Source organism: Lissotriton helveticus, chromosome 6, assembly GCF_964261635.1.
Source record: "Lissotriton helveticus chromosome 6, aLisHel1.1, whole genome shotgun sequence".
In the NCBI taxonomy this organism is placed as follows: domain Eukaryota; kingdom Metazoa; phylum Chordata; class Amphibia; order Caudata; family Salamandridae; genus Lissotriton; species Lissotriton helveticus.
In genome coordinates, this window is record NC_136067.1 from 871,692,102 (window position 1) to 871,836,280 (window position 144,179).

The following is a 144,179-nucleotide window of genomic DNA, read 5'->3' on the forward strand; positions in this document are numbered from 1 at the left end:
ATTACTTGCTGATGCAGGTCTCTCTCTGAACACAGCAAAGTGTGAGTTTCACAAGACCAAACACAAATTCTTTGAACACATATTTTCTGATAGGGGAATCGCCCCTGATCCTGGTAAAGTAAAAGCACTGTCAGGTGCTTGCCCCCCACAGGATTTCACCATGCTGCAATCCTTTTTAGGCATGGCCAGTTTTTGCTCAAGGTACATTGATGATGTTGCTAATGTAAGTGTCCCATTGAGAGAGTTGACAAATCAAAATGTCCTCTTGCAATGGTCTTTTGAATGTAATTGAAGCTTCAAAAGAATAAAACGTGTAATTAAAAATGCATCTGAGATGGCCAACTTTAGCCCCAAACTACACACTGAGATCACAGTGGATGCAAGCTCGGAGGGAATGGGAGCAATCCTTGCTCAACATAATGGTTATCCGAATACTCAGAGACACATTGTAGCCTATTCCAGTCAAAACCTGTCAGACACAGAATATGCCTAGTCTCAGCTGGAGAAGAAGAATCTGGCTGTAGTGTGGGTCTGAAAACATTTTCATGTGATTCTATACAAAAAGCGTTTCACTGTCATAACACACAACCAAGCACTACTCACCATCTTTGGAAATCCAAAAGTCAAGGTGCCCCCTCACACTGAAAGATGGGATTCGAGACTGCAAGAGTATGATTGGGTAAAGATCAAAACCCTGCTTATTATTTTCACGAGTACTGCTACATCGTCACAGTTTGACATACAAAACAGCTGAGGAGTATATCAACTTCATTGTGAAGTCCAATACCCCAGTGACCAAAACAATTGAACAGATTATTGAGGCCACTAATGCTGGCAAGAACATGCTTATCATCAAAGACATAATTCTAACTCAATCCTGGTGAAGGAGAGTTTGACCTCTTGCTGACGTTTTCAAATTTCAAAAATTCTAAAATGTACAGGAAGAACTGTTTGTGACCAAGGAGGGTGTTGTGTTGAGAGGCTCAAAAATTGACATACCTGAGAGCCTAAGACAGCAGGTTATTGAACTAGCCAATGAAGGACATCATGGCATTGAGACTACCAAAATAGCCCTAAGAGATTGACTGTGGTTATTGTGCCTAGACGAATGAGTTGAGAAGGAAACTAAAAGAGTGTCATCTTTGCAACTGCCTTTCCTCCAAACTGACGCAACATCCACTGACCATGATTGACCTTCCTACAAAGGCTTGGGAAAGGATTGCAGTTGATTTCTTTGGGCCACTAAGAAACTGACATAATCTCATGGTAGTCATTGATGAGTATTCCCATTTCCAATAGGTAGAGAAGTTATCATCATTAATCCATGACAAAGTTATTGAGGGGCTAGACAACATCTTTACAGCGAGGGGTTTGCCACCCACTCTTAAATCTGACAGTGGTCCACCATTCAACAGCATGTCAGAGAGTTCCTCGTCAGAATGAATATCAAACATCAAATGAACACACCTCTGTGGCCCCAAGCAAATGGTGTTGTGGAACGATTTATGGGTACCCTTAAAAGAGTAATGCAGCAAGCTTCAATCAAGGGAATTGAATTAAAACAACCCGTGTGACAAGCCTTCCATGCTTGTTGTCAATTCACCACCCCACAACAGGTGATGGTCCGGCCACTTTGCTACTTGGGAGAGCCACTGAAACGAAACTGCAACAATGGACAGTAGGACAATCCTTGACAAAGTTCACATTGCCGAAATGTCTCAAAAGTGCAAAATGAAGACGTATGCCAATCAGCATCTATTAGAGCTGGCATACTTGAAGTGGTTTACCCAGATTTTGCCTTCTGATCTCCTGTTTTGCTGACTTCCTTTTTGCTGGCTTCAAAATTCGGGGTACTTGGCCACTGCTAACCAGTGCTAAAGTGTATTTGCTCTGTACTTGGCATATTTAATTTACTTATAAGTCCCTAGTAGAGTGCACAATATTTTCATCGACCTGTAAATGAAATGCTACCAGTGGGCCTGAAGCACAGATTGGGCCACCTCCTCAGTAGCCCTTTAATCATGGCTCAGGCTTTCTATTGCAGAACCTGTGTGTGCAGTTTTAAACTGGCAGTTCAACCTGCCATGTTAACTAACTTGCCAGTCTCAAAACGTCCTTTTTATTACATATACCTCACTCCTAAGGTTTGCCCTAGGTAGCCCCATGGGCTGGGTACAGTGTATTTAAAATGTAGAACGTGTACTTTTAAGTTTTACATGTCCTGGTAGTGAAATATTTTACATTTGTTTTTTAATAGTGAAAGGCCTATCTTTCTCGTATGTTAACATTGGGATTGCTTTAAACACCTTCTAAGTGTCATTTCCAATTGAGAGCAGAGAGAAATTTGGAGTTTGGAGTCTCTGCATTCATAATTTAAAATCACAGCTTATGGTGAAGTCTAATTTTAACTTTTAAGTCTGAAAATGCCACATTTAGAAAGTTCCATAAGTGGGGAGAGCAACATTCACACTCCACACCCTGGTGCACTGCATTTATTTCGGATGCTAGATCCATCATATATTTGTCCGTTTGTCTCATTCATGTTTATCCATATTTTATCCTTTACTTTGTCATATTATCTTCTATGATTCCGTCTGTTCCACATCGTCACCAAATTTGTTTTGAAACTTTACGTATCAACATGTGCCCATCCAGGCCTCCTTGTAAATACGTTCCATACACAAAAAGTAGTTGTCAGCAGCATTCTTTTATTCGTGACCCAATGCATTTCGAGCAATTGCTTGCTCTTCGTCAGGGGTATCTGAAATTTCACACAACAAATTTTTCCATTAAATTTAGTCTGAACTGACCCACATTCAAATCTAAAATCTATCTCGTGCATATGTACTATTCAAAACGATGTTATGGCATTATAAAATTAGACAATCATTCTCATAAAATCACCCCTGATGCCTAAACCAGAAACGATCAAAACTAACAGTTTTCGAGGTCAAAAGGCTCGAAAATTAGGCTTTCTAGCTATTTGTTCATGCATATTTTTGTGAACACCCGTTCTCTTATCGCACATGGTTCTTGCGCTATTTATTAGTAATATTCACACAATTGCTATATTTATTATTTACGCATGCCTGTGGCTTTATCAGTTTAAATGCTTAAGTTCTGATCACACGATTTACTACTGAACATCACTAATACCAATTGTGCGCAATGCATACCTGCTTTTACATTCTCCTAATCACAAGTCCCGGTTCGTCATGAACTCCTAATTACTCTCTCCTTCTTCCCGCCCAACTTATAAACTAATTTGACCCCTCCCTTTAGAAAGTTGGCATTTTCTTGCTTTAAACTTTCTGTGCCTCTGCCTGTCTCTGAAAATACTTCTGGGCTGGGCAACAGCTGGGCTTTGTGCATTTCCTCCAGGCAGTCACACAAAGGGAGAAGGGGTGTGACATTTGCATCCTGATGCCCCATCACCAGGCTGAAGACCTTCCCGAGGTAGATTGGGAGGGAGGAGCTGGCACTTGCACATGAATAGGGCTATGCCTGTCTCCATACTTAGAGCTGCATACCCCATTCTAGTGTGTTTAGAGCCAGGGCAGGAAAGGCAGAGACCTTGTGACCTTCAAAAGTCTCTTTGATGCCCCTCCCCACTACTTCAAAGACACATCTGAGTATAAGTTCTGGACCCCTTACACAACCAAATCAGAACTTTGCCGGAACCATGAACATTCTCCCTGGAAGAAAAGCTGTTGTGCTGTAGGAGGGACTGCCACTTTGCTGCCTGCATTGCTGTGTTGGCCTGTTGCCTGCTACTTCTTGACTGGGAATGAGAGGGACTGGACCTGCTCTCTACATCCTTGAACCCAAGATTCTCCAAGGGCTTGCTGCCTTGCCTCCTGTTTTCGGAAGCCTCTGGGCCACAAAAAACTTATTGCAACCCTGCTGGTGCTTCTGGGCCCTGGAATATGTGAGTTCTACCCTTGCCTGTGGTGCTCCCTCTGTCCTGGGCCTCAGGCCTGGGTTACTCAGCTGTTTTCTGCAAAAATGTACGCAGTGACACCTTTTCTCCAATCAAAACAGACGCGGTTGCCCTCTGACGCAGTGCTGATTTGACGATGATGCAGGCCCCGTCTGTGAGGTTTGACAATGATGCAGCGCCAGTCCTTCAAAACACCAACTGCAAGGCTCGACTCTGATGCATCGAACTGACTACATTGATCGGAACTGACGCAGTGAAGTCTTTGACGCAGATCATATATGGTACTTTTTCAGCAGACCCTGCTTGGGTTCTGTTGCCGGCCTGTCCTCCATTGTGATCTGCCAGAACTTTGGATTTGTACCAGTCCCTCACTACCTCATGTAACCTTTTGGCCACTTGTTACTTCTAAGGTCTATTTATGCATTTAATCTTCAAGAATTCATATCTCAAGTATTTGAATTTTTGTTGTTTTGGTCTTGATTTACTCAGATAATGATTCTCTATTTTTCTAAACTGTTGTGGATTCTTTTTGTGGTGATTTCACTGTGCTTTTGTAATTAAAGTTTGCACAAATACTTTACATATTGCCTCTTAAGATAAGCCTGACTGCTATGTGCCAAGCTACCAGAGGGTGAGCACAGGTTAATTTCGGTTGTGTATCTGACTTACAATGACTAGGATTGTGGCTTCTGATTGCACAGGGTGAATACTCTGCGAACCAGAAATCTCAATTTCTAATAGCGTCACAGAACCCAAGAGACAATCTTCAATTGTACTGACTTAGTACTAGTCAAGCAGAAACAAAGCATAAAACAGACACTTCATTTGCTATCGATCCTCTGGAGTTGCAAAGGACACATAGTGACTACACATCATCCCAGACAGTCCATCACATGGCACTCATCACATTTTAAGCACACACCTCTGCGATCATCAGCTGCTGCACCTACAAAAGAGGCTGTCCCACCTGACAGTCCAGATCAAGCATCAGAACCTGTACCATCGGTGCATGAACAGAGTGAATATAAACCACTTCATGCTACTCACTCTGGCCTATTAGTACGAGTGCCTCATCGATTCATCAAAGAAATATAATGTAACTGTTATTTGTACTTTTTATTTAACAAAGGGGGAGATGCCGTTTTGTAAGTCTATGTGTGCTAGGACCCTTGCTGTTCTGGTCATACTTAGAGGAAGTCCGTAACATGCTGGGAGGCATGGATATTAATGGTTATGATGTAATCAGAGAACAGAGCGTCATTGTATGCTGAGGAATAAAGAAGTACAATCCAGAGCTCCATGTGTGGCATATTGAATTGCATGGTCCTGGGTTGTGGAGGATGCTTCAGAGTGTTTATTGCCAAGGGTAAAAAATAATAGTTCCATTTTATGTAGCAAGTTTTTTCATGGTCGCAGTAAAAATGACATGAAACCTGCATTTTTATGGGGAAGTGACACAGTGCTAGCAACCAATAAAATACATTTCCTAAGTAGGTTTTGGAAAAAGACAACTATGATGAAAAAGTTTCATAGCATCTATGATTAATTGTGTTCAATTCTATCATCTTCATTCAACAATAATTGTGCTATAAGAAAGCAAAGGCTAGGCACAGTGTATTTATTAAAAAATGTGCAGTGCTATCGCCATGTGATTGACCTTTAGCAAAGACCCACTGGTGCCAATGTTAATTTAACATAGGCCTCTTTTAGTAGGTCAGTTGAGCATCAATGTAACATCAGTGAAAATAGTCAATACACTACGAGAAGCTAAATATACGCACAGGAGATTGTTGCAAGGAAAAACTTGTACAATGAAGCGGGCCCTGATGTCACTGCTCTTCAATTACAGACGCCAACTGCCTTTGCTCCATGTTATTGGCAACATCATTCAGATGAGTGACCAATACACACAGCTTGCAGAAGTGTCCAATTGAACAGTATCTTATCAGAGCTTGTTCAGGCGCAGAGCTGTAAACGATGACTCTATGGGAGTTAGGGTCATTTACAGCTACAAGGAGATTAAATGTGAAAATACACCGTAAGTGCGTAAATCCTTACTCCATGCAGACAGTGGCTAAACTATGCCAATTATAAGTCCGGAGACAGTTAGCTTTAGCTGTCTTAAATACTTCAAGTCATCAATTCTTCAAAAATGTTCATGACAAGTAGGAGCAGGCTATCTGTCACCCTCTCTTCATCCTTTGGCTTTCATCTCTTTTTCATGTTTTGTGACTGCTTGGCAAGGGCACTGGAAGTAGGAGTGTGGCCAGGGCCCAACATGCCTTTCATTTCACCTGGCATTTCCCAGTGGGCTGGAGGTATGGGGGACCGGTTTTGAAAGGCCAGGGAAAGAGAAAGAAAGAAAGAAAGAGTGAAATGGAGGGAGGGGGAAAGGCACAAGAAAACGCTAAGAGAGGGAGAAGAAAGAGATTAGAGAAGGAAATAGAGAGAGAATGAATTAAAAGAAAGAGTTAGCATGAGGAGATGAAGGGAGCAGGGTTGGTTTTAGCCCTTTAATTTGGGAAGAGGTGTGGCACAGCGGCCAGGGTGGCTGACATCAGAACCCGGGGGCCCATGGTTCGATCTCTGGCAGCTGATCAGCCCAGCACCATGTGACTCTGGGCAATAGCTCGCTTAATCTTCCCGACGGCCCCCAGCGCCTAGACGTCCTCGGGTACTTGTTCGCGCTTTACAAAAACTGGACATTTACATTTAGCATTTGTGCCAGGTCTGCATTTGGTTCCCCAGGCCAGCCCTGGGTGTGGGAGGTGATACAACACTCCCAAATCAACCCTGTAAATATTCAGAATGAAAATAAGAAATAAACAGGCCTTTACATTTTGTTTTTATTCTGTTGCTTTTGATTTGCATTAAAAGAGACAGGTCGAACGTAAGGTCATTACTCCCGACAATTCATATGGGGATAGTATTTATGTTTCCTTTCTTTGAATGTGATGGAATTTTGCAAAGTACACCAAAGTGGCAACCTTACTGGGGTACAGAGTTTGAGAAAGGACAGTCTGTAGGATATAAAATGTTTTTTAGCACAGAATAGTTGAATAAGAGTATACAAATATTTTAAGAAATATCAGCAGCAAGTAAAGTACAAATAAGGTCCATATTTTGTAATTCTGAAGTTGACGTAAACAATGATTTTAATACGCTCAAACCAAAACAAGAAAATTAACTTTTATGATGTGCAAATAATGTGTGGAGAAATCCGATTTCCGCAAATTAACGTTTGTGTACCATATATGCTTAGCAATAAAACTGCATGATGGATTCTACTATAGTTCCCATTTTTTTTTTCAGTTCAAGAAAGTTTTTATTTTGTTTGAACAAAATACAATACAACAATGATAACATAGTACATGAGAACCGAATGAAATACAATATGAGGCATAGAAAAGCTATAAAATAACGGTTCAGCGAAAGAAGAAGAGATGAAGAGATAAAGAGATAAAGGAGAAAATAAGAAGGAGAGAAGGGAAAGAAAAGAAGAGGGAAGAATAAAGAAAGAAAAAGAAGAAGAAAAGGAGAAAATCAGGATGGGAGAAGTAAGGAATAAAAGCAAGAGAATAGAAAGGCCCAGCAATCAGACAGAAGAAGCGGATGAAAGATAGTTGGAAAAGGTCCTTCTGTTTTAGCTTTCTGGAACTCTGTTTGGAATATTTGCATGCGCATGTTTCATTGTTCTGTTCCCTTATCATTCTTGAACGTGTTTTTAGGCTCTGACTCAGTTGATATCGATATTGGTATCGATCTAGTGCTAGATTACTTGATCTTTTTATTGCTATTGCGTTTAAAGTGATTTTATCTTGTTGGAAGGATAACTCCAAATTATCTGTTCTTACTTCGTGGAACTTCATATGTGATGAACATAGAATTGCTATTGCCTCTTCCTCTTCTGTCTCCTATAGTTCCCGTTCTTAAGAGGCTATTTGAATGAAAATGTTCTCTCTCTAAAAGGCAGAACCCTGCCACACCTTACTTTAGCAACCTATTTGGGACAATAGACCCCAAAAGGCACTGCTGGAGACATACTACTCTACTTCCACTCTCCTGTGTAATTTGACTCATTTGCTACACTTGTCCTTTGTGTAACACTTGGATCTTTTACCATCCCTATGACTTCAGTGACGTAATATTGATGGCAGTAGCCCCAATCAGAAAACAGTTCCCATGCCATTGCTGCTTGGATGACCTGTCTATCAAAACCAGGGCGCTGTGTACATGGTTTCATTGTCCCATTTGTGCTCTCATAAGGTTTAGGCGAAAAAACCTTTTGATAGACTGCAGTATGACATGACCTGTAACTTGTCATTTTAGGTCAGTGTGTGTTCTTTGATTTATTTGACATATTTGAGTAAGCCATTTTACTTGGTTTTTAGTATTATTCTTTTTTTTGGGGAAGTGCCCAATGTTTTGGGGCCTTAGCTTGTGTTAAAGACTTGGCTCTAGTCACCAATTGCTATTGCATGTTAATTTGATTTACTTTGCCATAATGAAAATTTTCAATTGATTTTTTTGGCTTTTTTTCACAAAGTAAAGACGTGCACACACAGAGGTTTTCTTAAAGAGCCAATGAAAATATTGGGCATTTGTTAAAAGTACTTACTATGAAATCATTTACTGTGTATTACTTTTAATCTTCATTTACCATGTTCGGTTTAGCTTCAGATACCTTTTCACAACACTCTTCTTTGAGGGTACAGCTTGTCTGTGCTAATTTATACTATTCTGCAAAGAGCCCCTACATCCTGCATTAATATTAATGCAGGCCAAGATCTTTCTTCATTATGGTCTTTTCTTTCTGGTACCGCTGAAGGCAACACACACACAATTGCCAAACTTGTACCTAATATTTCTTCCTTGCTTTGGTTAAATGATGACTTTTTGCTTGCTGATTTATGACTTTTTTTTAGGAAGTTCATGATATTTAACTGCCTTTGCCTAGCCTAAAGACATGGCGCTACTCACTAATCACTCTTGTACCTTATTTTGATTCACTTTTCTGTTATAATAACATGCATTAGGATATATAGTTATTTTTTATCACAAAGTAAATATATGCACAGACAAGGTTTTCTTTACGAGGCATCGAAAACACTGGCCATTTGTCAAAAGTACCTACTGTGTAATATCTTGATAGATTTGCTATAGGCTTAACATCCTATTACCTAATGAAAGAGAGTGTGATTTTCTATCAAACAATTTTTGCATTTGATTTAAACATTCTGAAATGTTATAAAAAAAAGTTTCAGGAACAAGCATACCATGCTACCTGATGTGAGTAAAATACCCAACAGTTTCTTTGGAAGAATTCCTATGAGACTGTAGCTAGGCTTTTGGTTTCAGGACTACTGGAAAAGTCAAGGATGGGACTTCCAGGTCTCGAGTGGCAAAAGCAATGTTAGAAATTGAGGTTTCTGCTTGTCCAAGCAGGAACCACTATCCTAGTCACGGTAAGTTAGACCCTAAATTAACCTGTGCTCACACTGTAGTAACTTGGCACAGAGCAATCAGGCTTAATTTAAGAGGCAATGTGTAATGTATTTGTGCATACTTTAATTATATAACATAGGAAATCACCACAAAAAGACTCCACACCAGTTTAGACAAATAGAGAATATTTATCTGAGTAAAGCAAGACCAAAACAGAGCTTAGAAGTAACTAGCGCTCAAAAGGTTGCTTGAGGTTGCGAGGGACCCATACAAATCCAAAGTTCAGGCCAACCGCGATTGAGGGCAGACCAGCTACAGAACCCATGCAGGGCCCACTGAAAAAGTATCTTGTATGGAGCAAAGCGTCTATATCGAGAGCACGATGCGTACTTTTTTTCAGGCAGTCGGGTCGATGCGTCGGAGTTGTCCCTCGCAGGCAGCGTCAAAGGATCGGTGCTGCGTTGCTATGGAGTCTTGCAGACAGTGTCAAAGGATCGACGCAGTGTTGCCGTCAAAGCTCGCAGTTGGAACTCACATTGTCATTGAATTGGAATTGCGTTGGTTGATCTTGCGCTAGTTCTGATCGGCACAAAGGGGTCACTGTATCGATTTTTGAAGAAAACAGCTGAAGATCCCACTCCTGTGGCCCAGGACTGGAGGGGGTAACCTGAGGCAAGGGTAGGACTCACAGATGGCAGAATCCAACAGCACCAGCAGAGTGGCAAGAAGTCTTTTGAGACCCTGTGACTTCATAACACAGGGAATATGCCAGCAAGCCATTGTGAATCTTGGGATCAAGGATGTATAGAGGATGTCCAGACCCTTTCACTTCCAGGCAAGAAGCACCAGGCAACAGGCAACAGGCAACAGGCAACAGGCAACATGCCAACCCAGCAGAGTAGGTAGCAAAGTAGCAATCCCTCCTACAGCACAGCAATCAGCAGGCCAACACAGCAATGCAGGCAGCAATGCGGCAGTCCCTCCTATAGCACAGCAGCTCTTCTTCCAGACAGAATGTCCTTGGTTCCAGTAGTGTTCTCTTTTGGTGGTGTCAGGTACCTAAATGTGCCCTTGAAGTGGGGGAGACATCAAAGAGGCCTTTGAACATAAATCACAAGGTCCCTGACTTTCCTGCCTTGGCTCCAGACTCTCTACAGGGGGGTATGCAGCTCTTTGTGTGGGGACAGGCACGTCCCTATTCAGATGCAAGTGTCAGCTCCTTCCTCCACATCTACCTAAGGTTGTCCCATCCGCTTGGTGAGGGCCATCAGGATACGAATGTCACACCCCTTCTCCTTTTGTGTGATGGTCTCGAGGGGCTGCACAAAGACCAGCTGTCACCCAACCCAGATGTGTATTCAGAGACAGGAAGAGGCACAGAATGGTTAAAGTAAGAAAATGGCAACTCTCTATAGGTGGCATTTTCAGACTTAGAATTTAAAACCTGACTTCACCATCAGTTGTCATTTTAAATTGTGAGTCCAGTGACATCAAACTGCAAATTTCTATCTGCTCTCAATTGGAAATTACACTTAACAGGCAATCTCAATGTTAACCTATTGGAGAGATAGGCCTTGTAGTACTAAAAAACGAATTTAAGCCTATTCACTACCAGGACATGTAAAACTTAAAAGTACTTGTCCTACTTTTTAAATACACTAGACCCTGCCCCTAGGCTACTTAGGGCCTACATTAGGAGTAGCTTACATGTAATAAAACAAAAGGATTGGGTTTGCCAAGTAGGTTAAACTGGCAGGTCGAAATGGCATTTTAAAACTGCACACATAGACTCTGCAATGACAGACCTGAGGCATGTTTAAAGGGCTACTGAGTGTGTGGCCCAATCAGTGTGGCAGGCTCACCAGAAGTATTTATTAAATAGGTCCAGGGCACATGGAGAGCACTTTACTAGAGACTTATTATAAATTAAATATGCCAGTTGTGGATAAGCCAATGCTACCATGTTCAGAGTTGAGAGCATATGCACTTTAGCTCTGGTTAGCAGTGGTAAAGTGCCCAGACTCCTAGATCCACAAACAAAACAGGAGGTCAGAAGGCAAAACGTCAGGGGAAACCACGCCAGATCTAACACTCACTTTATAAATAATTATAGTCCCATGGAAAGGTGGCTGCCAATTTTCTGTGCTGTATTGGCTCCTTCACTGTCACTCTTTTTCGTTCTCCATAGTACCTTTTCAAAATATTTGTTGTTTTGCTCCATGTTTGGTTCTCTTGGTTCGCTAACTTTTTGCTCTCTTGCTTCCTTTACCTTTGTTCAAGGACTGCTTTCAACCTTGAGTTCTCCATTACTGATACCAACCTCTTCCATGTTGAATGGGATTCATTGCAGCCAACCATTCTCAAGCAGGTAAACATAAAAAGTAAGTCACCTTTGTTAATACATTTCTTCTGACAATGAGCCATAGTAAATGTTTGTTGATTTTTCACACCCTTTGTATACACTTGAAGTGATCCTCTAAGGACACTATCATGAATGTTCTGAAGTCTGTGAGATGTGCACCAGACCAGACTGTTACACTGCAGTTGTCTATCCTCTTTCTCACTCCCAATTTTCCCTTCCCTCCAGAGTTTGGTCATGCCATCCTTGCTTACTCACATACTAGCACACCCAAGTCTGAGGAGTGGGGCATATTGTCATCCAACTCTACTGTCCAAGATCTGAAACTTCTCACAGAAAGGACTATTTGTCTCTGTTGGTTTGATCACCAGGAAAGGTCGCAGGTTTGCACAAATTAAGTATAGGATAGATTATGAAAATTGAATTTCTTTGGTTTTCCAGAGAACCTTTCTTGATGTGCTAACGGTGTGATTGGAGTCACTATGGAACAACAATGTGCTAAAACTTGGCACCACTGAAGGGAATTAGTAATGCCTATGAATCTGAATTCTTAGAATCTGTGGACAAAGGTACATAACTCACATCTCTGATAACATATTCCCTATCTTTTGTTTCATTGTGCCTACTTCTGGACACAGCATCTTCTTCTGTGAAACTGACCTCCAGCTTTAATTTAGGTAACCTTCTGGATCTGAGAAAGGGGAGCACCCACATCCATTGATGATGTTGGATGACAAAGAGGGCTACGCAATCTATTGCGGTGCAGTAAACTTGTGTGCAGAATCCAATGGGAGAAATGCATTTTGAAACTTTCACCAGTAACCACACTCACACGAAGAAAGAGAGATACAGGAGCGTACCATTTTGACGCTTGAGTTCTGTTGATTAAGGATGTCTGTAGAACGTGGTGGATATCTTCAAGGCAAAGAAATACCTTGAATAACTTGCCATGATAGGTCCTATGCTTAACTGCACTGGTGAAAGAACATACCATAGCAATATCTCGGTGTAACCAAATTTCTGTAGTAGGATTTTGACCTTCTAATTTCTAAAAACTAAACACACAAAGAATGAGTACCTCACATACATTTTCAGTAACATTACTCCCTATGACTTCAATAACTACCTCAAGATTTGTCACTAAACAATCTGTGGAAGACAAGTTACAGATTCTACTTGACTCTTTTGAAACTGCATGGTAACTAACAGTGTTACTTATCTGCTATTTCCTAGTCCTGGCAACTCATATGTTTATACTAGAACTGTAATACCTTATACTTAACATTCATACATAGAATGAGCAACAAAGTCAAGACTAAGAAACGTTGTTGTTCCTTCACATGATAACCCTTAGCAAATGCAAAACTGTTTGTATAAATATTACAAAATATTGCTCTAAGTTTGTTTGTATGCGCTGTCCTTCAATGCATAGGAAAGCAATGGGTCTTGGCAAGGAAATCCAAGATCTATGTATCAATATCCTGGCTGCAGCAATATTGTATTACGATTGCTTAGAAAATATGTTGTGGGTCACTAGGGAAGCTATATGCAGATATCCAAGATGGCTACTATTTCTCTAAAGGGTTTGAGAGCTCATGATCTGCTGGTAACTGTTGCTCATTGTTACAAAGCTGTTTTGTATTGCATTCTTCACTCATGCACAGCATCAGTCCAGACAAAGCTGACATTACATGATGACTGTCAGAGTTTCCTTCCCTGAGTTAAACTCAGCATGAGTGGTTTTGACATATCTGTTTCATGCTCTCTTCCAATGCCATGCAATACGAAATGTTTCTAGCCCCACTTCCCAACACCTGCTTGGTTCTGCATTCGTACTATAAAGTCACTTAAATACTGTGATTTTTCGCGAAATATATACACGCTCACACATGAATTGGATGTGATTATGGGATAAATAAGAGTGCTTCATTAATAAAATATGCAAAGCTAATGAGTTATCAGATTATTCAATAAACATACCAAGGGTGAAAGAAATGTGAATGATTGAAGCATTCCATTAATTACAAATACGTTTTTTTTATTTCAAAAGAATTTTATTGTTATAAAGAAGCAAATGAAGATACAGATTAAAAGTAAAAGTGATACCATTGATAACAGATAAATAGCAATCAGAAGCTGACATTCAAAAATGAGTTGTATCAAATACAGCCATAGATAGAAGCAGTCTGCCAAAAACAGAAAAATGGATTAATTAAGATAAATTAGGTATCTTAGGCAGAGTCCACAACCAAGAGTATCACTATCAGCTGGTATAATCAGGGGAAGAGAGGAAAGGAAAGAAGAAAGATGAAAGAATGAGAAAAAGAGGGCAAGAATGGAAAAAGAGATAGAAGACAGAGAAGGAGGAGAAGAAAGAAAGAAAGAAGGATTTCCAACGAACAAACCCGACAAACAAGACGCCATTCAACCAGACAAATGGAAGGGATATTGGTCAACCAATCCCTTTGATGACAACTCCATATAGTTATCCAGAGCCTTCCAAACCCCACTAGCAATAGATGGAGAAAGGTGAGCATGATCGACCGAGGTATGAGCACTTCGTAAAAAGGAAACCCAAGCCCACCAAGTATGATAAGAAACAGAGGAAAAGGATTTCCAATCCATAAGAATTACTTTCACTGCAATAGTCAAAAGGAGATCCAACAGCTGTAATTCCATGGGTTCCAAGGGGAGAGGGACTGGGGCAGCTAATAGACCTAATAAAATTAATGGGAAAGAGAGTGGGAACTGAATACCAAAGATGAGCATGAGGTGCTTGTGAATGAGGTCCCAAAAAGGTTGGAGGAGGGAGCATTCAAAAAACATATGCGGAAAGTCACCTGCCAATAAACCGCAGCTCCAACAGAGGTTATCATCTTTGAGATTGAGTGAATGTAAACGAACAGGAGTCCAATGAAGAAGATTGACAGAGAAAAATTTAGATTGCAATAACGATGGGGCGATTTTATTGCACAGAGAAAGTTTACTAATCAACTGCCAAGTGTCTGAAGAAATATGGTCAGTAACACCATGCTCAAAATGGTGCAACCATTTTTGTTGAGCAACCGTATGAGTAGGTAGTGAAACATTTGATAAAAATTTATAGACTTTAGAGGCTACATGGCCAGATTTAGTCCATATATGAAAGAGAGTAATCGTAGGAGAAGTAGGATGAAGACGCACCTTAGCAAGTGCTACTTTGATTTTGAGAAAAGTATAAAAATCCAAATTAGTTAAAGAATGTTGTTGAGCTAAGGAGGAAAAAGGCAGCGGCTCATTATCCGAACCATAAAAATGTTTAACAAGCGAAATCCCTTTAGCAGCCCAACAAGATATCAGAGAAGGATCAATATGGATTTTAATTTTAGAATTCCACCAAATAGACGACCACCTAGAATTGTGAATTGGAATCGCCACTTTCCTGTCTACCTTCCGGATCGCAGCAAGAGTATCTAAAATAATAGAGCGGGAGAATGGGATGGAAAAGGTAGATGCAGTACAAAAGGAAGCAGTCGGTAATGGAGAAGCCAATTCTTGTTCTATTAACAGCCAGGAAGGAACAGGAAGAGGGGGAAAAGAGAACCATAGAGCCCCTTGAGACGCCAAAAAGGCAATTTGGTATTTTTCCCAATCAGGAAGATTGCATCCTCCCATATCATAAGGCTTCCGCAAGAATTTATAGGCAATTCTAGCCCGTTTATCATTCCATAAAAACTTAGAAGTCAGAATATCAATTTCATGAAAGAAGGAATCCGATAACTTTACCGGGAGCATAGAGGATACAAAATTAATAATAGGTGTAATCATCATTTTGAGGGTCTGAATGCAACCCCACCGGGAAATGTGTTTTGGAGACCAAGTATCCAAAAGACGCCGTACTTTAAGAATAGTCTGGGTTTCATTATAGGCAATTGTAGCCGATAAGGTAGAGCAAAAATAGATACCCAAGTATTTTAATTGCTTAGACTGCCATTTAAAACCAGCAGAGCCCATATGCGTAGAAAAACAGTAGGCATTCAAGGGGAACATCTCAGTCTTATCCTTATTTAAGGTGTACCCTGAAACCTTCGAAAAAAGGGAAATCGTATCCGAGATAGCAGGGATAGCCAAGGCAATATCATCTGAGAAAATAAGGACATCGTACGCAGCAGTTTTAATACGATGAGGACCAAAAGAAAAACCTTTAATGTCTGGGTGTAGCTCAATCAGTCTGAGGAGAGGGTCAATGGACAATAAAAACAAAAGTGGAGATAAGGGACAACCCTGTCGGGTGCCCTGGCGAAGATTAAAAAAGGACGACGTAGCACCGGTGACTCTTATGTTAGCTCTAGGTTGAGAGTATAGAGACATGACCATATTAATAAAGGAGTCACCAAGATTATGTGCACACAAGACAGCACGAAGAAAAGGCCAAGAAACCTTGTCAAAGGCTATTTCAGTATCAAGAGCTAAAGCCGCGGCTGGGAGATGAGAACGTTTAGCTGATCCGAGAATATGGCAAAAAGTACGTATATTATCACGCGCAACACGGCCCTTTACAAAACCCGTTTGAGAGGGATGTACCAGTTTAGGAATGAAGGATTCTAATCTCTTGGCCAAGATTTTAGCAAAAATCTTAGCCTCCATGTTAAGAAGGGAAATAGGACGGAAGTTTTTGGGATCTGAATGATCCTTTCCCTCTTTTGGAATCACTACAATGGTAGCATCAGCCGCCGTGCCAGAAACAGACCCATCCTTAATAAAGGCGTCAAAGACAGATTGAAGCTTGGGAACAATCACAGAAAGAAAAGTTTTATAAAACAGAATAGGGTAGCCATCAGGCCCTGGAGCTTTCCCAGAACGAGTGGCTTTAATTGCGGCAATAATTTTGTCAGGGGCAATCGGACCATTTAAAAAATTGCTATCTTCCACGGATACTGACTTCACCGGGACAGATTTCAAGAAGTCCTGACACTGCTCAAAAGAGGCCTGATTAGAAGGGGTGTATAAATTATTGTAGAAATCACAAAAGACTTCCAGAATTTCCCCAGTCTGAAATTTTTTAGAACCAAGGTGATCATTAATAGAAGGGATTTGAGAAGACTTAAAGGAAGAATCCTGAAATTTTAATGTAGCCTCGAGAATCTTACCAGCTCGATTTTTTAACAATAGCCTTTTGGATTTCTGAGCCTGAACCCCAATATGGGCTCTTTTGGTAACTATGGTATTATATGTGTACTTTAATTGCTTGATTGAGTGTAGGCAAGATTTATCCTTAGAATGTCTAAAGGTAGATTCCAGCTCTTTTATTTCAGTTGCCAGATCTGTAAGTTCTTTTTTAATAGCAGCATTCCTTTTTGACATACATTGAATAACCTGGCCACGGAAAGTACATTTAAACGAATCCCAGAGGACAATTGAGGAAGAAACTGAACCTTCATTCTCAAGGAAAAAGGTTTCGATTGCACTAGAGAACTCATCACTCAGAGCAGTATCATGCAAAATTTCTGTATTTAATCTCCAGGAGCGAGCTCTAGACTTAGGAGCAAAGGACATCAATGTAAAAGTAACCACGGCATGAACAGAAATCAGAATAGGATGAATAAGCGGCGAGGAGGAAGACGAAACAAGAGAGGAGTGAACCAATAAATAATCAATACGAGAAAAGGTAGAATGAGGCGAAGAAAAGAAGGAAAAATCACTACCAGTGGGGTTGTGAAGACGCCATATATCCTGAAGATGAGTTATGGAACACATGTTAAGCATCTGTTTATGGGATTTTGGAGGGCGAAATTGAAAAGCTGAATTCCTATCTAGAATGGGCTCCATTGGTAAATTAAAATCCCCACCAACAATAAGATTCCCTGAATGAGGTGTATCATTTAATTTTTTGGTAACCAATTTCCAAAAGGACGGATCATCCTTGTTAGGGGCGTAAATGTTCATAACATATAGATCAGCGTTACCATCAGACAGCTTAGTTAGTAGCCAACGACCCTCAGTATCATGATCAGAAGAGACTATGGATAAACCTGAATTTTTTGAAATTAAAGTAATGACTCCATTTCTTTTGCCACAAGCAGCGGAACAGACAACATCTGAAACCCATTCCTTCTTCAGGAATAGGGCCTCTCTGGTAGAGACCTTTGTTTCCTGAAAAAGGACTAAATCTGAAGAGAGAGATTTGCAATAATCTAAGATTTTTTACCTTTTCACTGGATGATTTAAACCCTTAACATTAAGGGACAACACATTCAAACCCGGCATAGACCTAAAAGGAAAAAGATAACATAATCCATAGATGACAAACAAAAAACAACCAGCACGAATACAAGCATCCAGACATCAAACAGTAACGTCGAAGAAGGAGAGTCCATGGGGGAAATCCGAAAAAAGAAAAGAGACAAGAGAGAAGAAGAAAGAAGAGAGAAAAGAGTCAGCAGGGGAGGACTGAAAAAGACCAAATTCATACTAGGGGGAACGTGGGAAGGCAAGCAAGGGGACCGTCACGAGGAATAAATACAATCAATATGAACAACCGCAAAACAGTACAGTACATAACTGATTATACGCAATTAGGAGAGAAGAACATCTGAAATAGGAACTAATACCATTAGAATAGTACAAAAACAAGTCATCACATAAATCTATAAAGGCAATACGCATATACCAAGTTAATTCAAAAGTAGAATATAAATAACCAGAAAAAAGTGGAATAGGTGAAGGAGAGAGAGAGACATCTAATAGAATAAATGCAATAGCAAGTAGTAGTTATATATATCTTATTATAAAGGAAGAAAACACCAAAAACATCATAAAAGTGAACGAAGAGTAGATAGAATGAAGGCGAAACAAGCATCATAAGTAACAGGAAAGAATAAGTAGAAGAAAAACAGACTTCTCAAGAAGACTACAGGGTGCAGTATAAAAGAGAAGAGATGAAATACAATAGAGAAAGGCACTAAAAAGCAGGGCAATATAACAATTAATGAAGCACCATGTTAGATAAAAACAAGGAACAATAATATAATGAAGAAGAATATGGAAAAACGAAAGATAAGCAATCAATTAACTGTCCTTAAATATAGAGAACTTGTTAAATAACTTAATACGAAAATGCAGAAACATGTCAAATATATATTAATAAAAAGTAGGATAACAGGAGACTAAAAAGCGCAATATAACTAGAATAACTTATTATAAAGTATAAGAGAAGTACATAGATTGCAATGAACTAGCGCCGATATACGAAGATATTAAATAGTTGTGAAGCAGAACAATCAATGAAACAGCAATGTAAATATATATCAAAACTAAATATACCATAACTATTCAAAGGCACTTGTAAGCAATTAATTACCATGCATAAGGTATATAAATCTTGTTATAGGTAACTAAAGAAAACAGGAAGGAACATCGAAAAGATAAGAAATTCATATATGATACTTAGACAAGCTAGTAATAAAGTATAAAATAGATCCAATACCTTAGACCTAAAAGAAAAAAGCATGTAATAGTGGTAAAGCACCCTAAGCAGTAAAACAAGAACCAAGTAAGCATATAAAGAGATGCAAGATACAGTAACTGTAACATGGTGAGCGCAACTAGACGCAACTATAGAAAACAGATAATAATAAACCTATGACCAAGGTTTGCACCAGAACACGAAACAGTATAAGACATATTGAAGTCAAATAAGACTAAAGACATACAAGCAGAACGACCACACAAAACGAAAGAACCAAGTACAAATCAAATGAGAAACTAGCAGACTACTACTTCAAAGTGGAACAAGGAAACAAAAATGAGATATGTCCAGTATAACAATGAGGAATGAGAGAACGAGGACACGAAGAACAATCCATAGGGAAGAAGAAAAAACACTACCAAAGCAAAAAGACAAAAGCAAGGAGAAGGAGAACCGACAAGAAAAGAAAAGGCACTACTACAATAATGAGAAAATAGACAACAATTAGAAAAAACCTAATGTGCCAAATGACAACATCCTAAAAATGGAAAGGAGACCACACCAAAGAAAGGAACAACACCATCAAAAAACGTGACTGACAACACCAACCACAAAAGAAAGCCAGAGACGCAAGAGCAACCATGGAGCACGCAGGCCTAAAAAGGTAAGCTTAGTAGACCCGGAAAAAAAGAGAAAAACAAGGAAGGCAAAAGAATCACATCAAGTGCCGGAAGCACCATGAACAAGCGAAGCCTCCATTTGAAGTTCCATCTGTAGTTCCATCTGATTGTCTAAAAAAGAGGCCAAGTCAGCAGGTTCATCGAAGATTCTGGAACGACCTTTGAAGGTAATGCGAAATTTGGAAGGGCCAGAGAAGGAAAATGGGATATTCATCTCTGATAAACGCTTCCGAAGATTAAGAAAGCCTTTCCTCCTTATCACCGTGTCTCTGGCAAAGTCTTGAGAAATTGAAATACGGTGGCCTTCCCAAGAAACAACTTTAATCTTCCGCATATGAGCCAAAATTTGTTCCGTGTGCTGATGACGCAGCGGCTTAAAAATGATAGCCCGTGGTTGCGTAGCAGATTTAGAACGAAAAGTGGGGACACGATGTGCCCGTTCCAGCTCAAAGTCTCTTTGAAAAGAAATTTGCAGAGTAGAAGGCAACAATTGGTATAAGAAGTCGATCATAGATGGAGCACCTTTCTCGGCATCTTCAGGAAGGCCAAAAATGCGCAGGTTGGATCTGCGGTTACGGTCCTCCTGTTCAGTGAGATCCCTCCGCAATGCCGCCATTGAGCGCTCTAATTGTACAAGAGATCTAGATTGCTTTTGCATATTATCCTCTGCGCCACTAATACGTGTCTCCGTGGCAGAGACACGAATGGAGAGAGCCTTAAGATCATTTCTGATGGCTGATACCTCCACCTGTAGTAAATCTGTATTAGTTTTGGTAGACTGCGCAATGTCATGTACATCATTAAGACGCGTCAGAATAGCCTCCAGAGTGGAATTAGTATCTTTTCGAGATGATTCAGGTGTAGGAGATAGTTGTTTGAGTCTCTTAAAAGAAGCTTTCGACTCTTTTGCATCTTTAGCAGTCGGCGACAAGCCCATATTTGCCGCCATAGAGCCTCCAAAACAAAGGTAGAAGAAGCAACCACTGCAGAGACCTGAGGAAAAACACAAGGCCCAAGGATATTGGTGTACTCAGAAGGCAAGGAGAGTAGAAAAAAGGAAAATAGCAATAATGTGCGAGCGCACAGCCAGCAGGTATCGCAAAGGAATAAATAGCGGCGGGTTTAAATGCACAAAAATAGAAGTCTCATCACCATAATGCCAGGACCCTGCCGATATGAAGAATACGCCGTCAAAAACTGAGAGGCCAAAAAGCAGGGTACCAAAGAGCAGGTAGTATCAATGAAATGCAATGGAGACGCTCTGAAGAGAGGCAAAGTAAAATAAAATGCAAAAAGGACTCATTCCAAAGCCACACCGCATGACGAAGGTAAAAATAAGCCTTTATAAGCATGTAAAGGTAAATAGTAGTCACCAACACCTGTTTGCTCGCATTCCGGAGAAACTCGTAGCCATGTACCACCTCTTGTGAGGAGACTCGGAACTGCGTGTGTGAGGCGAAACAAAATGGCGGCCGTTCATAGAAACATCGAGCGCCACCTCAAAGTGTCAAAATATCAGGCACCAGCAGCTCCAGGGCGCAGGAAGGATCTTCATCAGGCACACGGCACCTTCCGATACAAGAGGCTCCGTTTCTGCAAGTGTGGGGTCACTGAAAGCGGAGCTGAACCTCCGACGGCCCTCGCTCGGCCCAGAGCTCAAGCGCAAACCGCCATTCCAAAGCGGCGTGCAAGCCACGCCCCCCTATTACAAAAACGTTTTTTAAACCATTTTTTGAGTTCCTGGGGTTGTTTCCTTTGAAATAGTATCAATACAGTCTGCTTGTCAATGTTTTGCTGCTACCATATGACAAAATCTGACCTTCTTTAAAAAGAGATTAGGCTCTTAATGAAGACTGCAGCCAACTAGTGTTCTTTGAAACATGGTGCTGAATTACACTGCACTGTTTTATCAGGTTGAGAGGGTTATTTAGCTTAAGTGGTGAGGTGTTGGAATGTACGTAGCATTCATGCAGAGAAACCAGCACGGCAAGTGACCTTGCACATTGTACTGCTAATTGATAATACGTTACAGTCTTGCCCATTTCATTTGTTGGAATTTATATTGCATACCACTCTAGCCGCCTTCCCTGGCATGCATCAGTTCACACTTTCTTCTTTCTCCAGCTATAAACTGCATTTATTACTAACTATGCATGTGCCTACGTTTTGCATCACGAACGTAACATGAAATAGAAGTGCTAATTCTCAGAGTTCATAATTCTGTTTTGTATATTCTTTAATGTATTGCTAGGAAAAGGCATTGCATGCAATGCTGAAATGGCTGTTGATTATGACAGCTATTAATAGCCAAGGTCGAAATTCCACCTGGACAGTAACAAAAGGTTTCTAGTTGAAGTAATAGTGGATTCCGTGGTTTTGGACACTGAGGTATATATGTTCAGTGGAAAAAACTACAAGCAACATTCTGCTAGCTAAATGAAACAATTGATAAAATTAGACACTTGCAATACATGGAAGCTCGAAATCTATGTAGAAAAAAAGCCCATATCCAAATAACTTATTACAACTGACATGTGACGTCTTTAGTCTCCTGTAGCAATGAAATGGCATAGTCGCCCAGCACTTTCTTACTTGGCTTACATTAAACTGATTCTAATATAATTTTGCAGTAAAATACTAACTGATTTGTGGTGTTTGTTCAACTTCAGACTGGAATTCACTATTATTCTTGTGCAGGAAGGTTGATAAGGTGACTATAAGGAGTAAAATACTCCCTGTCATATAATTTAAGGATATTTCAAATCACCTCAGAATTCCATGATGCTTTTAAAGGACTCAGTTTATGGCCTTGTTTTTCTGTATGGTAATGGAACTCCACAGTGATTTGCAATATTCATTTAACATGTGTTAGGAGGTTCTTTATCCCGTATATAGCCTGTGATAAAATGGACTAGGATCAACTGTGAATTTCTTTGCAGCGGTTCTGTAAGTACAAACCCATATGCCAGGAAATAGGCCGAGTAGATGCTATTTGAAATCAACTGGTTAGAATTGATATTGAAAACCAGGAATTACAATGGTTCAATCGTGCATAAAATAAATGTGTTTAAAATTATCCTTTTCGAATATTCATAATTTCCTCTATAAATGCTTACTATATATTAGAACCTTACTACTTGTCTTTCTCTTTTTAAATTTCGCTTAAACCTTGCTTGAAAGACATTTAAAAAGAGCTTGTGCGTTCATGGATTTTTGAGGATGCTTCAGACTGGAACCAAAACCCCTCCCAGGCAAGGCCACAACAATTCGAAGTGATTAAACCATAATACTTACGAGGCACTTGTTTTGTGATGTTTTAAGAACTCTACCCTTATCTCCCTCGGGGCATAGCACAAAGGATAATCCTATAATCCACAAGTGCTCAGACACAACAGGAAAATGTGAGAGAAACAGTTTCCATATAATGGAACATGATGGCGTCGATAAAACATCAGACGCAGTCTGGCCAGCAGAGTCTCGGAATTCCAACAGATAATGACAGCAAGCAAATGCGTCATGCAAATATGACAGGAACAAGTGTTTTCTTTGATGTAAGAACGTGTGTGCATGTAGTGAGGACAAAAAAGGTGTCTAAGAGATGGTCATCATTTAAAGCTTAATAATTATAGGCTTGAATGTTCTTTCTTAATTAGTGAGCTTTAGAGTGAATGATTAAATAAGTGATTTGCTAATCCTTCATAGTATCAATGAATATGGGAATGTGTGGATGAATGAACTGAGTGAGTGGCCGAGGCAGCCAGCGATTTACAGAGCGGTAGAAGAAGGACTCTAGTAAAATATAGAGGGCAGGAGAAGTTAAAGGGCTCCATCGTTCAGCCAGCGAGTCAGTCATTTAACCAGCCAGTCAGTCAGTGAGAGATGCAGGAATTCACATTGATTAAAGTTTGCAGACGAGTGAATGAGTCACAGTTAGGGAGTCGGTAAGGAATCAATATGTTTACAACACCTGCTTTACATCGCATGCTATTACAACACGGTTGTTACAAGGACTGCGTTGTTACAACGCAAACCATTACATCACAAGTCATTTGAACGACTTATTGTAGGGGGCGCACTAGGTTTAGGAATAATATAATTTACTATTCCTAATTCAGTTTGTGCAACAGCAGGGAAGGTGTTGGATTGTAAATCCAACACCTTCTGCCCCCTACAGCAGGTCGTTGTAATGACTTGCGATGTAATGGTACGCGTTGCAACAACACGGTCATTGTAACAACCGCATTGTAATAGCACGCGATGTAAAGCATGCAATCTAAAGGCTGTTTCCCATCAGTGAGTCAACTGGGTGAGAGATTCTGTCAGTGAGTGTCACCTATGATTGCCTTTAAAAGGTATTGGCATTTTGTCAATCATTGTGAGAGAATGTGTGGTTTTATCACTGTTGGGAGAGCTTGTTTACCAATTCAGGTGCTAGCCTTTTGAATGATGTGTCTGAATATTAAGAATTATTTTATTCATTTCCAAGAGAAATGGATGAATCTGTTCCTGCCTCTTTTTTTAAAACCAACTATGTTTAAAAATGTTATTTTCAAGAATTTGTCACCAAAATGAAAAACACAAGGGGTGTCATGACAGCATTGTTTTATCAAGAAAGTATCAAGTCAGGTAAAAGTTTTTTTTGACTGAGTGGCCAGGTTTCAAGAATAAAGAGTGAATGTCCTTTGCTTGTACATTTTTAATATTTGTCATAATTGCAAAATCTCATCAGCATACTCAAATCCTGATTAAAAGTCCTGGGCTAAATACTAATCCATAAATTTGTGCAGGGAATGGGATTTTGAGTTGTGTGATATTTATCAAACACACACAATTCTAATAGGCCAAAGCCGACGAAATTGATCAGGGGAAAAGACACCAAAAAAAGCCAAAACATGTGAAATAAGACATAGTAAAAAGTGATTCTGCATGCTACACTTTATTTCCATGTAAAAAACTCATAATAGTAGGTATTCACCACAACATGCTTCAGATCAGTCTATCATTTTTAAGGGATGTTGTAAATACCTAACTCGATTTCACACAACTTCTAATGAGGTCCAAAAATAGAGCTAAATTGGAACAGTTGTAATGTGATATGCTATCAGACTTACATGTTTTGCCACACATTTCCCTATGGCTAATGAACTGTGTAGTTGTTTTATGGTCCTAAGTGTTTTTTGTTTTTCTGACTACTAGGAATTTCAAGTAAAGAAAGTGAAGCATAAACCTTGCTTCTTGTCCTGTAATATAAGATATCATGTGTTAGAAATGGGATTTCTGGATGGCTAGGGCTTGCGCCTAAGCCAGGCAGAAACCACCACTCTAGTCAGGGCAAGGGAGTTACTCGGAAAAGATAACCCCTTCTCACCACCTTGGTAGCTTGGCACGAGCAGTCAGGCTTATCCCAGAGGCAATGTGTAAAGCATTTGCACAACACTCACAGCAACAACATACTAGACACACCACAAAAGGAACTCCACACAAGGTTATACAAAAAATAGCCTTTGTATTATCCTAACACACATTAGAATAGTAATCACAAAATATACACTGTGCCGACTGGCATTGGGCAATATTTACAGGGGATTATACACACATGACAGGGCCACTTGGACCACTGTCAGAAACATCACTTAGTAAAGATAATAAATGGAGAACATTTAATAAGCATAGAACACAACCAGTAATTAGTGGCAAACACTGGACTCAGCATCACCCTGTAACATAAATCATATTATGCCCAGTATCACATTAGGCGTGCAATACATCCTGCGCCAACCTCATAAGGCTAAACATATAGACCATAACCTCCTTAGCATAACTCACCTTAGGAAATAATCTCACTGGCATAAACCACAGTAGAGGATAACTCAAACACTTATACAGTATGAAAAACCTCACAATCATAAAACCACATTTAGAGGCATAAAACAGGGTGCGTAAATCATACTACATAAATCACATTTCCTAGCACCACATCAATCACATTAGGGCCTGGCGCCCTACAAACCTAACAGTCCCCCCGGCCAAGTGGCCTTCTCAAAGGGGCTCAAAATGCCCAATGTCCAAAGTGTCAGGGCGGCTGCCAATGCAGCAGAATCCATGTGCGCGATTGCGCAGACCTAAATGTTGCAGATGGCACTAAGTGCTGCACAGCTGTGGAAGTACGGGGCTTAAAGGCGGGCACTCAGCGGCACAGCTCCGCAGCGGCCCACAACAGCAATAGAGATGATTTTCATAGTACGGCAAATGTGGGCACTCGGTAGCACAGCTACACAGCTGCAGTGGCCCACAATAGCGGTAGCAATGATTCTCGTAGGACAGCAAATGCGGGCACTCAGCGGCACAGCTCCTCAGCTGCAGCGGCCCACAATAGCGCTAGCGATGATTCTCGTAGGACGGCAAATGCAGGCACTCAGCGGCCACAGCTCCTCAGCTGGAGCGGCCTACAATATTGATGATTCTCGTAGGACGGTTAATGTGGGCACTCAGCGGCCACAGCTCCTCAGCTGCAGCGGCCCACAATAGCGATAGCAATGATTCTCGTAGGACGGCAAATGCGGGCACTCAGCAGCCACTCCTCCCCAGCTGCAGCGGCCCACAATAGTGATAACGATGACTTTGGTAACACAGGAAAATGCGGGCTCTCAGCGGCAACAGCTCCTCAGCTGTGGTGGCCCACAATAGTGATAACGATGACTTTGCTAACACAGGCAAATGCGGGCTTTCAGCGGCAACAGCTCCTCAGGTGCGACGGCCCACAATAGCGATAACGATGACTTTCAGCCCGCGTTCCCTGTAGTAGAATCAGAGCCTCTGGAATTCTCAACCGAGGCCTCACCTGCGAGAAGAATTCCCCTCATATAGGAATCTGGACAGCTGATGGGTGAAATCGAATGTCCCTGAGACTTCAGCAGGAGGCAAGCTCAAATCAGGCCCTTGGGTAGTTGCTTCAGCAAGATGGATGAAAGTTTCAAAGTCCTTACCCTCTAGTTACATGGACAGATGTTCGTCTTGGAATCAAGAAGTAACACATTCTTCCTCCAGGAAGGAATTAAAATATAGCTCTCACAGGGTACAGGGAGCCATAGCTCCAAAAGCAAAAGTCCTCAGCAATCAAGGGGGCAATGCAGGGTTCAGGGAGTCAGTTCCTCCTGGGCTCGAGGAGAAGCATGCCCTAGCAGGATCAGGAACAGCACAACATCCTAAAAGAGCACCATGGAACTGAACCCAGCCAGAACCAGTTCGATGTGGTCCTGGAGCACTTTCTTTACAAGGCTGCATCCTGCCTTTGAGGAAGAGGGGGTCTGCCATCAGACGCACAGCGGGAGGTGGAGCCATCATTCACCTTGCCAGACACAGGCCTGCTCAGCTCAAAGGGTCATCCCTCCCCATACTCCAACTGCAGATTTCTATATTCAACCCACATCTGGCTCAGCCTGCCCTGTCCCTCCAAAACCAGACATGCAATTCACATCAGGTAGGCAGACACATAGCACACAGAAATGGCAACTTCTAAAAGTGGCATTTCTCACAAAGTCAGAATAAATCTGCGCACACCATTGTGCAGCATTTATTCTCATAATTTCATACATACCAGACTTGACCATACTGCTACTCTCATAAAAGAAATTACCACTGACACACACTGAGCAGGGAATCCCTCATGCATTCCTATGGGAGGGCAGGCCCCTCTCACTAAATGTACCACAGAGCATACGCACTTTACACTGGACCACACTGCTAAAGTGCCCAGAGGCCTAAAACCACTACCACTACACAGAAAAAAAGGCTAGGAGAAATGCAAAAAGCTTAGGGGTGAACCCTGCAAAAAGGGCCAAGTCCAACATCATGCAAATAAAAAGATTGACTCTATAGATCTTATTACGAGTGAGTGGCCTATGGAGGGTGTGTTAATTTTTAAAACCTCATCAGATTCCACCAGCCACGGTCGGTAGGGGAGTACCTGCAGGGGTGGTGACGTGGGGAGGGAGAGAGGCAGGGTGGGGGTTAGTAATGTATGGATAATGGAGGTTTGCAGGTAAGTAAACATTTAAATAAATTAAATGAATTTTGTTGCGCGCACTGCATTGCATTTGGGGATGCAGTGCGCGCAACGAAATTCGTTTGATTGATTTAAATGTTTACTTACCTGCAAACCTCCATTATCCATACATTACTAACCCCCACCCTGCCCCTCCCCCTCCCCATGTCACCGCCCCGGCAGGTACTCCCCTACCGACCGCGGCTTGATTCCACAGGGATTGGAATGTAACAGGTGCAGTTGCTATAAGTGTTGCCCTTTCAACAGGTGCATAGCCTGGTGATATTGGTCCTTTGTTCACCAAAATCTGTGTTTACAGGTAATTGCCCTCAATAAATTGTGGGGATGTGGCAATTACCACACAATGTATTATTGTACTTGACTCAATGGCATTTATATAGCACTTACTGCCCCTGATGAGGAGTTGAAGCAATTTATTCTGGGCAGCACGCTACTCTGTTACCCAAGGTTAGTTGTTACTAGATTAGTGTTGTATATTGTGGGTTACTGGGGTTAGCCTAGTGCTTTCATTACACTGTTTGAACCATTTCCACCAGTTTCTCGTGGTAGATTAAGGTAATAGGAGTAAAAGAGCAGGAATGTTTTCAGAGTCTCGGTTTTCTATCATCAGCTAATCTTATTATCTCTACTCAGGTCGACATATCTTTGTCATTGTTTTAGAGAAGATGAAGAGCTGCACAGCACATTAAACTATCACAATTTCTATCTGTCGGGCAATAAAGAGAGTTTAATGGTTTTATTATTCAAATTCGTAGTAATTCATCTATTTTAAAGTTATAAGTTAAATTCATCAATCTCAGTTGTTATAATCTCATTAGGGGTTCAAAAATAATTTCATAATATATAAATGGCAGTAAAGTGCATTACGCGTGTTCCATTAAGGAGAAAAATCCCTACTCTAAGAATGAGAAGGAAAAGGTGTCAGTCTCAGTGACCTGAAAAGAGTTCAGATATCGAGAGAAATCATAAAGCTTTCAGCATTAAAAGTCAGCTCAATAAATAAAGAATCAATCAAATCAAAATTTACCATAGAGAAAGGTTCAAGACGTTTAGTAGACTCTCACAGCAGAGTAGGGAAAGTGTGAATGAGATGAAGTGATCTAATCTGTCTTTAAAGTGTTGTAGTAGTCTACTACAGGAACACACACTACAGACAAAATTATTATTTCAATCTTCATATAGCTTCTTCTTTCTGCTGTTGACATTCGCAGCCGGCATGACTCGCAAGTGGGTGGGTGAATGGGGATCGCGTGGGGGGTTGCGTGGGTTCACGGTAGGGAGGTGGGATGGGTTTAATGTACATTTTTTAAAACATACCTTCCCGGGTCCCGAGACAGTTCAGCTCCTGGCCGGATCCTCCTCTCCTGAGCAGGAAGCAGCCACAGGCAGCCTCCCTCCCCTCCCCTAAGCCAATCACAACGCTGCAATGGCAGCATTTTGATTGGTGAGGACAGCGCCCAGCCGGGCACCTATGGGAGGCCATTTTCTCTATGTAGGCTGCATGCAGCCTACATAGAGAAAAGGCATAGTGTGCATGACTGGGTTGGTCAGCCCCAGAGGGCCGACCAAACAGCCAGGGCCCACAACATTGGGCAAGTCACTCCTCCCTGACCTTCCCACCCGCCCGCCTCCAACTAGGTATACCCTGCTGCTTTCTCACAGTGCGAGAAGCAGAAACATAAAATGAAATTTAAAATACCATTTCATATTTCTGCTTCTCGCACTGCGAGAAAGCAGTGGGGTGACACTCCTCCGCCCTAATGGATGAGCCACCCCTGGTTGTTGACCAATTAGCTTCAGATTTGCCCATGGGAATGCGTTCACTCTTCGTCTTCTTACAGGAACACAATATTCTTTAGACAGCAACTTCTAATGCTTCAACTAATTTTCATCTTCTCTAAGGTTCTCATAATTCATTCTCCCATTTGAGTCTACATTCCCACACATGAAGCTTCATTTCTAACCTTCCAAATAACATGTTTATTCATTAGCTAGCACTGGTCTTTTTTGGAAGTAGAAAAATCCATATGAACTAAAAGAAAAATGATTTTGCACAGTAGCCATTTATTGAAAAATCAAGTCTGTATGAAAGGGCAAGACCAATTTAAATGCTTAATTTACAATTTCTTAGCTTTGCTAATTTTAATAAGGCATTGTCCCTTGCATGTTCAAGTATGATTGCCTTGTGCAGTTTTGCCTTGAATTCATTTTTTTCTGTCTCATTAGCTTAGCACATTATTTAACATACGTTCTCGATATTTTTAAAACGCTTCTGCAGGAGTTAGATGTGATTATTAATGTAATTCATGCAAGTGTAAAAATCAGGTAAGTAAGCAAAAGGAGGATTAGATCTTGTTAGACTGCAAGGAAGAACAAAAGTATGTGATTTGTGCGGAGTGGTACGATTAGTTTATATAGTAGAGAGTAAGGCGGACAGGCACATGACAGAATATGTTACACTCAGAGGCAGCAAAGACATGCAGAAGATGCAGAGTAAGGTGAGGATCAGTCAATAGAAAGGAAGGAGAGAGAAGAATGACTGGCTATGAATAAAGGTCAATTTTCACATAGATTGGGGTTGGACCACTCAATGAACCTCAATTTAACTGCCCATGAGTGCAACATCTGTAAAACCAGTCCAGGAAGATGAGACCTTTCCAAATTTCCCAATAGGAAAGACATCTACGCAACTTCATAGATCTTAAATTGAAGATATCAACGGGGCCAACCAATGAATACAAAAAACACAATCTGTTCCATTCAGTGTGCACATTGAAGTATGCACAGAGATTGGAAAGAACTGATCACTCGAAATGAGATCCTAAGTTGTAAAAAAAGAAACATTCCTGCCCCTCACAAATCAGCTTTTCTTTGCTATACTTGTTTGGTTTTCTTCCTGCCTACAAAAGAGGACAGGTATGACAATTTCTGCCTTCTAGTAGTACACACAAACTGGAAGAGGTGATAAGGTTACTTGACACCTGCGGTCAGATTTCTTTCATTAAAAGAATAACTATTTGCCATTTTTTGTACAGATTAAATTCTAACAGCAAAAATATGGAACACTGCTCAATCACAGTTGGGATCTGTAAAAGTATGGGTTTTAGCTTCCATAAATGTTTCTGAAAGAAAGTCTTTATACATATAAATGTATGATACTGTACACTCAAGATATATTACACACAAAATCAATATTTTTGTATGTGTGTTTTTTAAGTTGGGTAAAGAGTATGTCAGATTCATTTTTTTCCTTATTAAAAGGCATTTTCAAATTGAAAAGTATTTTTTGGGTATTATTATGATAAATAATGTATACAAGCAATCATTGTCACAAAACACAAATGTCTAAGATAATTTCAAACAAACTATTTACACTTTTGTTTACAGTTTAGCAGGATGGTACAGACAAGCAGGCACTACACCTCACAGAACCCACTACGTCTTGGTATACTTCCTTTCGGTTGGAAAGATCTGAATTAGAAATTCTCGAGTCAAGGAAGCAGAATGACATGCAGATGACACACAACTTATAGTGGGACTCAACCAAGTGAACAATTCTTCATCCAGCCTCCGTCCTTGCTTGGTAGAGGTAGCCAAATGGATGAGAAATTTCTTTTTTAAATTAAATGGAGAAAAAAACGAGATGATGATCTTGGGGAATTCAACCTCCGTCAACCTCAACACAAGAAGATTCTATCGGAGGCTTAATATGGGTTCAGGAAAGGTAAAGGTTCAACTCTGTATGGCCTATATGGACCTCTCTGCCCCATTTGACTGCATGGCTCATAGCAAGCTGTAGGCCATCATGGTGGCATGGGAGGACAGGAACCGATAAACACTTTCATTAAGCAGCTGTACGGGGAGCCACAGCAAGCGTGCGGTATGGGAAACAAGGGGAATCAACAAAAACCTTTAATATCGAAAAGGGCGTGAGACAAGGCTGTGTTACCATCTTTACATTAAAAGGCTGATACCTCATTATTTTATGATAAGCATTTAAGAATTTAGATGTTTTTGAATGTAGGCTGCAAATTGTTCATGATTTGCACTGGGTGGCACATATCAGCTGGACAGTAATACCCCTGTCCTCTGTTATGTCTGGCACTCACCAAACATGTAACACCGAAACAAGATATTTTTACATGCTTGTTTTAAGATGTCCCCATTACCTTCTGTTATGAACCTAAATGTACCCCAATATTGGCCTAGGTAGTTGCACAACCTTTTACCTACATTTGTCCTACCATTGGTCTACATAACGATACTGGCACTGACCTTATTATTGTCATGTGTCTATATGCCTGCATATACTCATTGTTTTAGCACTATGGTAGAATTCTACCTTCTATTTACTTTATTAGTGCTAATAGCCAAATATATCTGTTACTGTCTAATGGTTTTTGCAGCACACTTATTATATACTAGAATGATGCCGGTTCAATAAATGCTTATTGAAAACTTCCCCATCGTTTATTCTGTATATCTCTCTGAGAACAAGGGAGCACGAGTGACTGATTGGAAAGTACTGTTTTCATGATCCCTGAGGGGTCAGGGTTCTCATGTTCAATATTTGCTAGAAACTATTCGCTCCTTCATAAGGTTGTGGGCATATAGTGGCACTGTGAGTTAGCTGGTCTACAGACTATCATATCCTCAGGAGTCACCGAAAAAGACCTCCTAGTTGTATACTATATCCTCTGGAGTGTCTGGAATCATTCTGGACACCAATCCCTTAATTTGTGTTGTCTAAACAAGCAGATCCTATAAAGATTTTGTAAGAACTATATAACATGGTTCTGCCAGCGTTGGTTTCGTTCTTATTTAATGGTCAAATCTGAGTAGTTCAGTTGTGCTTTCTCAGGGACCCCTACTCACATGTATCCAGAGATGTCTGGAGTGGGAAGAGAAAAATCCGCCACAGCTCAATAGATATCCCCTATGTATTGGCTGTAGGTATATTCAAGCTTAAAGGATTATAGTTCCGAATATTTAGCAAACTCTTATTTCCTTTCCATACTAAAAAAATATCCTTGAACAATGTCTGTCCAAGATGTACTTACTTTAAAACGAGCACATTTTAGAGTCTCAGCATTAGGTGGAACTGTTACCTTTGTGACTGAGGCACACGATGCATACAGGACACAGGTGCTCTATTCTTGGGTCAAATTTCTATCTGCAGATGCACATACACATACATTTCATTCTTATATAGCGGATGAAATACCAGAAGAATACAATGCATACAAGGACATAGAGGTCCTGTTAACATACCAGGAACATATAAACTGGTTTAAAGATACCTCCCCACACACCACAGAAAAAGTGAGACTGTCCGCTCAGGAGAGACGGAGTGACTTGGCCAGTACTAGCTGCGTACATACTGCACCCAGCAATTGACATATTGTCAATAGCAGACTTAAGTCCACTTTACAAAGAAATAATAAAACTTTACAGAAATCGGACACAGTTTGTTATGAGAAAACTCACATTTCCACCTACAAAGGCTATTCCAGCAGGTCAACTGCAAGGAACCAAAACTAAAATTACCCCACAAACCCTGAACATGGTTATGAGAAGAATGCATCCTAAACATGAGAAAATGCCATTCTGGATAGCACAGAAAATTGCACAGCTAGAGGCAGTGTTTCCATACACAGGACCACAAGAAAAACACAGAATACTAACAATCTGCTTGCCAATCGGAATAGCTCCCCAGAAAGAGGACTGTACAACTTGGGGCACAGTCTTCCCTACCATCTATACCAGGACTCATGGCACCCCGTCAAAAGCAGTGATACCAGAGGTATTAAGACAAATACAGAATGAGTACGGGGCAGAACCAGCTCTGAACTTAGGGATGAAATTATAAGGCCATTTTTCCCAGGAATTTACGATTATGATGGCAAACATAAAAGGGGAGGCAGCAGTGGTGGCTAAACGTCAATGCCTAGAGGAATGCACTCCTGCACAACAGGAGCGAGATTCTCCAAATATTATCGAAGAAACCTATGCTTCATTGGGTAGAGATAATTTGGGACCTAGACCTGCAAAACCACCAATAATGGGTAGCCCTGAAAAGGATAACTCCAAGCAAGCACCTGATTCTTCTACAAAGTAATGGTATAATAAACAACAACAAAAAATATAGAGAAAATATCACAATAATGGGGTGGTTTTTCTCAACTGGAGCGCACTGACAGGAAGAATAACCTTAGAAATCGTGACAATATTAAAAAACCTAACAGGTATCAGGATACTGATATACGTTCCTCTCGTTCCTTTCAGGGCTCATCAAAACACTCCAGGGATGGACGGTCAGAACACAGATCAGAAGAGCGAGCAAAGTCAAGAGATACATAACACACTTCACACTATAGTATCAAAAAAGAAGATAAACCCAAATCAAAACGTCAATTTAAAAAGAAGAAAGTAGCTGGCCTTAAAATAAGAAATGCCCAGGCTACTGAGGACTCAACTTCTGAACGGGGGATGGGTTCTGACAATGCTACAGCCAGCAGAAGTACCAATAGCTTGCCAGAACCTGATGGAATTGCTGATGACAGTGGCGTTGAATGAACATATCACGGTAGAGACACCTGATCCTAGGGTAAGTGTCCAACACCAGTTATAAGACATAACATTCCATATGGAGGGGGACATACCCAGGAAAGTGAAGGGTCCATTTTGGAAGAACCTGACTGTTGGACTTGGTCCTTTTAGCAGTTTCACCCCAAAACGTTTTGCATATTCCGAGCTTGTTTCTGTAACCTGGTGTTGGTGATTTTAGGCCTCTGCGCACTTTTCCCTGTGGTCCAGTGTAAAGTGTGTGCGCTCTCTGTGTATGTGTGGTGAGAGTGGCCTGCCCTCTCATAGGAATGCATGGGGATATGTGTGTCCATGGTAGTTCCTGATGTGTGGGGAGTGCAGGGTCGAGTTTGGTATGTGCGAACTCGTGTGATTAAATACTGTGTGATGATGTGCGTGGATTTATTGTGTCTAGTGTAGAAGTGCCACTTCTAGAAGTTGGCTTGTGATTGGCTGTAGCTGGCTGGTGTGCCTGACTCCAGGAGTCAGGATGGGTCTGCCCCGGTGGTGAATGGAGAGATCTGCATGTTGATGGGAGGGAGGAGTGCACCTGGGACCTGAATAGGGCTGGGCCTTCCCTCCACAATGCTGGCTCCACCCCCTGTGGTGTGTCTGATGTCCCTGAATCATCCTGTGAATAGGCTGAGGGGCTTAGCAAAACAAAGTGCTCAAGAACCAGTTGCATCTGGTTCGCCCCTTGCCTGAACCTTTGGAGAAAAATGATTTCAGTGTATAAGAAGGGGCTGTGACCCCATAAAAAATGTTCTTGTCCTGATACTTGAATCTACCTGGGGCGTGCTGCTGCTGGGGCCCAGGGGAAGGCTTACCTCCCTGGGCCCTGCCCAGCCCCTGGATGCCCTGGATGCTGGAGGACTTTTCTTTGCTGTGAGCTGTTTTGCTCCACCTTAATCCATCCAGGACTTCTGGAACCGTTTTGCGTGACTGCTTGTAGCCCTAGGGACTTTGGGGGCTGCCCCAGCACCTTGTGAGTGCTTGCATTGTTTTTGAAATGCCCCAGGGTCTCTCTCTGCGCACTGGAGGGCTCTGCGCAAATTCTCTGGGACGCTGGAGCTTCACTGCCCCAGGGCTGCATGGCAATTAGGAGGGAGCTTTCCCCTCATTGACGTTTTTGTTTCTGTTCGGTGGTCACGGATGCGGGTGCCCACCCCGCTTATTTTTATGTAAATTATGGGTGCCCACCCCGCATGGCCGCTATGTTTATTTAATTTAAAATATGGGTGCCCACCCTGCGTTTTACCATGATTAAAATCACCGCTGTGGCCCGAGTCAGGAATAGGGCGGAAGTCAGGCAACACTGTACCTGGCGGCGGGCGGGACTTCTGGTTTTGTGAGGGAAGTCCCGCGCACGCCACCGCCTGGGGAAGTTGCCCGGGATTGAAGAGGTTGAGGTGCGGGGCTCCCGCGAGCCGGGAGAGCCCCGCAAGTGTGGTGACGGCAGTAGAAGGGGGCCCGAGGCACATTGCCGGTGCCTGGCCCCCGCCGTGGATGAAGAGGAGCAAGGAGGCCGCAGTCTTGAGCCTCGCTGGCTCCCCCCCTTGAAGTCCCAGTACTGAGATGGGGGACCGGGTGAAGATTGGCACGCAGAGTGGACGGGGCTCTCATTAGGTGAGAGAGCCCCGCAACGACCACCGCCTGTGCCCCCCTACGCATCGGGAGGAGAGTCCACCGCGCCTGGGCCCGGTAAGGAGATGGCTCGGGGATGTTGGTTCCTAGAGCGGTCCCACTTGGCAGCGGGCCGCTCCAACAGTGCTGGCGATATTTTTAAGAGCCAGAGGGCTCGCACATGAGGCATGTTTTGTTTGAGCCTGCGGGCTCCAACGTCGTACCATACCCGTTTTCCTGTGCCCAAATGGGCCTACGCTCGTTGTTTTAAGGAGCCAGTGGGCTCCCTGGGGGGCAAAGTTATTTGTAGAGCCTGCGGGCTCCAACGATGGGCATGTTTATTTTAAGAGCCAGATGACTCCACCACTGGCCTAATGATTCCTGTGCCCAGAGGGGCCCACGCTCGTTGTTTTAGGAGCCAGTGTGCTCCCCGGGGACAGTTGATCTCAGAGCCTAGAAGGCTCCCACGTGTGGCAGTTTTGTTCCTAGGGCCAGTGAGAGCCCATGCCGCAGTTTTGCTGATCCATAGCTGCCCAGCAAGTAGTGGGCAGCTGCACCGTTTAGGATTTTCCTTTCAGGGACATGTGTTCTTTGTGAACCCGGGAGTGAGTTGCACTCCCTTCGCCCTGCCTTGGCCTCCACAGCTGCGCAGCCCTTAGTGCCAGCTGTAGCATTTAGACCCTGTGCTTGTTCCCAGCTGCCCAGCTAGTAGTGGGCAGCTGCACCATTTAGGTTGGCGCAGATGGTGCACCCCTGACAGGTGTTGCCTTTGGCAGCGCACCCTGACATTCTGGACACAGGGCATTTGAGCCCCTCCTTGAGATGGCCAGTTGGCCAGGGGGGCTGGTATATGGATAGAGTGCAAGGCCCTAAATGTGATTTATGTGCTCTAAATGTGGCGCAAGGTGATTGTCTACTGTATTTATACTGGTTAGGCATAATGTGATTTATGCGTAATGTGCATGCCCTTATGCCTGTAATACCTCTAACTGTGTTTTGCCTAGTATAGTTCATACTAGTGAGGTTATGTGCCCCTGCGTGATCTGTGCCTATGGTGATTAGTATTGCGTAGTGTGTACCTACCTTTTACCAGTGGTTACTGGTTGTGTTCTACAATTGTTATTTTGTGCTACAATTATTCTATGTTCTAGAAGTGCTATTTCTACTAAGTGCTGATTCTGACAGTGGTCCATGTGGCCCTGTCATATGTATATAATCCCCTGTAAATACTGCCCAGTGCCAGTTGCCACAGTGTAATTGTGTGATTATGATCTAATGTGTTTATTGTAATACAAAGGCTATTTTTATATATAACCTTGTGTGGAGTTCATTTTTGTGGTGTGCTGTGTGCGTGTGCAAATGCTCTTCCGGGATAAGCCTGTCTGCTCGTGCCAAGCTACCAAGGGGGTGAGCAGGGGTTATCTTTGGTGTGTAACTCCCTTGCCCTGACTAAAGTGGTGGTTTCTGCCTGGCTTTGGTGCAAGCCTTAGCCAACCAGAAATCCCAGTTCTAACACTCACTTTTGGGTACAATATCTTATTGGCTTAAAAAGATTGGCCACCTGAGTTTATTATGGATTGCCCAAAAGGAGAAACAGTAATATTACCAGCTTTCTCGGACCTCATTCCAGAATCACTCAACATTCATTCATGCAGGAGTAAGTGGTAGCACTAACCCCTGTAATCATGTAGGGTGGGATGTTGAGTTACCTTACCATGTAATCCCAGTAAAAACTACTCCAACTCCACAGAGATAGTACCCAATAAAACATGTTGCAAAAAAGAAAGTCAGGGAGATCTTGGATCAACTTTTATACCAAGGTGTAATAGATGTAGGTGTAATAGAGAATTGAACCTATTCTCTGAATAATACTTTGTTTCTCGTAATGAAACCTGTTAATTCATACCATCTAGTTTTAGACTATAGGCATTTGAACACATGCACAAAAACATTTGCAGTACAAAATTCACACAGTGCCGCATTTATGAATAACATTGTACAGAAAAAATACAAAACAACACTCAATATCTCAAATGGATGTTTCTGCCAAAATATAGTGCTTCAAAGCAGATACTTAACAGTATTTTTGGCCCTAGGTTCTCACCTGCAATTTTGTAGACTACCCTAAGGCTATAAGAATAGCCTCGGGTTGTTCACAGCAATAGTATCAGAGTTACTTCAAAATGTTGATGAGGAGGTATTGTCCTATGTAGATTATATTTATGTGACAGACAATGAATTATTGGATCATTTGACAAGGGTGAACAACAGAATTTGATATTTGCCTCTGAGGGCTACAAATTTTACTTAAAAAAATCTAAAATTGCTCACCTCAACATCCTATTTTAGGGATATGAGCTCTAAAGTGAAGGGAAAAGCCTGGCAGCAAATTGTTTAGAAAAATGTGTGCTGCTCCAACCTCCAAAGACCCTGAAAAAGTTCAAATCCACTTTAAGGTTCCTAAATTTTGGCAGAACATACATTTTATATTACGCAGAGAAAGTCAAACCTTTCTACAACTTAATTAGACCTGATTTCTCAGTTCGACATTGGACACAGGAACATATAGAAATTTTTTGTTCCTTACAAGCTGACATGATAGCTTCCAAACATTTACATACATGTGTAAATACTACAAATGTAGTGATCCGTGTAGCCGCGGGTCAATCCAGATACACTTACCTAACCTTCAATGAAGGCGAAACAGTACCCATTGCATACAAATCTCATTTGAACACAAACGCTGAAATACGTTTTGCATCCACTGAAAAAAATACTGACAGCAGTACAAACTGCAGTAGTGAGAGGAAGAGCATTGACTCGGGGGAAACAAATAATCGTAGTGTGAACGTGTGGGACTGGCGGGCCAGAATAACAAGCGCGGAGGCCGTATATAGTGGGCAATGTTTGTTTATTCTTGCCACTGGACAGACAGAATACGTAAGGGTTTTGGTAAACAGAAAACAAGAAACAGTTCCACTCGATGACGGTCGTGGTCTGGTTCGGGTCACGTGCCGTGTTGTTCCTTCCGGGGTCGGGTCTGGGTTGGTCCTCAGAGGTTCCGGGAGAAAGAAACAAAAGAAAAGGAGCCGTTAGTCCCACCGGACTTGTTAGGTTTGAACCGCTCACCAACACCCGGGTACCAGTGAGAGGGAAGAAGGGACCGTGAGGAGGGGGAAGGAAGGGTCGGGTCAGGAATCGAAATAGGACGGAGGTAGAGAAGTAGAACGTGAACGGTGAGAGGGGTTGAAAGGGGAAGAGACTCAAGTTAAAGTGCTGTACAGGGCTATGTCGTGCTATACAAGTAATTACAGTGCACTTAGGCAATAACGTGACTCTCGGGTGACTCTATACAAAGGGGAAATTATCTACACTGCACCTAATGTGCTACAGGGGCGGTTCTGGGTTACTCACGCGCTCCGCCGCAACTCTCCTGGTTGAGTTGCGGCCGCTCCCCAGCCACCTCCTGCGGACTCCACCAGTCCTCACTCCACTCGTCTTCTTCCTCGGTCGCCTTCTCCGTCACCACTCCGGTCTGGGTCTCCTGCCACGAGCTTGATCGGACGTCTGTGGGGTTCCTGTTTCCGGCTTTTCCAGTGTCCGGATCCTGGTTGGGGGAAGTACTTCCCGGGTCGTGCTGATGTGCTTCCGGGACAAGGTGTCTCCTGATTGGCTCCTGGAACAGAGGACAGAGGGGTGGGTTTCTGGTTGGCAAGGCTGTTGCTAGGGACGCATCGGGATCGCTTTCCCTGCCGCGTGAATGTCTGAGGAGACGCGGCCCAAGGGTGGTACGGGATGATGCCGCATCACACGTAGTAATTCCAGTACCAACCTTAGAGGCTGTTACTAAAGCAAGTGTTCCTTACGCTGAAGCACTGTATCCACAATGGATAAAATGGGCTAATTCTCTCACTGCAACAGATGTAGACTCCAAATTTGATTCTACATTGAAAACACAAGCTTTTTTGCAGCACGAACAAAAATATCCTCTTCCGAATGAAAAAATGTCTCTAGATCAGTATGAATACATAATTTACACTGACTGTTCTGCTCAACCAGCCATAGGAAGTAAACAGCAATTCAGCGCTGCTTGTGCAATTGTAAAGGGACGTATGCAGGACGGTAAGTTCTGTCCCAACAATACGCAGACACAATCTCTAGGAGATTGCACAGCACAGCTGGCAGACATAAAAGCCCTGATACTGGCGCTAAAAAACACGGATCTAGAATTCCCCACACAAATTGTATGTGATTCGTTTTATTGTGTCCAGTCTTACAATGAATATCTTCACTACTGGTGCTAGAATGGATTTAAAGATTCAAAAGGTTGCACAATAAAGGATAAATTACTTTGGGAACAAGTGGCAGAGATGAAAAAAGGCTTGGACTGGCTCACATGATTCATAAGCTGAGTCATCAACGTGTTGGCATGCACATTGAAGTGAATTAATCAGCTGATGAAGCCGCCAAAGGGGACCGTGTGAACTGCTGCTGTTGCTGTAATCACTCTTTGTAGCAAGAGGGTTGATGGATAAGATAATGGTTGCGGTCATTGCCTTGCGTAAAAACAGCACAGCCTTGCCAAACGGTTTTCCACTCAAGTACTCCTACAAGTTTAGATGCACAAAATATTTTGTATCCCGAAATACCAGGAGTGGGGGATAGAGTGAAACCAAATATGGATTGCAGATTAGGTTTCATACTAGCTGCACACGAGGGTCTGGTTTCAGCACACACAGGTATTACTGCAACAGTTTCAATACTCAACCAACATTATTGGTGGCCAGGTCTTACCAAGCAGACCAAGGGCTTTGTCTTTAAGTGCAGTCATGCCTGCCGGTCTCACTCCCAAGTGCATGTCACTGTCGGGCACAGGAAAACTACCATAATGGCTGGACCCGCTATAGCGCATGCGCGGGATCCGGCAACAGAGTTTAAAGCCTCTCAAATCCCGAGCTGAAATGCTTCATGTTCCAGCTTTGGAACTCACAGCATCCCCTTCCGGTTTCTTACCTAAACTTCTGGGTCTCCTGCTCTCCGGATCCTTCTTTGAGTCTCCAGCGTCCCACTTCCTTCTTCGTCGCGTCTCTTGCTTGTGGCCTCCTGCTCTCCTTCCTTGGTTTACTGGCCGCTTTTTGGGTCGTCCTTCGTGTTTGCTCCTATGTTTGACCCCTGCTCCCATGCGTTTGTCAGATGAACCCCACTGAAAAAGAAAAAAAGAAATGAAGGAACCACAAAAAGCTGCATTAATCCTTTACGGTAACAGCGCTTCTAGCGCTAAACACACATATTATTTTTTAAATTATGTTGATACTTATCCGATGTGGAACCTATGCCCTTAGAGATCTGTTTTTTCCTGCCTCAGTTCATTCCTGAAAGCAAAGCAATTTCTGTTAGATCTACCTGATGACAAGGTGGACTTTGTTTAGTTTTATGTGATTTTCTTTGTCACATGTACTCTCCTTTGGCTTTACACTAGAAATTAGTCCTGAAGTTACAAACCTTGGCATCATGTGCCTATAGATGGGTTTCAGTGTGCATTTCTTTTCTTTTTCCTTTTCTCATTTCCTGAGTTTTTTAGTGAAGTTCTTCTTTTCTATGTCTTTAGATAAAGAAACCCCGCCCCACCCAAACAACTTATCAATAATAGTGGAAGAAGGGAACTATACAGGTAGTTAGAATTGCTTATATTTTCCTATATAGACTTATAGGATTAGAACTTCCCACTATACTCACACTTTCTGTCATTTTTGTTCAACAGAGATCTCCCCTGGCTGTTTGGTCCTGTCCTCGAGTGGGGTACTTCGTGGAACATTCTTATTTCTTTATTTTCCCTTCTTTCCCTGGTTACTGTTGACACTTTGACGTAGTTGGGTGCCATACGTGATCAGGAGAAGTTGGGACCTTTTCATCTTTACATAACGTTCCTGCTGAAACATAAGTAAGAATTTGACAAGTGCGACATGTGTCAGCAGATGAAGGGTTCCACCCTGGCACGTCCACCACAGACACCACTACTAATATCAGACAGACCTCTCTCATGTGTCCATTTGGACCACTTACAATCTGATTGGGCTGATAAGTACCACTTGGTGGCGGGGGAGTCATGCTCTGGATTCCTGTGGGCTTGGCCACAATGATCATCTGACGCTCAAACTGTTATGAAGGATTTGCGAGTCTTCATAGGGACGTATGCAATTGCCACATTACATTCTGACCGTGGCCCTGTGTTTAGTTCTCTTTCTTAGAGAGAAGCCATGGGAAGTTTGGGTGTTGCATTGTGGTACTCCTGTTTGTACCATCCAGAGGGAAATTTGATTGCGGAGAGGACAAACATGGACTTAAAGCAATCCTTAACAGCAAGGGTATTAGGTTCAGGTGGGAAATGGGTCAATCACCTATATGGGGTCTAGAGGGCACTTAATAACATACCAAGAAGTTGCCTAGGATGCCATACCCCGTACGAGGTTCTGTTTGGGATGAGATTATGGGTACCCGACTTGAATAGTGGCAGCACAGTGGTGGATGAAAAATATTTGACATCAATCATCGTTTAGCTGTTTTACAGCAACTTAATGAATTCCGGGCACTACAAAGCAACGTCCAAGTAAAAGGCACAGCCACTGGGGAAGTGAAAGTTGTCTCTGCAAGACCTGCCTTGGTCCCAAATTTCGGGGGCATGGTCAAGGAAAAGATTGTAGACAAGAATTAATTTGAGCCAACTTACACAGTGTCTGTACCTCTCCTGGCTGTTGAAGGAACAAGAACAGTACTCCTCCCGCCACTTGCCAGAAAGAAAGAAAAGAGATTTGTGTCTATTGATCTGATAAAATCACACTATGTGACCGATACTGAATAGTAGGCCGTGTGGGCTCCTGAGGAGGCGTCGATCTCCTCGCACTACCATACAGGAAGTTCAGACAGAAAGACTAATAGTGCTTGAAGAGTCTACTGTACAAGTAACGGAGTTACCTACAATGGAATGGAACTCGTGCCTGTCAAAATTGAACAACAACAAAATACAAATGAAACACAGATCTCAATTTGACCTAATACCAACATCCATGTGAATATGTCTCGCAACGAGTCTTCTGCCAGTTCAACCAAACCTGCTGAGCTACCAAGATTGAACAGCCTCTGGAGACTTCATTGAATTTTACATTTTTTCTCTACAACCTAGTGTACCTGAGTCACTGCCAGCCTCTGTTGCCCACAAAGAAAAAATATATAATATCTATCTTTGGCTGAAAAAGACTTACTTTGTTTCTCCTTGGCTACAGCTCTGGATGGCAATTGGTCTACTGTTCCTAGTCCTGTGGATAGGTGTGGTGACTGTCTTTTTCTTTCTCCTGAATGGACACTATCTCACAGAAAGCTCCACAGTACAACATGCGAACTTGGTCCTGAAACTACTTACATCACCTCATCGTGAACAAAGAGACCTGTCCTTTGTGAACATTACAGCAGTTCCCGTTCGTGAAGGAATAGTTTGAGATAGGGTTCCATATGATGTATTTGGTCCCACTAAACGTTTGAAAATACCACATGTCTTTAAAATTTCTTTGAATGAGATCATCACTTCCTGTACATTTTGTGATGATCGGGACTTTGAAACTGTGAATAGTATGCTGTCTGATTTAAAACAATCTGATGGTTGGTTTGTCCTGTCAACACAAATAGGTGTCAGTCAGGATTCAAGCATTCCATCGAAGGGTTTCGTATCCATAGGTCCGACCTATGCTACATACAACAAGAACATCTGGTGATGGTGACAGCCTACAGTGTTGGGAAGTTATGACTAGAGTGGCTGAGAAATTCAACACTGTCCCAGGTGAAACAACACTTGTTTTTACTTTCAGATGACATAAATCTAAGGTTTTTTTTGCTAGGGCCCCGGTAACCACGTTGTAAATGCTTCTTATACGCTATTTACAACCAAGTATGGAAAAAGTCTGAACAAGAAGTTGTGGAGAGATGTGAAATATACAATCCTGCACATTGAAAAATTGGACCAATTACCTTTCACTGTGGCTGAGTCACCTTCCACAGAATGATTAATCCATGGCCATATAACATTGCCAGTAACAAAATTCCAATTTTAATATTGTCTACAATATCACCAAGTAGGCAGATATGAAGCGTTGGGTAGGGAATATATACATGAATTGTGGGAATTACCTTACAGATTTAGATGCAAGAATGGGGACACTGAAGTATTTTGCAGCGGTACAGACTGAGAGACTTCATTAAGTGGGTCTCTAATTTGTCAGGATATTATGCTTCACAAAGACTGACTGACTGACTGTATTTGTAAAGCGCACTACTGCAGAGGCGTCTTCGCGCTGGGGTGAGGTGACTGAGACATAACAACTAACGTATTAGTGTTGGGAAAAAAGCTATGTTTTGATTTCTTTCCTAAAAAACAATCTATTAGGTAACCTTCTCAAATGTACAGGTAGTGTGTTCCAAAGTTTGGAAGCTACGAAAGAAAACTGTTTTCCTCCACATCTTACTCTTTTTGTCTTGGGGGGGTTGTACCAGGCCAAGAGTAGCTGACCTTAGAGACCGCAAAGGGAGGTAACGTGAAAACAAGGATTGCACATCTTCAGCCCCACCACCAAACAGGGCTTTGTGCACCAGGCAAAGCGTCTTAAAATTGACACGTCGTCGTACTGGAAGCCAGTGAAGCTGTTTTATAGCTTTCGATGTAGGATGATGTTCAGGTAACCCAAGCAGAATTCTGGCTGCCGCGTTCTGAATGGATTGAAGTTTAGCAAATTAGGCAGCGTCTGCTCCCAAATAGAGAGCGTTACAATAATCGATTTTAGACAAAATGGTGGCTACTACCACTGTTTTCCTCAGGGAGAATGGGAAGTAAGGAAGAATCTTTCTCAAGCCCCTTAACATAAAAAAGCATGCAGAAGAAACTTGATTAATCTGCAAGGCCCATGTGAGGTTTTTGTCGAACATAAATCTGAGGTTCCTAGCCTTAATAACTGGCACGGGGCAGGTGCCGGTTGTAGTAGGCCACCATAGTGATTCCAAATCGAAGTTTTCTGACCAAACTCCAAGACCTCCATTTTCTCAGTGTTCAACTTCAAAAAGTTAGAACTCATCCAGGTCATCAAAGGTGCAATTACAAAAATCAGCTGCCATAGCATCCGCTGACTCAGTTACAGAGACTATAAGCTGAATGTCATCAGCATATGACACCAGTGTGAAGCCATAGCTCTTTATTAATCTAGCCAGAGGGGCTACGTAATTGTTAAAGAGTATAGGGGATAAGGCCGAGCCTTGAGGAACTCCACCAGGGAGTATAAATTCCTCTGATCGATATCCATCCCAGAGAATCATTTGTTTTCTAGATGATAAAAAGGAGGATAAGAGGGCGAGAGCTGTACCACTAATACTTGCATCCTGTAGAATTTGAATTAATACTGCATGACTTACAGTGTCAAAGGCTGCTGTTAAATCGAGTAGGGCCAGTATAGCCCTTCCTCCCTCATCCATTACCTTATGTATCTCCTCTGCTGTCATAATCAAGGCTGTCTCTGTAGAATGTTTCGAACGGAAACCGTGTTGTGTGTTATCAAGGATGTTATTAATCTCTAGATTCGATGTTAATTGTAGGTTTATATCCTTCTGAAGAACTTTGGCAGCCAGCGGCAGGCAGGAGATGGTTCTTTTCATCAAGTGGATCCAACGTAAGTTTTTTTAGAAGGGGACGGATACAGGCTTTTTTCCATGCCTTAGAAAAATCTCCTGATAACAGAATTTTATCTAGTACAGGAGATAATGAAATGCTAATATCCTCTGGGGCCAGATGTAGTATATATGGCGGGCAGGGGTCCAGGGGAGAGCCTAACTTGATGTTTAACAACAGATCCGCCACTTTCTCCTCTGCCAGTAATCGAAAATACGGCAGGCCACAGTGCTCGACCTTATTTTCAGACTGAGCTGAAGCGTTTCCTCCTATATCCTTAGCTGATTTTTCCAGGCCGTTATATACAGATTGAACCTTGCTTTGAAAGAAACCCGCTAATTTGTCTACAAATTTTTGATCTGGTGTGAAAATTACATCCCTCAGGCATTTAAAAAATGCAGAAACTGTTTGGATTTTGGTAGTGTAATATGCAGTTTTAGCTTGTATGATTGCGACCTTATATTCTTCAAGGGCAGCACAATATACTTTCTTTTGTACATCATCATATTGAGATCTCCAGATAAGTTCTTTTTGCCTACACTTAATTTTGCACTGCTTCAGTTGCAAAGTTATCTTGTCCATTGCAAGGGTCCTCAGCTGTGGTGATTCATCCGTTGTTCAAACCACTCTCGAATGGGAGTTATTTGATGTTGTATGATCAAGGTTGTTGTGGGATGCTGCCGGGTATCACATATCTGGACACAGTAAGAGCCAGGGTTACTTGTCGTATGCAAATATTGTTTCCACCGACCCTCACAGTCAGGGAGGCGCTGTTATAGTCTTCATTGAATGTTTCCCTTATATAGTTTGATTCTCTGAGCCGACTGAAAGCCATACTTTTACAGAAGGAGGTGGCCTTAACGTCAGCTCGAGAACTTATGATTTCCAGGTTGCAAGGTCTTCAACTGAGATACAGGCACTAGTCGCAACTTACTTCCCGCTCCCTTTTGGGGAAATGGTACATCATATGTTTAACATGTCTGATACGAATGGGATAGTACATGTAGTACATCTATTTAAGAACATAGTTACCGGGCTAATAAATACCTTTCAGAGGATTTTTTGAGTTATTCCTTCTTTGATACAGTCCGTATTGGGAAGTGTTTTTGGAGGGCTTCCGCTGGTCCTACTACTTGTAGTGGGTATCCTGGTTTTTCCCGCTACGCAATGGAAGTCCCAAATTCTAAAGAGATGGAAAAAGTGCTCTTGGAGCGATGTTGCCGTGAAAGCATGGTTTTTGTCATTCAGATCAGTCTGGGTTGACTGCGTCTTGCATGTACTCAGCTACTTATTCTGCGGACACTAACGCATTTTAGACATCTGTCTAATACTTCCATCTATTGCGCCTCCGGACTTGGATATACTGTTGGACCCATTAAAGGCCCATGTAGTGCAGTGTCATCACCGTATTCCAATTCTGATGTCAGCATTCTTAGAAACACAATGGGACGCTTCAACTCCTGTTGGAATGAACACCGGCTTTGTACCAGGCTTACAGGCATCAAGTGCTTCCTCAGCAATGGCTGTGGGAACTGGAGAAGATCACCTTTTCTCCATTGACCAGAGGTGTTACAGGGACTGTCGTCTGTGAAGGCAAGGACCAGTGATGTTGCATCTCCCAGACAGGACACAAACATTTGTCTCTCTGTTTGCTGGGAACAATTCAGCCTTTTTCAAAAACAACATAAATTGGAATTCGAAAACATAATTTTTATTTTATTTTTCCTCTTTAGCTCTCACTGAGCACTACGGCTTTCGGCATGCTCAGTTAGTCTAACAGTATATTGACTATTTAGAGGACTTTTAGAGCTTTTTTTAACTTTTACATCACTTTTCAACACCTATCATGTTTTTAAGATGTTTTTACACGCATATTGTAGAAATGTCTTTTTATGCTTTTTAAACATACATATTTTAGCATTTGTTACTTTTTTGTCCACTTGGATGAGGAGTGGGTGTTATGAACGCAAATGTGCCCCCCTAATATAGGCCTAGGTAGTTACACAAACTTTTACCTACATTTGTCCGTCCATTGTTCTACATAACGGTTCTGGCACTGACCTTTTACCGTGTTAGGTGCTGCATAAATGTTGTATGGTTTTCTTTGAAAACTAGCCTCATTTATTAAGCATGAGTATTCTCGGTATCACAGCAGGGAAACGATCTTCTCGTTAATAACTCTGTATAAGGGTCACCACTATCGTCATCCTTGGCCCATAGTACCATGACACATCTAAGTAGAACCCCTGAGTGTACCTTTTGAGTATATAAGCAACACATCTGCGCGGTTCAAACCAGAGGAGAGGAAACTTCCATGCTGACACGCTGACATGAGATACGAAGTCCCTGCATGCAGACAGTCCAGCACGCAGTGGTCTGACATCCCTTGTGGGGTGTCCAACTCGAGAAGAAGATAGGGTCCTTCATTCACTCACATCATGTAATAGGGATGGTTCTTTCCTAGCAGTATTCTTGGCTATATACCTACATACATGATAGGTACACTTAGGTTCATCTAATTAGGGTTGCATGGTAGAAGTGTGCATTATTATTGTCATATGTCTATATGCCTGCATATATTCATTGTTTTAGCACTATAGTAGAATTCTACCTTCTATTTAATTTATTGGTGCTCATAACTGTATATATCTGTTTCTGTCTAATGGTTGTTGCAGCTCACGTATTTAATGCTAGAATGACGCAGGTTCAATAAATGTTTATTGAAAACGTCCCCATCATTTATTCTGTATATATCTCTGAGAACAAATGAGCATGAGTGACTAAGCAAAAAGTACTGTACTGATTCCACAATCCCAGAGGGGTCAGAGTTGTCATGTTGAATAGTTGCCAGAAACTATTTGCTCCTTGGTAAGGTTGTGGGTGTATAGTGGCACTGTGAGCTAGCTGGTCTACAGACTAACATATCCTTGGGGGTGTGTGGAATCAGTCTGGACACCAATCCCTTAGATTGTGCTGTCTAAACGTGCAGGTCCTGTATTGATTTGTAGGAACTACACAACACTACCTTTCTCCATGTTGTGTGGGCTTCTTTCTTATTCCTGTTTATATACGCCTGGCATCCACCTCAGTTACAGACACACATTTTGGTCCACTAGAAGGGACATTCTGGTTAATAAGACATTCTTATGCCAGATACATCACTACTGTTTTGCTTTACCGTTATCTTTTTCTACAGGTTGGACAGCCAACACCAAGACAAGTAGATACTACACTTAGGGCACCGACACGAACACAAACGTGGTTAGGAAAGTGCACCCATCATTATTTTCATCCTGAAGAAGCGGTACAGATCCTTATAACCACCAGGGGTTAGAAACATGTTGACTAGCGTTTGAGCCCACCTTCAGGTACAACCAGTCAGCTACGAGGGTACCTTATCATCCCATTGGTAGCACCGACCTTGAAATAAGGTGTTTTCATCTGATGGCCAATCCAGTTATTAAAGGTTTTAGTGATACCCCTAATCAGTTTTAACTTTTTCATCACTACGCACCCTTTACCGCCCCACCTAGATTTCACTTGCACTCATCATATGGCAACAAAAACAAAATTGTTCTCCACTAAAGTGACCCTTCAAGGGATTCAAAGGGCATTGCAGAGCCAATCCAATAAGGAGCAAATGTCCTATGATGAATCTTGAAATCCCTTGGGATGTGTGCGGGCAACATAGAACAGTTGACTTTCATTCCATTAGTGTGTCTAACCTCGATACAACTCTCTCTAGTCTCCCTCTCCACACTAGGAACAGTGACCCCAAGTGTTTGCATTGACCTTACTCCAGGGGCACAGTCACTGGATCTCTATTCAACTCCTAGTCCCCGCACCCTTCTACTTTTTTGACGGATCATTAGCACAGCAGCATAACCGAGGGACTTTTAAGACTCTCCTTTCATCTCAGGTCTCTTGACCACTCTTCTACTGAACGCATCAAAACAAGGACACCAATTTAGGTCTTAGTTTTGGTGAAGACATTATCGCAGTGATCTTGAGAACACCATCATTATTGGGTGAAGATGATGACACTCCTTCAAGCAATAGCCAAGGCGACTGGAATTCCATCAGCTTGCTGAACAAACAACAGATGAAGATCGCAGTACATGGTGCTATAATGACCGAATATCTGCAAGCCAATACAGCACAATTGGCTTGATAGTGAAAATGGCACCACTCCTGTTTCAAGAAGACTTAATATTTCGAAGGGAATGGAGCCAAATTGCCTCGAAATGCACATGAGATTGGTTGATCCTCATCATAAGCATGGCAAAACGCATATCCGATGCCCTATAATCAAGATCAGCATTGTGTAGGAGGCCTTCAAGATCAGCGTAAGCATCTCTGCCTTCAAGTCACGTCTGGCAGAAATAAACTCTGAAATAAATGAACACAAGGATTACCTGATGCAACAGAAGATACGGAAACTCCAGCAGGACATCTGGAGATTTGATAAAGAGAAGATTTACCCTTACACCAAAGAAGACTACCAACCATCCGGCAGTGACCAGTCATTTGAAGATGGCTCAGTATCATCCCACAAAGCATCATGGTCATCCAACAGTGACTCCAGAAATGACAGACGATGCATAGACAGAAGCCACCAAAGATTACTACCAACACCCCCGGTGTACGGTTTTCATGCACCACCATCCTCAGGTGCCAACACAATGTGGTATCCTGGCTTCCCTGGACAACAACAACCTTTCTACCCTGCCCCCCATCGTTTTTGGAGCAGAGGCAAAGGAAGAAGAAGAGACAACAACAAACAAGTCCGATCGGAGGAGTCTTAGACCCAACGCTCAACCAGGAACCATTGTCGTTCTATCAGATAGGATCCTAAACAAAGAGGAAACCACTATCCTACAGCGAAATCTTGGGTTTGTCTCCACCCTATGTGAAGACCGTTTCGTTTTACATGTGAGCTACATACAGTTTTGCAGAAAATCAGATTAGGTTCTTTTTTTCAGGACCAGGCTAGTCCTACAGAAACAGACTCAGGACTCAAAACTCCACCGACCTTCAACCCCACAGCAGCTATGACTCCTAGCAAAGTCTTGACATTTGAAAATGCAGTTGTCCGAGACAGCCGCGGTCCATGCAGGTAACAGAGGAGGGACAGTGTCGCCAGGTAGGGGGCATTTTGAGGGATGATGCAGAGGGAAAATTAAATAAATAATTAATTTGGTCTTGTTATCATCCCTCAAAATCCCCCTTCACGCGGCCCCACGCCTTTTACCTGCATGGACCAAGGCTGCTCCGAGACGTGGAGGGACTAAAATGAAACAGACCATTTAACAATCTTTCAAACAAACTGAGGACAGCCCTAAACTCCCTTACACAAGATGATGGTATCAATATAAAACCAGCTGAGAAAGGAGGCCCTATTGTGGTGATGAAAATGTAGAAGACTGTGACCTGGAGTGCTGAAGACAATTAACTGACACAAGATACTACAAAAGGGCGGACACTGACCCGTCCAACAATCTACAAATTAACAAATTTCGTCCGTTACCGACCGGTAATAGGCTTTTCTGATGTAGGGGCCGAAAATAAGGATTCGGTAATTTTCCAAATCGGTAATTTAAGGAATCGGTAAATTACTGATTTCTTAAATACCGATTCGGTAAATTACCGAATTCCTAATGAAGGGAGCACTTAAATGAGTGCTTATCCCATGTTAGGATTCGTTATTTACCACCAACCACAAGTTGGTGGTAAATAACGAGAAAAAAAGAAAAGCAATTTTATGCAAATTGCTTCAGTGCCATGTTGCAGACATACATGCCCTTAGGGCATGTATGTCTGCAACATGTGATCCCATACACAATTGAGGGGTGCAACAGGGTGTCAAAGTGACACCCTGCCACCCTTCAATGTTTTCCCCCTTTTACCGAATCGGTATTTACCAATTCAGTAATTGACATTCATTCCTATGGGCCTCCAGGCCCATAGGAATTAATGCAATTACCGAATCGGTAAATACCAAATTTTACAGATTCTGTAAAATTTACCAAAAAATTACCTACATACTATTTACCTATTCTTAAATACCGAATCGGTATAATTCGGTATTTAAGAATAGGTAAATAGTATTTACCTACATCTGGCCCCAAGTCTTCTAATTCCGTAAAGAATTCGTCTACCATTGTAGGTGAGAGTTGGATTACCTTGTTAAGAAGAGTACCAGCACATAGATGTGAAGCATTGCCTTCAGCGTTGGTCGCATTAGCAATGTTTGAATTGGAAGGTACATGTGTGCCTGTTTCCTCTCGTACCTCAGCAGTAGCATTTAACGTCTAAGGGATCTCAATGAATGCCGTCATCAGAATTAGTAGCCGTTGGGGACAACACTGCGCATGGGCCTTTACCGGGTCAAGCAAAGTATCAACATCCATTGGCATGACTGATGGGAGTGTGAGACAGGTGTCCAACATGCATTCTTCTCCGCATAGCAGGCATCGTAGAACAGGTAAAATGCAATCTTGCCAAATTGGTCTGAATGATAGAAACCATGTGATTTTCAATTCTCTTAGACGAGGTAGTCCCAAAATTTGGACGATGCGCTCACAACACTTCATCGCCAGTAGAGTGGTCTCCACGGTGAACTGGGTATCGCTGGTGACTTGGCTTGCCATATCAAAGCAGTAGGAGCAAAAATAGTATCCCTGCTGCGAGTCCCGAAATCAAAGGCAATCCGCCAAACACAGAGTGCACGAAGTTTGGAAATATTCCTAGAACTGCTTCAAAAGGTGCTAACAGTCCTGAAAAACCTGTCTTAAATACATGGGCAATACCACTGGTATCTGACATGTTTAAGATATGACCTAACATTTCTGAGAAATGTACAGGGCAATTTGTAATTAATAGGGTGTGTATCTCCGCAGAAGTTCTTGCGACTTGCAGATCATACGTCTCTTTGGCCAAGGTCAATGGCACATTTTATTTGCAAATGATGGCTTTCATTCTGCTTAAAGTATCAATTCGTATAGAAGAGATGTTCAATGAAGGCCATAACGACGACTCTCGGTCTGTCTTGGTTTTTGGAAACAATACTCGCATACAGCAAATGACCCTGGCTGACACAGTTACGAGATAGGGTAAACCTAGCAACATGCCACAGCAGCTGTGATCATTCAACATAATGTAACTTCCCTTTAAAAGTTGTCCAAAAAGTGGATCAATCACCGCAGCCGGAGAACCTTGCAGGTGGCAGGATAAGTTGTTAGAGGAACCATTGCAGGCACCGTGTAAATTACCACCCTGACAACAGAGAGATCTGCTTAGTGCGTCTTCGCAATTTTTACCACTAAGAAACACTTGTTTCCCCCCACGCCAACATCCGTGTGAGTATGGTAATTCCCAGGATGTCTTGATGTATTCTTTACCCAACCTTTCATATATGCCTGCTGGTATATGTTTTAAGCAATACTGAAAATGGAAAATTTTAACAGGCAGAGTGATTGTTCCGTGTATAATCCATTCAATGGCTGGCTTTTCAGCAAATGTAAATGGTAATCTTTCCAGTTTTTCAATGCTAAGCACCGTATAGTCTGCTCCCTCTGTGCCAATTTGATCCGTTTATCAGTGAGATTACATTCTGAAAACAGTGACGTAGTATTGATTAAACGCCAAGGCACATAGCCTGAATGAAGGTTTTGTGACGTCCAACCTAATAGCATGATAGAACGGAATTGTGACTGACCATGTTGTAGCCTGACCAAGTCCTGTTCCATTATGTCTATGGCAGAGGATGCTATGCTGTCCAAAGAATATATTCTGGACGACAGAGTCGTTAACCCATTGACAACTACAGAGAAATATTTCTTTAAGTTAATACGATCAATTTCGCCTGTTCGTTCTGCAGTCTCTGCTTGTGTAATCTTCCATGCTTCATTATACAATGCATAGGTACCGGCTTATATAAAACGTTTGTGACGCGGTTAGTAGGTCCTTGCAAGAAGTCCCTTAGAACAGCGCCATCTTTCAGTAAAGATAAGTGTTGTTTTACATCCTTCGGTGTAGGTTTGTGTAGCCACTCAAGGCACAGTTTCCCTACACTGTATGTTGTTACGATTCCTGGATGCTGTTTCTGAACATATCTTGGATCTGGCCTAGTGAATGTGAACCCATGTGTCTTATTCAGGAATCTATCTTGACAGTTGTTTGTGTCTGTGGGCCAGATTAACCATTTTTTCCAATCTGGATCTGTTCTGTTGTGATGCAAAATAGTATGTACGTCAACCTCCCCCTCTGAAGTGTTATTATTATCATGTGTTGGTTTAGGTATAGACGGTTTGTTTAGATCTTTTATCTTGGCTAACCCAAGACAAGATGTCTGTTGGACAGTGTCATTTAAAAACATGATTTGTTCTGGGATGATGCAGGCTCTAAATAAAGCTTCTATTCCCTGCACTTGCTGGTCTTTTGTGCCCCAGACACAGTTTTGGTCTCAATGTTGTCTTTCCAAAAGTCGAAACCTAACGAAGACAGCTGAGCACAAAAGGCTGCAGAATAAATGTGCTTGGTATTTGTCAACATACTTTACATTCCTGTCTCATTAATATTTTTAAAGTAAAATGATTCTGGATTTGAAACACTGAAACCTGAAAAGTATGAAAATGTGCCATAAAATGTTTTTGAGCTACCCTTTGGTGGCATTGGACAATGTTCCCATTGGTTATATATCAGTACTTTTCTAGGATTTGCTGATTTGTCCACGAAATGATGACCATAGTGATTATAACAATATATTTGTTCATAATCTGATGAACCTTCTAAGTATTCATGATTTATAAATACAGCAGACATTTCTAAGTCTGAAATCATATTATTAACAATCTCGAAGTCCCAATCAAATCGCACACCATGAGTGTGGGGTATTCGCGGTCCGTATTTGCCAGCGCCATCTTGAATACTTGTAGTTCAGCTCGCTGAGCTGTACAATCTCTTAGAGATTGAGTTTTTGTGACCATTGATCGGTATTTGCCATCTCGCCAGCGACCTTTAACGATTGTGCATGCAGCACTATAAGCTTGTTTACCCCCGTAGCAGGCTGTGCTGATCCGTCACTATAAATTATACATTCATATTTCTCTAGAGGCAGAATTTCAGTAGGCAGACGACATTCTTGTTCATAATGTAGAAATTCTTGTGTTTTCAGATGTGGATCAAAAACATATTCAACGTCTATTGCAGCAAGAGAATTAACCCACTGTATCCATCTTGGATGTAAAGCTTTAGCATTTGGAATGCTCGCTTTTGTCATTTCCTCTAAGGCAGGTACAGGTGTAACGACCATAATGTGCTTACCCTGTGCGAGGGCTCTCTCTTCTGCTACTGCAGTTTGACCGCTGTCAGAATTTTTTCTGTAGAAGTGAATTTCATTTTGGTTTGTGTGTACAAGTGTGATTTGTAAGCTATTGGTACTTTTTCTCCTTCGTTAAAGGTGAAGTACGTGAATCCGCACTGTCCTGGAATGATTTGCATCACTAAGTTGAGTACGTTTACACGTGTTTGCAAATGTTTTGTTGCTAACATGTCTGTTTGCAATGAACGCAACATTTCTGTGTGTTTTTGTGTCTGTTTTGAAATCAGGTTTTATTAACCACTTCGCTGCGGGGGTTATTCCCCCGCTGTGCTGGGGGGTAGGGGGGCACGCACAGCGCCCCCATTCTCATGACGAGCTCAGCTCGTCATGAGCTACGGCACTCCGGTGCTCGTGACGAGCTGAACTCGTCACAGGTGCATTGGCTCCCGTGGAACGCTCAGCACAGCGGGGGAATTCTCCCCGCACCTGAGTGTTCCCCGGGCCATGACGAGCTGAGCTCGTCATGAGCACCGGAGCGCCATGGCTCATGACGAGCTCAGCTCGTCATGAGCGTCGAAGGTGTTAATTCGTAGAGAGGTGTAACTCTTTCTGCGTAATTTAGAATGTACGTTCTTCCGAAATTCAGGAAACCTAGAATCGACTGTAAGTTTTTCAGCGTTTTTGGAGGTTGGAGCAGCGCACATTTCTCTAGAAAGTTTGCTGCCAGGCTTCGGCCTTAACTCGATAACTCATATCCTAGAAAAAGGACGTTGAGGTGGGCAATTTTTGTTTTTTTGTAATTGAATTTATACCCTTCTGGGGTTAATCCCAATATAATGGTGTTCACCCTTTCCAAGTGCCTATCCAAATCATTATCTGTTAGATAGATGCCATCGACATACGATAATGCCTCATCATCATAGGTTTGTAGTAACTTTGTTACTCTAGCTGAAAATAAACCAGGACTAATCTTGAATCCATGAGGGAGATGACAGAATTGACGCTGTATCCCCATAATTGAGAAAGCGGTCAAATACCTACTTTCTAGTGCAATGTTTTGACAGAAGAAACCGTTAGAAATATCTAATGTGGTTTTAAATTGTTTACGCACAATGTTATTCATTAGTGCTGCACTGTCTGCATTTTGTACTGCAAGAGTTTAGATGTCTGTAATCCAAAACTAGACGATATGTATTGTCTGGTTTGGAGACAGGAAACAAAGGATTGTTCATTGACGAGGTGCATGTTTCAATCACCCCTTGGTATTCAAGTTGATCTAAGATCTCCCTAACCTGTTTTTAGCTTCTTGTTTAATTGGGTACTGCCTTTGTGCAGTTGGTTGATTTTTTAACCGGATTTTTTAATGGCGAGGAGAATCCTCATCCCATCCTACATGATTTTTATATAATGCAGGAGCCTGGGCTACTGCCCATTTCCTGGCATAGGTTTATTTTAAATGAATTGGAATTTGGTCGGAGAAACCTGGCATAATGATTTCTTCACCAAGTGGGCACTCCCTGACCACTCCCGCACTGACAGCTCCTAGCAATGTCCCTCCCTCCCTCCCAGCCGCTTCGGCGTAATTGCATCATGATGTTTCAGAGTAGTGCAGCTCTCAGGTGTTAACACACGTGTAACCACAACATACGACGCAGTACACCCCAGTTTTTCTACCCCAAGTTTATTCATGGTTAGAATAAGGCTGATATTTTAAAGTCCCTGTGAACTCATGTGTAGGGAGTCGATGCACCTCACATCCGCATCGCGACACAGAGAGCAACCTATGGGAAGGTAATATGTATATGGACACAGACCCGTGAGGGTCATCACCAATTAATAGACTGGGTGACAGGATACAACAACCTTCAACCTATGTATTAGTATAGCACAGTATTAAGTCCCGGTGTGGGATCACTTGTATGCCAAAACCATCTGCAACGAATGATGTGCTGTATGTAATAATATAAAATGCCAATAAACATTTTTTACAACAAAAAAAAAAGTGGGCACTCCTTGACAAATTCAGGTGGCCAGTCTTGTTCAGCTAGAAGAATCTCATAACTCTTAGAAAGTTGCTCCCAAAAGAGTGCTCTCACTTTTCTTGGTGTGTCCCCCTCCATCCGGAGTGTTGCTTCATATTACTTATGTGGACAACTAACCCTGGTATCTGCATTTTCAACTTGAATGAACTCATTCAAGTCCACTGTCTCCAGATGATCTTTCAAGTTCTTGCGAGCTATGGTGACTTCTGCAGCGCTGTCCAATATCGTTTGAGCCCATTCCCCATTCTTGAGTTGTGTCCTCAAGATCCTCAGCATGTCTGATTTTTAGACCTGCCACCTTCTTTTTTGGTGAATCGAGTTTTCTTAGTTTTCCCAACGTGTTGATCGTCTTTGGACATCGTGCGTTCTTCCTTGTGTTCTGACCGTCCTCTTCTTTCTGATTTCTGTGAAGAAGTCTGAAATGTACGAGAGGAACGTGTATCAGAATCTTGATATCTATCAGGTTTTCTCAAATTATCCCTATTACTGAGGTTATACCTCCTTTCAGATGGCTCCTTTTGAGGAGACCTACCTCTGGATTGAGAACGCTTCTCTTTAGAAGTTTGTTTGCTATTCTCCCACTTCTTTTTAATAGGAGTAGAAGTGTTTTTAATAAAAGACCTTTTCAGGACTTTCTGACAGTTGGGTTTTAACTGGTTTCCCACCCAAGCTGTCTCTGCCTAAATCTTCATAGGATGTTTCAATTATTCTGGCCAGTTCTTGTAGTTGCTCAGTTACATCAAATTCCCTTAACTTTTGGCGGATCGCCACAGATGCTGCTTCACCTTTAATATTAGCTAATATTATTGTTGAGACCTGTTTGAAATCTTTCAGTAATTTCATACCTAGAACTAAAGTAGGCTCTGCCCCGTATTCATTCTTTATCTGTTTCAGGACACCTGGTATTACCGCCATAGACGGAACACCATGTGTTTTGGTGTAGATTGCAGCAAAGACTGTACCCCAAGTGTCGCAGTCCTCCAGTTGTGGTGTGATCCCCATTGGTAAACAGATTATTACAATTCTGTGTTTCTCATGTGGTGTAGTATTAGGAAATACTGCCTCGATTTGAATAATTTTTTGAACTATCCAGAATGGAATTTGTTCCCATTTTGCGGGCAATTTACCAATGACTGAATGTAGAGTCTGTGGTGTAATTTTATTTGTGTTCCCCTGGTAAGGGGGATATTGTGGAATCATTATTGCCGGTTGGACTGTAAGAGTCTGTATGACATATTGAACCAATTGTCTATAGACTTTGATTAGCTCTTTGAGTTGAACTAATAGTTCTACATCTGACATTTCTTCAATGGCAGGTTGTGGTGTACAGCTGGCTAGTACCGGCCATATTGCTCCTGGTCTACCTAGTGGACCGAGCCTGGTAATGTGATTTATATGTTTTAGGGCGTCTTTCAACCAGAGCGCATGCTCCTGGTAAGTTAGTGGAATTTCAATATCGTCGAAAGGAATGTATTCCGTTGGTGGTTCATCTTCTTTGTAGAAGTGAAATACGTTTGTTACTGGATTTGCTTCAGGGAAGACTATCCATGAATAGAATACCTCTGTCTGATGATATTCATGTGCCTCTATCACAAAAACTACCCTACCACCTCTTGCTGATAGGCCACTTCGTATGAGTTTTATGGTGATAGCTTTCCTTAAATTTTCTGGAATGCTAGTAGCATCCTCGTCGGTCTCTTGCAGACCTGTTATGTTAAAAGCTGCTGGATTAGCTGTAGCTCCACTGTTCTCAGTGTCGCTATCCGTCATTTCGGACTGAAAGTTTGCAGAGCAAGTTTCAAGGGAACAAAGATAAGGTGCACAATATTTTGGAACACTGTATCCTTCAACGTTGGAAAAAACTAAAACTAATACATAGGATTTTTAGTCCTACTCTGCTATGGTGGATATTATCCCTTTACCCACTCCAGACATCTATTGGAGTATTACGGAAAAAGGGGGCTCTGAGAAAAGCACAACTGAGTTACTTTAGTTTCTAGCGTTAAATTAGTGCCTTACCAAACGTTGGGCGCCTTGTAGTGTAGTTCCTATATTCCCAATAGGCTCTGCGCATTGGAATAATATATCCTACAGATTTGACGTAGGACTTAAGTCAATAGGTCTCTATCGAATATACTAAACTTAATAGTGAGTGACAGCTAGCTCAGAGGTCACTAGGAACTTTCTCAAATTCACAAGAAGGGATTAGTTTCTGACAAACGCATAAACATGACAACTTTGTTTCTCCAAGATTAAGAACATATCTCTCAGAGTCATGAGAAATAGAGAGACAGGCGTTTTCAATAAAAAGGTTTATTGAACAGTCTTCTTTCTCATGCAAGAGAGGCGAACTGCTACAATCGTTATGCAGAATGCAAAGTATAATGCGTACAGCGTAAACAGTAATATGAAATAATACTGTAAGAACATTGTATGGTTTCTAAGCCACATAAAAATACATACATAAATAACATAGACTAAAATACTCAACTGGTGCTTCTGAAATACGCCTACCCCAATGTACCTAACCTAAGTCTAGTATGAGGGAAGAAGGAAGTATTGTTTAGCATAGGTTTAGTTTTGCCAAGAATCTACCAAAGGTTTCTCTAGGTTCTAATCAGCTCCATACCTTATTTAGAATGAAGGAGGTCCCGTATCTTTGTCTCGGGACTCGATTTCCCAACACCCCGCAAGGGGAGCCGGAAACACTGGAGCTGAATTCTCGGCAGAGAAGGGCAGCTACCTGATCAGTGCATCAGCTGGAGAGTCTGCTTCCTTCGGCACTTGCTGTAGCGAGCTGCGTTGGGCAAGTAGGTCTTTGAACTATTCCGAACCACTATATCTTGCTATAGTAAGTGAAGGTATATTTATACCTTGAAGGTGTTTAGGAATGCCATAGTTGACATAAAGTCGGGCATATGAACGTCATGAATGAACCCCTGGGGAATAGTTGTTCATTGTAAAGCAACTGAGTTCTTGGAGAAATCAATATTCAAGCAATGGGCAGTCCCTAACGGCTTAAGCTGGTTTTCCAAGAAATCATTGTGACGTGTGGTGAACGGACGGAAGTACCCATGCCTGTATTTGGGTAGCATGGGCTATGCCTAAATAAGGGCTGGATTTCTTATGCCTATATAAGGGCAATGAGAATTGTACCTATAAAAGGGCATGAATCTGGAAAATACATTCGGAATCTAAAACGCAATGCAACAGTTGGACAGCCAACACCAAGACAAGTAGGTACCACACTTAGGGCACCAACAGTGACACAAATGTGGGGTAGGAAGTTGCACCCATTATTATTTTCATTCTGCAGAAGCGCCATGGATCCCAATGACCACCAGGGGGGCAAAACATGTTGACCAGCATTTAACCCCACCTTCAGGTACAAACTATCAGCTTCTAGGGTACCTTGTAATACCACTGGTAGCACCGACCTTAAAATATGTTTTTTTATCTGACAGGGAATCCAGTTATTAAAGGTTTCAGCGATACCCCTAATCAGTTTTAACTATTTAATCACTACACACCATTCACCACCCCATCTAGACCTCACATGCCCTCATCATATGGCAACAAAAACAAAAGATCTCCGCCAAAGTGACCCTTCGGGGGACCCATATGGCATTGCAGCGCAGGCCCGATGAGGAGCAAACACCCTATGATAAAGCATGACATCCCTCTGGATGTGTGAGGGCAACATGGAACAGTTGTGTTGACTGTCATTCCATGAATGCATCTAACCTCGATAAAACTCTCTCTAGTCTCCCTCTCCTCACTAAGAATAGTGACCCCAAGTTTTTGCATTGCCATTTTTATTTGCCCTTTATACTAATAAATTGAAATCAGTATTGGGGGAGAGTGTGAAGGACATCCCATACGAAGAGTCTGTCCCCCTCCCACTACTCCTCTGTGCAGACAACGCAGTCATCTTGGCTAGAATTCTAATGGCACTGCAGAGACTCATAGAGGAATACATATGCTTTATGGCAAGCTTGTATCAATATGTCAACAAGACTAAAACATTTGTCTTAATTGCAGGGACAGGCTCTAAAAAATCCCAGAGATTCTTCATAGGTAACCGAAGATTAGAAATGGTGGATAAGTTAATTGATCTGGGAGTTCTTTTTGATCGCAAATTAAACTGGAAGGACATGGTGACAAACAGGGCCAATTTTATGGCAAAAAAGTATTGCTGTAATTTTTAGATTCTCTATTCCGAAGATGTTTAAGATTTATTCCGGTAAAGCAAAGGCTATTGTCACAAAAGGGGCAGCAATTTGGGGCATGGCAGAAGTTGGAGAGCTGCAGCTCGTGGAAGATGCTTTATGTAAAAGATTATTATCTGCCCCCCACCCTCCCCCTGCTTGCTCTAATTTCATCTACCACATTGAAGTAGGTTTACCTTTCATCAGTGATGCAATTAAAGGGGCCCCTATACTATTGTGGCACTCAATAGGGAAAAGGGAAAGTGTCAAACTGAACCAATAAGTGGTAACAGATATTTTAACAAGCATTTACAATGCAACGGTCTCGGCATTGCAAAAGTTAGAGCTATTAGCATTGTAAATGAACGCAAGTTTAAGGTCTTGACATTGTAAATGACAAGGTCTATTATTTATGTTTTAAAAACCAAAACATAAATAAAAGTCATAGTCATTTACAATGCCAATAGCTCAAAGTCGCCTAATGTGTATGGCAAACTACAGTAGCCTCCTGACGAGTGCCCTTTCACTTAATTTTTTACAAATGAAAGCCCTGGCCCTTTTTTTTTTTTACAAATTAAGCACGGGTGGTGTCCGTGTCTGCATGGCAGTGGTGGTGTCCGTGTGTGCATGGGAGTGGTGGTGTCCGTGTGTGCATGGGAGTGGTGGTGTCCGTGTGTGCATGGCAGTGGTGGTGTCCGTGTGTGCATGGCAGTGGTGGTGTCCGTGTGTGCATGGCAGTGGTGGTGTCCGTGTGTGCATGGCAGTGGTGGTGTACGTGTGTGCATGGCAGTGGTGGTGTCCGTGTGTGCATGGCAGTGGTGGTGTCCGTGTGTGCATGGCAGTGGTGGTGTCCGTGTGTGCATGGCAGTGGTGGTGTCCGTGTGTGCATGGCAGTGGTGGTGTCCGTGTGTGCATGGCAGTGGTGGTGTCCGTGTGTGCATGGCAGTGGTGGTGTCCGTGTGTGCATGGCAGTGGTGCTGTCCGTGTGTGCATGGGAGTGGTGGTGTCCGTGTGTGCGTGTCCGTGTGTGTAATGAAGGAAGTGATGAGGCGTACACACTTAGGCAACTGAAAAACAAAGCAGTGCCTCTTTGACTGGATTGTCATCCGTTCTTTACTGTAAAAAAAAAAAAGCATTTGCAATGCAATAGGTCTCGCATTTACGCGAGTTCAAGCTATTGGCATTGTAATTGAGAATGCCTTTTATTTAAATTTAAAAAACCAACAAAAAGTCAGTCATTTACGATGACAATAGCTAAAACTCAAGTACATGCGAGAACTATTGCATTGCAAATGCTTGGTTTTTCATGTCGCTGGGTCACACATCAGTCTGCCCCAAGTCACACGCTTTTGTGAGATCTCCAAATGTACAATGCTAGAATAGTAGCCACGGGGCTACCTCTCCTCACTAGACGCGGTCCTTGAACTGCGCCATAATTACTGTTAATTGTACAACCTTTAACTCACTACGAATGCTAAAACGGAGTCTCCACTTGAAGATATATCCGTATATATTACATCGCAGCCATGTCTATTAGTCTCTTTAAACGCACATGTTCTCCAAGTACAGTAGTTTGGACACTACTCACGGCCCCATCGACCTTTGTGCTCACATATACGTCCTCGCTGTTTACTGTGTCCTCCTTTCTATACAGCTCACCTCGCGGTTGCTTTGGGGCGCTGGGTGCTGTGGTATTGCACTTTACACCTTGTTGGTTCTAGGAAGGATATGGTATTTGCATATATGTGTTAGTGGAACGACCGAGGAAGGCCCCGAGGCTGCTCTATAATCTGCAGCGGGGGCTTCAGACCATCGCTGCCTATGTGGGGCTTCTGCGGACAGCGCCCACAGGCCCGCCCGGCCGTGCAAATAAAACTGCTTTCCCGCGGGTGACACATGGCCCTGCTTTTCTCGAAAGACAGAGCCGGAGAATGTACTTGTGTCAGATGGAAATTGGGATCTGTCTACATGAAGCTGCAAGAAACGTCCTCGAGGTCGGGGAAGTTCTGTACAGATGAGATGTTCAGTGCACAGCTTCAGCCGAGGGTACGAACCTGGCAGAATATTTGCGAATTTTTTTTTTTTTAAACTTTATTTCGGTTTGTTTATGAACCATAAAAGTACAACAAGAAGAAAAATACATTTGAAGCAATAGACTAATACACAGGTTAGATTTCATTTTATATATACAGTCAATAGGTTAACAAATGGTTTATGGAGTTACAATAAAGATACTAAAACAATAAGTTATATATGCACAGATTTAAAAAAAAAAGTTTTTTTTTTTTTTTTTTTGAACACGGTAGAAGCCTAGGTTTTCCTGAGACAAATTGTCTAACTACATTGGAGTACCTTGCTACTACCGAATCATTCTCCGTCTAGTTAACCACATTGAAAACAAAAATTTAGCAATAGCAGTAACTATTAATGCATTAGTGTCAGATTTTAAAATTCTAAAAAACTCTATATAGTTCCTAACTCCTAAGTTCACACATAGCTGTACAATCCATTTCTTTCTGCTAGCAGAGTAAGCAGGACAGAACAAAATCACGTGTATTAGAGACTCATTTGGATCCTCACAGCCTGGGCAAGGGCGAGCTGTACCCATTTTCCATTTATCTGTGTGAGAGTGGAGGGGTAGTGTACCGTATCTGAACTGTAGATACAGTTTCTTCGCTAAGACCGGTTCTATGGTGTCTAGTTCCTTCTCAAAGCTATAGACATTCTTGAAAACTAAAAAGCTGTCAGTGAGACTGGAGGTCCTGGCTGATCGGAGAACTTCTTGTAAATTATGGTATTTTATTGTCTCTGCCAAGGTTCGCCTCGAAATGGCTTGGCACTCGACCTCGGGATTAGACCAGAGATTCTCCATACCAATCCTGGACACCTGCCCCCTTATAAATGATAGCCACTTTATCCTCCCTACACCCGGACGTGCCATCACAATCTTCAATTCTTCTCTATAGCACTCAAGTTCCGGGACACTCCACAATCTACGCCAATAAAGAAGCGGGCGTGAGGCAATTGATTCTGCAATTGGCCTCAAATTTAAATCCAGCCTTAGTGGAGTTAGTGGTGTATTTTTTGGTAAAGAGAGTAGCTGTCTGATGAAGTTATTCTCAGTTATGCTAATCTCACTCGCTGGACGGTGCCCCCAGAGTTCCGCCCCGTAGAGGGTGGAGGATCTGGCTTGAACCTTGTATATTTCCAGCGGTACGCTCACTATTTTATGCACACAAGATTTCTGCACTTTATGAATCCCCCCCGTGGACTGAGAAAGGCCTAGGTTTGCCTTAGACATTTGGGTTTCCCAACCCATCTTATCATTTAATGTCAGACCTAAGTAAGTGAAGTTATTTACCCTTTCCAGGGCTCGTCCATCCATTTTCGGGCGGGGGCAATTAGTTGTGCTGGCGTTAAACACCATATACTTTGTTTTATCTATGTTGATCACCAAATTCCTTTTCCTACAGAATTCGGTGAATTGGTCTAACACCCGCTGCATCCCCATTGATGTTTTTGAGAGCAGCAGGGTGTCGTCCGCAAACATAAGTGCAGGAAATTTACCGCCGGCTAGATTAGGTGCGTCAATATTATGTACACTTGTCAGGTCATCAACAAGGCCATTTAAGAAAAGAGAAAATAGAGTGGGGGCAAGTACGCATCCCTGCCTAACTCCCTTCTCGATTGGAAAAGCTCGTGTCAGCTGGCCATATTTGCCATAACGTACCTTCGCAAAGGTTCCCTCGTGGAGTCTTTTAAGTTGGTGACACAAATAGGGTGGAATCCCCATTGTGGTTAATATGCTCCACAGTTGATTCCTGTCCACCATATCAAAAGCGGATTTGAGGTCCACAAATGTAAGGTAGAGGCTACCCCCTTCCAAGACCACATGCTTCCAGTAAAGTACCTGGAGCCGTAGTAATTGGTCGATGGTTGATGTTTTAGCTCTGAACCCTGCTTGCAGATGGGAGAGGATGTTGTTCTCAGTAATCCAATCTTGCAAGCGTTGTAAAAGCAGTTTGGCATAGATTTTTTGAGTAACGTCAATAAGGCTAATTGGCCTATAATTTGACGGGGCCAGCGGGGAGCCCTTTTTGTAGATCGGGATGATTTCGGCCCCCAACCAGGTATTTGGAACTTTTTGGCCGTCAAGAATAGCGTTGAATAGGACGGTCAAGTAAGGAACCCAGATCTTCGGCTCATCTCTGAAAAGATCACCAGGGATCTTGTCCAGGCCTGGGGCCTTGTTACATTTTAATGCTTGTACCGCTAGTGTAACTTCCACCAGGGTAAAAGAGGGAGAGTGGCAACCGGGGACCAATCTCAGGGACGAGTTTGATAATGCTTTATATTGGAGAACAGGACTAGAATAAAGATCACTGAAGTAAGCACACCAGGCTTCCTCAGCAATGTTGGGATCGATCTTAGCCTTACCCTCTGGCTTCCCGGTGTGAACCAGATTCCAAAAGGATCGGGCATCTTTCGCAGTTAATGCCTGTTTGATAGCATGCCATCTCTCTGTTTCCCATTCGGATTTTGCATGGGAGAGGAGATTCTTATAGGCATTCCTTGCAATCATAATGGAGGTTCTATGGCCTAGTTTGAGAGCGGAAACTAGAGTGGTCTTCGCCCTCCTACAAGATTGATTATACCAGGGGTTAGTGACACATATCTGTCGTTTGGGCTGGTTTGCTGGTTTATAAAAGCTAACCGCCATGGCCGATATTAGTTCTTTATGGATATCTAAGGTTTTAATGCCTTTATCATGAATTTGGACGCTCTCATGCAGTGCTAGGAGGCGCTCAAACTGAGGAGTAACACTATTGTACAATGAGGCCAGAGTATCTGGCGAAGACTTAATAGAGGCCCATCGGATTCTTCTACCACCTTGTATGATCCTGATGTTACTAGAGACCATATCATCCTCTTGGTATGCCCCAACGGAGAGTGGCAATTCCAAGTCTTCTACCAAGGGGTTGTGGTCACTTTCCGTACGGTCATATACTTGAAAATGTCGGATCAAATGCCATAGGGACAAGCTAGCCATGAGATAGTCTATTATTGACGAGCGAATTACAATGCGAAACTACAAGACTATGTGGATGGAGAAACATGCTCTTATGTTACGTGCTGCAGAGCCCTACGAGTGTCCATCAGAGGAATCCCGTTCAGAGAAATAACAAGTAATACCAGTCGCACAGGTCACCCTCCCCCAGAACGCATAACTCTGCATGCCACGAGCCAGGGGGTGATCCGGCCCCACCGACCAACGTTATCTTACGTTTTCAGGGCTTGAGCCTCGGCCTAGACTTGTATAACTTAATCAGAAGCGGTCGCCATTGCACGAATGAACAATAAAGTGATTACCGACTAGTACAAGCAGCAGGAGCAAAAGGGGGGAGGGGGAGCAACAGAAAATGCCCCCGGAATCCCGCCGGCCGCACCGGAAGTCAGGCAAGGTCGCCTGTGACGGGGGCGGGGCCGCGTCCGGACCGGAAGAGGAGGCAGGCGGAGTCAATGCGTCTCGCGCCCCGGGGCTCCTGTGAGCGGTGGAGAGCCCCGGGGCCGCGCCAGCAGGAGGTTGCGCGCCGCGTGCTGAGAGCAGAGTCCCCCGAGATTGGCCAGGTAAGTTCAAAAGGGCTGGGGTGGCTTGGTGCACTCGTGTGTGTATGCTCGTGTGTGTATGTACGTGTGCGACGGTGACGGCGGTGGGGAGGGGGGGCCTTGGTGCACTTGAGTGTGTGTGTATATGTGTGGGGGGGTGTCTCTGTATGTATGTGCGTGCGTGCATGGGAGCTTGTGTGTATGTCTGTGTGTATGCGCATGCGTGTGTGGTGTTTCGAGCTTCCCAGGAGACAGCACCTGGCCACAGCGGCGTTCGCGTGCGCGTGGCAGTTTCAAATCGCCATGCGCGTGGCCAGGATTGTCTCCTGGGAAGCAGACACGGCAGCAATAGGTTCTCGGCGGAGTCGCGCTTCCGCGCGACTAGCCCAGACCTAAAAATGGACCATGCCGCGGTTAAGTTGTATAAAGACCACGTTGAGATTGTTGGGCCTCCGTGAGTTGTACGATACCCCATCGTTGTGTGTCTCCTTCTCGAAGCATAAACTAAAAGAACTGTTCTTGGCTAAGGCAGCAATTGATAGAGCGGTCAAAAACAAATATAAAAGCACAATAATTTTTATATCAGAATCTACTGCCCATAAAGCATGGTGCACTTTCAAATCTGGGCTTTGCTCAAAACTTACAGCATCGATTTATTTTGGAACGATTCCGTTCAAATCTTATTTTACTTATGATTAGTTTCCCTGAAAATACATCTTCACTGAATCAGCTGTCGCCCTGTCCCTGTGATGGAAAATCTACACAAACTATTATGAATGTATTTTTTAGTTTGCTCATTATGTACCTCAGAGATGAAAAAAACGATATTGTTCCCTTTCTATGCTAATATGGCTTAGGAAACTGAAGCTATATCTTTTATTCAGCATCTAGACGATGTTTACGTATGTTACACCATTGCTCATTTTCTCTGGGCAGTAAGTTATTACGCCAGCAATTGTTGTAGTCATGATGCTTCTCACTATGATAAGTATTTTTCAGCAAACAGTCTTACAAACAGCCTAATATAATTGGATGGCACACAATTTTAACTGACTAGAGGAAACGCGGGGATTAGATGTTTATACTATTTTATAGATCTGACTCTGTGTGAGACAGGATATAGCTGAATTATACTTTTGACTGTATTAGGCTGCAATGCTCAGAGCATTGTTTATTTATTCATTGCACATTCTTGGGAGCCCAGTGACTTTTATTAACCGGATTTTTAATGAAATATGTTCTGTTTACTTTTAGAAATGGTGTCCAAGTACCAAAATGTTTTATTTATTTATTGTACTTTTATGCATTATAATATTATGGATGCAAAATAACGTTTCTTGACTGACTGACTGATTTTTATTTATGTGTTACCTTTTTTTCCAGAGAAGAAGTAGTGCACATAGAATGTTACCAGTAGGAAAAGTTACAGGAAGTTGAAAAGGGTGCATGAATGTATGAGCAGTTAGATGAAGTTGCAGATATTAAACATTTACACTTCCTGTAGTGGAGTAGATGTTGATTACTGACATAAATAATATCATGTTGACCGTGTCATTTCTATGGGGTATTTTAGCATGCTATTGGCAGTGATCTTGAAAGCCAATGGGCTAGTGTGACGCCGAGAGGTACAGTGGTGGCATTCCAATGAAAGTGACCGATTAGGGAGAGTGAACCAATGTGAGCATGTGCACACAGTGGCTCTGGTTAGGTTAAGAGGTGCTGGTTGGAGGTTGACAGAGAGAAGAATAGTGTGCAGGAAATCCCACAGTTCACCAAAAGTTCTGACTAAAAGCAGATTCTCTGCCATAGCTGTGAGCTAGAGAGCAAATCTGGGAGAGGCAAACAGTTCTAAGGCCGAAAAATCCATCAATAGGTCCTTAGAGCATTTTAGAGTCATAGGTCGCCTGCTCTATTAATCCTGTTAAATCTCTACAAAACAATAGGTTAGTGTGGGGCAGTCAGAAGTGGCATGTTGTTACAATTAACATGTACAATGTCAGTGACAACTTACATTCTTTTAGCCTTCTGTAAAAAGAAGTGCCAGAAGCAACAAAAGCACTGCATGCCTTCCCTAGCTCCATAGGAATCTGGAATTGGTCCATCCATCACTAATGAACCCTTGCTTATAGAGACAGTGCCTCTTATGACTATATGTTAATCAAAAGAGAAAACATTACTTGGCAATGATTATCCAAAATTTGGAGACAAAGTAAATTCACAGCAAGCTGGCAGAATGCCATCAAATGAAATGATACAGCAATTCATGGACAAAAATGTACAATTTGTCCTGGATCACTCTCATTGATAACTTTTTATATTAAAATTGAATAGTGGCCAAGGACAAGAAAATTGGCAAGAAAGTATTAGCCATATCACGTTGCCAGCATTCTTCTCAGCATGTTTCAGTGCAAATGGGCCTAGTACCTGTTATTATGTGGTCCAAAAATGTTTTAAACTTTACAAAGGGTATGGAGAGCACACCAGATGCAGCACTTATCCTGATTGAGCTGTCATAGATGTCCATGCTTTAGTCACAACTCTGCCTTGGGCCTGATGTCTTTTCTGTGCCACTGGCAGAGAATAAAGGACATGTCTATGGCCTCAGCATTACTAATGGAGCCCAACCTGCCTGGGGTGTGGTTCTTCCTTATGTGCTGCTGATTGAGAGTCATTGGGTCGTACCTGAAGAAGAAGAAGGAGTTTTACAGGAGAATCTATCCGCATGTTAAATGACATCCCCCCTAGAGCTTGTGGCCCAACTTCTTCCTAGTGGTTTGTGACAGCTGACTCCCGCAAGCAATGGTCACCCGAGGCAACAGAGGACCACAGCATCTTCTCTTACTAGTGAGCACAAGTTGCCTGAGTGGAAAGTTGGCAGCACCATATTCCTCCTGTCCATCAACCATGTACCTACCCAGCCTGGAGGAAAGTCAGCGGTAGGGGCTCCAACTTAAGGGTGCACGATCGACATCTTGCATCCTCCTATGTAGCCACCTCAAAAAGCATGAGTGCCCACTGAAATGCCAGAGCCAATAAGCTACTTGGTACGACCCGCCACATGTATTAGGTGCCCTTGGCAGCGGCCAGAAAATCACTAATTCTTCAGGTCCTTCAGTGGCTCACATTCCCGGTATGACGTACCACAGGTAGGGTACCTCCTCATGGCCTTGCTTCTGCCAAGGTCTGCTTTCACAGCGTCTGGAACCTCCTCAGAAAATTCTGGCACCCACTGACCTGGACACCATGCGTGGTGCCCAACTAATTTGGAAAAAGACATGTGAAAGAGGGGAAAATTTTATAAAGGCCCAAATTGAGATTTATAACTAGCACAGCATGTGCTGCTGCCTCCCGCTGTGTGCAATATGTTGCTGTACCAGGCTACAGCACTCCTTCTGTTATTACCTCCCTTTGCTGCTGCCGCACTTGTTCACAAACTTGAGAACTCCAGAGGTCCTGTTGATGAAAAACGTTTTAAGCCACACTCAGCCAAAATAAAGCGGTATGGATAGTTAATTCCCGCCCATAGGGTTCCTCCTCACGGACAAGGCCCTAGGAAAGAGACCATTTCAAACTCTCTATGAAGCTGAAGAGGGTGCCACACACTGGAACATCTTGAACAGAAGGTAGGGGGCCTTCCTATGCACACTGGAGAATCTGAAGCCCACTCCTGAGAAGCAGCCGAGACTTAGCACAGAGGGTATAAAAGCTGCAGCTCAGACCTCACAGTGAATCACTTTGTCCAGAATGAAACACATCACTATGGCCACTTATCAAGCGTGATAATACCCACAGGCCCTGTGTCAGGGACCAATGCTGCGAGATCTCAGTATAGTGCCAGACATGAGGTGCTGGCACAATGTCTAAGCCATGGACAACAGACAGCACGAACAAAAGGGACAAATACCACTTTGCTCCATGTAGTCCTATGTCCCAGCTGCCAATCCTACTCCAGGGCCCACTGTATCAACAGGAGTGTGCATATCTATGGCCTACACACAAGCGGGGCAGATTAAGAAAATGTTAGTTATGCTTAATCTCATTTTAAGGGCCCTGGGTAAGACATATTTTGAGCCTTCATTCGTAACAATTTTGAATCTTATTAACCACTTCTTTGATGATTGTAGCCTGCGTGATGCTCGCCAAGCTTTCAGAAATGCCTGTCAGAGGGCCCAAAAAATCTTTAATATGACACTGGGCAACTACAGACAGAAGTAGAGGCAGGTAGAGAAAAGAAGAGAGGCCAAATATAGAAATGGGGGCAAGGAATAGGCAGATAAAGTTTACTTTCTCTGCGGGGCCCTTGGAATATCCCACTTTACCATGCCTTTAAGCGTCTCTGGCTTCAAGTGCAGCATAACCAGACAATGCTGCAGAATCATTTTAAGCCATATATAAGGCTTTACATTCAACCACAGGTCAGCAGTATAGCTGGTATCAATAGTACAACAGGCCCAGTTGTACAGGAGCCCAGGGATGCGAAGGGCCAACTGAACCAAATTAAAATGGTCGTTTGGTGGCACGAGTGCCCATTTTTTATTTTTTTACTTAAGGCCCCATGGCTCTCACTGGTACCTTTGATTTTGCTCTGCTGTATCTCTCTTTGCATCGCCTTTTTCACATGGTACAAAACCTGGAAACCCTGCCGTACTCGCACAGAACTCTGCTGGAATAATGTTCTCCCTTCGGAGTTGTGCCTGGTGAGTTGGCAGCTGTGAAGAAGCAAGGTGTCACGAGGTCTGATGCGCACCCTCCGGCGAAATGCAGGCAAGAGCTCTTCCCTCTGATTTATGCCCTCATGGCGTGAAGGAACGGTGTCTCTTCTGCCCCGAGGATACGAATTTTAAAAGTACATTTGTCTCTCCCACACTTTTTTTTATGATTTCTAGCATTTGTCAAGTGATTTGAATCTGTATGCTACGTGTGTCCGCGCGCTCCAGTGCACTCGTTCGAACAGAATGCGCAAGTAGTTGCAGGTCACATGCAAAATCTCTGGAGATTCCAAAGAAACAATATTTCACGTTTGCCTCTAATATTCGAACAGACAAATTTGTAAGCTTTAGTTGCCAACTCTCCCCTTGCCTTGTCGGTCACAGACTAGTCTTCCCTTCTTCGCCAACAGCGGTGCGCATCATTCTGCTCTTAGTTACCACTCCTAACATGGCAGCACAAACCTAAAATCCCAGAATCCAAAGTGCTGTTGGCGGAAAATGAAATGTGAACTGACTAAAGCTTAAATGAGAGATGTTTTTTCTTACCCATTGTAATTTTATAATTGACCTGAGGTGTGGTGATGATTTTAACCGGTAGTTTGGTGGAGTGTTGATGAGGAGTTTTGCTTCCAGTGAAGTATATGTGTTTAGTTAGATAAAGATGCTAGCAATGTATGAAGTGAAGGGATTCAATTTCTCACTTCACTGCATTGATTCAAAAATAATACTTACATTCCATTATAAGATAACAAATATCTCACACAGAAAAACTTTATAGAATCTGAAAGAGACAATAGTGACAAAGTCAATAGTTTAAACAATTGTTTAATAAGAAATATATCTCAAACACAAAGCAGGTGCACTATAAACAATAGCAACTCCATTGATAATCATAGAACAGAGCCAGTATGGCTGCATCATTTCAAGTTTTCCACATATTCAGAACAGGTATAAAATGATTAGCAATAGTGCATGCGATATGATATGATATGATATGAGAAGACATTTATATAGCGCACTGTCGCTCCAAGGAGCATCCTGGCGCTTTAGCTCCATTGCTAATAAGATGGTGAGCTTTTACTGTTTATTGATGTTTTGTTCGACGGAGTTAAACAAGTGTTTTGCAAGTTGAGTCAGCTAGTCCATAAATCCATGTTTTAAGGGATTTTTTAAATGTCTGTTCACAAGTAATTGTGCGAAGGTGGAAGGGCAGTTTGTTCCATGCCTTAGCACCTATGACTGCCACAGATTTTCCTCCTTTTGTGGCTAGTCTGAATTTAGGGACAATCATCAGATTGGCGGTGGCTGACCTAAGTTCTCTTGTAGGATGGTATCTATTGAACCTCTTACACACACTCCTATGCCTGCACGCGTGCACACACACTTGAGCACGCACACACACACTCAAGTACAACATTTGCAACTGGTGTACAAGCTTTCCTCACAAACACACAAACATGTAACTGTCATGCTAAAAATAAAACATGAGAGCACAGGCAGCAGAAGCAGTGTAGTTCTTCTCACACAGAACATTAATACTTCAATAAACATCAGCAGTGCAAGTTTTAATTTGAACATGCAGTGGGGCTAAGCCAGAACCATTGAGTAGCTGAGAGCTAGGTACACGAGCTGATGTGGCTTTAGAGAAATGGGGACAATGAAGAAATGCTAAACAAGAAGCACATGGCGATAGGGGAGACATTTGGGGACATATGAGGAAGAGTTGGGGCAGTAAGGTGGATATTGCGGCTGAAAGGGAGACATATAGGCAAAGTAAAGACAGGAGGATAATGACAGTTAGGCACAAAAACATAATCCAGTGCATCTCTATCCCCTGAGCTGATCTAAAATCCCATTTGTAACTTGTATATGCCCATAAAGGGAAATATTCTTTGTTCTAATTATGGCTCTTAACTGTCCTATGGGCTAGATTTATCAAAAAGGTAAAGGTATAAAAAGTTTTTTTTTAAATGATGTGCTGATGTGGGTGTGATTCACAGGGTACCACGAAAGAGACATAAAGTCTGAACTAGAGGCTAGAGGGGACAATGAGGAGAGAAAAATAAGGTCTAATAGGGATTTTGGTGATTGATGTAGAGAATAAAGTGACATGACGGAGACCTGAAGAGGACAGGGATATACAAACTGGCCATAAGAGTAGACATGTAAGCCTGAATTTTTGAGTAACTTTACACTTGCAAATGGTGAATAGCCATAATTGATAAAGTTACTCAAAAGTGTAAGAGTGACTTTACATGTCTAACTTACAAGTGCAAATAGCCCCAAACATAGTTTTATATGAGAAAACAATATTGAGTCTACTCACGAAGGTAGACTTACACGTGTGTTCAATCTACATTTGTAAATTTACTATTGCACTTTTGGTGCAAGACTAAATGTGATATTTCAATTCAATTCAATATAACTTTATTTAGTTAAACACCAACCATAAAATCATGCATGAAATGAACACAATATAATATTTGCAAATGCTCATTTACCATGCTGAAATTCAGGACACAAGAAAATACATAGAATATATTAAAATCAGAAAAGGCACTAAAATACAAAATAAGTTATCCAGCCAGTTACAGATACAAAAAATCCCACAGGGTATAGACCACAAATAAAATAATAGTATTAAAATCAGTTTGTTAAAAAGGCATTGTACCCCATGAGCAAATGGCTGCAAAGAGAAATAAACTTACCTAGGTACGCGTCTCTTCATCCGGCAGCTGCCTGAAGTTTCTTGATTTCATAAAATGGACTAAGAAGGTTTTTGTGTACATTATATAAAAGTTACAAAAAAATAGAAAGTGCAGCATAGATTGATTGAATGTCCCATTACAAGGGCATAATCTCTCTTCAAGACTAAGGGGCTTATTACGATGGCTGGTGGTCCCGCCATGGCAATTAGGATGCGACGGCCACCCTGGCGATCGCATCCAGCACATTTTACATTGCTGTCTGCAGCACCCGCAGCAATGCAAAATATGCATGTTGTGCATTGGCATGCACAACGTGACAGGTACCGTGCGGTGCCTGCCACCTTGTGCATGCCAATGAAGGGGGGGTACCATGGATACCCCCAAAATGCAGGCATCCACCCCTCCACTCGCCCAGGGGCCCGCAACGGGCCCCCAAAGGCATTCCCTGCATGCCTTTGCATGGCGGAGTCTCCGCCATGGAAAGGCATGTCTCCGCAGGCATGCTAATATGGATGGTGATGCCTGCAAGGCGCCGCGACCATATTTACTGCTTTTTCCGCCCGCCCGTCAATCCGACCGGCAGAAAAGCGGTGGACGATCTTTCCGTCCGCTGTGGTGCCCCTCGCCATACTAATATGGCGGGGGTGAAAAAACAATATCTGGCGGGCGGATCACCACCGCCGGCCGTCGGTGGTGATCCGCCAGATATTCTAATGGGCCCCTATGTTGGTACCCAAGGAGAAAACACAGTACAAATGTAATACTTTAATACTTTTAGCCATTAATATGTGTAAGTACAAATATAACTGTTTTTAGCCCTTGTAAACTGTGGTAACTCTAGTGCAGTTAGTAAATAGGAATTGGCTGTCTTTTGTGGGTAGGTGCACATTCCTCCCTTAATCGCTCCCTGCCCCTCCTTTAAACCCTTATTGTTCTGCCCTTAATCCATCTCCTTTTGTAGTAAGAATTCCCCATTTTCCAGCCACCTCCCACATTTACTGCTAAAACATATACTTACGTGTACGAAGACTCTGCAGATGGTGCGCAGATCGCTGAGCAGAAAAAAAGATAGGAAAGGCGGAGGCCAAATGTCCACACTTAGGTGTGTGAAACACATTTTATAGTATGTTTGTAGTACTACTGTAGTGCTACTAAATGCATAACAACATTCAGTTTGTTACTATATGAATAAACCTACATTGTTCCTTCTCATGGACAGTGTCGCTCCCAGCACTACTCTTGCAACCCAAAAAGGATTTCCATTTTTGTTTCGGATTTGTTTTCTGTAAATTATTCCTTGATTATGTGGTGTGTCCTTTATCATGTGCACATGACAATATAGATTCGAACATTCTCAAAACTTGTCTTTCATTAAGTGTTATATTTATTCATTTCATTTGAAATTCATTGTGAATAAACTTATAGAAAGATTTTTTGATGATGAACATTGTATCAATCCCCAATGTTTTTCGGACCTACAATGGTTCTCCATCAGGTGGTTAAACACAATGACATAAATGAACGATTAAGACCAAGCTCAATATTGTCATACATCAAACTTTTGATTATCATCTATAAAAAAAGCAAACTCAAATATGTGAAAACGTATAGACTATGCAAAACAATATTATTGGTAATTTTTTTACTTTGTGTTGTACACTTCCCTCTCTTGTGTAAATTATAATCATATGCGAAATGGTTGGTTCCCTTGATGTTTGAGTGGTCATTACTTTTACATAGATTGACCCTTTACATGTCAAAATTCCAATACCCCGCAATTCAGTTGTAAACCACTTCATCCAACTATGCAGCATACTTCTTAATCAAGTCAATTAATTCTGGAATGTTGTGTCTCTTATTACCTTCCCTCCCTGGACATAATTGATAAATTGTAATAATGTCCCCACTGCATTCAAACTCATGACCAGTCCCCTTCGCAAGCACGTGCTGGCAAGTTATAACATTATTCTCAATTTACTGCGCTCTAACTCGGAGAGGAGCCCCGACATATTGGTGCCTCAAAAAAACCTCTAAACAAATCTTTGCAACTCCACGCATAATCAAGAAACACAAACATTTAGATGTGTTCAAACTTACCCTCGGAAATTGTGCGGGGTAACCAGGAGAATTCATGTGCGCGGTGAATCACCGCCATGTTTGTACCTTTTTATCGGGAGATCCATGGTTATCAAAAGAGGACTATGCAAGCAGGGGCGGTTCCTCCTCTAAGGTGGAAGAGCATCTCCCCACTGCTCTCAGAGCAGGAAAAAGGAAGATTAAAATAATAACAACATCGTTATTATCATTTAATTTTTCTGAGCCAAGGGGCTGTGATAGGGCGGGGCTGGAGCTACAGGGGGAGGAGTGGTTCATGCACTTAAGTGCGTGTGTGGTTTGGCCGGCCATCTTGGGCCGGCCAAATAGTCATGCGCACTTTGCATGTTCCCCACCTGGCTGTAATGCACAGTCTGCTGGGGAACATACAAAGGCCCCCTGACCTGGACTGAGCGTCGAACTACGGTGCTCAGATCATTCACAACGTTGCATTGCTTAGGTGAGCCCATGTGCTTCCGGACTCATCAGCAAGCAACGAAAAAGAAGAGATGGAGGCGGCTGTGAGGAGGGAATTTTTTTATCTGCCCTCCTGCCAACATTCTCTGCTAAAAAAGAAAAGAGTGTTGGGTGGTTCACACAGACCACAGTTAGGAGCAACTTAGAAAAGGGGTTTTGACGGCCAAGTTCAGGACGTTTTAGGAAGGCCCTCACTCAGCACCTAGTGATGACATGCTTCATCATTGGGCCCCACCAAAGAGACAGAGTGTCTCTTTGGTGTGCTACGACGCCAGATTTACTGCGGAGCAGGATAGTGAGATTCGGGCGTGTTGTGTAAAGTAAATTAAACTAGTGAGTGGTGAGGATTTTAAAATAGTCAGTAGTGTGTCAAAAACAGCTTTATTTATTGATCACTCAAGACCAGTTATTAAAATTATGTGTTTGGAAAAGAGTCCACAATTAATTGAGTGGTAGTTTCCTTATAAATCAGTCGACATGTTTCAGCCATGAAACGGTGTAATGTTACCAGGAATTCTTCAGGAATTATAGGTGTATTAAACCCTGCCGGTATGGGCACGCTAAGGCCCACCCTTACCTAGGGACGTGAAAGTGAAAATAATAAAAAGGTGAAAAAGTGCAAAAAATTAGGAAGAAAGAATTACTTCCTAATAACTCCTGGTTTAGGAGGCTTCCAACTTTATGGTTTCTGCACCTAGGAATAAGAAAAGGACATAGACGCACATGTAGGACAGAACACACGTTTAGTAATGATACTAGTCGTAATAGTAGGTCTATGGTGCTCCAGTTCGTGGTAGAGAGGCAAATAGTGGCACAATAACGGTATAGTTATCACCACCGTAGCCCCTGGGTTCTTACTTAATAGCAGGAAGGAAGTGCTGTGTACTATACGTGATATAAAGTGATCGTGTTGGTTGAAAATAAAGGAAGAGATCTTCCTATTTGCGATCAAGATGTTGGTACGATCATTTCAGCAAATAGATAAAGTTAAAATTAAAATGTCTCACTTTTATGGTGTCGATAATGTACACCATGGGTCACAGGAGGGGGGTGGGAACGTAATTGGCACACCCTGATTGTTCGTCAGAAATGGGAGGAAGAGATATACAGAGAGTTAGTTACTTAGCGTTGGTACTTACCTTGTCTGATGGAAATTGCAGTCGAAAAACAGCTTCTACTCACACCCTCGACGCTCGGCACCCTCAGTGTACCTGCATCACCCTCAACTGGACCCCGAAGATGTGGACGCGGGGCCTTGTATTCGGTATATATCTGTTTGACCGAGACCGATTCATTTCCGGGTAGGGTGTGGCCAGAGGCGCATTGCCGTCGACGACCCAGTTCGGACCAATCGGTGGGCATTCTGCTCATGACAAGGTGATTACGTATTTGTACAGAGTTCCCTGGTTGTTAGGGAAAAGGGGCGTGACAAGGCGTGCTCGCTAGTGCGAAGGCCGGATATAGCGTCCCACACTATTGCCATGGAGATTGATTACAATACGGGGATAGTACATAGTGTGAATGTAAATTGTAAGCGAGCGAGGGGATCACTCGGCAGGACGAATGACATATTAGTTGAGGTCAAGTTCACTCATGGTGCGGACAAAAAAACGGAGGCGTGTGCATTCAGACACTATATTGGCAAGTTAGATCATACGCCAAAGGGCAGGGGAAAGATGATTACAGTGCCAGGTATTTCTCATAGGTACTCCAAAGCTGGATGGAAATAGTACTAAGTGTTATGTACATTAACTGGGCAAATAAAAGGGTGGGGCTTGCATTTAGAAGACTGTTAAGTAACGGGTTATTCTAGATGCAGGATGGAAATAAAACATGAGCTCATTGTCCCAACGACTCATTTTTGTAGTCGTTTTTTTGCACCTGATGTTGGAACGGTGCTCACAGATTCTTTGTTTTACCTTTCTGCTGGTCATGCCAACATAACGTAGGTCACATGGGCACGTGATGAGATATATCACGTTTAGTGTGTTGCAGTTGGTGTGTTCTCTTTGAGTCCGTGCTTTTCCTGGCTCAAGTTCAAGAGTTTTGGAGTGTGTGGTGAGATGGCAAACACTGCAATTTGAGCAGGAGAAATGGCCAACCACTTTTGGTAGGCCCCATGTATCAGTGACAGATCTCACTGTGTCGGGGATAGCAGGTTTTGGTCGTGTATGGACCAATGCATCTCTTAAGCTGCGCGCTTTTTTGAAGGGAAAGAGAGGCTTCTCCCAATTTTTGTTAGTGCTTGATAAGATTCTCCAGTTTTTGTTGATCGATTTTTACATATAATTAGATAAGGTACTCTATGTCGTTAGGCATGTTAATGGTATGTCTTTAGGACCACAGACCTTGTTCTCAAGTTGATGTACTAACTTCGCTGCGCGAGCGCTTGGCAGTGATTAGGACTGCTGCAAGCGCTTCTTATCGTTTTAAGGTGTTTTAAACTGTTTTACCATTTATTGTGATACTGTGTGAAATACCTCTATCTTGCCTGCACACTCCCCATTCCACCGCAGCTACCAGTGCTGTTTGTTGTGGAGGGAGGCAAAAGCTGCACCACTTCCTGGTTGCTCCACTTAGGGCGGCCATCTTTGGGAGTTTGACGTGCTAGTCTCCACCTCCGCCCTCACTACTTAAAGGTTGGAATCACTCGCGCTCGACAGTTGATGTACTAACTTCGCTGCGCTAACGCTTGGCAGTGATTAGGACTGCTGCAAGCGCTTCTTATCGTTTTAAAGTATTTTAAACTGTTTTACCATTTATTGTGATACTGTGTGAAATACCTCTATCTTGCCTGCACACTCCCCGTTCCACCGCAGCTACCAGTGCTGTTTGTTGTGGAAGGAGGCAAAAGCTGCACCACTTCCTGGTTGCTCCACTTAGGGCGGCCATCTTTGGGAGTTTGACGTGCTAGTCTCCACCTCCGCCCTCACTACTTAAAGGTTGGAATCACTCGCGCTCGACAGTTGATGTACTAACTTCGCTGCGCTAGCGCTTGGCAGTGATTAGGACTGCTGCAAGCGCTTCTTATCGTTTTAAAGTATTTTAAACTGTTTTACCATTTATTGTGATACTGTGTGAAATACCTCTATCTTGCCTGCACACTCCCCGTTCCACCGCAGCTACCAGTGCTGTTTGTTGTGGAGGGAGGCAAAAGCTGCACCACTTCCTGGTTGCTCCACTTAGGGCGGCCATCTTTGGGAGTTTGACGTGCTAGTCTCCACCTCCGCCTAATCTATATGACCCCACATCCCTCCGCGCAGCGGTGACGCGCAGCGGTAGCGCCGTATACGCGCTGGAGAGGCGCCAAAGAGAAGCCAGTCTGCGCCAGTCCGCGTCCAGACGCTCCCTGCCGGACCCTGGACACGACTGATATCATGGTGGGGGATCGATTTTTTTATAACTCCTCTTCGCTTCTTGCCTTACGTCCCCTCACCAATCCCTCTTGCCTCCACTCGATTCCTCCCACCAACACAAAGTATCACTGTAAATACTGCAATTGGCACACTTCCACTTCACTTAGCTGCCACGTTCCCCCTGTACAGAAATGGAGGATGTATCTCCTCAACTGTCGGTCTCTACCAAAACACTATACTGAGCTGCATATGTTGATTGAGGAGCTCAACCCCGACGCTCTTTTCTTAACAGAAACTTGGCTTCAGACAGATAACGACCCGACTATAGTGTGGGTCACTCCCCAAGGATATACCCTCAAACGACTTGATCGTCAGACCGGGAGAGGCGGTGGATTGGCCATAATATATAGAGACAGCTTTGGATGCCGTGTCACTCCAACCACCTCGCCAGCTTGTGAGAGCCTGCACTTTTCACTAGAATTCTCCCCCACCACCACTTTCACGGGTATCCTGGTTTACCGCCCTCCTGGCACCCTTAATAATTTTATTACCAAAATAACAGATCTCACTGCAAGCGTTGTGCTGACTTCGCCCAATCTTACTTTGCTTGGGGACTTTAATCTACATCTTGATGACCCCCTCGACACATCAGCCAACAACCTCCGTTCTAACCTGCAAGCCATTGATCTTTGCCAAATGGGCCACCAGGCAACCCACAATAGGGGACATCTTCTTGATCACATCTACAGCAATATAGCGGATCTTGTAGTGGAGACTCCTATTCCACTACCCTGGACCGATCATTCTATGATACCTTTCACCTGGTCCACTAATTCTCCCTCTTCCTCCCCTCATTTGGCCAAGCACTTGGGAAGGAAATGGTCCTCACTCTCCCTTCCCAACTGGGCAACTGTTCTCGCCCGAGACCCACCTAGGAAGGCAATCAATTCCCTTCTGGCTACCAACAACTTTGACAACTGGATCTCCAATACCCTTGATCAGGTTCTCCCTAAACGCCCCATCAATTCCATAAGAAGACCCAAAGTTGCCCCTTGGTATACTCCTGCCATCAGATCTAGGAAACTAGAATGTCGTAAACTTGAGAGAGCTTGGAGGAAGGACCATTCCCAGCCTAGAAAGGCTGAATCCAGGGCTGTCTTAAAGCTTTATAAGACAGAGATCAAGGAGGCACAAGTTCTTTTTTATGAAGGGAAAATTAACGCTGCTGCGAACGCCCCTAAGGAAATTTTTAAAATAGCAAAATCCCTCATCTCATCTCCTGCCGAACGTCCTTCTGCTGAAGGCGCTCAAAATCGGTGTAATGATCTGGCCGTTTTCTTCTCCCAGAAGATCCAGACCATATACTCCTCATTTAGCACTCCTAAGGATGATACGGGCTCCATCTCGCCCATAACTCCTGTTCCTTCGGTCCCTTGTAGGCTCGATTCAATTCCGCTTCTTGATACCTGTGGATTAGACAGACTAATTCCTAAGATTACTTCTGGGTCACCCAACGACCCAGCACCCCCTCAGACCCTTGTCAAGGTCCTGGACGTTATACGTCCAGTCATCTTAGATGTTCTTAATACTTCCATCATCTCTAAATCTGTCCCTCCTTCATGGAAGTGCGCAATGGTGAAGGCATTGCTGAAAAAGCCTACACTGGACCAGAGTAACCTGGCCAACTACCGCCCTATTTCTTTGCTACCGTGGCTGAGCAAACTGCTTGAGAGGCACGTTAATAACATCTTAACAGACTATTTGGAATCCAATGGTCTGTTGCGTGCCTCCCAGACAGGATTTCGTCCTCAGCACGGAACAGAAACCGCCCTCCTAGCGGTAACAGAAGAAGCAAGGGCCGTGTTGGATCTGGGAGGAAAGGTCGCCATTATCCTATTGGACCTCAGCGCCGCGTTCGACACGGTTAACCATGCCACGCTGCTACAACGCCTAGCGGGCATGGGCGTGTCGGGCGCGGCCCTGGAATGGCTGACGTCCTTCCTGACCGAACGATTCTTTCAGGTCTTTGAGGGCGAGGTGGCTTCTCCCAAACACCCACTTAGGTGTGGGGTCCCCCAGGGCTCCTCCCTAAGTCCCACCCTTTTTAACGCCTACATGGAACCCCTAGACAGGATAGTCCATCCCTTTGGTGTGCGTATTGTCACCTACGCGGACGATACCCAACTGGTGGTCTCTCTAGACCACTCGGAGGGATCGTCCAACACCCTAGGGCCCTGTCTAGAGGCTGTCGTCAGCTGGATGCAATCTTCCTGTTTGAAACTCAACGGGGAGAAAACTGACATCATCTTACTGGGTAACCCCCCCGTCTACTCTGGCATCCATCTGGCCACCATGTCTGGGCATCCCCCTGTCCCTAAACCCCAGATAAAGAGCCTTGGGATTTGGCTTGACAAATCACTCGACTTCTCGGTCCAAGCCATCAAGACCGCTGCCACCTGTTTTGGGCTAATGAGGATGCTCCGCAAGGTGCTACCCCTGCTCCCATTCCAGGCGAGGAGGGTCATGGTCCAGGCTCTGATACTCTCCCGCCTGGACTATGGGAATGCTCTCTACATGGGAGCCCCGGCCTCTGTTATACAGAGGCTTCAGGTCACCCAAAACAGTGCGGCACGCCTACTTTACAACTTGCCTCGCTGGCAATCAGCAAGGAAGGCCCTAAAGGACCTCCACTGGCTCCCAGTGGCCGCAAGAGTGCAATTCAAAGCCATGTGCGTCCTGCACAAATCTTTTCACCGAGCAGGCCCGGCGATCTTACATTCTATAGTCACGCCCTATGTTCCATCTCGCCCCCTTCGCTCTGGCACCCTCCAGCTGGCAACCTCTTTTAAAGTCAAAAAAGCTTGTTGGGGCGGCCGCTCCTTCTCCCACTCGGCGTCCAGACTCTGGAACTCCCTCCCCTTTCCCATTCGAGTAAATAGCAATCACATGTCCTTTAGAAAAGCTTTGAAAACGCACCTGTTTGCCATAGCCCACTGAACTGCCCTGAGCCCGCGTTAAGCTATCAGCTACAAGCGCTGCGAGGCCTCCGGGTAGTTACGCGCTATACAACTGCAATTTTTCTTTCTTTCTTTCTTCTCAAGGAGTGCTTCTCTTAGCTGATTTCGGGCTCTTTTATAGCCCTTGTTTACTATTGTTGCTGGGTAGCCTCTTGACTTCAGTTTCATTGAAAGGTCTGTCGATTGAGTCTTAAAATCCTGTAGGTCAGAGCAGTTACGTCTCAACCGCAGGAACTGGCCATACGGGTGATTTTCTTTCAGTGGGCGAGGGTGAAAACTGGTGAATTCTAGAAGATTATTCTTAGCGGTTGGTTTGTAGAACGTTTTTGTCGTGAGTCTTGTACCGGTGACGCTGATCGTTACATCCAGAAAGGTCGCCTCTGTTTTACTAGTTGTATAAGTGAATTTCAGATGCGGGTCCAGGGTATTGATCCAGTTGAGGAAAGCGAGTAGCTGTTCATGAGTACCGGTCCATATTATCAGGATGTCGTCAATGTAGCGTCTCCAGATTTTGATTGACTCAATGAAAGGGCTGTTTGGTTGTAGGATGAATTTAGATTCAAAATCCGCCACATACAGACCCGCTACACTAGGAGCAAAAGTACTGCCCATTGAAGTTCCAGTACATTGCAGGAAGAGGTTGCCTTTGTAAGAGAAAAAATTTTCTTTGAGTGCCAGTGTAGCAAGGTCCAAAATCAGTTTTTTGGACGCCTGGAAATTCCATGGTATTGAATCGAGAGCCGCCCCCAGGACCATGATGGTATCGTCCGGGGGATGCTGGTGTAAAGGCTCTCAATCTCAAGCATCACGAGTGTTACTGTGTTCTCTGTGAAATTTATATCTTGAAGCAATTGGAGAAGGCTTTTAGTTTCCTTGAGATAGGTCGGGGTACCTTGGACTATCGGTTTTAGGTAGTGGTCACAAAACCGCGATAGTGGCTCTAGCAAGGAGCCAATGCCCGATACAATTGGCCGTCCTTGGGGAGAAATACGGTTTTTATGCGTTCCTTTATTTTCAACCAACACGATTACTTTATGTCACGTATAGTACACAGCACTTCCTTCCTGCTATTAAGTAAGAACCCAGGGGCTACGGTGGTGATAACTATACCGTTATTGTGCCACTATTTGCCTCTCTACCACGAACTGGAGCACCATAGACCTACTATTACGACTAGTATCATTACTAAACGTGTGTTCTGTCCTACATGTCCACATCTTCGGGGTCCAGTTGAGGGTGATGCAGGTACACTGAGGGTGCCGAGCGTCGAGGGTGTGAGTAGAAGCTGTTTTTCGACTACAATTTCCATCAGACAAGGTAAGTACCAACGCTAAGTAACTAACTCTCTGTATATCTCTTCCTCCCATTTCTGACGAACAATCAGGGTGTGCCAATTACGTTCCCACCCCCCTCCTGTGACCCATGGTGTACATTATCGACACCATAAAAGTGAGACATTTTAATTTTAACTTTATCTATTTGCTGAAATGATCGTACCAACATCTTGATCGCAAATAGGAAGATCTCTTCCTTTATTTTCAACCAACACGATGACTTTATATCACGTATAGTACACAGCACTTCCTTCCTGATATTAAGTAAGAACCCAGGGGCTACGGTGGTGATAACTATACCGTTATCGTGCCACTATTTGCCTCTCTACCACAAACTGGAGCACCATAGACCTACTATTACGACTAGTATCATTACTAAACGTGTGTTCTGTCCTACATGTGCGTCTATGTCCTTTTCTTATTCCTAGGTGCAGAAACCATAAAGTTGGAAGCCTCCTAAACCAGGAGTTATTAGGAAGTAATTCTTTCTTCCTAATTTTTTGCACTTTTTCACCTTTTTATTATTTTCACTTTCACGTCCCTAGGTAAGGGTGGGCCTTAGCGTGCCCATACCGCCAGGGTTTAATACACCTATAAGTCCTGAAGAATGCCTGGTAACATTACACCGTTTCATGGCTGAAACATGTCGACTGATTTACAAGGAAACTACCACTCAATTAATTGTGGACTCTTTTCCAAACACATAATTTTAATAACTGGTCTTGAGTGATCAATAAATAAAGCTGTTTTTGACACACTACTGACTATTTTAAAATCCTCACCACTCACTAGTTTAATTTACTTTACACAACACGCCCGAATCTCACTATCCTGCTCCGCAGTAAATCTGGCGTCGTAGCACACCAAAGAGACACTCTGTCTCTTTGGTGGGGCCCAATGATGAAGCATGTCATCACTAGGTGGTGAGTGAGGGCCTTCCTAAAACGTCCTGAACTTGGCCGTCAAAACCCCTTTTCTAAGTTGCTCCTAACTGTGGTCTGTGTGAACCACCCAACGCTCTTTTCTTGTTTAGTGAATATAACCGGGGACTAAGAGTGTTGCTCTACTCTCCCTACCTCTCTCCTTGTTGGAAACAACATTCTCTGCTAGCCACCACTGTATGCGAGTTCTCCCGTGTTCATGGACATCATGTATATAAAAAGAATATTATTCTATAAGCAATCTATTACAATTAAGCTACGCATGATGCCAGCTGAACTTACATAACGTGCTGAATTCCAAGAAGCAAATGCATATTCAGTTGAACATAATAGTGCCAGAGATAGGCAACAGAGACACAGGGTAAAAGGAAAAACATACAGGAGTTGTGGACCTGATAGTAATTGTCTGGGGAATCCACTAAACAACAGGATCATGATTTGAATGGTGCAGCAGCTGTAGTAGCTATGGGCCCAAATGTTGTCAGATCCCCCCTCAACACATAATATTGCTATATTTGACTGCGAAACAGGCAGTCACAATTGCAGTTACCTTGCAGTTAAAAGGAATGGGATTTGAATGGGGCAGCAGGTGCAGTGGCACTTGCGGCCAAACGCTCTAGGGGCCCCACTAAGCCCACATTAATGCTACATTTTACAGCAAAAAAACAGTCACAAGTCCATTTATCTAGCAGGCAATAGGGTCATTATTTGAATGCTGCAGCAGGTGCAGCAGCACAATTGTGTTCGGGGAATAGTGCATGAGGCAGACCTGAAGCAGACCCCCTACATTTGTTGGTGGACTTGGCTCTAACATCAAATGGCTTGGCTCTTTACACCAAATGAATGTTCCAAAATTCAAATACAGCAGGCTTGGCGGCCAATCCATCTCAGTCAGAGCTGCGAGAACTTGGAACACCCTCACACAACAGTTAAGAACAGCTCCTTCCATTACTCTGTTCAAGAAAGGACTGAAGACCTATCTTTTTAACATCAATGCATAGGATCTCCCTCTACCTTTTCTTTCCCCCTCTTCGCGCCAGGATACTATTTTTTTAGTAACAGAGCGCGCTATAAAAGCCTATAATAATAATAATAATAATAATAACATATTCTTTGATGTAAGAAATTTGTTTAGCCAGCCCAAGAGCAATCCTGTGGTGCATTGTAGTTAGATATTTGTCCTGATATATGTGTTCTGTTCCCTGTGTAGCCCCTTTTCCTCCCACATCTTTGTATATCAGTACTGCAGCTGACTTGTGTCCCAAAGCATGAGCAGCTGATGCCCTCAGTCAGTTTATGCTAAGAAGCTGCGTGGAGTGTGCAAGCAAGGGCTCCTCAGAATCGTCCCAGGCACTACGGTGTAACAATATATCACAACATATAAATGCCTCCAATCATAAGAACCATAACTGCAGTAACCTTAGATATACTCTTAATTAATGATCACATTTAATAGGCTATGTGCCAAATACTTGTAATCAGAAAAGTGTTCCTATTACAGCAGAATCACCACAAGCCATCCTGTTGCCTTCACAGGGATAATGGACCGAAATGAATTAATACACAGCTGTAATGCCTATGACCATCTAGAAGGAACTCACAAAATACACATAAATCATACATTTCTCACAACAATCATAACTGCTCATAGTAACGCTACATCCCTCAAGAGTGAAAATCCAGATGTAATATTCTTTCTTGAGCTTAAACTTGGGGAATTTGTTCCTATCAAAAGGAAACCAAAGGACTCTCTCACATACACTACTTGGTGTTTTCACCTATCTGATGCACGTGGATAATATATTAATGAGTAATATATGTGGTGGCATGCTTTAGTTTGAGAGGCTTACACTCTCAGGTCCCACTCAAGGCCACGGAAATAGCTTGATTGTGAACTTCGGATGACAACTGCGGCTTTGAACCTCTTTCTGTGCAATCTTTGTGGTTGACCCACTTTTGAGCTCTTCGTGTCTGCATCCTATTCTAGAACCCCTCTCCAGGTTGTTGAGCCTGTAGCAGTGCCCTGTCACGTGGCAAACTTGCTGTTTTAGGGGCTGATTACGACTTTAGTGGTGTGGGAGTAGGGTGGCATGCAATCACCCGGCTTCTGCACTGCCAAATTCGACCACCAGCCGCCCGCCAGATTAGAAGTTTTCTCTTGGGTTGTTGGGTGGCCCTTTGGCGTTCCTACTGTGGTGCCTTTATGAATGCCCTCCTCCATATTCACTTCCACTACTGAGATGAGCCACAGAATTAAAGCAGCCATTAGGGATTTATGAAAAACGTGGCCCTACATCCCTCGGTCACACTACACCATGGCACATCAGTATTAAAAATTATACCTGCCGTCCATCCCCTCCCACCGCCATCGTCATTTCCAACCCCTTCAATCCAAATACAAAGAAATAACCTGGTTTCCACCCTCCACCCTCCCCCTTCCCCATACCCACTTTCCCCCCTCCACCAACCACATATAAACAGTTTGTCTGCCTAGTGTCCACCCTACCTCCCACATGCCATGCTTGTTTTTCCTCCACCATCCAAACTGAAGTCACACTCTTCACTTTCACATTGAATGCAGAATAGATTATGTCACATTGACAGTGGCTCTGTGAGGGCCCTTCATCAGAATGGCTTTCATTTCCCTGTCATCACTGGACTGCAGAACCCGTGGAGACAAGGGAAGCAGTGCTTCCTAGCTTTCCGTGCCTCCCTCGGGTTGCTATAACTGTATGTATTCTTAACATGACGACGTTGTGTCGGTGGACATTGTGGAGTCGATATTTATGTGCATTGTTATTATTGAGCTCTATATGGCTCCAAACATTTGAGGCAATAGGCCTTGATTACAAATAAGTATCGTTTTTAATGATATTGAAGAAATATCCTTTAGGTCACTACTAAGCATCTTTTTCAGATAAACAAATTGTGAATTTGGTGTTACTTTTACAGTTGTTTCTGTTTGAGTCAATAAACTGTCACACTGGGAGCTTTATAAGTGCTTGTTGTAGAAATGGCAGCATCCGGACAGCACTCTTCTATACGTGTTATGACCAGCTAGTGTGGGCACTGAAAGTTTGGCAACTTGCAGACTGTATTTGATAGGTAACTGTTACCTCAGATCCACCAATCCTCATCAGATTAAAGTGAATGTTTGTAATTGAAAACCTATCCTGCATCTACGGTTTGTTAATATACATCTGATATTACCCGAATCTGATTTGGAGCACAGCAACCACAGTCCCACACTATCCCACATCATCACGCCATGTTGTGGCAGATCACTATGGGGCAGATGTATCATCCATTTTTTTTCTCGCAAACGCTGTGATTGGCAAAAAAGCAGTGTTTGCGAGAAAAAAACAGAAAATGCGATGTATCATGGAAATCGCATCGCAAATTTAAGGAATCGCAAAATTTGCGTTTCCTTAATTTTGCGTCAGCATTTAAGGAATCGCAAATTGCGATTCCTTAAATGCTATGTATGAAGCACCCAAGTTGTGCGAATTCCAATTAAGAAATCGCAAATTACCACCAACCTGTAGTTGGTGGTAAATTGCGATTTCTTTTACAAATGCACTTTATGGCATTTGTAAAGGTGCCATGTGGCGCACATACATGCCCTTAGGGCATGAATGTGCGCCATATGCACACACATGTAAATTTCAGTGGTGCAGCAGGGTGTCCTTTGGACACCCCTGCACCCTTGAAATTATTCTCAATTTGCGATTAGCAAATTGAGAATCACAAATTGAGAATAACTTCCCATTCCTTCCTATGGGCCTCCTGGCCCCTTGAAATGAATGGGAAAGTATTTCTTAGTTGCGAATTTGCAATTTGCAAATTTGCAATTAAGGAATAACAAGAAATCACTAAAAAATTGCGATTTTTTTGTTACATACCATTTGCGATTCTCAAATAGCAATTCTCAAAAAAACGCAATTTGAGAATCGCAAATAGGTATCTTGATACATCTGCCCCTATGTGAGAGAATGAAGTAGGGAAGGGTAAAGGATAGGAGGTCTGAGGAAGCAAAGGAAGAGAGTCAATTTGAAGAAGGGGAAGCATGAAATGTGAAAGCAGAGTGCAGCCTCAACCAAAGGCTAAATAGTTTTCCATAATAACAACTTTGATGGAGAGTTGTGCTCACCCATTATAACAGTATCATTTTTATAAAGTGAACACAGCCTTTTCAGTTGAATTCGTGTTTTTCCATATTTTACAATTATCACTGTTCTTCAAGCACTGATATAGGAGGAACATAACGATGCAGGCTGTACAAAGACCCCAAAACAGCCTATGTATATAATTGTTTTTTTGTCCCTGCTGTCCTGAGACAGTTGTAAGGTGTTCTCCTCCAACCAGAGCTTTACTTTTTGAATAAATACCCCTATTTAACAGCTAAGTAAATAATCTAGTTACAACTAAGATACTTACAATAAACCGATGATGCTAGCTCCTTCTGAGGCTGGGCTAGGACCCAAATCCTTTTATAACTCATATTTTATATGCAAGGTCTCCGTTGTTACTAGACCTGCAAACAATGTTATCCTCTGCAGCTTGGTTTGAGTTGGCTTATCAATTTTCAGAACCATTTTGGTCTTAGTTGCATGGGGATGCAAGACTTCCAACTATGGGCTTGAAAGGTAGGCAGAGGTGAATGTGGACCAACATTTGATCTCAGGGTACCACTCTCTAACCAAGGGGGCACTGAGTAGCAAGCTGAACCAAGCTGAACCGAGCAAACGCCAGCTGCAGTCCGCCGGAGCTGATTTCCGTGGATTTTTTCTTCCTTTCCTCTTCTCCTTCGTGCCGCGGAGCCGTGAAGCCGGGAGCCGCGAGCCGCGGAGCCGGGAGGAAGGAGGGGGCGAGAGAGGCCCCAGGAAAATCAAATCTGCCCTGAGCCTTGTCCAGAGCGGCTCCCGCTCCTGTACCTCCCTGTCTGCCTGGTCTCCCTCGCGGTCGCTGCCGCTGTAAAATGCGGGAACGTCCCGGCGGGGGCGGGAACCTCAGCAGATCTCCAGCAGAGCCCTCGGCAGTCCAGAGGAGGACGGAGAAATCAACAACCAGCACTGTTCCACCCTGTCTGATTTGTTTTGCACGGGGACTTCACAGCCCTGCCCTTCCGTAGCTACCACCTGCATTTCTGTGCTCACCCAGAGCACCGCTGACAGTGAGCCAGGAGACCTGCTGATTGGAAGTGGAGGAGGAGCTGCCGAAAGCCGAATAACACAACACTTCTGAGGTGAGGCTGTTGCAGAGGGCGGGACGAAGGACGTGAGCGTGGCTGCCGATAGAGGCAGCCGCTAAGTAAGAGCCCGGGGGTCTGACCCAGGCAGATCTGACTAGGTCCGATCTTGCCCGAAGGTCCTCCCCCCGAGCGCTCCGCTCGCTACCAGCTGCCTCCAAGGGTTTGCTTACAGCCCCCCTCACATCCCTCTCACAGTACCCTTACTATACCCTCCCTGCCCCCCCCTCCCTGTCCACTACCACAGGGACACTGTCTGCAAACTGCCTTCCCTCTTTGGAACATTATCCAGACCTCCCATCCGCACTGACTCTGTATCAGTTTTCTGACCTCAGACCTTTGGCAGAAGTGTAAGTCCCAGTGTGGTGCGACTGAAGTGGTGCCGATCAAGCCGGCCCGAGGAGGGCAGGCCATCAGAGCTGGACCAGGAAGCGGGAAACGGGGAACTTATTTCATCCTTATGATCAGGATTTTCCTCATAAAAATTCCGGTATACGCTTTTCGAGGTGGCAGGAGGTGTAAGGTTGCAAGTGAGAGATTGGAAAGTCGACCGAGGTCCTACCCTCCTCTCTTGGAAATTAAAACTTCCCCATAGCGTATTGAGGTTCTGAAAATCGGAATTCATATAATAATTCTGGACTCGAGAAATAAAACTTCGTCGAAATATGACGAATTTGGAATCAAAAGACCGAGAATGATGAGTACATCATGTACATGAATTTTCCGTGTGTTCGAGTGACGATTTCACCTCGAAATCGTCATTTACATTCTGAACCCTTGGCTCCCATTTATATGTTGCCCTCTACATAGGCCTTAATACAGTTGAATTTGATTCCACAAGGACACCTACTCCTTAATCGACTCTTCCCTGACCTCAGTACAAGTTAGAACCATTGCCCCAGGCCGAACTCGTTAGGTCAGTTCCCTCCCAGTGGCCGAGCAAGATAGCATCTAGGCTCAACCAGCCATAAAACCATTACAGCGCGCACACCTGCCATATCTCGCTCACATCTTTTCTCCACTCCTTTTCTTCACTTGCTTTATGATGGGGAGGTGACCGTTTTTATTGGGGGTCCAGCGATATCTGATGAAATGTTGGGCCTTGCCGGATGATTTGTTATGGGCAGCACGACGTGAAATATGTACATGTCATCATGACTCTGCTTTTCTTTTGTAACCAGTAACTATAAATGAAATACCACGAATTTGAAGAATGTTTGCCCAAGGCCGAATATCATGTATAAAGAGAGAAGCCTGACTTCGTGAAAGTGTGCAGTCTCCTGAGAACATACCCGTATTGTACTTCTAGGACCCTGTTACCTTGGTTGCAGCCAATAAACTAATCTTTGACTTCACCTAGAAGACTCTGAGTTTCTGTAGGTCTGACTCAGGAGAACCCGAGGTCTCTGGGTGTTGATTCCCTGACACCGCTGGGTTACCGGTTCTGTGCCGGTTCTTAAAAACCCAGTACCTCAGTTGGCGCCCAGCGTTTGGGGCGATTCCAATGGTACCAGTCAGCCTGAAGATCGTGAGGAGCTTCGTGTGAAAATTCCGGAGGAGGGCCCAACCACCTCATCGACCCCTGCATGTCGACGTGGTCCGAAGGTCTTTGCTGCGAGGTTCCCCGCTTCCCGACGGCTACAAGGACTGCTGCCCTGGCTATTGCCCTGATGTTGGACCCTTGAAGTTTTCGGTAGATCGAAACACTGAGACGAGTCTTCTGGTGACGCCATCGATATTTTCAGTTAAGTATAAGTGGAGCGTCTCCCAGTCCTTAGTTGGACTTACTTTGTGGTATCTTTGGGATACAAAAGGTTTTGTATTGGTACTTGCAAGCACCATAACCGAAGGACTCGTGTATTCACGAGAAATATCGTAATCGATAAATCCTTTGAAGTTTTGGAACTAGACTAGAGAGCGAGGATGCCTAGTCTTAGACTTGGGAATTTGTTTTGTCTTGGTAATAACAGGGACTCCGGATTGGAGGACTCATGTCCGGTTCCTCCAGTTGGAACTCCGACTTACAAGCTATATGTTAAACATGGGGTAGGCCCCATCGTTTACAACGAAGTATGGATTAAATACACTAGGAGAGATGGTGTTTTAAAATGGCCCCAATATGGTAGCTTTGATTCTGAAATCTTAGACAACCTTGAAGTAAAACTCTTTAAAAAGAAAGCCCGGCCGGCGATGTTTGACTCTTTTCGCTTATGGCGTAAAGAAGCCAAACAAAAAGAAATTAAATTAGCTAAGAAAAATAAGAGAGAATGGGGACTTTCGGTAATGCAAGCCGCAGTGCAGTTTAAAGATAATGAGGAAGAGCAGATAAATGAGCAGTTGCACAGGCAACGTAAAATGGCAATAGATAAGTGTTATCCAGTTTTGCCGTCTCTTCAGCAAGAGGCAGCAAAAGAGCGTGAAAAAGACCCATTAATGTCGCAATTATTAACTTCACCACCCCCCTATGCGCAGAATGCCACAGCACCCCCGCAACCTTTAGTTGCACAAGCTGCGCCTCCCGCTCTTCCACAGCACCCACCAGCTGTTCTTCAGCTGGCTCCTACATCTTCGGTGCAGCCTCCTCCAGGCCCACCGACCACTTCTGTTTCACCTGTGTTTTCTACGATTTTGCCTACTGTACTTTTTACGTCTCCTAATGCTCCCTCTACAACTGTGCCTAGTGCCCCCTCTATTTCCCCTGATACCTCTTCTGCTATCCCTACCCCCACCTTATCACACCCCGTTTTTCCATCTGTTTGTCCTTCAGTTTCACCTTCCGTTCGGCAGAAAATGGCCAGCACTGTTACTAATCTTCTTTTACCTCTTTTCGGGTCGCCTGCTACGACCCCTAACATAGGAAGAAGACAGTTGCGAAGTCAACTGCCTGATTATCAAGAGAGAGATTCCCTGAATAGTTTAGCTCGGAAATGGGTCATGGACACTGCAAAATATGATGTACAGTCTGTCATGGAAGTCTTCCATCAATGGGAAGCAGCGACACAGAGATATGTATTCGAACAGATGTGTGTCTTTCTTGGCGAGGATTTGGAAGACAATGATCAAGAATGCATCCCACAAGAAATGTGTCGTGTACGATTTAAGTTTGGAGAGGGTATGATTGTAGGTCCAGATGTGGAAAAAGGCAGTTGAAATGTTGTTATCATATCGAAGTAAGGGAAGCAGTTCTGGGTCACCATCGGAATCTAGTGCATCTAGTAGGAAAAAGGCACGACAATACCCTATGAGAGAAGTTCCCCCACAGTGGAGAGAGGGTGACGCGACTGCTGTCCCACCTGTCCTGCCACACTTTCAGCGTGTATGTAGTACATGTCCCTTGGAAGCGAGCTGAAGTTTTAGCACTCAAACAAACATTACCAGATCCGCGTAAAAATCCTGCAGGGTATTATAAAGAGTTGTCACAAACTGCTGGGTCATGCATTATGAATTTAGCCGATATCGATATGCTATTTGGGAACGTTGTTCCACAGCCTTTATGGGGTAAAATTCGTCATGTAGATCATGACCAGGAATTAGGTGACACGTGGGCTAATATCACTTCTACAGATGCCCGCCAAGTTGGTGGTGCCAAGCCTGAACCTTTGATAGCAGAACTACCTGATAGAATAGTAGATTACATGAAAACGATAATGCCTGCAATACGCGTAAATTGGGATAAGTTGTCTGCATGCAAGCAAAAGAAAGAAGAAACTGTTTCAGATTTCTTCACCAGATTTGAAGAAACATTCATTGACCATAGCGGTCAAGATATGACCACGGAAGGTGGTCAGAGATTGTTTGTCGATAAATTCGTGCACAATCTGCTTCCAGAATTGTGTAGAAAATTTAAAGATTCAGAAAGTTCTTGGGCAGTCTCATCTTCAGCCCAGATATTAGCTACTGCACAATACTACGAGAATAGAGACAAAGATGAGAAAGATAAAGTTGAAAAGAAAACTAGAGAACTCAAAACGAAGGTTCTGCTACAGCAAGCCTATCCGCCACGTGGTGGTGGTAATCAAAATAATAATGGTCAGAATCACTACCAAAATACTTTTCAGCAGCCTCAACAATATCAGAGAAACTTGCAAAGATTCGATTACACTCAACCCCGTGTAGGTCCTAACCAGTGTTTATATTGCAAACAGGAGGGTCATTACAAGTATAACTGTCCTGCCCTGCCACAACGTACGAATGGAGTTCCTGGCGTTAGAGGTCGTGGCAGTAAGCAAGCACCTAGAGGTAGAGGACGTGGAAACGCCCCTCAGGACACGCGCCCCCTTTCGCCACAAAACTCTATGAACAGGTTTGATCAGCAGAATAACGTATCTGACAGGACCGCTCAATACTATGTTGATGAGTATTACACAGAAAATGAGCAGAGGGAGAATAATGATTGCTAGGACAGCCATAGACAAAGAGAGGGAGTTGTTTCAGTTCCAGTAGATCAGAGTGGACCTTACGTTGAGGTGATTACATCAGGTGTGTCAGAACCTTTTCTGTTGGATACTGGTGCTACAAAGAGTTCTATTATGCACTCCAAACTCCCTGGCGCACCTTTGTCTGGCAAAATGAACGTTTCTGTAGGTTTTTCTGGCGCCCCAGTTAGAAATCCGATTTCTGACCCTTTATTTCTTTCTGTTGGTCCTTGTGAATTCGAAGCACCCCTTATTCTGACGACAGGTTGTGGTGAAAATTTGCTAGGATTAGATTTGCTAAAAAGATTGTATGCGACTTTGTACTGTTCTCCTTCAGGAGTACAACTTACTTTAGGTAAGAAAGTGGTTTCTCCCATTTATTTGTCGAGAAATGCACTTCCAGCAGAATTGGCACTTCTCCCAGATATTCTTTGGGCTACTGGTCCTAATGATGTAGGTCTTTTAGAAATTCCACCATATGTTGTAACATTGAAGTCAAATGTCAAAATGCCACGAATTCCCCAATACAGAATATCTAATGAGGGTGAAAAAGCTTTGCTAGAAATTGTTTACGAATTGATTGAAAAAGACGTGATTGAAGAAACACGAGGCAATATTTGCAATAGTCCTGTTCTGCCTGTTTTAAAACGAACTGACCCTTCTCAGCCACCTGTGTACAGATTTGTGATTGACCTTAGAGAAGTAAATAAGATAGTTGTGCCACAATTCCCAGTTGTCCCCGACATTACCACATTATTAACTATGATTCCAGCTTCTGCTTCATGGTTTTCAGTGATTGACCTAAAGAATGCTTTCTTCAGCGTCCCAATTGCTGAGGAGAGCAGGGATATTTTTTCCTTCAGTTTAGGAGGTCGAAGCTTCCGCTTCAAACGCGCTCCTCAGGGCTACTGTGAAAGCCCCTCAATATACAGTCAAGCTCTGAAAGCCCAGCTTGACACAATTGTTTTGCCTAAAGGTGCCACTCTTGTACAGTACGTGGACGATTTGCTCATCGCTGCGGATACTGAGAAAATTTGTAAAACGGCCACGTTGTCATTATTGCGTCATCTATGTGATCTGCATCACAAGGTGTCACTTTCCAAGCTTCAATATTGCCGACAAGAAGTGACCTACTTAGGTCATCTCTTATCGAAGGAGGGAAGGAAACTGACCCCAGAAAGAATTCAGGCAATAGCAAAATTGAGTGTGCCAAGAACACAGAGAGAAGTACGTGCTTTCTTGGGTATTACATCGTACTGTAGACAGTGGATTCCAAATTTTTCGTTATTGGCCAAACCCTTGGTGGCATTAACGTGTAAAAATACACCCAATCCCATTCCTTGGTCTGAAGATTGTCAGAAAAGTTTTCTCGAATTACGCACAGCATTATGTTCGGCCCCTGTGTTAGGTACCCCCAACTACAGTAAGCCTTTCACATTATATGTCCACGAGAAGGAGGGCTGTGCATTGTCTGTGCTGACTCAGTTATTCGGAGATAGACAGCGGCCATGCGCCTATTTTTCGTCAACTCTGGATCCGGTAGCACGAGCATTGCCAAGTTGTTTAAGGGCCACAGCAGCAGCAGCTGTTTCTATTCGACAGTCTGCAGGTCTAGTAATGAATAATACACTAATCGTGATGGTCCCGCATGCAGTAGACACATTGTTAAATAGGACCAAGACACAGCACTTAACTAGTGCTCGACTGTCCAGTTACGAATTGACGCTACTAGCAAGCCATGTGCACATAAAAAGGTGTAGTACCTTGAACCTAGCCACATTGTTACCAATTGCAGAAGAATCAGATGCTTCAGAACAGCACGATTGTTTTCTTAGAACAGAGGAAGAGACGAAAGGGAGAGTTGATTTGTTCGACACTCCTCTTGCTGAATGTGATGGTACATTGTGGGTAGATGGTTCATGCTTTAAGCTCCCAAATGGGAACGTGACTACAGCATATGCTGTCACAACTTTGCACACAGTCGTTGAAGCTGCGCGAATACCACATGGTTCAGCTCAAGCCGCAGAACTCGTAGCACTTACGAGAGCATGTGTGTTGTCTAAAGGAATGAGAGTGACTGTCTACACTGACAGTCAGTATGCTTTTGGTGTGGCTCACAGTTTTGGACGATTGTGGAGAGAACGTGGGTTCCTGACTTCGCATGGAGCTAAGATTGAGCATGGTCAGTTGGTGAATGAGCTTCTTGAATCACTGACCTTGCCCCTGCAAATGGCGATTGTGAAATGTAGTGCTCACAAGAAGGTGACTGATGATGTTGGTCGTGGAAATGCATTTGCTGATGAAACCGCTAAGGAAACTGCAAAGAATGTGATGAGCCGAATGTATGTTGCGAGCCCAGAAAGATGGACTGGTGATGTTGGAATATGTGAGGACACGATAGAGAGCGTGAAGTCCATCCAAGCTGAGGCCACGGAGAAAGAGTTGAGCACGTGGAGAGAGAGTACAGGAAGAATGGATGCAAATGGTTGTTGGATTGAATTGACAGAGCATCAGAGATGGTTGTTACCCGATGCATATGTGCCTGCAGTGGTTACAATGGCTCATGGAATGGCCCATATCAGCGCGAAAGGGATTTGCGAGTTGTTGGCCCCAGTGTGGAAGAATTCAGGGATTCCCAAGTATGCAGAGAACCTTGTCAAGAATTGCATGGTATGTCTGAAACACAATCCTGGTAGGGGAACCCCAACTCCAGCTGGTCATTTTGCACCTCCTACGTATCCGTTCGAGGTTTTGCAGCTAGATTTCATACATATGGAGAGGTGCAACAACTTAAAATACGTGCTCGTGGTTGTTTGTGCCTTCTCAAGATGGGTAGAAGCCTATCCCCTAAAAGACAATACTGCCTTGTCCACAGCAAAAGCCCTTGTAAAAGAGTTCTTCCCCAGGTTTGGAATGCCTAGAATGGTCTGGTCTGACAACGGAAGTGAATTTGTGGGTCGTGTGATGAAAAGAGTGTGTGAAGGGCTAGGCATTAGGCAGAAGTTCCACGCTGCAAATCACCCCCAATCAGCTGGATTAGTGGAATGTTACAATGGCACGCTTAAACTTAAATTGGCCAAAATCCAAGCGAGCACAGGTCTAAAATGGCCTGACGCTCTACCCTTAGCACTCCTATCCACCAGAATGACTGTGCATTCGCGAGTGAAACTCAGCCCCTACGAAATAATCTTTGGCCGGCCAGCCAACATATGGGGAGTGCCTAGGCCCACGAAGTTTAGCGAGCTGCAACACCCTATTTTGCTTGATTACTTGTATGAATTGACGGCTAAATTGCGTGTTTTATATCAACAGGTCCACAACACCTTGCCTCCGGTCTCTGATACTCCGGGTCACTCCATTGACCCCGGTTCCTGGGTGCTTGTCCGCAACTTTCAAAGAACAAGAAACGACCAGCCCAGATGGACCGGGCCTCACCTTGTCCTCCTATCTACAAGGTCGGCTGTTAGGGTGGAGGGGAAGGCCAATTGGGTCCACGGGATCCATTGTTAGAAGATACCCTTCCCTCTGCCACATGACCAATGGGTCCAGAAAGGAGGCACTGACTCAGAGCGCACAACTGATGAACGTGTAAAAGAAGCTAACCCTGACTGTGAAAGCGAGAACATTTTTCGAAAAACTGTGCCACCACCAGAACAATTGAACTCTGTGGAACCTGAGCTACTATTTCTGGACCAGACAGTACCCGGGAAAAGACGCTACAATTTGCGACCAAGAAAAACAGACTAAAGTAAAAGTGATTTCTTTTATGATCCGAGAGAAAAACCTGTGGACTAATAAAAAAATGTGTTTTTTTCCCCAAATCCTATTTTTGAAAGTGCAGATCTCCCATCTAGGTAACTTGCTTATTTTTGTTTTTTCGAACCGCCATCCGGGTTCCGCTGCTAGGGTCGCGGTTGATTAAAGACTTTTGGGTGCAGCTGACGACGTTAGGTTGGTAGTTCTGGTTGGTCCAAGGGAGTTGCCCTAGACTGACGGAAGCATCCTTTAGCAGAGGCAACCTACCACCGCGGGCAGCACCTTAGAGAGGATGGAGTTTCCTGATGTGGAGAGGCCTGCCAAACAAATGAACTTTAAGCAGAGACTTTTTAACACGATGACGAAGAAAAGTTTTATAATAGTGTGTATTTTTATGCTATTTAGCGTAATGGTCTTTTTGATAAGCTATGTTTTATTCTCTTTTCATGTGACATTTGCGCCCACTACATCACCCATACCTCCTCCTACTGTTTCCTCTCATTCTTTCCACCCTCTGCCTGACCACGAATCAAATAGGAGATTAGAGTTCCTTAATAATTCCTTCGTTCAGTTTTTACACCAACACCAACTTGTAATGAACACAACTAACTGTTGGGTGTGTGGTCTCATGCCCCACACCACGGATAAAGGTATCCCCTATTTGGTCCTGCCATTTAGTCACAATGGTTCAGTCTGGGCATATAGGACAATGTTCATATATGCACGAGAAATCCAACCCCTACGTTCTGTAAAAGACAACCTCAAGACTAGCGCCCTAGTCAAAGGTATAGTTGACATGATCAAGGAAGTAACTTCTTACGAAGATACCCCGGATGATGAGATACTAGCGTATGTAGGTTGGAACGTGACCGGATATGGCACTACATTAAGTGAGAAACAGCAAGCCAAAAGATCGTCCCCTATCTGGATCGTACCCCATCAAGGTCACCTGTGTCTGCAAGGTATTGGCAAGAATCCCAGAGCTCAGCTAGGGAAGAGTATCTGAACAGAAACATATGTTTTTGGATCTCAGACTTCCCCTGAGTTTCTAGCCGCTAAGGGTACTTAATTCATCTGCCATGATAGAGCCTATACATGGTTGCCCCCCGACTTCTCGGGCTCATGTTTTGTTTCATTCCTGTTACCTCCCACCTACACAGCAGCGGCGGATTACCATCGGACAAGGGTAGTTAGAGGTGTTTTGAGTAAAGAAGACACTGCAGGTCAAGAATTTGGTGACTTTGCAATGGGTTTTCTGCCGTTCTGGGGAGCCATGGCTAACAGCAGGAACATAAGGCAATTGACAAGGGTAGTTGAATCCACCGTGACTGAAACTGCTGGTGCCCTTAGTAACCTGACTGCTGAGCTCCAGTCGGATCGACTTATGACCCTTCAGAACCGGGTCGCTTTGGATGTAATACTTGCGGACCGAGGTGGAGTATGCAAATTAATCCAGTATAGTTGTTGCATTTTCATCCCAGATAATGCTCCAACAGTGTACAGGGCCATCTCCAAACTGCATAAGATTTCCGAATCTATTCATGTGGATAAAGGAGACTGGTCATTAATGGGATGGTTCTGGGAACTGATATCTGCCTGGGGATGGAAAATTCTGATGGTCATTGGGATGGTCTTAGCCATTCTTTTCCTGTTCTGTCCATGCATACAGTGTGCTCCTGCAATATGTGGCCTCTGTGCTACATCATGTGTAAGGAAGCCTGTGTCGAGAGATGAACTGAGTACTAGAATGATGTTACAGCAACATCTCAATGACTTTAGGAATATCGATCTGGACTCAGACTAACATGAGGATAGATTAATTGCCTATGTAAGGGCAAAAGGAGGGTTTGAGGTTCTGAAAATCGGAATTCATATAATAATTCTGGACTCGAGAAATAAAACTTCGTCGAAATATGACGAATTTGGTATCAAAAGACCGAGAATGATGAGTACATCATGTACATGAATTTTCGGTGTGTTCGAGTGACGATTTCACCTCGAAATCGTCATTTACATTCTGAACCCATGGCTCCCATTTATATGTTGCCCTCTACATAGGCCTTAATACAGTTGAATTTGATTCCACAAGGACACCTACTCCTTAATCGACTTCTCCCTGACCTCAGTACAAGTTAGAACCATTGCTCCAGGCCGAACTCGTTAGGTCAGTTCCCTCCCAGTGGCCGAGCAAGATAGCATCTAGGCTCAACCAGCTATAAAACCATTACAGCGCGCACACTTGCCATATCTCACTCACATCTTTTCGCCACTCCTTTTCTTCACTTGCTTTATGATGGGGAGGTGACCGTTTTTATTGGGGGTCCAGCGATATCTGATGAAATGTTGGGCCTTGCCGGATGATTTGTTATGGGCAGCACGACGTGAAATATGTACATGTCATCATGACTCTGCTTTTCTTTTGTAACCAGTAACTATAAATGAAATACCACGAATTCGAAGAATGTTTGCCCAAGGCCGAATATCATGTATAAAGAGAGAAGCCTGACTTCGTGAAAGTGTGCAGTCTCCTGAGAACATACCCGTATTGTACTTCTAGGACCCTGTTACCTTGGTTGCAGCCAATAAACTAATCTTTGACTTCACCTAGAAGACTCTGAGTTTCTGTAGGTCTGACTCAGGAGAACCCGAGGTCTCTGGGTGTTGATTCCCTGACACCGCTGGGTTACCGGTTCTGTGCCGGTTCTTAAAAACCCAGTACCTCAGTATAAGACACATCCAGTCAGTTTATTGTACCATGGCTTACAAAAAGTTGAGATCGCGAACAATATTTATGAAAAGAGTAGGAACAGACCAAGCAATAAGAAGGAGCGCGGGAAAAATCGTCCGCCCTCTCTCTACCGATTCGCCTAATGGAATTCTCAAATACTTTTCAAACCAGACCACGAAGGATCTGGAGCGAAATCAAAACAACCAAATAAAAACAAATGAAGGAAAAAAGGAACACCTGGAGACCATTAGCAATACGGGACAAGAAGTAACTGAACAAACTCAAACTATCCAAAAAAAAGAGGAAGGAAAAAAACAAATCTTGGAAGCAATTAACAAAACAGGGCAAGAAGAATCATTAAACAATCAAAATTGGCGGGGCGCTAGAGGGCGCACGAGCAGCATGGCCGCGCTTGTGTGAGGCTCCTGCAGCCTGTGCCAATATCCTGCGTTTATCCTCACTATATCACCTCCAATGCCGATGAAATTTGGTGCAATTGCAGAGGACCCATGATCTGACACTCGCTGAAAATTTGGAGAGAATCGGACCCGTAATTACGGAGATATCACTGTGGGAGAGTCTGACCGACTGCTGCGATTGAGCTTGCAGTGCGCGAGACTGGGCGCCAAGCCTACGCGACGCCGGTGAGCCCACGAGGTCAGTGGGCCCCGGCTTGAGGAAGTTTGTGTGTCTGCGCCTAATTGGGGATCAGGCCGCTGGGGAGTGGCGCTGTACACACCGGTGCCCGAACCGGCAGCATAGGACAGGTCAGTGGCAAAGCTACGTGGACAGGCGATGGTCCGGGGTGTACACGGAGAGGGCTGAGGCGCGAAGTGATCGCAATTTGGTCGGGACTGCTGGAAGAGATGAGACTCGACATATGTCTTATCTACAAACGACCCCCTACCCTCCCCTCACTCCCCCACTGGAGGGGGCGAAGCGGGCTGCTGCACGGTGCACTTTGTAGGACGATGCAGGTGCGGATATATTGGCGCCAAGAGTGAGGCTGAGCGCGACGTGGGAGGTAGCGACCGTTGGACTCCCCGACAAGGCTGGAGAGCTGTGGCCGAGATCTGGGCAGTGGCCAGAAGTGCATGCGTGCGGAACACGAGAGCTATCCTGCAGGCGACGGGCAGGGTGGAGAGTGACGGACACGATGTTTTAGAACCTATCTGATCGGTGGACCGATGGTACTGGGCTCACAGTGGGAAGCGCAACAGGCCAGTGCATAAGGAATAGTGATTAGAAGTCACGCGGTGCCATCGGCATTCACTGAAGAATCAAGGGGACACACACGACGTCTGTGACTCCCACTCTGCGGCACGGAGAGCAGTACCTCTGCTGGTTCGATCCTGACAGAGAGGATGTTGTCTGTGAGGTGCAATATGAGGATCCTTTGAGACCTAATGGACGCTGCACTCTGCTGGGTGAGACGAAGGGTGTCTGAGCGATTCCGGGAGACCGACACCAGGCCCTTCGCGCTGTAGCCTTGCGGGACTAGGCCTGACATACCCAGAGTGCTGTCTAAATCCTAGCGTAACGGCTCCTACAAGTGCGCACAGTGATTTGGCGGGCATACGTGCTGGAGAAGGTGAGGCGCTTGCTAAGAGCCACAGCTATAATCAATGGAGTCGACGTTGGATTGGGGGATTGATCACTGGTTGCGTACTAGTTCATGTCGGAGGCCTCTGGATCGCCCCGAGGCGGAGGGGGTAAGGGGACCTCTGTAACCAGAGTCAAGCTAGCTAAAGGTGCTACCATGGGGCGGCAGGATACTCGGCAGCCGAAAATATCCTTTGACTCTGCCCAGCCGTCGAAGAAAAATACAAGGTTGGAGTCTGACTCTGGAGGACCTCATAGCGCATCGACAGCCGGGACTAGCTGCGACACAGCTGCGCCGGATATGCACCTTCTGCTGCAGGAGATGAAACAGGGATTCGCGACGGTGGTGGACAAGGTGGATCGGCTATCCTGCAGAATGGACGCTATTGTACAAAAGATGGACGTTCACAAGGAACGCATTACAGAGGCGGAGAGGAGGATTTCGGACAATGATGATACCACGGCGTCCCATGCTACTAGACTGACAAGAATGGACAACATCCTCAGGGTAATAGCTGCAAAGAACGAAGAGTTAGAAGCGCGCAGCCGCCGCAATAATATACGCGTGGTTGGTGTGCCGGAATCGACAAATACAGGGCGGATGGAGGACTATATGGAGCGGATTCTGAAGACAGCGGTAGGGGCGGAGGCCTTCTCACAGCAATTCATTGTTGAGAGGGCGCATCGCTCTCTTGGTCCTCAGCCCAAACCAGGTGCACCGCCAAGACCGATCATAGCACGGCTCCTGAATTATCGGGACCGGGATACTGCACTTCGCGCTGCAAGAAACACTAAACAGCTGACGTGTGATGGAGTGAATTTTTCCTTATACCCGGACTTCACACCAATGGTGCAAGACCAAAGACGGAAGTTTCTGGATGTGAAGAGAAAACTGAGAGCTCTGCAAATTGATTATGCTTTACTATACCCTGCGAAGCTCAGAGTCACGAATCAGGCGAAACAACACTTCTTTTTGAATCCACAACAGGTTGAGGATTTCCTGAAAACACTGAGGAGAGATCGTGGAAAACGTCCTGCAGAGGAAGAAGCGGAGGATGAAGGGGACTGAACTCTCATTGGAGGTTGTTGGGATTTATTGCTGACTGAAGTGTAACAAATTTGGGTTCATATTGAATACTCTTTGCTGTGCTGCCGAATTGGGGACTCTGTATGAGCACCGCTACTATGGATACGAGAGACTGATACACTCGGCGATGGGACTACTGGTGGTAATGTATGCCAGGCGACACCCCCTTCCCTCGAGGAGCCCTCCGTGGGGAGGTTCGGATCGAAGGGCGGGGCGAAGGGGGTTGTGAAGAGCGCACCTTAGATGACCCCACTAGGGTGTGCCCCACTGACATTGTTTGTTACACTGTAGCTAATTGGGGGTTGGCTAGCGGTGGTAAGGGAGGGGAGGGAATGGGTTGCTGAAGAGTTGGGGTTGCTTCAGTGGGAGGAGGGTGGGTTGGGCGTGCATGCGATTTTGATGCTTAGAGATCTTTTGGGTAGGATAAGGATTGGGGTTGCTACGATAGTGCTTGGTTGGGGAGGGGGTGTTAGGTGGGATGTTTGAACTGGGTAGAGGGAGGCAATGGATGTGGGGTATGGCTGAAGAGGTTGGTTGCTACAGACAATGGTTACACAGGAAATTGCATATCCATTGGAGAGATTACTATGTGGTGGCTGGTGGGCGGTTGGAGCGGGTGGAGGTATGTATCGTTGTGGATGTAGCAAATACTCATGGCTGATAAGTCTAGGAATAAACTGTCGATCTTGTCATGGAATGTGCGGGGCATTAATGATGCTAGGAAAGGTAGAAATATACTTGCTTATCTGGATAGGCACAATGTGCACATAGCATTGTTACAAGAGACGCATTTTAGGCCGCGATCGGATCCCGCATTTGCTAGTAAATAGGCTTCGATCAGGAAATTTTCATCATATTCCTCATACTCAAGGGGTACTGCTGTGTTGATCAAAAATTCAATTGCTTTTCAACTGATGGGTGAGATCCTGGACCCTAATGGACGCTTTGTGATATTGTGGGGAAGGCTGGGCACAGATACTGTTGTGATGGTGAGTTGCTATGCTCCTAATGTTGACACTGCGGAATTCTTCACGACACTTTGGGGGCATATATTGGGGTGGGTGCCACTCATATCATCTGGGGGGGAGATTTTAATGTTACATTGATTACTGGTATGGATAGGTCGGATGGCTGTGTGCAATATAACAGGCAAGCGCGTGATGTGCTGGTAGGCATCATTGAGGAAGCCGGGCTGGTAGATAGTTGGAGGCACACACATCATGCACGCAGGGAGGGCACGCACTTTACATCACATACTAATACTTGGGCTAGATTAGACTATTGCTTTGTGACGAGAGGACTCTGTGAGGGGATAGGTACAGTAACACATTTGCCCAGAACCTACTCTGATCATTGCCCGTTGTTACTGTCCCTCACTATACCAGGACATGATCGAATAAAACCCCCATGGAGGATGCTCCCCTCCATGCTACTGGATACAGTCTTTAAGACTGAGTTGGGAGTGGAAATTGAGGAATTTTTCCCCAGGAACAGGGATTCGGTTGATAGTGTGGAAACGGTGTGGGAGGCATTCAAGGTCACGATCAGAGGGATTTGCATATCCAAGGGTGGGGGGTGTTGATGGATATCCAAAGAACACTGAGTAGACTGGAACACGAGCTAAAAGGACTAGAAATTGATATGGCGAGAAGTGAAGGATGTGGGGTCACACAAGACATTTAGAGATAAGCTCTCTGAGTATGAGGAAGAAGCGGCAAAGGAAGTCAAATTCAGAGGGAAGTATTGGTCTGCCCGTAGATATTGCGAAGGGGAACGGCCGGGCAAAGTGTTAGCTGCAATGACGAGGAAACCGCGATTTAATTCCAATATATTAGAGATTGTCACGAAGGAAGGGGAAAGGTGTTGGGCTACTGAGAGGATTCAGAGGGAGTTTCTGATGCATTATGGCCACCTCTATACTTCGCAACAGACCGCTGCAGGGGACATGGGAAGCTTCCTTGATGACATTGCACTGTGCTGGCTCAGTGATGTGCATAGAGCATTCCTTAGCGCGCCGCTGGAGCTCTAGGAGATACGCGATGCGATTATGTCATTGGCTAATGGCAAAGCGGCGGAATTAGATGGACTCCCTGCGGAGTTCTATAAATGTTACATAGATATAATGGCACCGGTCCTTAAGGAAGTTTATGTAGAATCTTTGGAAGTTGGAGCACTGCCGGGATCGATGAGGGAGGTGGTCATTACCTCCTTGTTGAAACCGGGAAAGGACCCGACAGACGCAGACTCGTATCGGCCACTGTCGCTTATCAATTGTGATGCGAAAATTCTAGCTAAAGTCCTTGCAAGGTGCCTTTCGTTGATTATGTCTAAGTTGGTATTGCCAGATCAAGCTGGTTTCGTACCGGGCCGTGCCACCTCACATAACCTCAGAACGTTGTTCTCTTTAATACAGACGATTGCTCCGGATCTCCCGGTTGCTGCCGTATTCCTGGATGCCACGAAGGCGTTCGACTCGGTTGAATGGACGTACCTATTTACTATATTGCATAGAATGGGGTTTCCGAAATTGTTTGTTAGCTGGGTGGAGCTGCTGTATACCGCACTGATGGCCAGAGTGGTTGTTAATGGATTGCTGTCAACCCCGATACCAATAACCAGAGGCACCAGACAGGGGTGTCCTCTTTCCCCACTACTCTTCGCTATAGCGATAGAGCCACTGGCATGTCGAATCCGACAACTGCACAGAGATAGTGCCTTTCACTGCTTCCAACGTCAGATTGGGGTGTCATTGTATGCGGACGACATCACGCTTTATGTGAAAGACCCGCAAAGTAATCTTAACCCTATTTTACGTGAATTTCTGGTTTTTGGACGGCTGTCAGGGGTGCAAATAAATTGGAAAAAGTCTCAATTCTTCCCGCTCACGGGCGCTGTTCAGAAATATCAGCTGGACTACCCACTAGAATGGTGTGATTCGGATCTTAGATATCTGGGTATAGTGATATCCCTGAGTAAGGATGAGACGCTGAGGCTGAATTACGGGGTAGCCATCTCTAAACTGGCGGATAACGTTACACGCTGGAAAATGCTGCCGTTGTCAATGGCAGGTAGGGCATCGCTAATAAAGATGGTGATACTGCCACAGTTTTTATACCTATTTCAGAACGTGCCTTATTTCCCTGGCACTTTCTTCTTTAAACAACTGAGGTCGGAACTTCTTCGTCTTTTTTGGGGGGGTAAACAACCGCAGCTGCGATGGGCCATTCTAACCCAGCCTTATGAGAAAGGAGGTTTCGACGTGCCTGATTTCGAAACCTATTATATTGCTGCCCAGGCACAGTACGCCTATCACTTGATCAACCCCACGCCTTTTATGCCACAAGTCGCGGCGGAGGACTGGATCGCACGACCTCTTCCGCTTAACGGCCTGATACAAGGCACGGTGCGGGACATAGACACACCATCTACTACGGTGACATGCACCATAGACGCTTGGAATCGAATTGCGGGGATTCTTAAGGCCACGCAGTTGTATTCACCTGTACTGCCCCTCACGTATCACCCTAGTATATCGCTCCTACAGGAGGCGGGCTTTCAGTTGATGTGTAAACGCATGAAGATTGCCATGTGGGGAGCCCTGTTCCTCAACGGGCAGTTCCGTACCAGGGAACAACTGTTTCAGGGTGCTACGCCTACTCCTCTAGAGGTCTTCTATTACGTCAGGCTTAGACAGGGGTTGAGAGCAGTCTTGCCTAACTTTCCAAATGAACCTGACGTGGTCCTGCCACTGCACGCCATGCTGTTGTCCGATGGCCGCCATCTTGTTTCCAGGTTGTATAACAATATCAGATCGCAGCGCCAGGGGCCTGAGAGCTCAGCTCGACGACATTGGAGTGAGGATCTAGGCAGAGTTATTACCGACGATCAATGGCACTATTGTTGTGCCATTACAGCTAATATTTCGTCTAGTAGCAGGTTGAAGATTATTCATTTTAAGTTCTTACAGCGTTTTTATTATACGCCTGTTAGAAAACTACACTTTCATTTAGCAGACAACGATAGGTGTGACTGCTGCGGGGCGGAGGGGGCGGGATTTGTCCACTTGGCGTGGGAGTGTCCTGGTGTATACGACTATTGGTCACAGGTACAGGAAGCCTTACAGACTATGACTGGAGGGGTGATCGATAGAGATCCGTTAACAATGCTATTGGGGCACACTCGGAATATACCTAAGACTGTTCGCAGGTTTATAGATGTTGCACTCCTACTAGCTAAGAGGCGTGTTGCGTGCCGTTGGGGTAGAGGTAGAGCCCCAAAGTTTAAGGAGTGGATTGCTGATATGGTTTATTGCCAGGATCAAAACAATGTATATGCTGAGTTGTTACCTATACGAAGCAGACCCAACGATATATGGGGTCCACTGCAGGCCTATTTATTAAAAGAGGCGGCAGCATCTACAGATTCAGATAATGACAGTTGAGAGTAAAGGCTATAGCTGTCGCCTCCCTATGACCTGTTATTGGCTGACACATCCGGAGGTACCCAGTGGATTCCTGTATGGGATGCTATGTCCACCTAGTCCTGAGTAGGGGACAAGCCCCTACCTGACTGCCGATAGCTGGGGATGGCGCACGGGGGTCAATACATGACAGGATGTCTATGGCTTGGAATAGCCCAGGATCAGTTTTACAATGATGCTTGAGTGCTGGTGTATACAATCTTCCTGCCTACATGTTTTTGACTGCTATAGACAATTGCCTATGCTACAATGAATTACTGTTTTGTATTGTGCAGAATATGTGCTTATGTACAGCTTCAGAGATGATATCTACGTGCTTCCAGCTTGCTCGGTCTAGCCGACCTACATATTTGCTTATGTGTATGCTTAGGAGTGCAATGTGAACCTGTGTAACCTACCTGAATGTCTTTTTCTCTTGTTGTTCATCAAGAAAACTTTATAAATAAAGGTTTAAAAAACAATCAAAATTGGCCTCAATCAAATACTAAAAACATAATTATAAAATCAGAAAAATCCAATGACCAAGAAAATCAAGAACTTCTGGATTTCGACATAACTTGCCCCGACATAAGCCTAAAAGATTTAGTCTTCAGTAGGGCACATCAAAAGGAAATCCTGAACAGTACCCCACGAAAACAGCCAGATTCTGAAATTTCTCTTTCGAGAACTCTGAATTTTCTCACGCAAAAATCTATGGATCACTCTACTGATCAAACTACAGTATCCAAAGCACTGCTTATTCTAGAAAGAATCCTAGAATCAGTCCTTTCTCATTTAGGGAACATCCTGGAAAATACAGACCAGACGTTAGATACTCAAATAGGAATCTTAAAACACATGGTGGAAAAAAAAAGGAACAAACAACAATTAAAACTGCCAATGGATGGTGAAGATGATAAACGAGTAATAGGGGACAAAAGGCTTACCACACAAGCGCCAAAACTGACAACAGCACCCTACTCAACAAAGGTCGGCACGGCTTCACAAACTGGTCAAATAAACAACAAGAAAAAAAAGAAAAGAACAAGTATAATCAAACATATTCATTGAGAAAACTCTTTAGGGAGCAAAAAGAGCCCAAATCGGTAGTACAGTCTATAATTTACTATCCTTTATTTAATAAAACAAAATCAAAAAATCTATCAAAAGAGCTAAATGCGACAAATCAAGAAAGAGTTGAAACCCCAAAAAATACATCATTAGACGCATCTCCGCATCGAGAGACTACAAAAATAAGGAGAACAAATGTCAACTGCCGTAAGCGGATAAAGAAAAGAAAAAATAGAAGGATTGAAAAACAAAAGGAACGAAAACCAAGATTCCCAGTAACAACACCAATTATCAATGTAAAAACAAACAAACATCAGATATGTAATAACTCGACGGAGCAAAGGCAACAGTATACGACCTCAAAGGCGCAAGCAGTGCTTTCCCAACCTCTAAATCCTATTACCCCAAAATTTGTCCCTAGGATTACAGATAAAGAATTAAATACGCAAAAGGAAAGCCAACAACAAACCTCATTGAAGAGGGATGTCCCTTTCAAATCACAGGTAAATTATAACTGTGGAGTGGAAATTACAGACCTCTTCCCCTCGGGAAAGGACCCTCTAAATATGGAAAGAATAATAAATCTGCTACAACGGATACAACTTCTACAAGCGCTTGCAAGAAATGACATAAAATTAGTCTCCTTCCCAGATGAAAACAAAATTACATTAGCTGTTGCAGAATTTTGGTCACCAGTCATCCCAGCAATAATATTTAAAGAAAAAGAGACCCTTCATAAACTAGGATTCGACGTGGCCCCTGTAAAGGTGGAAACCGGTCCGACACCAGAACGCCATCAAGTCAAACATCATTATCCAGTAGCATCCCGGCTCACAAATAACAGCTGGTCAAATCCCTACAAAGATGACATTTCGGTTTCAATTAACAACGGACAAAGACGAAGCTGGGTTAAGAATAACCAATCTCAGCAAATAATCCCAATGGACAACTCATGGGCTTGGATCGCAGAAAACCTTAATAACAAAAAAACGGGTCCCGAAATCAAGCGCCCTTTTTAGCCACGGTCTAACCATCTATTCCTGGAACATCGCAGGTAAATCTCAAGAAAAACTAGCAATAATTTCCCAAGATCGTCCAGGGATCGTGGCACTACAAGAAACTTGGGCAACTACAAACTTCGATTTCCCCCACTACTTTGTGTATGATATACCAGCAGAACCGGTTAACCATGGACACGCAAAAGGCGCTATCCTCCTATCTGAAGACTATCATTGGGATCAGGAAATTATCCCAACACATTCAAAGAACTTTCAATGTTTAAAAATCAAAATAGGGACTGATAAGACCAGAAGCTCGTCCAAAATGCTTATCTGTAACGTCTATATTCCACCGGGAACAAAAATGGATGCATTATCGATAACTATTTTCGAGGATATCGAAAAGGTGGTTGAAGATCAGAATTTCCCGCCGATGCTCCTTATAGGAGACCTAAACGGACAAATCTCTAATGATTTAATAGAAACATGGGATTTAGGAGAAAAAAATGAGGCCCAGGCAATATCCATTCCTCAATTTCCCTCAGGATGTAAACCAAATAAGAGAGGGAAAATCATTTCAGCATCACTTGCTACTCTCAACGGAGTACTTCTAAACGGCAACATAGAAGGTGACATCCCTGCTTCCTTTACAAGAAGGGGAGGATTTAGTGCATCAATCCTTGACTATATGATCTGCAGTCCAGGCCTCTTTGCTCTAGCCCATCAACTTAATATAAAGTTCGAGAAAGGAAGTGACCACACTATTCTACAATTAACAACAGGAATAACCCAGAAACAAACAACTTCAGTACATATATTGGAGCTGCACAAAACAGCTCTCATAAATCCAGTCCAAGGTCCGCTAGTGTGGAACCCTAAAACCTTCGAAAAAATCACCAAAACCATTGAGAACTCAAATTTACTTTCAATTAACCACAACATAAACCCAATATTAAATTTTGAGGCAGTTGCGAAGAATCTTGTTCAACTACTACAGAAGAGCGGAAAACGAGGAATGATAAAAACACAAGGCGACAAAAGATTGTCCTCAGATCCCAAGGCAAGGGAATTAAACAAATTAATTAGGGCACAATTCTTATATTTCTCTGACACTAGAAAACAGGAAATCAATAAACTAAAAAACTATTGCAGAAGACAAAAATTAAAAGAAAACCAAATCTTACTGGATAAAAAATGGATAGACCTCCAGATAGCAGCAAAAAGACAAGACAAACGTACTTATTGGACTATAATAGCACAAGAAACAGGAACAAAGAAAATGTTAAAATCAAACCCTGTCCCACCTTCAGCCTGGGAAACATATATAGCTAATTTATACAAAGTAAACCAAGTCTCCAACTGCGACACAGTAATACAAATCGATATAGGACAGGATAAAGTCATAAACATTGAGCCACTAACACCTTCCTTAGTAGAACATTACATAAAAAAGGCAAGAAGCTCGGCTGCAATGGGCCCAGACCAAATTCCGATTACGGTCTTAAAGAACAACCCAAAAGAGTGGAGTAACTTTTTAACATGCACGTATAATCACATACTTAGTACAGGGGCAAAACCCCAAAGTCCTGGAAGGGAAGCATAGTAATCCCGATTCATAAAAAGGGTTCGAGACTGCTCCCCGGGAACTATCGACAAATAGCTCTCCTAGATGCAACCGGGAAGATTTTTGCTGCCGTACTTCTAGATCACCTAAAAGAATGGGCACTCTCAACCGGCTCCATTCCACTCTTCCAAGCAGGATTCAGACCCAAACACTCAGTCATAGATAATATTGCAGTACTTCAAACAATACTAGAAAAATACGTGGTAAAAAAATCGCAGGTAGTATATGCAGTATTCGTAGACTTTACCACTGCTTTCGACAAGGTCGATCGTGTCAAACTTTGGAACAAATGACAGAAAATGGGAATACCACAACATCTCCTCCATTTAATAACATCATTGTACTCTGAGACTTGGTGTCGAGTTCAAATGGGGAGGGAGAAGGGTCTAACCTCCCCATTTCCAACTCCAAACGGCATGCGACAGGGGTGTCTCCTAGCCCCCCTATTATTCTCCCTATATTTGAGCGATCTACCAGAAAGTCTTAATCAGGTCAATAACTTTCCACCGAAGATTGCTTTCACCACAATTCACTGCCTGATGTACGCCGATGATGTAGTAATCTTGGATCTGACTCCCTTCGGTCTTCAACGAAACCTCACGGCACTCACCACATATACAGATGAAAACTATTTAATCCCAAATACCACTAAAACAAAAATTCTACCATTTACAGGAAAGAAGACTTATTGCAATTATAACTGGCTACTAGGAGGTAATCCATTGGAAATCGTAAAAGAATATATATATCTTGGGAGAACATTTACTCAGACTTTGCGCAACCAGCCTCATTTGCAAAAAATGGGACATAAAGCAGATGCCCATACAGGGGCTCTCCAGAGACTTTACTCATCCACTGGTCGAAGACAATTCTCCTCCCTGCTCCAGGTCTATAATGCGAAAATTCCTGCAGTTTTATCATTTGCAATAGAACATATCCCAACAAAAGAATGGTCTCAAATAGATGTCAAAGAAGGGAAAATCCTGCGGAAGTTAACCAGGATGCCGCAAGCTGTTCCGGTTCATGCTCTCAGGCTAGAACTATCGTTAGTTAGTTCCTATGCCAGAATGATTATAAACATAATTAGATGGGCATATAACCTGGCTCACGCAGACCCAGGAACACTTAGAGCACTGTTAAAAATAGAGACACTGGAGCAAGACTATCGAAAGTATATATTTGGAAAAAACCTAAGTAATGCTTTTAAATTATCATCAGTCTCTCTAGAAATGTTAATATCTTGGACGCCAGCCCAGCTGCAACTCTGCTTGAAGCACTTAACACCGAGGCTAAGCATGGAATTGGATATTCAACACTGCTCCAGGCTCTCAATGTACAAACAGTTAGCGGACACAATAGTTTTTTAAAAAACGCAACCATATATCTTTTTTAACCTAAATCATGGAGTAAGGCGAGCTATACTTCAAATACCGCTGGGAATATTACCGCTGAAAACATACACCTTTAAGTGGTCATTAAATCAAGGAGAGACGAATCTCTGTGACTTATGCAAAGGTGGGGTGCAAGATCTAGAACACGTTCTGTTTGTATGTCCTAGCGAGATCGTGGTAGTAGCTAGGAACAGATACATTACCCCGATCAAAACAAAATGTAATATAAACTCGGTCCAGATGTTGATATCCCTCTCCAACGCTCCACCCAATGAATTTGTGTGTAATAACCCGTACAATTTTAAAATTATATTAATGTGATAATCTCTTTTTAGCAAAAATTGAATATGTATTGTGTATAAATTTGTTGTTCTCGTAAGAGAACTAAATCAAATAAAAATTATTTGAAAATTATTTGAAATTATTTATTTGAAGGGAGCAATTAAAATTGTCCGCCTTAATATGGTGTGTGACTAGAATAAAAAGATGGCACTGCAAAATTGTAGAGCCCAAAAATCCACGACCTAAGCAATTAGGATTGACTAAGAAAAGGTTTTTATTGAGGTGCTCCTGGTTTGTGGTGTCCTGGTCACTTAATGTTTCGTCACTAGTTCCTGCTTAGATGTCGATGTCCAGTGAATTGAAATATAGATGCCATGAAGGACCCAATGGCTCGCTAAGCTTCTTGATGGGTACATGTGAAATTATGGGCTAGTACTTAGTATGGTACCTCAAGAATGCCTTAACCGTTGAGGGCCTATATCTTGCGATCTACCATATGAAGCCAAGCGGTTCAGGTAGTATGGGCACTCCTGTGACCGACGGTACCCACAGTGGACAGTGGTGAGAACAGTATGCACTAGTAGCCAACTCCATTTGGCAATATCTCCTGAAATACAGGTAAATGGATTCAGGAAGCTTGATGACCTTCTGCAGCATGAGAATGTAGGTTCCATGCCAAGGGTGTTAACAGCTACTGACCTTTGTTCAACACAGGGCTGAAGAAAGTTGTATAAAGGCTTTCAACCGGCTCATTCCTCTTAATGTATGAAGTTGATGGAGTAGCTCTTTGACACATGCATCTTACTGCGGTGACCATGCTGCTCTTGGGCTAACATTCTCCATCATTTTCATACATGCCAACAGACCTGATTCAGTGGGAGACTCACAATTGTTTTTAAGCCAAAAAACACTTTCATTTAGCTGTCCCCCTTCTAACATTTCCTCTGCCTCAAGAGAAGTCACTGGGGGAAATACATTCCCCAGATTTTGTTTTCAAATTCTCCCACTTTACTGACTTAAAATCTTGGCATGTATGTATGTTGTCCTCATGAAAATGTTAAAGCAGGGCATTGTACCTGGCTTCCTTGGTATTTGCTCACAGTTCCAGACATGTGCACTCCAGTTCCTTGAAAAGCAGGAAGGGCTTTATTCTTTCCCCAGGTTGCGGCTGTGAGGTGACCCTGTCCTCTTTTCCAGACTCAGGCCCATTTAGGAGGGTAAGTATAAATCCAGCGTACAATTAACAAAGAGTCATATTATCTTTTCACCTACCCTGCTTTGACTAGTGACTGATTGACTAATCCATCTATTGCTGGGTTCACAGGTTCCAATGCTAGTGGGACCATTTAGCCTTTCATTTTTTGAGGTTGATAAAACATGCACCATTTATTTCGGTGATTATTATGTGTCAAAAGTGCTAAGAACCACTTGGAGTAAATGTTGACACTAAACATGCACCTCTTATATTATACTGGTGTGAAGATTCCTTGGTATTTAGGTGATAATGATTAACCAAATACTGGCTGAGGGGTCCAGCAGTTATATCCCTCAAAAGGTTAATGTAAGATGTCTGTGCCAACCACAGGGCACGCAACATTTGGAAGTTTATATGCTCCTCTGATTCTAGATGAGCATTCTTTTTCTTGTCCCTGCCCAAATTTTGCGACCTTATGAGCTCAGAGTCCTATTTGTGCCACATGAAAAAAAGGGATGGGCAAGTTTCACCCAGCCACAGGAAATCTAGCAGTGGTGACTGGCATGTAAGGAGGACAGAGGGGCGGGGGGACAAAAATAAAAGTAAAAAATAAATAATTCCACTTACCTTCCTGGTGTGATGTCCTCCTCACTCGGGTCTTCTCCAGGTGGGTAGGCTCCAACTTGGGAACCAGGAAAATGCAGTAACCAATCCTGCCACTACCCTCATACAGCATGAAAGAAGTGCCAGGATTGGAGCGAGCGGCCTCCTTCGGCGCACCCTTCGACACTGGAGTCCTAGGCTGTCTCTAACCCCACTGTCTTAGACAGCTGGGTTAGAGAGTTTTAAAATGCGCATGTCTGGCTGGCCGTCACAAGACGTACACCAAAAAGACATATACATTTTAATCTTAAAGTTCCCTGCCCATCACTCTTTTCTGGTGCTGCCTGACTGGCAGCAGCAGAAATCAGGAAGCCCTGCCCCCTGTCCTGACATGCAGCTCAGGATGGGGTTTTCAAAAATAGAATAGTAATAAATGAACTTTATTACCATTTTTTTCCCCATTTCTGGGGGCAATTTTTTAGTGGGGCAACGCTCCTCTGTCTTAACTGAGGAGCTGCACTTGCCCACTAGGTACATGGTTTCAAGATGGGAAACAAGGTGAGATATGTCCAAGATGGATATCACTGGGTTAGCACAAAGTATACCACCATACTGTTCAGAACACAGCATGAAGTTCATTATTACCCACTATTCTCCAGTCAACCCATGACCCACACATTCCACATACACCCAACATAAACCCTACATCCATAACTCAGACATGATGAAGGTGGAACACTTCAGTAATGGGGTATGAATGAACCTTTATTGTGGAAACAAAGTAGGTTGTTAAAAAGGTATGTATTCCAGGATTTGAATTTCATTAGACCCCTCAGAATGAGGGTACACTTTGTGTGTCTACCTGTCATCAAAGCACAACTCTCATGCCTGCAAAAATCAAAATGACATGGAGAGCATTCAGTAAACTCACAATGAATGTCTAGCTTATTGGCAAAATAACAACGGGCAATCCAGAAAAATGTACAAGGAAATAGCGGCATAGTTTCTTCTGAGAGTCACAAAGGACATTTGTTAGAATACAAATCACCAGATGCCCAGAGACCCAGACTTTGGAAATCTTTAAACAGACCCTCATCACAACTGGTTCATAACCAATGTGAAGACAAAATAGTGTTTGGTTACAATTTTTCTCACTGACAAATATTTTCAATAATATTCATTGATGTTACTAAAAGCAGTAAAAACAGTTTGTTAGCACCTATAAAGACATCAATTTTCAGTCGTCAACTAGAGGATTGTTCACCGGTGGCAACTTGATGTGGAGAATTCCAACTGCCACTCTGAGGCAGCATTATTGCAGCATCATTCAAAACATTGCATAAAATACATATTCTCCCTTTGGCAAAGTTATTCTGGAAGCAAACTTTCCATTGGCAGAAAAATCTCTTTGAAGGAATTTACCTCGCCCACCATAAATCAATGAATCTAAAGCCACCGCCCAACTCTAATCGCTTTAGTTTGTCAAAAATCAGAATAAACTCCAGTGTTTATTTATTCATTATACGTTTTGTGAAATACATTGGCATGTCACCTTTGAGTTAGTTCTGAGTGCTTGTTACATTTCGGGCAGTTTCCACGATGTTAGTACATTTTTCTGGAAGTTTACTTCCAATGGTTCCTGATGAAGGCCACATATTTGTTCATTTTAGTCCATTTTGATGTGGTATGTTTGAGGATATGATATGATATGATATGACATGATATGATATGTGGAATGATATGGTATGATATAACATGATATGAAATAATACGATATGATATGATATGGCATGACATGTGATGTGATATTATATGATATGATATGATATGATATGATATGACATGATATGATACCAGTGTCGATTCAGGTTGTCTGAGTCCTCTAGAACAAATCAGCAATGAATGCTTAGATTGAACTTTGTCAGTCACTGCATGTTAAATGATGCCAACTTCGGTTTTCTTAACCATTTATTGAGAAGGCGAGTAAGGTTCCAGATAATTCTATACTTCATATTTATTTTGGGTTGTTAATCCGTACGCATTTTAAAGACCACATTAAATGTTGTTGCCCCTGTGTGTTCCTTTGCATAGTTCTTCTGTTGTATAATGGTCTCACGTAGGTTGGCTCCATTGAGTCACTGTGATCTCAAGAAGGATCTCAACAATTAATGAAATCCAGTTTCTCGAAATAAAGAATGTTAGTATCTGATCTCAAAGACACTCAAGTTTCTATCCTTGGACTCATACTGCTCTTCCTTCTCGTTTCAGATGTTTCAATATTTTGGAACAAGCGTGAGAAAGTGTTGATCTGAGTCTGAGACAGGATTGTGAATTTGATGCTGACCTACACTGGGTGCCCACTGAAAGCGTTTAGGGTTGGTGTCATGTGCTCTTATTTTTATAAATCCATTATCAATATAGCAGCCTAATTTTAAACCTCTTTTAATCTATTTGGGGATTTTCAAGGAGACTAGTGTACATTGTGTAGTAATAGTCCAATACAACAATTGCTAGGGCTCTGTTTCTTCTATGCAATGGTTGATTTGAGGAGAGTTGGGATTATTGTTAGATTGAGGTAGCTAGAACTTGGGGCCATATTTACTTACACAGTGGCGTCACTGGGGTTGGTGTCACCCGGTGCGGGAAACTAATGGTGTCACCCCCTCACGGCTTACTGCATGGACCACCTCTGTCGGAAATGTACGGCGCTAGGTACTGTCTTACTCCCTCTAGCTCCCTCTGGTTCCCTCTCTCTCTGTCTTACTCCCTCTAGCTCCCTCTCCCTCTGTCTTACTCCCTCTACCTCCCTCTCTCTGTCTTGCTCCTTCTAGCTCCCTCTCTTACTCCTTCTAGCTCCCTCTCTCTCTGTCTTACACCCTCTAGCTCCCTCTCTCTCTCTGTCTTACTCCCTCTAGCTCCCTCTCTCTCAGTCTTACTCCCTCTAGCTCCCTCTCTCTGTCTTACTCCCTCTAGCTCCCGCTCTCTCTCTCTTACTCCCCCTAGCTCCCGCTCTCTCTCTTACTCCCTCTAGCTCCCCCTCTCTCTGTCTTACTCCCTCCAGCTCCCCCTCTCTCTGTCTTACTCCCCCTAGCTTCCTCTCTCTCTGTCTTACTCCCTCTAGCCCCCTCTCTCTTACTCCCTCTAGCTCCCTCTCTCTCTCTTACTCCCACTAGCCCCCTCTCTCTCTGTCTTTCTCCCTCTAGCTCCCTCTCACTCTGTCTTGCTCCCTCTAGCTCCCTCTCTCTCTCTTACTCCCTCTAGCTCCCTCTCTCTGTCTAGCGCCCTCTAGCTCACTCTCTCTCTGTCTTACTCCCTCTAGCTCCCTCTCTCTGTCTAGCTCCCTCTCTCTGTCTTGCTCCCTCTAGCTCCCTCTGTCTCCCTCTCTCTGTCTTACTCCCTCTAGCTCCCTCTCTCTCTGTCTTACTCCCTCTAGCTCCCTCTCTCTGTCTTACTCCTTCTAGCTCCCTCTCTCTTTCTAGCTCCCTCTTGCTCCCTCTCTCTCTCTCTTACTCCCTCTAGCTCCCTCTCCCTCTGTCTTGCCCCCTCAAGCTCCCTCTCTCTCTATCTTAATCCCTCTAGCTCCCTCTCTCTGTCTAGCTCCCTCTCTTCCTGTCTTACTCCCTCTAGCTCCCTCTGTCTCCCTCTCTGTCGTACTCCCTCTAGCCCCCTCTCTCTCTCTTACTCCCTCTAGCCCCTCTCTCTCTTACTCCCTCTAGCCCCTCTCTCTCTGTCTTGCTCCCTCTGTCTCCCTCTCTGTTGTACTCCCTCTAGCTCCCTCTCTCTCTGTCTTACTCCCTCCAGCTCCCTCTCTCTCTGTCTTACTCCCTCTAGCTTCCTCTCTCTCTGTCTTACTCCCTCTAGCCCCCTCTCTCTTACTCCCTCTAGCTCCCTCTCTCTCTCTTAATCCCTCTAGCCCCCTCTCTCTCTGTCTTGCTCCCTCTAGCTCTCTCTCTCTCTTTCTTACTCCCTCTAGCTCCCTCTCACTCTGTCTTGCTCCCTCTAGCTCCCTCTCTCTCTCTTACTCCCTCTAGCTCCCTCTCTCTGTCTAGCGCCCTCTAGCTCACTCTCTCTCTGTCTTACACCCTCTAGCTCCCTCTCTCTCTGTCTTACTCCCTCTAGCTTCCTCTCTCTCTGTCTTACTCCCTCTAGCCCCCTCTCTCTTACTCCCTCTAGCTCCCTCTCTCTCTCTTAATCCCTCTAGTCCCCTCTCTCTCTGTCTTGCTCCCTCTAGCTCTCTCTCTCTCTCTTTCTTACTCCCTCTAGCTCCCTTTCACTCTGTCTTGCTCCCTCTAGCTCCCTCTCTCTCTCTTACTCCCTCTAGCTCCCTCTCTCTGTCTAGCGCCCTCTAGCTCACTCTCTCTCTGTCTTGCTCCCTCTGTCTCCCTCTCTGTTGTACTCCCTCTAGCTCCCTCTCTCTCTGTCTTACTCCCTCCAGCTCCCTCTCTCTCTGTCTTACTCCCTCTAGCTTCCTCTCTCTCTGTCTTACTCCCTCTAGCCCCCTCTCTCTTACTCCCTCTAGCTCCCTCTCTCTCTCTTAATCCCTCTAGCCCCCTCTCTCTCTGTCTTGCTCCCTCTAGCTCTCTCTCTCTCTTTCTTACTCCCTCTAGCTCCCTCTCACTCTGTCTTGCTCCCTCTAGCTCCCTCTCTCTCTCTTACTCCCTCTAGCTCCCTCTCTCTGTCTAGCGCCCTCTAGCTCACTCTCTCTCTGTCTTACACCCTCTAGCTCCCTCTCTCTCTGTCTTACTCCCTCTAGCTTCCTCTCTCTCTGTCTTACTCCCTCTAGCCCCCTCTCTCTTACTCCCTCTAGCTCCCTCTCTCTCTCTTAATCCCTCTAGTCCCCTCTCTCTCTGTCTTGCTCCCTCTAGCTCTCTCTCTCTCTCTTTCTTACTCCCTCTAGCTCCCTTTCACTCTGTCTTGCTCCCTCTAGCTCCCTCTCTCTCTCTTACTCCCTCTAGCTCCCTCTCTCTGTCTAGCGCCCTCTAGCTCACTCTCTCTCTGTCTTACTCCCTCTAGCTCCCTCTCTCTCTGTCTTACTCCCTCTAGCTTCCTCTCTCTCTGTCTTACTCCCTCTAGCCCCCTCTCTCTTACTCCCTCTAGCTCCCTCTCTCTCTCTTACTCCCTCTAGCCCCCTCTCTCTCTGTCTTGCTCCCTCTAGCTCTCTCTCTCTCTTTCTTACTCCCTCTAGCTCCCTCTCACTCTGTCTTGCTCCCTCTAGCTCCCTCTCTCTCTCTTACTCCCTCTAGCTCCCTCTCTCTGTCTAGCGCCCTCTAGCTCACTCTCTCTCTGTCTTACTCCCTCCAGCTCCCTCTCTCTCTGTCTTACTCCCTCTAGCTCCCTCTCTCCCTGTCTTGCTCCCTCTAGCTCCCTCTCTCTTATTCCCTCTAGCTCCCTCTCTCTCTCTCTGTCTTGCTCCCTCTAGCTCCCTCTCTCTCCATCTTACTCCCTCTAGCCCCATCTCTCTGTCTAGCTCCCTCTCTCTCTGTCTTACTTCCTCTAGCTACCTCTGTCTCCCTCTCGCTGTCTTACTCCTTCTAGCTCCCTCTCTCTCTGTCTTTCTCACTCTAGCTCCCTCTCTCTCTGTCTTTCTCACTCTAGCTCTCTCTCTCTCTCTCTCTTACTCCCTCTAGCCCCCTCTCTCTCTCTGTCTTACTCCCTTTATCTCCCTCTCTCTCTGTCTTACTCTCTCTAGCTCCCTCTCTCTGTCTTACTCCCTCTAGCTCCCTCTATCTGTCTTGCTCTCTCTAGCTCCCTCTCTCTCTGTCTTACTCCCTCTAGCTCCCTCTATCTCTGTCTTGCTCCCTCTAGCTCCCTCTCTCGTATTCCTTCTAGCTCCCTCTCTCTCTGTCTTACTCCCTCTAGCTCCCTCTCTCTCTATCTTACTCCCTCTAGCTCCCTCTCTCGTATTCCCTCTAGCTCCCTCTCTCTCTGTCTTGCTCCCTCTAGCTCCCTCTCCCTCTATCTTACTCCCTCTAGCTCCCTCTCTCTGTCTAGCTCCCTCTCTCTCTGTCTTACTCCCTCTAGCTCCCTCTCTCTCTGTCTTTCTCACTCTAGCTCCCTCTCTCTCTGTCTTACTCCCTCTAGCTCCCTCTCTCTATGTCTTCCTCCCACTAGCTCCCTCTCTCTCTCTTACTCCCTCTAGCTCCCTCTCTCTATGTCTTCCTCCCTCTAGCTCCCTCTCTCTCTATCTTACTCCCTCTAGCTCCTTCTCTCTGTCTAGCTCCCTCTCTGTCTTACTCCCTCTAGCTCCCTCTGTCTCCCTCTCACTCTTACTCCATCTGTCTTCCTTGGATTTGTACAAACAAGAGTGCGAGCAACAGGTGGCACTGTAGTGAAGAGCAAGCTGAAATTTGGAACTGGTTCACTGGAAAACTGAAGACTGTGCAAGATACTGAAAAGTAGGAAACCATGCACCCTCAGATGAGCTAGGCTGCTATAGAGTTGCCTTGTGAGCAAAGAAAATTGCAGTCAAGCATTGCAGATCTCCTGCGAGACGCTGGCGAGTATGAACAGCATTAGGAACAAGCTTGCACAGGGAGCGACAGTAAAGGTGATTGCAGAGGCGAGGCTGCAGTGAAGATTGGTGTCACTCCATGTGTTGGTGTCACCCAGTGCGGTCCGCACCCCCCGCACCCCCCTAGTGACGCCACTGTACTTACACTACACTCAAAGCAGAGTAGCAAGCAAAGTTTCTGTGGTAAGTTGTGTGAAAGGGAGATGGCTGCATTGTAAACATGTGCTATATGAACTAAGAGGTGGCACATTTCTGCTTTCTCCCGATGTTGGCATTTTGTGTGCTGCCTGACTCCAAAGCAGGCAAGGGTACCTGTGTTACAGGCAGGATTGCTCCTCTTTCTGTGTCTGCTGGAAAATGCTATGAGTAGAAAGAGTAAGTAACTAGGACAAATAAAGATATTTTTTAGTTGTTACTCCTGGTTCAAGGAGGCATAGTAATTTGATGCAATGGAAAACCTGGGAATATGCCAAAATACATTGGTGGATGCACAAGAATGCCCATGCTCCACCCATGGAATGCCTCCCTAATGCACAGTAAAGCACAGCAGCACTATTCTCTGCCTGGTGTGTTTTTTTAGGAAAAATCCAATTCAAAGCCACACAAATCACAAATAATTTTTGGTGTAGTGGCTGAGCCAAAAAAGTGGTGCTTGTACAACACAAAAGATTAATAAATGTGCCCCTTTGAAAACCTCATTAAATAGAGTTCCGAAGAATATGTTTCCACCAAACACAGTTGACAGGTTTTTGCCTACTGAGGTTTGAGCTGGACACAAGATTTGGGTCCATTCAGAGGGGAGCGACCTATTCTTGGTGCTGCCTCCCGAGAAGATCATTTTTTTAGCAATTATTGAAGAGAATCTTATATTTCAGAGAACAGGTTGTTTTTATGCACCTTTGCTTGTAAAGGGACATTTTGTGTGCTATTGAAGTAGCATGAGTGAAATTCTGCAGTCAGGAAAATGTTGCCACTTATGCAGCAAAGGGATTTAAATCTTAACGCATCTTTATTTGATTCACAGAATCATCAAAGTATCAAAAAATACTAAGAACATTGTTAAACAAAAGTGTTTACAGTACATTGATCCTGTTGTTGGTTACTATACAGTACATAAAACCTAATTTTTACAGTTAGCACCAATATAATGAGTTCCATAAAGTGCAAAGTGCAGAGTGCAACATCATCAAGGCTTCTTTAGCAGTACATAATTCAGAAATTAAAAGTGGTTGTACGCTGTCATTGGCTATATACATCATGGACATTTAAAATTCATATGACTCCCATGAGGAATGAGATCCTAGAGATTTTAAATTTTTTTAATTTTAAACTTAAGCCCTTTCTTCCTCCTTATAAAGTTTATAGCCAAAAAAATTCTACTGACACCAAATACAATAAGCTTGGAGCTATCAGTTTTTAATATACGCAGAATTTCAGTGTATTTTCTAATACTCAAATTGCTGCCCAAAGGTTTTATCAATTTTCCATTCGGATTTGCGTAAGCAGGGCAGAAAAGTAGGACATGTGCAATGTCCTCCTTGCTTCCTGAATGGCACTGGGTACACTTACAGTCTTTTCCCCCTTCCTGTATCGTTCCCCACTTAGATGTAAAAGCCTTTATCTGGAGAGTACCATATCTGAACTTCAGATAGAATACCTTAGCAAGTTGAGGTTCGATTTTATCTAAAAACGATTCAAAACACGGGGTTATTTTGAGCATCAGAAACTGAGTTGTGAGTGTACCAGATCTACAATTTAAAGTGACAAGGTGCCTAATAAAATTCCAATAAATGGTTTTAATTTCCCGCTTTGAAACAGGGGTCAGCGCACTCGGTTGTTCGTAGAATCTACTCAAGCCCAGATCTAAAAGCCATTCGCGAATATGGGCCAACCACAGGAAGGTGACATGAATGCCATGAGCCAATAATTCACTCAATGCTTGTCTATAGGTTTGCAATTCCTCGGTGGTCCATATTCATCCAAACCGCCCTTTGTTCAATTTGTTATATGCACAGATCATACAATAGGGGGAACGCAGGTGTATTTGGAGGAAGGGAGATTAACCTTCTTCGAACCTTATTTTCCCCCACAGTTAGAGGGGAGAGTAGTCCCCCCCCCCCCCCCCACAGTTCTGAGCCATACAAGGCAGCAGTTTGAGCCCTAGACTTGTAGACCTTTAGGGCTGGTGTAATAGCCTTCGTTGTAGTTGCAAAAAGTTTTTTTTTAACTGGTGCTGAGTTTTGCATTAAAATAGATCTCGATTTCTTTATCTGGGAGTTCCATGAAAGTGTTGAATCGATGGTTACCCCGAGGTAAACGAAACTGGAAACACCCTCCAAAATCGCTCCATTCAACATTATATCATTTTTAAAACACTTATGGGGCCTTATGAACAAGTATTTCGTTTTTACTGGGTTTATTTCCAAGCCTTTTATTTGCAATATTCATCAAGAGTATTTATAAGATTTTGCAGGCCCTTTGGCGTTTGCGACAACAAGATTGTGTAGTCTGCAAATGCTAATGCGCAAATATGGTTCCCTCATAGTTTCGGGGAATCGTGCTTAGATTTTTGCAGGAACTCAACCATATCATTAACGTATAAGAGAAACAAAGTTGGCACCATGACACAGCCCTGGTGCACACCCCCGTTAACTGGTATTTCGTCTGTGAGTTCCCTCCCTTTACCCCAACGGAATTTTGCAAAATTGTCCTCGTGAAGCCCAATCAATTGGACTAAAATATTTTTTGGTACCCCCTGCTGCAATAAATGTATCCAATACAGATCTCTGGAAACTGAATCAAATGCAACCTTTAAATCAATGAAGGTCACATATAAGTGGCCAGATCTCAGCCTTGTGTATTTCCAAGCTATAGTTACGAGCCTGGACACTTGATCTATGGTACTAGTTCTCCTTCTAAAACCGCTTGGCATGGGGAAAGTACATTGTTTTCAATCATCCAGTCATTTAACTTATCTAAGACCTGTTTGGCATAAACCTTTTGCATTATGTCTATGAAACTGATAGGTCTATAGTAAGCGGGATCGTCCCTGCTGCCCTTCTTGTGTATCGGGACGATCTCCGCGCCCTTCCAAGATTCTGGAATGGGCTGCCATCTAGCAATTGCTTTGCATAAAAGATTAATATATGGGGCCCACACCTCAGGCGCATGTTTGAAGAGGTCCCCAGATATCTTATCGGGCCAGGAGCTTTCGATGACTTAATAGCAGCTATGGCCAGTGTGGTATCTTCTATGCCGAGTTGTAACGGTGCAATCTCATTTGACGTCATGAGCTTCTCAATCCTACAAAGGAATTTACAGCCTGATTCATGAAGCGAAATAGCGCCCGCAATGGCTGCGAAAACGCAATTGCGGGTGCAAAACACGGAATCGGCATTCAAGTACGAAATAGCGAAATCGCAAAAAAATAATAGCGAGCGGAATAGCGATTACGCTGTAAAAGTCGCAGACTCCGGGAAGTCGAGCATTAGCGATAATGAAATAGCGACCAACCACGGAATCTGCGAATTGAATAGCGAAACGCAATATTGTCTCAATCGGCATTCATGAAAGAAATACATTAGCGAAAAAGCGCTAAATCGCACATTAGCGCGGCGCAATTTAAGGACAACTCAAAGCAGGTGGTAACCATAAAAGCCATGATTAACCAAAATTTGAAAAACTGTTAGCCAATCACCAACAGGTCCAGGCCTGACCAATCACACATAAGGACATTCAGCAGCAGCAATAGGCGTTCCACAATGCCTGGGATGTACATGGTGGTGAGGCGGCGAAGGCTACAGCGAGCAGCACGGAGGAGACGCATGAGGCAGGCAAGGATTTACCGGCAGCGGGTCACCTTGCTGGGGCAAACCAGAGAACAGATTTATGCTAAATACAGGCTGAATGGGGAAATGATCACCTGGCTGATACAAGAACTCGACCCCATCATGCAGCACCCAACAAGGCGAAACAATTCTGTGCCCACACATGTGCAGGTATTGTGCAGCCTGCACCTCCTGGCATCCGGCAGTTTCCAGGGCATAGTAGCCGCTGCTGGGGGGATTTCCCAGCCCACCATGTCACGCTGCCTCCACACTTTTGTTGACGCCATGCTCACCCAGCTCCACCGGCACATCACATTTCCCACGAGCCAACAGGATTTGGACCTCACAAAACTACAATTTTATAATGTTGCCCATTTTCCCCATGTCCTTGGCTGCATAGACTGTACCCACGTCGCCATCTGCCCACCAGCTGGCACGGAGTATATGTACCGCAACAGGAAGTCGTACCACTCCCTCAACATACAGATGGTCTGCAATGCCAAGACCATCATCACTGACATTGTGGCCCAGTACCCAGGGAGTACCCATGACTCCTTTATCTTCAGGCACAGCGGACTCCACACACGACTGATCAGGGGAGAGTTTGGGGAAGGACACCTACTTGGTAAGTACACTTTGTCGATAATGTCACATTGCTATGAAGTAACTGCGCTGCACAGGCAATCAACATCTGCTCCTCTCATTCAGGTGACAGTGGCTACGCCCTACGGGAATACCTCCTGACCCCTTACCTCAACCCTGCCACACCTCAGCAACGCCGCTACAATGTTGCGCACATCCGGACAAGGAACTGTATTGAAAGGACATTTGGCCTGCTCAAGAGCAGGTTCCGTATACTGCACAAGACAGGTGGGGCCATGTATTACAGTCCTGCAGCGTGCTGCCGCATTGTGGCTGTCTGTGCAATGCTTCATAACATTGCAACCAAGCGCCGGATACCAGTTGACATCTCAGGCAGTGAATCTGAGGGGGACGACCGGCCACCAGCACATGCGCACCATGCACGCGGGGAGAACCCAGCTGAAGGCCACAGACGTCGCAACCACATCACAGCTAACAATTTCTAGCCCACCCCCTTCCCCCACCCCACATATCACAATTGCATGCAAACTGTAATGATTACACAAGGCGTATGTGTGCACCAAAATAAATGTATTTGTTTGAATCACAAAAAAATAAATGGGTCTTCGTAACAACTATTTACAAAATGCAGTATTCATGCATACTGCATGAGACGCTCCATGGCAGGCTTAAGTTCAGCCTGCGCCTGTGTCCCTGACACAATGTCATTGGCGCCTCCGGCGCACAATTCCCAGGCGCCTGGGAGCCTCTTCCTCTTCCTGGGCAGCTGGAGCTGGGGCAGCCCTTGTGCTGCGCCTAGGTGGGGGGGCCTGCGTGGCAGAGTGGCTGCTGACACTAGAGGCACACTCACTAGCATCATCACCCCCCACAATTGCCGGAATCACAGGTGCGTGCAGTGCGGTGACGGCGGTTGTCAAATGCTCCAGCACCCGGGTAATATCCTCGCAGCACTGGACGAGTTGGTGCTGCTGGGTTAACGAGCGCCGCGCAAGCAGGGTGGTGGCATTTGCCGAGGCATAATTGGAGCGGCTATAGGTGGACAGCCGGCTCAGCAACTGGTGGTGGCGCCTGCTAGCAACACTTTGGTGCTTCACCAGCGCTGCAGTGTTGTGTTCCATAGCCGTCGCCATGCGGTCAATGGCCGCCGTCATGCGGTCCACCCTCTCGCCCACTCCCGCCACATTGCGGCCGATCTTCTGCAGCTGGAGCTGGATGGCTCCTTGCTGCTGCGACTGGCGCTGGTGTAAACGCAGCATGCGCCGCTCCACACTCATGCAGTCGTGGAAATGGCCATTGCCCCTCCTGGTGGTCGGCCGCTGTGTAGCGGATGTGGCTGGCCCAGATGGTGGTGGACGAGCTGCAGGTCTTGCAGCAGCTGGTGTTGCAGGTGCGGCAGGTGTGGTGGGTGGCCTGGCCTTGGCAGCCGGTGGGCCTGAGGCGGATGCAGAAGGCAAGGTGGGTGGCCTGGCCTTGGCAGCCGGTGGGCCTGAGGCGGATGCAGAAGGCAAGGTGGGTGGCCTGGCCTTGGCAGCCGGTGGGCCTGAGGCGGATGCAGCAGGCAAGGTGGGTGGCCTGGCCTTGGCAGCCGGTGGGCCTGAGGCGGATGCAGAAGGCAAGGTGGGTGGCCTGGCCTTGGCAGCCGGTGGGCCTGAGGCGGATGCAGCAGGCAAGGTGGGTGGCCTGGCTGCTGGTTTTGGCGCTGCCGCAGGGGCTGGTGGCTGGGTAGCAGGTAGGGATTCCTCCTCCTGGGCCTCCTCGTCGATCAGCAGCCTCTCACTGTCGCTGCTATCTCCCGCACCTGTGAGGGTAAGTGGATACTCATTAGGTGCATGTGACTGTCAGACGTGCAGATGTTACATGCATGCTGGGTGTCATTCCCTGGGTGGCTGTGTATTTGCGCACTTTGGAACCTTTCGGGCCGCATTGTGGTACTACTACATTGTGGACATACTACGTCTCCCACAATGCTTCAGGGCATTTCCTGATGCACGGCATGACTAAGGGCCAATGAGTGAGCCTATTTGGTCAGGGGCGGTCATAGGGGACAGGGTCGCAGTCGCATGCCACTTACCTTGGGTGTCTTGGGTGGGGCGGGAGGAGTCCAGAGGGGTCACGCCAACACACGCCTCCCTCTCCAACGTGTCCTCTACCCGGTCCTCCAGGGGGGTGTTGGGTGGGACAGTCGGTCCACCACCTCCGGTGCCTGATGCCTCACCAAGGCGCTCCGCCACCCTCTCCTTGGCACGCCCTCGGAGGTCGTACCACCGCTTTTTTAATTCCTCCAGGGACCTGTCCGCAACGCCCACAGAGTTCACGCTTGCGGCAATCCCCACCCAGATCCTCCTCTTCTCCTGCTCTGGGACCCTCCGGGAGTTTGCACCAAACAGCTGGTCGTGGTTGGCCACCACACCCTCTATGAGGTTCTCCAGCTCCTGTTCGGAGAATTTCAGTTTGCGCTTGCGGCCAGCGCTGTTGCTGGGTCCGGGCTGCGGGTCGTCTGACATAGCGGTCGCTATTTCGGCGGGGTCGGGATGCGCAAACGGCGGGTTGGTGGCAGCTTTCCGTCGTGGACAGTCGACTGATAGCGTCACTGTGGTGTTTGGGGGTGGGATTTGGCTGCTTCCTGGTTGTGATGTCATCACGGTGCTCGGAATGCGTCTTCCCGTTTTCCAGATCCCGCGAGAATGCGACTCGCAATCCCGTGCAATCGGGATTGCGAGCGCAATCTCGTGCGATCGGGATTGCGAGTCGCAATCCCGATCGCAGGTAGCCGGAAATAGCGATTATTCTGCGTTTTTTGTGGGTCGCTAACGGCTTTAGCGCCCGCATGCGAGTCGCTATTTTTTCTCCGAAAAGTACATGAATGCCGTTTTGCGTTTCCTCAATAGCGAGTCGCTATTGATCGCTATTAGGGACACGCAAAACGGCCCGTACATGAATCAGGCTGTTAGAGCCTGAGGGACAAATTGTTTGCTGAGATATTCTTCAGTTGATGAATCCCACTTGTATTAGTTCTCATAACATCACAATACAACAACTGTTAAACATGGTTTATTTTAATATTGCTTACATCAACAATACCAATACGTCCTTCTTAGATAAATAAAATGAATTGTGCAGGATATAATAATAATACAATTCTGGGCTGAAGCTGTACGTACTAGTTTGTGGTGTCTTAGACATCAAAACAAAATCAAATTAAAAAATCAACTTAAACATGCAATAGCCGTTACTTATTCCGATTTGCTTTTATTATCTACTCAGCATCATCTTCCTTATTGTTTGTAGTTTTTAAACAATTAGTTTGGTAGGAGTAAATGTACCCCTGTTTCTTGTGATTTCAATGCAAAAAAATGGAAAAGAAAATATTAACTAATCTCCAAGAAAAAAAATCGCATTTCCCCTCTGTGTCTTTCACTGGTCGTTAGGCCATGTTATGGGTGTGTAGAATCAAAGACTGCATCCCTGTAGACAAGCCTCGTTCTGAACCACTTTGGCCCTCATTTTTGGGATTTTGGTGTAAGGCAGAGCACCAAGGCACCTTGCTGTGCTGCACTACCCAAAGTGAAAGGGCAGGAATGCATGTATTATGTAATACAGTGCATTCCTGTCCTTCCTCCCTGCACTGGCACCATTTCAACAGCCTAGATCCAAACGTAGGTACCCTTGCACCATCCTAAGAGGTGCTTTCCCCTTTTTATGTGTGCTGCAGAATGTAGCACAATTAGAAAGAGGAAAAAGCAAGGAGAAAAAACATATTTCTCCTTGTTCCGCCTCACCTCCAGAGGCGTACGGATTTGGCACTTCCCCAGCTTTTGTAAATCCGGGGCAGTGTCAAAAATCATGGGTTTTGTTCGGAAAACCCACCTCAATGCTCATGGAATGCCTCACAGTGTAAGGTAATGCAGGGATTTGCGCTTTGTTGCCTTACTGAAGAGTTATGAGGCCACTCAAAGCCAACCAGGGTGGCTTTGTGTGGCTTTATAAATCGGATTGAGAACCCTGTGTCACGCATGCACCACTTTATGTAGTGCAAAAGTGACACAAGGCTATCATAAATAGGCACCTATGAATTTATAGAATTCCTAGTGATTCATCTATAAAAGAATATGTGGAGGAACCAAAGCTTTGTCCAGGAACCAAGGGCAAGCACAGTGGAATGGCAGCGGTGCCCTATACCAAGGCTGCATAGTCTAGACTCTTTCATCCACCACCAAATGATCCATGCTTCTTTATTTCACTCGTTTTTGTTTCATCCCGTCTTTTTTTCTCACTGTTTTCCATCTTTCTCTTCCTCTTTCTTCCCCCTTTTATGTTTTGATCTCTCCTGCTCTGGGTCAAAGTCTGATGAGAAAAAGTAAGGGCTGGTCCCCAGAAATGAGTGTCGCCCTACCAGCAACCACCCACTCAAATTAAACACAGAACTCCCCTTTTAAATAATGTGGGCACTCATACTGGGCACCTTTTGCTGTTACGAAAATAGTGATTATTGTTGACAAATAACTATCACTCAGAGAGAAAGAGAAAAACTGAGGGGCATATTTACAAGAAAGAGGCGAAGCATGTTGTTAAGCCAAGAAGGCTAATGATAGGCTTTGTCACTTTAGAAACTCATTTCTGCACCATATGGGCTAGAATATGGTGCAGCCCTGCGCTGGTGCCAAATTTAGCTGTCAAGCGCTAATGCAGACACCCTTGCACCATAGTGCAAGGATGCCTGTGTTGAGGGGAAGATTCTTTCTATGCAGGAAGGTCCCCCTTCCTGCACATAGACAATCTTGAAATGCAATTAATTGGCTACTTTGTGTGCTGCTTAATGCAGCACACATAGAAGTTGTAAAACAGCTTCCTTTTATTTTTAAATGATTGTTTATGTGCAGGAAGGGGGATCTTCCTGAACATAAACAATCATTGGTGTTTTGCTGTTTCTATGTCTGCTCCCTAAGGCAGCTCACATGGAAACAGCAAAAACGAGGTGAAAAAAGCATTTCTCCTTGTTTTGCCTGTTTAAGACCAAGTTTTTTCTGGTCTTAATTTTGGCATGACCTCCAATTTACGCTGCTCTTGTGAATAAAGGGGCAGTGTCAAAATCAATGGGTGTTGCGGTGGAACGCCCACCACAACACGCATTGCCCGCCCCTTTCACGCTAAATGTGGTGTGAAAGGAGGCCTTCTTTACAAGGCAGCATTAAGCCACGTTAAGTGGCTTAACACTGGCTTTTAAATAAGCGAAAGCTCATATCGCCATCACAACGCTGTGTGTCAGTATAAAGTTTCACCATTTAAATCCATTCTCCATGCACCCTGTCAATCGGCATTAGAAGACATTTCCCATTATTTTACGTGGTTTAGCCTCTCATTAACAATTTGCCAGCAAGGCAGCCATTTCACAAAGCTGTCTCAGTTTCAGTTCCATACTATGCTTCTTCTTACACAGAAAGGAGGGTGGCGCTGCAAAAAATCAAATGCATTCCATCAAATGCAATCTCGAAGATGGACTGTTTTCTTTGCCGATCAGCAATGCATAAAGGATATAGGGAAAATGTAAACATCCACAAAATGCCATGGGCAAATTCAAACTATGAATGACACCTCATTAATATATTAGGTGAAGGGGGTCATACATACAAGTCAATGGGATAAGGCCCTCTCTATATTGTTGTTGTTCTATTGCTCTTGATGAGTTGACATGAGATTTGGAAGACAGCCAAAGCTGTCATGGCTAGATCTAACATGCATGTGCAATGCAATCGGTCTTGCATTTGGAACCTTATAAGTATTTAGGGATGCAGCACATTCTTGCACATTACTGCAAGGTAGCCTTGCTTTACATGTATTTTCAGCACAATAATATCCCCAGGCGACGGTAATTACCACAAAACAGGGAAGACCCAAAGACTTACAGTGATTATTAAATTTTTTTATCACAGAAGCACAAGTAAAAGTAATTCATAATAGTATCAGCCACTAAACTGGAATGTGCATTGATAAAATACTTGGGATAATCATAGGCCTGCCATAATGGGACGTGGTAAAAGATCGTTGGGTCAGATGGCTCAGCAAGTTACACAAATATAGAAATAGCCAATAAGCTTTTAATAGGTGCCGCAACTGATGCATTTAATAGATATTGCTGCTTAACTTTACAAGGATGAGAGTCCCAGTTAACAGTGCTAATAAGAAAGATTTAAGAAATAACAGTGGCATAACACAAATGCCCACTGCCTTTACTTGGGCATCTTTTCCCCAGATGCTTTTGAACTGTTTGAGCTTAGCTAACAAAAATGGCACCCCAGAGATTTCTTAGTAATATAGCATCTCTAATGGGCTGCTATGGCTGGGGCAAGCAGTTGCTATTGTTTCTTATAATGATGCTTACATGTTTTAAATGCGGACCACTTTGCATTATTACTTCAAAACAAGTGTTTTTAATCGCTTCTTAAAACGTATGTGCACTTGAAATAATTACAAATATAAATTGAGAAAGCACACCGAAATGTTTCCCGATGGGTCCGAAAAATGCATTCGGTCTCATTTATGAAAAGTGATGCATCGCTTTGTCAAAACAGCAATGCGTCACTTTTCATTGCGCCCTCCTTTCAACATGCTGGATGCGTCTTATTTACAGTATGGCGCATTCGGGTGCAAGGAGATACAGATATGTCAGTATTTTTGACATATCTGTAGGCGCAAAAATGACGCTTTGCTGGAGTGTGTCACGAAAGTGACACAACTCCATCAATAGTTCATTTCACATGGGCATGTCCCATTTCAAATGTGACTGTGTCAGTCTTACACCTGCTGTGAGGCAAGCGTAATATATTGACGCATTTGCGTCCTAGAAATGAAGCAGTGAAACTTTGCCACTTCTACGAGGCTTACTTGCATCAAAACGCCCGCCCTGCATACATTATACCTGGCGCAGGTATACTGTGGCGCAGGGGTTTACAAAGTGACGCATCTACCTAGATGCGTCACTTTGTAAATATGACGCAACATGGTGCATTTTTTACCCTGCTGGTGTGCGTTACAAAAAGTGACGCACCGGTGGTGTAAAACTGACGCAAGGGCTCATATATAAGTCCCAATATTTTTTAGTAATAATATTGAGTGTGTGCATGTTTAAAACGTTTCTGGATGCAAAATAAGGCGTATTGGGTGATTCCCAAGCATTGTCAAATAATAAAAAGGCTCAGCCATTTATACTGAGTATGGTGAGTGGACCTGCGTGCTATCATGAAGTATGCAGTGGTGGGACTTTTAGCACTTCATCGCTTAGAACAAGATAAAAGCAACCAAAATGGGTTAAACCAACAGAGTGGCACACACACACTCAACAGTAAAACTAAAATAACAAACTTTTTTAGAATGCTTCATTAAGCGTGCATGAGCTCTAGGAAATTAAATAAATAAATTTCAAAAACTAGCAGACACATTTACCAAAATGTAATAACAAAGTTTTGTTTTATAGTAATTATGAACAATGTGTGCGCATTACAAATTTGTTTATTTTAATATGGGCATTGCGAGGCATTTAACAGGTATAAGCGAGCAGTGAGATAGATCTGCGAGTTACGCATATATAAAAGCATGCAAGAAAGTTTACATTTAGTTGCGCAACTTAGTAATATAACGTTTTTTCTGCTTAACATTTAAAGGATCAAAGTGGACTATAGCAATGCTAATAACAAATGTGTAAAAATACCAGCAATTTCATGTATCAGTAAGTAGTAAGCCTAATGAGCTGGTAGGGCTGCAGCACAGATCACAACAAAACGTCATTTTTTTATTTCAACATATTTTTATTGATTTCTATCCATATAATCGTCAACGCTATGTCGTTACAGGGTGGCAGCCCACACTGGCTGTGAATGTTGGGAATACAGTTACACAATATATATGTTTGCCCCCCCCCCCCCCCCCCCCACTGTCCCGCTAAGAGAATAAGAATGAGTGAAAAGGGGAAGGGTAGAAAATAAGGAAGAGAGAAGAACCTAGTATATCAGGAGTTTGCTTCCTTCGTGTTTGTGTTGTGATCTTGTGGGGGTGTTGTGTGAGGTCATTTGGTCCCTTTTGCTAGCTCTGTTCATGGGGGTTCGTAATAAAGCGGTTGAAAAAGGTTTGGACTTCGATGCCCTGGGTGAGTCAAAATAGGAAACCGGAACAGAACGCAAAGCAAAGCAACTACACTGAGTAGGTGTCATCAGCAAGCAAGTAACTACATCATACAGTAAAGTGTGTTACTTTCCGATGAATTACTTATCAAGAGAACAATAAAAAAGATCTTATGGAAACGCATTTAAAAAAAGAATGCATTTGAGTTTTGTTTTGCATCCGCATTACCTTCTCTGTCTGACATTCTGATTATGTTAACGATCTGAACATTTTTACCTTGTCCTATAATCCGTACACAGAAGTTTCATATTGTACAAGGCTTTGTGCTTAAAATAAACATAAGCTATGCTCCACTATGGGGGGGGTGGGCTTTCTTATTTCACGAAATGTAGATGTCTTGCTTGCAGCGTCGGACTGTGACTTATTACAGCAAGCATTTGCAATGTAATAGGTCTCGCATTATTAAAGTTTGAGATATTGGCATTGCTAATAATAATGCAATCGCAATAGCTATTGCATTGCAAATACGTTTTTTTGCAAACGCGCTTCTACAGGCTCAATCTAAAAATTAGCTGAAACACTGGCAAGGAGAGAGGGAGAAGAGAGAATAGAAGGCATTAGTGACAAGGCAGAGGGATACAGAAAAAAGCATTGTGCAAGGACGAAAGAGAGAGAATGACAGTTGAGAGGAGGCTCGAAAACGAAATTGTAGTGAGACAGCTGCAGTAAAAAGAGTAGAGCGAGAGAGAGAAAAGGAAGGATAGAAATGAATAAGGCCAAAAATATGTGTAAGGAAACATCCATCTGGAATTTGGGGGAAGAGGGGTAAGAAATAAAGAAATAAGTGAAGGGAGCAACAGCGGAAAGAGTGGTGGTGGGACAGTTAAACCAAGAAACTTTGCTGACACTTACCTGGGCGACCTGGGAGTACCGGGGGAGAGCCAGGGAGCAGCGCTCTTCTCCCGTCGTGGGCAGCAGCCTTCCAGCGCCATTCTGACCCTCACAGCCCTACGAGGACCGGGGACTACATCCCCCAGCGGCCCCACTGCGACCGGAAGTCGCGCACGCCCAGTCCCGCCCCCGGAGGTGCTCTTAGTGCACCGAGAGCCCCGGGGGAGCGGGGAACTTTGCTGACACTTACCTGGGCAACCTGGGAGTACCGGGGGAGAGCCAGGGAGCAGCGCTCTTCTCCCGTCGTGGGCAGCAGCCTTCCAGCGCCATTCTGACCCTCACAGCCCTACGAGGACCGGGGACAACATCCCCCAGCGGCCCCACTGCGATCGGAAGTCGCGCACGCCCAGTCCCGCCCCCGGAGGTGCTCTTAGTGCACCGAGAGCCCCGGGGGAGCGGGGAACTTTGCTGACACTTACCTGGGCGACCTGGGAGTACCGGGGGAGAGCCAGGGAGCAGCGCTCTTCTCCCGTCGTGGGCAGCAGCCTTCCAGCGCCATTCTGACCCTCACAGCCCTACGAGGACCGGGGACTACATCCCCCAGCGGCCCCACTGCGACCGGAAGTCGCGCACGACCAGTCCCGCCCCCGGAGGTGCTCTTAGTGCACCGAGAGCCCCGGGGGAGCGGGGAACTTTGCTGACACTTACCTGGGCGACCTGGGAGTACCGGGGGAGAGCCAGGGAGCAGCGCTCTTCTCCCGTCGTGGGCAGCAGCCTTCCAGCGCCATTCTGACCCTCACAGCCCTACGAGGACCGGGGACTACATCCCCGAGCGGCCCCACTGCGACCGGAAGTTGCGCACGCCCAGTCCCGCCCCCGGAGGTGCTCTTAGTGCACCGAGAGCCCCCGCGTCGCGGGACGCGCGCGGGACTGCGCCGGGCTAAGCCCGGGCAAAGGGCGGGCCCTCTGAGGCCATCTATTGGCTAAAAAAGAATAGACCCTTGCCGCCGGGGCTAGACGGGGGTATCTTGAGTGTCAGGAGGGTGGGATGGTTAGGGACGCTGCCCAAATGCACTGCTGGGGATCTGGTACTAATTAAATTTAAAAACACCAATGTTGCCCCCTTTTTACGAGTTTGTACCCCCAAAGAAAGACAAGGCACAATTCGCATTTGGGATCTGTATGATTTTTACCCGAGCTCCCCTCACATTACATAGGACTAACTTCTAAGCTTTTAATGGTAACTGAATCTTGCACAATCGCAGTACAGTCTAATCTGCACATAATGTTCTTTTGCACTTTTCATTCTAACCCCAGATAACTTTACTTGAAACCTCTCCTAAATCGCTGGGGTATAAGAAATTGCAGGCCAGCTTTCTCAAGATTGTTAAGACTTGAAGATGAGCATGTGATCTTTGCGGTATCTTGTTTTTTAAGAACTGTCATAAAGTTGCGGAAACCCATGTGGTAAAGCATCCCTCTTGTGGGTCCTATCCTGCTCTTCGTTTCAGTCACCAGATATTGCACTTTAAAATGTTTAGCATCTGAAATTCTTTTACTTGTCCGACTATCACACTTGTTTTTATCTTGTATGTGCATATGTAAGTCTATATTAATTGTGATTATGACTTGATATATGTGCTGTGCTTTTATGATTTTATATGAAAATCGAATAAAGCTATATTTACAACCAAGAAATATTAGACATATAGACAGACAGACGAAAGATAGATAGATAGATAGATAGACAGACAGACAGACAGACAGACAGACAGACAGAGATAGATAGATAGATAGATAGATAGATAGATAGATAGATAGATAGATAGATAGATAGATAGATAGATAGATAGATAGATAGATAGATAGATAGATAGATAGATAGATAGATAGATAGATAGATAGATAGATAGATATGGTGAGAGGTACCAGAACAAAATATGGTGGTGAGAGCTTCAGAACAAGAATTAGTCTGGCGGCGAGATAGAGAAAAAGAAAAAGTGCAGCAGAAAAGAGAGGGGCCAACAAGCAATACTGCAGGAACAAAATGACATCAGATGATAGAGAGTGGACAGAAGAAAAATATTGAAGAGGAGACGACAAGGACAGAGTGATGGGAATGGGGAGAGGCAGTATAAGAGAGCAGAGAGAAAAGGGAGCACGGAGAAGGGCAAAGTGTGACAGAGCTAAAAATACAAGAGAGAAGGACAAAACCATAACTAATTTAGGGAAGGGCAGAAAAAGAGCAAATCACAGAATAAATATACTGCTCCTGCTGTTGCTGCTGCTGGGTTGCTCTGGGGCCTGCACCGGTTCCTGGTCCCCCCCCTTTTGGCCTTCCCCAGCAGCCCGGTGCAGGGGTAGGGGTGGGGCAGAGAGGCAGGCAGCGAGTGCCGCTCAGTACAACCCAGAGGGGAGTGGGGTGTGCACGCACTCACATACACACTCACTTAAACCCATGCATTCACATGCAGACACTCACACACCCACCCCCCTTTCACAACACTGACGCACAAGTACACATACACTCATACATACAAACACGCACAAACCAAACAGTCAATAAACAAGCTGGGATTTCTGTGAGAGAAATGGAAACAAGGTGTGTTTTTCATTACACATTTTTTAAATCGTTTTATCATAACAAAATAAAAGAGGCACATCTAGCAGTCAGAGGTACCATCTATAAAATACTCACAATGCAAAATCTATAGCAAACCAATAATCTGATGAGTGACTTAAGGCGACAGAAAACACAATTGTCTATATTTAAACTAAGCTAGGTTTATGTGCATGTTTTCGGTTTACAGATGCTGCAAGTTTAGAGTAACAACTTCTTTCCAACAACGCTCCATGTGCTTGATCAAAATCATACTCAAATAATCGGACATCTATTTTAGGCTAACATGGGTATACATTAGGATATAAAACAGGGCAATCTGTTTATAACTTGGCCTACAGATGTTTCAGGATATATTTGTTTTTATAGTGTCTGAGAACGAGCAAAGGTGGAAAGCCAAAATGAAAATCGAGAGAGAACCATTAGAAAACGCCAGAGCACTCATCACATCTCTGTAGCATTCACACACAATGGCTAAATGTGCAGGCGCCTTTTTCAAAGCGGAGCACAATACAGACTGGTAGGTTCAAACAAGCGCGTCCCTTCATGGGACGGACATAAAATGTGCACGTGGGGACTGCCTATATTGGGGGCGAAATAAAAAGTCCCCCGTGTAACACACTACCAGAATAGCATCCAATACCCGCATGCACATCTTTTGTCTCGTTTGGCTCCCTGCGTGCACGCTGGAATCGTATCGATTCCAAAAGGCCTCTACATGACAGAATAGCGCATGCTCTGATTTTGCCAGCCAGAGACCTAAAAATGTGATACTTATGAGGACAGCAGCAGAGGGTACTGGATTGTTTTTTCACAGTCTTTCAGTGCATCCTCTACCAGCCTGAAGACAAGCAGCTAGTTTATCTCATCGTGTTTTAAGGAAACGGCCCTCTTGGTATAAATTCCAGAGACCAATAGTTCTTTGTCTATCTTTATTTATACTCGTTAAAAAGTGTCTGTTCAAACCAGAAGCTCACCTCATATTGGGTGGGAATCTTACCACTCCTTACCACAAAATGTAGAAGTCATTTAATTTCTGCTGAAATAAATCCCTGAATAAACATTTTGGGGGAAGGAGACACCAATGAAAAATAAAAAAACACGAAACAAAATGGAAGCCAGCATTAAAGACAGCAGCTTTATGAAATCATACTCATTGAATTTTTTATTTTCCTTTTTTATTGAAAACAAAACAAAATGCTGAGCTACTGGTTTTGTCTGTGTTCTTTTCTAGGAGATGAAACTGTGAAACTGAGGCAGGGACTCTTGGATATTTTAACAGTCTTCTCATCTACAAGAGTTTTAAACCACAACACTATGAAATTGTTTAGATCAGTGCAGACTTTGCCACGTACAGAGCAGGAAGTGTCGTAACTAAGTGCTTGCATTGTTTTAATGTAGGTGTTTACCAAAATCAGTGTTGTTTCTATAGTGCTGCTCCTCACCACACCCATGTCTGGGTACCAGAGCAATGGCCATCATCACATTTTTGTCTGGGTTTAGGAGGGCTGCCGATCACCACACCCATATCTGGAGACAGGGCCCATCATCACACCCATGCCAGGCTATCGGAGTACTGCCCATCGCCGCACCTATATCTGGGTAGCTAGGAGTGCCCATCAATACATAGGTGTCTTGGTACCAGAGCGTGGCTCAGGTGCTTCAGCACTGCACATCACCACACCCATGTTTGGTTACCAGGATGTGGTCCCCAGCACACAGATGTTTCGGTAGCAGAGCATGGCACATTACTGCACTCAGGACTGAGTACTTGCACATCACCGCATCCATGCTTGTGCGGGTACCGGAGTGATGTACAACCCAGGCAGGGTACGTGGGTGTGGTTCCGTGTTTTACGCACCCTTGACTGATCTTTTTGATCAATACTCCCATGGGTGTAATGCACGAGACAGCGTGCTGTGACGGGATGTGCGTGGGACAGGGAACTTGCTGGCGATTGGCCCAGGCTTGAGATTTGGCGTTGCCTGGAGGATTCGGTCTTCCGTTTGTCACGACGAATGCAAACCCAGTTGTCGGGCTAAGATGACAGGGTAACATAACAATATGTTCATACTGAAACCCTTAATGTACACTTTAGAAGGGCCCAACAATACCACCAAATATGTAGTGCCAGCCTTTAAAGGCTAGGCGTCACCGCCAGGAGGAGAGCCGGCGCTGGAGGGCGAGGTTGGAAGAGCGATGCCAAAGAAAGAGAGAGATAGAGAAGAGAGGGAAGGGACCGTGAAGAGAGAGAGATTGACAGGGAGAGAGTGAGTGACAGGCAGAGGGTGAGTGACAGGGAGAAGGAGAGAGAGAGAGCTAGAGAATAGAGGGAAGGGAATGGACCGTGGAGAGAGACAGTGACAGGGAGAGGGTGAGTGACAGGGAGAGAGAGAGAGAGAGAGAGAGAGAGCTACAGAATAGAGGGAATGGAATGGACCATGGAGAGAGAGAGAGAATGACAGGGAGAGAGTGAGTGACAGGGAGAGATTGAGAGAGAGCTAGAGAAGAGAGGGAAGGGAAGGGACCACAGAGAGAGAGAAAGATAGTGAAGAGAGGGAAATGACCGCGGAGAGAGAAAGAGTGATGGAGAGAGAGAGAGCTAGAGAAGAAAGGGAAGGGACCGTGGACAGAGAGAGAGAGTGACAGGGGGAGAGAGAGAGCTAGAGAAGAGAGGGAAGATAGTGGAGAGAGAGAGAGTGACAGGGAGAGAGAGAGAGACGGGGGAGGGAAAGAGAGAGGGGGGCCGTGAAGAGAGAGAGAGGGAGAGAGAGAGAGAGAGAGAGAGAAAGAAGGGGCAACAGGGAGAGAGCAAGAGAGAACGGTCTGGGGCCCTCTTTGATGGTTAGTGAGTGCAACCAGATAACGGATATGCGCAGTTAACCTAACGGTTCAGTGATTATCCAGTATCATGTTCGTAGCTTAGACAGATTTAAAGCAATGTTTACAATCCAGGAGAGAGTGCACAAACTGGAGCCCAGGCAGGCTCCATGATCTCACGCGGATTAACCGGGGGCTCCTCGGGTGCCTCAAGGGTCGTTAGGGGAATGTGGGGGGGGGGGCACAGTGCACCCGTCAGGACAGCGGGGTGACCCACACAGGCACATTGAGATGCTCAGCTGCTCTGTCTGAGAGATCGATGGTCGTCACCGTCCACCCTGAATACCAAGTTACTGCTTTTCACCAAGCGCCCCCAGCCCGGGCGTGGGGGAGGGGAGCCACTATCTACACAAGCTGGAAAGGCGGGCGGCTAGCCAAGAGGTGTCATGTCTCAATGTCGGAGGACGACAAGGCTAAGAGAGATTGTACCTTCCCCACAGAGAGAATTAGTGGTTTGGGGTGGCGCCTCCCTGGGGTCCGGGCCGGTGTGTGTGAGACAAAGAGAGGAAGGACTGGAGCTGCAGAAGTAGTGTTGACTGACCCTGCTCCCGCCTTATCAACCTTTCAGAGAGCCTAGCATGCAGTAAACTCCTCCGATATCTGTGTTATTTAAAAAAAAAACAGTGGTGCACGCGCTCCACAGAGGAGCGGGGGCGAGGAAGCCTGTCGTCTTTGCCGCGCTGATGCGCGTGCTAGACACCAACGGGAATGGGCAGAGCAAGGGCGGGACATGCGTCCGCCTCTGCCCAATTGCGTGCTGGCTTTTTTTTTTTTTAAAGCACGCAAAAGCCAATGGCAGCCGTGGAAAGCAAAACCACACACACAAGCATGTGGGCAGCTTTCTGAATCCCACGCAAGAGGTCTCGCACAGCGCGACAGTGCTGCGCACTGCAACGCTAGGCGCGATACCTAAAATTGTATTAGTGAGTGAGAATACAGTGCGGGGAGGGGGACCTACAATGGGTTTGGCTCCTAGTAATCCATAAGCATGTACACTTACTCCAGTTCTGTGAAATAACTGTGAGAAGACACCGAGCACTACATGGAATTAATTAGTAAATACAATCCTGCACTTAGCGCCTCACTAAGAGGAAGGCGCTGCCTTTCACAAAAGGTAACCAGGGATGGAGAGCACGTGGGAAGTAACTGAAGGTTCAGACAGACTACGGAAGCAGCAGTTCGGGCCACGATATATTAGAGCCCAGTTTAGCCTGATAGTTTATTGGTCTGTGCACTGATTTATTCTCTAATTAACAGGTCTCCCTGTCAGGTTTGGAAGGTTTCACTGTCCACAAAAACCAATGAAAGTGTTCTTTTGCAGAGGGTGGGGACCTGTGTGCTTGGGAGAAGGCACACTGAGTAATTATGGCAGCCATTTCTTGACCACCTGATGATTTCATATTCCCCATTTTCACACATATGATTAATTAAATAAACACCAGCCATTTTTCACACAATGTCTCAATCCCGGATGGAAATCGCTGACAGGAGCAGAGCTGTCCACACTCCAACAAAGAGTAGGTAGGCGAATGTGGGGAGCTGGAGCTTTCTGGGGAATAAAAGAGGCACCTCTTTTATTGCAGAGATTAACTTTGGAAACAACAGAATTTGGAAAACGAAAACTGGGGTTTTCTGAAGAGCAAGGAAGGTTGGTGTTCATTTTGCTTCAATGATGTAGGATGGACCAGCTGCTGTGTGAAGGAGGGGGCAGAGGGCAGACAGGCAAGAATGATCTGGGAGCTCACATTTCAACACTCTGGTGCGATGGTGAAACAAAACATGAAATGTGAAGCAGGAGCTTTGCTGAGAAAACAAAAGCCGCTAAGTTTGATTACACACAGAAACACATGCTACTGGTTAGGAAATTCAAATGCTTTCAGGAATATGAAGTGCAGCGTCCTGAAGCAGGCGCAGTGCTAATTCAGAAGCAGAGGCAAACAAAGAGTGCACAAACACAAAGGAAGGATCCTTCAGATAAAGGATATCCTAATCGGACAATACTCCAGTGGAGGAGTAAGACTTGAGAAGGTGGGACATATACCCACAAGAAACCATAGAGAAGAAATCTTTTCAGAACGACACACACTTGAATCAATCGGCAGCATGGGCATGGCTAAAGCCCGCAGAAGTGAATAATATAGCATATCTTGCTGAGCAGTGCATGCACGCTGCTAGGCTTGACCTAAAAATATGAAGTGCTGGGCAAAACACAGGAAAAAACAAAGTTGATAAGAAGTTGCCAATAAAAAGGGCTGATATCCAAACCACGAATTCATAATAGTAAGTTGTCTGCAAAATAAAAGTTACGCATAGCTCACATCCCTCACTGCTAACATACCTAAGGACTGTCCCAGCCAAATGGGGTTGATTTCTTGAAATCATTATCCATCAGAAGAGTGCCTACAAACATGAAATGCACAAGAATAGTTCTTTCAAGCTTCAATTCAGTACTCAATGCATTTCAGATAATATGAAAACAGAAATACATTAAAACTGTTAATGTGGACATAAGAGTACTAGCAGTGGTAATCAACAAGAATAATTGCTTATAAGCTTTTGAGTTGATGAATTGTGGAACAACTTCAAAAATTACTTTCGAGATTCTATATTA